General features: G+C 34.9%; 3 protein-coding genes across 4 annotated transcripts; all 3 read left to right on the forward strand.

Annotated features, from left to right (window-relative positions):
- Positions 1–41,750: 41,750 nt before the first annotated feature.
- Positions 41,751–94,981, forward strand: LOC149538984 (uncharacterized). 2 transcript variants are annotated; one of them, XM_089800373.1, is made up of 3 exons: positions 41,751–41,944; positions 42,064–42,391; positions 94,229–94,981. In XM_089800373.1, the coding sequence occupies exons 2-3, from the start codon at positions 42,190–42,192 to the stop codon at positions 94,570–94,572; spliced, it is 546 nt and encodes a 181-aa protein (XP_089656499.1). In that variant the 5' UTR covers positions 41,751–41,944; positions 42,064–42,189; the 3' UTR covers positions 94,573–94,981. The 2 variants fall into 2 exon arrangements, with proteins under 2 accessions (XP_089656499.1, XP_089656500.1); XM_089800374.1 differs by having other exon boundaries at positions 41,757–41,944; positions 42,176–42,391.
- Positions 60,936–64,437, forward strand: LOC149538985 (uncharacterized). Its single transcript, XM_089800372.1, has 6 exons — positions 60,936–61,951; positions 62,097–62,395; positions 62,538–62,935; positions 63,033–63,256; positions 63,367–63,554; positions 63,651–64,437. The coding sequence occupies exons 1-6, from the start codon at positions 61,212–61,214 to the stop codon at positions 63,752–63,754; spliced, it is 1,953 nt and encodes a 650-aa protein (XP_089656498.1). The 5' UTR covers positions 60,936–61,211; the 3' UTR covers positions 63,755–64,437.
- A 2,717-nt stretch (positions 94,982–97,698) lies between the features above and the next one.
- Positions 97,699–98,775, forward strand: LOC149538986 (pentatricopeptide repeat-containing protein At1g71490-like). The gene is made up of 4 exons (XM_089802510.1): positions 97,699–97,974; positions 98,040–98,216; positions 98,343–98,495; positions 98,596–98,775. The coding sequence occupies exons 1-4, from the start codon at positions 97,699–97,701 to the stop codon at positions 98,773–98,775; spliced, it is 786 nt and encodes a 261-aa protein (XP_089658636.1).
- Positions 98,776–144,179: the final 45,404 nt, after the last annotated feature.

The raw sequence follows: 144,179 nt of genomic DNA on the forward strand, positions 1-144,179 counted from the left end.
CACCTCTTTTTATTAAGTCAACCTTTGGTTTGCCAATTTGACCCAAACTTTGAACAAGCATAACTTTCCACCATGACCTCCTTTCAACACGATTCAAAATGTGTCAGGATCGTATCAAGAAGCTCTAGTCATTGATGTTGATTCCATAAGATTCTAAGACTGTGAAAATTTTAGGCCTTGTATATCCACCTAGATCAATTGCACTGGGCACAAACACAATAGCAATAGCACCTATTAAGTAGCATCTAAAAGCCTTGATAGCTTTAACAAGTGCATATGCCTGCTTCTGATTGATTTAATACTTGATTTCTATAGGTTGAAGGAATTTTCTAAAGAATACAATTGGTTGTTCATGACCATCTTCTCTTTTTTGTAGCAAAACTGCTAATATGGTATGGAAAGATGCAAAAGAAAATACATGCATAGGCTTTTCATAATTAGGTGTCCTAAGAACTGGTGCATTCTTAATGGCATTTTTAATTTCTTGAAAAGCTACAGTTGGTTCTCCTTCCCAATTGATAGTTGCTCCCTTCTTGAGCATTTTAGAGATTGGTCTACTGATTTCAAAAAAATTAGCTACAAATCTCCTTAAAAAATTAACTTGCCCAAAGAAAGACTATATATCTTTAACATTCTTGGGCTTTGGCACCATGTCAATGGTTGTTACCCTTTCAGGATCAATCTTAACCCCTTCCTTGGATACTATATGACCAAGTAGCTTCCCCTCAGTCACTCCAAAGGTACATTTCTTTGGTTTTAAAGAGACACCATATTTTAGAGCTTTGATAAAAATATTCTCTAAATGTGTGCAGTGATCTTCAACCTTTTTTTAATATGTAGTCAACTCATCCTGATATACAACCATAAACTTGTTAATATATTCTTTAAAAGCTACATCCATGGCTCTTTGGAATGTTGCCCTTGCATTGATTAGGCCAAAAGGCATTATTACATACACATAGGTTTCCCAAGGTGTAGTGAAAGTTGTCTTCAATTGTTCTTTTTCATCTACCAAGACCTGGTTATATCCTAGGAAGCCATCCATCATAGACATCAATTCTGAACTAGTAACCTGTTGTAACATGGCCTCCATATTAGGCAAACCATAGTTATCCTTTAAAGATGCAATATTGAGGTTTCTAAAATCAACACATAACCTAATATCCCCATTCTTTTTTCTAGCTAGCACTAGATTACACACCCATGAGGAATGTCTGATTGGTTTAATAATTCCCCCATCCCTGAGCTTCATAAGTTCCTCTTGCATTTTATGGGCTAGAGTGGGATTAACAAGCCTCTATTTTTGCCTAAATGGTTTGACTCCCTCTTTTAGGGTATTACATGTTGGAAAAGATCTTCTCTATAAGGCTTAAGGCTATCATATGATCATGAAAGAACATGTTTGAATTTTCTATAAAAATCTATCAAGGACTTCCTAATTGCAAGTGGCAAGGCTTTACAAATGAATACCTTTTTTAGGGAATCAATCATGCCTTGATTGATCTCTTCCAACTCTTTTAGCTTCTTATCTTTGGTGTCTGAATGCACTCTATCTTGATTATCAAAAGCACTCTCGAGTACTACTAACCCTTTAGGGACCTTGTTTGATTTCAACTATAAAATTTCCTGACCAAATATAGTTTTTTTTTCATCTATTGTTTCCACAAAAGCACCACATTCCAATTTTTTACCATGATATTTATCCTCATTAAGAAAAAATTCAAGATATCTTTATCATCTTCAAAAACTTGCCAATTCTCCACATTATCAAGGATAGAAGGCCTATTTTGCATTTCAATTGTAGACACACCAAAAAATGTCACATCATCAAGCTTGACTGTCACATTAGCTAGCAAATCAGCCATCTTATTATTACTCCCATCCATCCAAGAAATTCCAAAGGCATAAATTGCTTCTATATGATCCCAAAAAACATTCCTATATTGTTTTAGTCTTCTATTCTTGGAGGCATATGTCTCCCTAACTTGAGACACAACTAATTCATAATCACCAATAACATGCAATTTCTTAATCCCATGACTAGTTGCAACTTATAATCCCATTAGGAGTGCTTTACACTCTGCTAAATCATTGGTACATGTAAAGTTCAAGATAAATGAATACCTAAAAGTGTTTTTTCTTAGAAGATATGAAAACAACTTTGGCTCCTGATCCTTCTCTAGAACTTGCCCCATCAAAATACATGGTCCATATTTTTTGTGAATCCAAACTGTTGGTTACCTCTTATGTAATCAAGGGAGGTGGTTTCTCAATTTCTTGGATGACAAGCTCTACCCTAAATGCATTGACCTCAATATATAGAAAACAAGTGGCATCCTTATCAATACTATCTTCAAATATGTAAGTCACTGTCGACTCTCTATCAATTTTGATAGACTTGTCTCCTATATAAAAAGTAGCATATGAAAAATTACATTGTAGGATACCTCCCATTATAACACTCCATTTTCTAGAGAGTAGCATTCCATAATGGGGAGGAATATCAACTACAAGGACTGTCATGGTCATTTCAACATCAGGGTAAGCAACTAGTTTAAAAGGTAAAGCATTAATTGTTCCTATAACAGGCACTTCTCTTGCAACCATTTCTCTACAACTACCCTACTTTGTATCTACTTCTAAACCAAGGGATTCCATAACTTTGAAAGGCATAATAGTATTTGATGCCCCTGAGTCAATCATACAATTCTTTAAAGTTCTACCATTAATCACCAAACTAAGGAAGAAAGGATCAATATCTTGTAAGTAAGCTACAGAGGAGTTATCTAAGTACATTTGAGATATTTGGAACATAACCCCTCTATCCTCTTTATCTTTCATTACTATTGGTATCTGTTGTACTAGTGATGATTTTGGTTTAGCAATATGACCACTACTCCCTATGCCATCAACCAAGATAGGGCCTTATTCTTGTGTTCTTCAATTCTAAATATTCTAATAAGGGAATCTTAGCATAATCTAAGATAGCATAGACATCATATCAACCAAATCATATGTAGGGGTTTCAGGAAGGTTACGTTTGATGATTTTCTCTCCGGTAGTAGGTTCCTTCACTTGTTTGGTGACATCAAAGTTTGGCTTCTTTTCTTGCACATTGGCTTTGACAATTTCAACTCCTTGAAACTACACCTTTTTCTTTGGTTCACACATCTTGGTCTTATTGTCCTTGACTTTCACAACTACTGGATCTTCCTTCTTATTCTCACCAGTCCCTTTATGAGTAGTATCTTTAATGAAGATGCCAGATGACTTAGCAGCATTATTATTGACAATTTTGTTTCTCAGATTGTAGGTGCTATGAACTTGAGCAATCATCTTAGCACTTATTCTATCAATCTCTTCTTTAGATGGTTTCCTTAAGTTTATGTGATCCATATTTGACAATGTATTGTATATCTTGTCCTCATCATGATCTTCATTTTCTAAAAACACCTATTGATGGTGTAATTGATAGGCATTTCTTTGATCTGAAACATTATATTTAGAATCTTCTAAATCAGATTCCACACCATCATCACATAAGTTTACCATATTATAGCCTGAGTCTTCATGATTTTCTTCTTCCTCCACATCCTGACTTTGTGCTTGCTGATTTGCGAAGAAAGATTGGTAGGGTAAACTTTAAGAAAGTTGCCTCCAAAATAAGATATAAAATATTGGTGAACCTTTCATTACTTTGAAAAAATAAAATTATTTCTATTGGCAAATCTCTCAATTTTTAATTCTAAAGATGATTAATATTGGCGATTATTTTTGAATCATAATTTTTCTGTATAAAATATTGACGAATCTCAATAATAATAGGAAGTTCATTAATCCCCATGAAATATTACAAATCAAATTTGAACATTATTTTACCTCATGGAATATTATGAGGATTGTTACATATACTTTAAATCAATAGTGAAAACTAAATATTGGTGATATATTCTTAAAGTAACTAATAATTATGATAATTATTGGTCAATTCAATTTAGTTTCTCTAGTAATATATAATATTTAGATGACTCAAATCTAATCATGTATCGAATATTGTGGTGAATATTCGAGTTTAGATTTTTCAATAAAATAAATTATTGAGCGATTTTAAATATTCTAGAACTAAATTTTATAAAACTATGGTGATTTATGTTGTGTCAAATCTTAAATTATTAGCCAAACTACTAGCCAAAAAATTCTAAAAATAGCCAATTTGCGAATATTAGCCACTAAAATATACCTTGAAGATTGGTCTAATGCACAATAATAAGGGGTGTGGGGGGACTAGCATACAATGCACTAAGGCAGATCTTCTAACATATTCACATAATTTCTTTGTAAAGAATCTGGTGTACTTTTATCTTTGTTTCCTTGAGAAGAATTGGGGATTGGCTCACCATCCTTCCACTGAGTGGTATAAAGATAGTTTTGCATTCTAGGCTGCCTATTGTAGGGTATATTATACTGAGGTTTATCACTAGTATTCTATTTATTGGTTTGGTTTATTGATGGATTTAAAAAAATTAGCAGGCTTAAAACTTGACCCATTATATCCTCATCAGGTTTCTTGCCTACAACTGATTTCTCACCTTCTTTATTATTTCTAGGGTTAAACAACTTAGGGTCATCCCTTCTTCCCAATTTACCAGAGGCTTTTCTATTATTTTCAATATTCACAACCATCTTATAAGCTTCCCTCAATGTTCTAGGATCCTTGTCCCTCAAAGTGTATACCATTTTACTATCAAAGGCATTAAAATAAGTGGTAAGAAACACATCCTCACCAAGTCTCATTACTTGGAATAACTTATACATCCCTTTCTAAAATTTGACATTAAAATCAAAAGTAGACTCATTTGGGCCCTTTTTTATGTTGTTGAACTCATTCAACACAAATTTAGCATTATGTTGTCCCCATACTACTATTTAAAAAGTTTTTCCAAGTCACTCCAAGAGGTTACACTGTCATCTGATAATCTTCTAAACTAGTCCCTAACATCTTCAGTTAAGGAATGTACAAATAACTTCATTACCACATCCTTGTGCTCTATCTCATAGTCATTGAGCATGTCTATAAACTTTCTCAGGTGATCTTTACCAGTCACAACATTGTTACCCAAGAGCTTAGTAGCCTTATCCATAAGATCATTAGAAATGGGAATGTCTACAAAAGACATCTACTTGTATTTTTCCATATAAATGGGTTTTCTCTCAAATCCCATAGCATTTTGAAGTGCTTGCTCTACTGGTCTAGTTTTGGATAGGGATCTAGGGCTGTCTGACTTGCTGAGTAATAGGTATCTAACTACTTGTAGTAGAGGATGATGCATAGGCAATTTGTGATATGTTTTGGCTAGCTAATAGAGGTCTACAAGTAGGAATAAATGGGACAACTTGTGAAGATTGGTTATGGCAAAATGCTAAGGCAGAGTTGGACTTGATAAATTATATTTTTCTCCTAGTTTTGGTAATTAGGGCTTCATTCTCAACCTTCTCAAGCTCCTTAGCTAGATCTTCTCTTTCTTTTCTAGCCTTTTCTAACTTTGGGTCAAGCTTAGACATGGTAGGGTTCTTTGGAAGGTTTTGGGTTCATTGATTTGGACTCCTACCACCTTTTATTTCCCCCTATCAAAGTGCTTCACAATTATATCTACCACCTTAGGTTCCATAGACCTGTAAGGTTGAACTTTTGAAATAACAGGCCCCTCCTTTTCTTTAAGAAGGTACTCTTGGTATTGGACTTGGGATCTCAAGGCATCAACATCCCCAAAACCATTTGAATATAGTTTGGAAGATTTATCTTCTAAACTCTTGTTCTGCTCTTATAAGGAAGCGATTCTCTTGAGAAGTTTATTTCTCTCAATCAGACTATTCAAGGCAATTTGTTCCTTTTCTTTTTCCAAACGTATGCACTTGGCCTCTTCTTTTGCAACCTTTTTCCTAAATGCTCCTAGTTCTGAAAATAAATCTTCTGGGTTTGTAGAAGTGGCTGCTAAGTTTACTGGGTCATCCAAATTTATGAGATTTATTTCCTTGTAAGGACCTTGTCTAGGACTAAATTCATTATTCATATTATCCCTAAATCCCCATCTATAGCTCATTTAATTCACCATATCTGGTCTAAAAGGAATCCCCCCTATAGAAGATACATCCTTGTCATGATAAACTCTCTTTTCTTGAAATAGGGTGGTGAATGTTTCTCAGGGATATGAATATGACTAGTTATTTTGATTTTCTCTCTTTAGACACTTGCTCACTTATATTTCTTCTTTCAAACCTATCCCTTATAGCAAATAATGGTCACAATTTTCTTCTTAGATTTGCAACAAACCTTTTAATCAAATTAGCTAATTATAATCAAAAGGAAAGCTTATTACAAATAAGGCCTGACCAGAAACTTTAGTTCTTCAATAAATAAATTGAAAATTGATTTTGATTGATATGTGTGTGTGTGTGTGTGTTTTCTAACCATAAGGATTATCAACTTGCAACTGATATTAATCGATTAGTGCCTTATCCATTGTCACATAGAGTCAGAATGAATAATCTTAGACCTATTCAAATGACTTGCAATTAAATTTGTCAACAATGAACACTGAATCTTGTTCTTATCATATCCCTCTCATACACCCAAAACCCTATCACTTACTAGAAGCAATTACTTAATTCTTTGAACTAAAAGCAATCAATAAGAAACATTAAATTTATCTAATTTGCATTAAATTTAAAGAACATTTTTTATTTCAATCTCGAGATCATAGATATGCAAGGAAGGAGACAAAACTTAGATACATAGACATACAAAATTTCCTTTTGTATTAACTTCCTTTGAAAATGAATACAATACTGGTATAGATTCTAAATGCAATTCACAACTTGGAGACTTGATAATTCATATTCACTATATCTTCCAATTTTCAAGACTAAACAGAGTCATATGATAATAAAACTTGGACAAACTATAAAATAACATAAAGCTAAAAAAATTTACAGACTTCTAGCCTCCACTCCACATATTGAAAATCCTTATAAAGGATTGCAACAAGCTACAGATGGAAGGACACATGTCAACACCTCAATAGAAGAAAATGATGCAGAACATTTACAAAAAGTTACAATCAAGACATTCCCTTGCGCTCAATCCAAAAGTAGGGAAGTAGTTGAAAAGTCAGCTGGTGACTATTTACTGATGAAGCTTTAATATTGATTCTTTGTCATATTTTGCCTTTATCTTCCCCAAAAGTTTCAAAATTTGATACATGTATTTATGAGAGATTTACTTCTTTTATACTCTATTTAGGATATCTAATATTATCTAAATCTCTTGCTCTTTTTAATTTCAATCATTTCTCAACTGCTTCCTGTTGGTAGAGCCTTTATTTCTCCCACTGCTTCCAAAACATAGATCTCTTACTTGGTGGGCCACTCTATGGTTTTAACCTCTTCTAGGTCCTTTGTGGCTTTTGTCCACCTGGTATCTGTTATGGCTTTTGAATCCACTAAAAATTTATTCAAATATGTCTCTTCTCTAAACAAGGAATTAATCAGATTATTAAATGGGGCATCATTGCTATCTTCAAAAATTGCTACTGTGGTCTCTTGAGTTAACATTGCACTGAATGTATTAGATCATTCCTACCATTCTATCAACTTATTGCTATTATCTAAAATTGGTGGAATACAAGGCTCAATTCCCTAAGATAGTACTTTCATTTTCCCTTGTATTATTTGTATTTTTCTAGTGAAAAAGCCAATTAATTCCTTTACCATTTCTAAGCCCTCCTTCATTGCAATGATCTTATCAGACAAATTTGGCTTTTTAGCCATCACCATAATAAGCCTCTCTAAGAATTGAATGTATGGCCCCCAAATTTTGAATGTGGGTGACAGCCATGAGAGTGCTTCATTGCAAAATTGCTCAACATCTTGTAAGGAATTATATAATGTATGGGCATGTTGTGATATATTCTTCAAAATTTCAACCTTATGGTCAATCATACACTTAAGGATAGATGTCCTTACCTCATCTTCTTGTTGAGTTGGTAGAGCATCAATTCTCATCCTTTTGGGCTATGTATTACCTGCCTCCAACTTATTAGTTTGTGTTGTGGTCTTTGTTGTGACCTCGGATGATTGTATCTGACTGTCTTGCTCCTTCCTTTTTCATGTGATGGCTGCCTACTCTAAATTGGATAGTTTCTCTCTCAAAGATGCAACTTCAACTTCTAGCACTTGGACCTTAGCCTCAAGCTCCTCAATCTCTTCCTTGTATACATGGCTCTTTCTTAGCTCCTCATAGAGTTTCCTAACATCAATGTAATCATGAAAAGATTTTGCTAGCCTTGTCTCTATCTCTTCTACCTTGGCCTCATTCATAAATAATAAATGTGTTATAACCTTGGAGATTTCTGTACTTGAGGTACCTTAAAGTGTCCATACTATCATATTTCCTTGTTTTGTGCTCTACACATCCATTAGCTTGGGCTTGTTCATTGCAGGGGCCATGCTCCATACTGCTAGAAATTTGGTGTCAATATTGAATTTAGATCCTCTCTACAATCCACGAGCATCATATGCCTCATATGATATAGTATTATCTCATCTTCTGATTTGGTCAAGCATAAATGCTTGCTCCAAATCCCACCTAGGCACTAATAAGATTCCACTCCTTTGTACAAGACCCCTTACCTCCTTAGGAGTCATTACTTCACTCTCTAGATCATAAGCATACAATTTCTCAACTAGTTCTAGCTTTTTTTCATCAAACTCCCCTAGTTTCATCTTGAGTACCAGCTCACTCTATTTCACCTTGCACAAGAAGCTCTTAAATTCAGCAGATTTGATGAAATCATCATCCTCTATGAATTGTTGGGCTTGGATGACCTTGTCATCCAACGTTGTTGTTGCTGACTCCAATTTAGTCAATGCATTTTCTTTTGCGATAACTTTGTCTTGGATGTAATATTGTCTCAAGTTAACAAAGTACTGACCTTTCCCAAATAAGAGTTTCAGAGTCCTTTGTTTTATCTTTTTAGGGATGTGGACAATTTTTTGCCTCTTGTTCCCTTTAGTGACCCATGATGCCTCATAAGGCTCATCTTCTTCCAATTTCAAGGTCACATCAGGTTCAGGGCTATTAGGATTCATTCTCTCTTCATCCCCAAGTGGTTCCTTTGGCATTTGTGTCATTATCTCTACATGATTTAGAACCATCTTCCTTATCCTAAGAGGATAAGGGACATCCATGTAAAATCCCTTAAAGTTCATATCTACTATTTTCAATTTATTTTCCACCCTTAATACATCATCAAATTTGGCAAGCTTATCAACTGCCTCCCCCTCAACAACTATATTGGGAATGAGGTCTTCATGGGGCAACTCCTTAGTATTAGGCAATACATAGTTCCTTATCTCCTTGCAGGTGTTCTTCATCCAATTGTTAGGATCATACATCCTATAGGAAGTAGGGGACAAATTATAGTGGTAGAGGAAAGAATGGATGGTTTCTAGGATTCTTTTGCAATTGAAAAGTCTCCTATATTAAAACATCTACACAAGAATGTACCCCTATTAACCTTAGGCCCTAAGTACTTCATGTTCACTATAAACAATTTCCACATGAATTCAATGATAGCGAATCTAGGGGGAATGAATTTAGCTAAAATATGGGGTTGTTGGTAAACCTCATTAGAGAAAAAATTGGAAACACAAAAATATCCTCCCAATTATGGTCTAATCTTTTACTTTCTAGGAGGAGGGCTGGTCCTAGAAGACTCTTCAATACCTTAGGTGCTCTAAAGTAACCTAGATCTAACATTTTCATTATAACAATACTAAAATTATTAAAGAATGATACCAAATTAGAATAATGGTAAGAATTATCCCATACCCATGTCCATAACTGAACTAGCAACTCTCCATTAGCATCAAAGGTGCTATCAATAAAATTTAGGTTTATGTATCCCAAATTTTTATATAGGATTAGGTGCATGAGTAATGAATAATAATGGAATATGAATTTCTCCATTTCTCCCCTCTAGGCCAACACAATGTTTTCTTTTATCCTCTCTAGAATGTACTTAATGTAATCATATTCACCTCTATGGTAGGAGTATTGCACATCGTTGGCTATGATAAATTGTGCTCCATACACCATATCAGTCCCATCTTTTCCAATCACCTTGTGGACTCCATACACAGTTTTACAAAATATTTCTTAAATTTATCTAGTGGCATCTTCTTGCCCACTTTCTTTGGATAGTCTCCCACCTACTGCTGGTCCATAGGAATATGTCGCAACATTGATGTCCCTATGTAGGCCTTGGTGTTGGCCTCAAAATTTTGTTGTAAATCAACCAAGTCCACTGGTTCACTCATGGAACCATTCGATCCAAATGCTTCAATGAATAAGGCATGATCCAGTATACATAGAACAGTTCCATCTCTCCTATGGAATGATTTGGTGGCTAGATTGTATGACTTGATTAGGGCCTTTACCAAATTGACATCAACAAAAACCTTTGGAAAGATCAATTTCGCCAAGTTCTTCTTCCATAGATTACACATAGGGATCTTCTTCTCTCTGTTATGGTAAAAATGTCTAAAGAGTTCATAACCTATAACTCTAGGACATGTAGCATCTCTACATAGAGCATATGGGTCCACAAAAGCATGATCATATGCAGTATTAGCATTGGAGGATCTTGGGAAAAGCTGAACCATTCTTCTACAAACCTATTAGATTTTCTCTACCAAGTTTTTCCTCCCTTTTGAGATGATTCTTCCACTACCTCCATGTCTGAAGCTTGTATCTCTTCAAATTTTTTGTCAGACATTGTGAAAATGGCTTGAAAACATTGCAAAATTTCTGCAAATAGCTCTTGATAATAGTCTGTCAGCACTAAAAAAATTGCAACTACTCTAAAAATTATGATCTTTGTAAATGGTAATGATTCACTAGATTATGAAACATTTTATAATGAGCATACCTTTGTCAACCTTCTCTATGCATTGATAGTCAGCATGCTTGGACTTAAATTTTAGTCCAATCTGTCAACTTAGATGGATTGTCTATATTACTGTTCTAGCTTAGGGACCCTTTGTACTTTATTCAAATTTTATTGGCCGCAAACAGTCTATAATTATTCCATCTTAGGAGGGAAAAGCTCTTTTTAAAGTCAAAATAGGTTCTATGATCTTACGATTGTTTGAAATTGACTCTTGTCTTGTTATCTTAGGCTGTGAGAAAAGCCCTTACAATCCTATGATAAACCCTTTATTGTATCATCTCATCACTCCCTAAAACCTCATACAATCTTACAATCATTGTTTATATTGCCCTTGGTGCATCATCTTACCTGTCCTTTTTTATCCTTATGGTCTTACAAAAAACTGTTACCTTTATTCATCATAGTATCATCGACATTTACTTTCAACTTTACGATCTCACGATACACTTGTTTTGTAGCATCGCAACTCTTTATCCTTGCTTTGGAGATCTTACGATATACTCCTTGTCATGAGATCAAAGAATGAAATCTATCATATGTCATAAATTTTTATACAAATACGACTCTAGCCCCACCTTGCCACCTATTGACTTGTCATGATGTTGCCTTGGCTAACTCTGAACCATCTTTATTTTGTGACAAAATGACCACCTTAGATCTATCCTTGATCAATGATGTTGAATGATCTTTTTATTTCTAAGCATACTTTACAAACATTGGGCCCATCAATCCAACTTGGCATCTATCTTTTTATGTGTTGTAACTTTGACCAATCAAGATAGAACACATGTCATCTCCCAAACTGCCACCTTGCTTTGTCATTTGTTACCTTACAATCCTACAATCATGTCATCTTACACTTTTCATTTTATTCTTGTGATCTTGCGACCATAAGCCCCTCATAATATCATAAGATTTGTAGAAAACATTTATGATGTCATGACTCCTCCTTTGTCATAAGATCATAGCCCATAATATCTTTTTTGCACTAATGTAACCTTTGATCTTCCAATCACTACCTAGTATCATGAACTTCCATTTCTTTATTTGAGATCTTACAATGAATTATTTTTCATAAGATCATAAATCATGTTTTATCATTCCTATACATAAGATAATACGATACAAAGGGATTCGTAAGGTCAGAGACCTCACCTTGAACTTTCATGATTTTACACACAACCTTATATCATAAGATCGTAACATATATTTTGAAAGATCTGCCATATCCTACTTGAAAGAAAACTTAGGGTAAGGGAAAAGGGTTGCAATTTCAATGAAATTTCTTCATGACTATGGTGAGAACACAGCCTTAGACATCACATTATCTTACTAGGGGAAAATCCCAAAATGGGACTAGGGCAAAAAATAACCTAGTTAGGGCTCATTCTAGAAAATGGTGACAAATAAAATACAAACCCTAACAATACAACCTAGTTCAAAAATATTTTCACAATGAATTTTCAAATTTGTGGCACAATGAAAATAAGGGCTATTAGGACAATCTTTGACCTGATCAAATTTAGAATAGTTGAGAGAGGAAGCTATATCAATCATCATTATATTGTGATCCTTAGCTTCTTTCATTTGTTCCACAGTCATAGGTTTAGGTGGTGACACATATTTTTTCTCCAAGTAGAATAGACCATCATCACTAATTCTTGATAGGTGTAACTTCATCAATTCCTACCATGCTGAAAATTTGTCTCTGTTAAGCTTGGGAATCTCCCTTCTGTAAGACATCTTGATCTTTAGCTTAGGGACTTGAAAACTTTCCTACAAGAACCAAACACTCTAATACCAATTATTGTAAATAAAGAGTGTAACTAAGAGAAGAGGGGTGAATCAATTACCACAAAAATAATTCCTTGTCCATAGATGTCAATTCAAAATTTTCATTGATCATGCATTACTGTCCAGCTCAATTATAACTAATTCAATGTTGAAACTTAGTTAACAAAGTAATCTTTTGAATATTAAACTATTTTAACCTTTAGTGACTTAGTTGTAGAAATCTAAAACATTAAGAAAATAACATGAACATAGATGACACCAAGATTCAATGTGGAAAGCCAATTTTGGAATAACCACCTTGCAATTAGTCACAATAATTTTCACTCTTATGAAGTGAGTTGTGTTAGGAGAAAACCCTATTAAAGGTTACAATACATACTGTTAAGTATGACCTTATTAGAGGATTTGGATCACCCTGTTAGGAGTGGCCTAGTTAAAGGTCTTCAAACACTTCAATCTTGAAATGCCACCTTGTTAAAGAATTTAAAAAATGACTGTTAAGTCAACTCTATTAAGAGATTTCTTTATTGCTACAATGGTTAGAAGGTAACAACAATTTGACCTGATTTATAAATTAACTTCCTTTGCAAATTCAAATCTCTATTTTGTCTTGACCTCTAGATCCTTATTGATCAAAATATCCTTTGCAACTTATCTTTCACACTTTCATGCTTTGTCTTCATTCACATATCCATCTTATTCCACATCTTACAACTTGTACCTTTGATCATCACAACTTGACCTTTCTTATATATCATAAGATAGGAAAAGTTGACTTGAATACCCTTCCAAATAATCAATAACCATCCAAATAGTTGGCCTCAATCAATTAAATATTAGACAATTTGTATTATGTTGTCACTCAATCAATACTAGGATTGAACGTTTGGTTAATACTGAAAGTCCTTTGATGCCCAACCACTCGGTAATGCTACAAGCGAGATGTCCTTCATTAACCAACTACTCGGTTAATACTGAAAGTTCTTCTTTACCCAAGTGCTCGGTCAAAATTGAAAAATGCAAGGTTAATACTGCAAACTCTTCATTGCTCAGTTATTACTGACATTTGTGTAACATTAATAGAAACATATAATTGAAGAATTGTTTCCAACATAGGTATCCAAAAAACTCTCGACACCCTTGTTAATGGTAAGGTCCATAGTATCCATTTTGAAATTGGCTAGAACATGGGTCATATCCTTGCTCATTGAAGTAGCATCAATCTCCAAGGTAGTTCTACTACTTGCTAACATTGATACATGATCAACATAATTATTCCTCACCACATTCTATTTTTGTCTAGCATTACTCTCCTTCCTCTTCTAACTTTCCTTGGACTTAGTGTTTGACTCTAATTTCTCCAAATTAAAATCCCTGGCCACCATTTTTTTCCTCTTAGGGTTGGAGGTAATTTTTTTGGAGTGCCTACACACATCTCTCAACTCCATATTAGAATTACCCAAAATAACAAAAGTGTTCCCTTGGGTTTCTTGTTGGAGATTAAAATGGTAGGGATTTTCTTATGTTTCTTACCATTGGAAGATAAGGAATCGTGGGACACCAGGGGGTAGGGTTATTTTCCAAAGACATAAGAAAAGAGTTTGTGCTGGACTCAGGGGCATGGAAAAGGATAATGTTACAAGGGGAAAAGGGAATGATGAAAATTGTAAAGGTGGAAGATTAGACCTTGGTGCAAGATAATATAGTTTTCCTCCAATTTTCTTTGCTCTCTAACCTCCATAACTAACACTTCAAGATAATGAAGTAGGAAAAATAGAATAGAAATCTCAGCATGATACTTGAAGTGGTTCAACAAAGGAAAATGGTAATAATAACTTACCCCAAAACACCCCTCTAGAGTGGGGTACTTCATAATTAGAAAGAAGACATTGAGCAATGGTTCAAAGAGTTTCTCTCTATCAAAGTTACCATGTAGTTTGACTAGAGCTTCCTTGGCTTTGAAGAATCTAATGAGACTAGTCTCATTAAGCACTTTGGTAACCTTATTCCACTTCTTACGTTGCGTAGAAATGCCATCTTCATTAATTACAAAGGTAATCTCATATATAGTAAATTTCCTATCATTCCAAGTGTTCACTAGCAGCATGGAGAAAGTGTTTGATAACTAATTGAGTTGTGGGGGCGGTGGTGGGTGGGGGGATTAAATTAGTTGTGTTCCATTATCCTATAGTCCCTTCACACACTTTAGTACAAACACAAATTCATGAAATTCAAAAGAATTTATTTGGTGATCATAAAATTTTGCTTAGGTGAGACATCACTAAGTCAATACTAAACTTTCTCTATTAACCCTAAACTTTTAATTTTCTTTTTCAAATGCTTGGTGACAATTGTAGTCACTCAGTGAACATTGTCTTCCTTATTTTACCTTGTCACTCAATGTAGCTTGTATAGATTATTTCGTTACAAGATTATGTGATTGTAAAACAATCAAACCAACATTATATTATCACTATCCAACTCATTCAAGTGCCTATTGAATATCATACGACTCAATACTTTGTCTCAAACATACTTTCTTCAGATCCTATTCATCAATCAAATCCTCTTCACCAATCAAATGATATGGCACTCTACTAAATTAGCATAATGTCTAATCAACTAAGACTTGACATCAATGACAATAGAACAACTAAAATGGCTCTTTTATATGCATTCAAAGCATTCTTAGTTGCATCATCACTCAGGGCTAACAAGCTCCTCCTTTGGCATTGATGACAACACATAACATAGGATTTTACATTATATAAAATAATCAAATATATGCACCAAGACAACAATACAACTATTCAACTTTCTAAACTGATTCAATTTCTCTTCAATAGATGTCATGTCCCCTATTCAAATAATTAAAAAAAAATAAACTTTGTTAAGGCAGGCAGGCTCCAAAAAGGTGAAATTTCGGAAAAAGGGGTTAATCTTTGGAAACCAATGGACTAATAAATAAAAATTATTATTAAATTATATTTTATTAACCCCTCTTGGACGTGAGTTAGGGTTATGCCCTCTTTAAAAGGGGTTTGGAGGCATTTTGGGCTCATTCTACATCTTGATTCTTGCTAATTTTCTTGTTGTTCTTCAGAGGCTGCCAAACCTGTGGAGAAGGAGACCCAAGAACGGGAGTTTGCAGGTTTCCAGGAAGGCTAAGGACGGGAGTTTGAAGCCATTCCATGTGCATGCTCATACAGAGTTTGCCCTTGTGCTGAATAGTGCCGATTTGGGTGTTTTCGGGGATTGTTTTTGGTTTGAATTTGGGTTTTCAGTTGAGTGTTTCATATCAGTTTGGTTTGCTGTTGTATTTCAGACTTTATGATGTTAAAATAGAGCCGAATATATGTATTGGGTCGTGATCAAACTTCTGAGATAATTTATGAGTGTTTTTTGGTGTTTTCGGGCATTTTGGTGTTAATTTCGGGAGCCCGATTGAGCGTAGTTTTGCTCTACATTTGTGATCTGTTGTGTAAGGGCTGTACAAATCTGGAAATGTCATTTTGTAGGCTGTTATGCTGCTGAAATTTCTGTAAAAATGTCCATTTTCAGATTTATTAACAATTTGTGAAGTTGTGAAGTTTTTTTGGCACTAATTTGGACATACCCGATTTGGGTTTTATTGGAGAATTGACAGATCTTTGTAATATTGGTTGTTTGATTTTAAAGTTCTGATTTGAGGCTGGAAATATCATAAAAAATTAGTAAAGGGTCATTTCAGTGGTATCAGAGCCGTGATCTTGCCAGCCTGAGGGTTTGTAGAAGTTGCATGTCAGTTTTAACAACTACCCAGATCTTGCATGTCAAGTTTTGATAACTACCCAGATCTTGCATGTCATATTTTATGATTGCATGCAACTAAGTGAAAGAGAAAAAAGATATTTGCAGCGAGAAAAGAATAAAGAAATTTTGATCAAACCCCCAGTTGAAAGCAAAAGTACAAAATCCAAGGAAGAAAAAAGTATGGCTGATCCAGATGAGATGGCAAAGAAATTCTTCCAAGACATCCAAAATACTCAGAAGCAAACAGTGGATGGTTTGGCGGAAACTAGAGAGGTTTTGCGAATATTGACAGAAAAATTACAAGGAATTGCATCTATTAATGAGAAAGGGAGCACTTCAGAGGAGCCGAGAAATGGGAGATCCACACCATCTAAATCATCCAAATCTATTTTCTTGCCTGCAGATGAGCCACCAGTACCAAATCCAGCCATTAATCTAGTGGAAGAGGTTACAGGTAATTTGATTACATTAAGAGCTACTTACAATGGCTTAGATGATGACTTTCGTAGTTCAGTTCCTTTTAAAGAATATGTGGATATGATGAACGCTTTGATGCCCAAGAAAGAGAATAGGAGGGAGCATGACACAAGTGGAAGAGAGCTCAAAAATAAAATAAGCAAGTTTACAGCGCCTACTTTTGATGGAACAAATAAAATTTCAGCTAGAGCATGGCTACAAAAATTACAAACTTTCTTCACACTCAACCCCATGAAAGAGAGTGATGCTATTCAATTTGCAAGTCTACACTTGGAAGATGCAGCCTATGATTGGTGGTATCATGGAAAGACTACTCAAGGTCACGATCAGGTAACTACATTTGAAGATTTCAGTCAAAGGGTGATAGATAGATTTGACCTCAAGGATGATGAAGAGTACTTTAAAGAATTGTCAAAGTTGAAGCAAACCAAATCAGTTAATGAGTATGTAGAAGAATTTCAAAAAGTGGCTGTTATGGTACCTGATATGAGTGAAAAGAGGATCGTTTATCTTTTTCTTGATGGTTTAGAAGATTCTGTTAAGGGTTTGGTTAAGGCTTTCTCACCCTCAACCTTACAGGAAGCTATCAAAAGAAGCTTGCAACTTGAAACGTGCGTGCCTATGAAATCAATCACTAATCAAAAACCCCCAAATCTTTGGCAACATAAGGGAAATTTTCAGAAAAAGACTTTCCCAACACTACCACCAAAAGATGTGACAAATGTGGCAAAAAAGAAGGTAGATGAAGAGACTAGGAGTGAATTACGAAGGAAAAAACTTTGTTTTACTTGTAGAGAACCATGGGTTCCAGGACACAGATGTTTGGGGAAAGGTCAAGTGCACTATATTGAAGTTGCTTCAGAATCTGATTCAGATGAGCATGAGGAATTTCATGATACTAAGGAGGAGGTAGAAGAAGAGAAAGTAAAAGAAATCAGCAAGGATGGCACTTTAGCAGCATTATCAGGAGTCCCAAGATACCATCCCTTCCGAATTCGAGGGGTACTAGCAGGGCAAAGGTTGACTGTTCTTCTTGATAGTGGGGCAACTCACAATTTTATTGATGAGGGATTTGTCATGAAAAGAGGGCTTAAAGCAGAAGATTTTGAGGGATTCAATGTTACTGTAGCTGATGGATTCACTATGCCTTGCACACGGGTGGTGAAACAACTCAAGATGACCTTAGGAGATTATGAGTTATGTGATGACTTCTATGTGGTTGGTATTGGGGAGACAGATCTTGTATTGGGTGTTCAATGGTTGCACTCTATCGGAGGCTATTACATGAACCATCAAACTATGGAGTTTAAATTTCATTCCAATGGGAAAGAAGTCATATTGAGAGGGTTATCAAATGGAGCACCTAAGGTGGTCTCTGCAAAGAGGATGGAGAGGACTTTTCGAAGAGGACAAGTAACATGGGCAGCAGGAGTCATAATCCAACCAACAAGCTCTCCCAAGAATCAAGGTAATTTCCATTTTGAAATTCAAAATATTCTTGATAAGCATAGTATAGTTTTCAATGACTTGCCTCCAGGATTACCACCAGATAGAGGTTTTGAGCATGTTATAGAGTTAGAACAGGGTGCCAAACCAGTTATAACAACCCCATACCGCCATCCAAGAGGTTATAAGGAAGAAATTGAAAAAACTATTAAAGAACTCCTGGACATGGGATTCATAAGGCCTAGCTCTAGTCCATTTGCATCATCTGTGGTACTTGTCAAGAAAAAGGATGGTACAATGAGAATGTGTATAGACTACAGGGCTCTAAACAAGAAGACCATAAAAAATAGGTATCCCATACCACGCATAGATGAACTCATTGATGAGTTACATGGTGCTGTATACTTCTCAAAAATTGACTTAAGATCAGGCTACCATCAAATCCGAATGAGGAGTGAAGATGTGGAAAAGACTGCTTTCAGATGTCACTATGGGCACTTTGAATTTCTTGTTATGCCATTTGGACTCACTAATGCACCAGCAACATTCCAATCTTGTATGAATAAGGTATTCAGTCAGCATCTTCGAAAATTTGTTTTGGTATTTTTTGATGATATCTTGATATACAGTAAAACATGGGAAGAGCATCTAAAGCACATAGACACTATTTTGGGAATCTTGGAGCAGCAATCCTTCTATGCTAAGCTATCTAAATGTGAGTTTGGTTTGACAGAGATCCTATATTTGGGACATATTATAAGCTCTAAAGGAGTACAGGTTGATCAACAAAAAATCCAGGCAATTTTGGATTGGCCTCCACCCACTAATCTTACACAGTTGAGAGGTTTCTTCGGGTTGTGTAGCTACTATAGGAGATTTGCCAAGGGATTTTCTCAGCTTGCTGCCCCCTTGACTGATTTGACAAAGAAAGGAGCTTTTGTTTGGACAGAAGAGGCACAAAAAACATTTGATAAGCTTAAGGAGGTAATGAGTTCATGCCCTGTGCTTGCAATTCCAGATTTCTCTTTACCTTTTGTTGTTGAATGTGATGCTTCAGGAGAAGGTATAGGGGCTGTCCTAACTCAAAGGGGACATCCAATAGCATTTGAGAGTCGAAAATTAAATCAATCAGAGAAAGGGTACTCCATCTATGATAAGGAAATGTTGGCAATCATGCATGCACTTCATAAGTTTAGACAATATTTGGTATGTGGGAGATTCATTGTAAAGACAGACCATAATAGCCTCAGGTTCTTCTTGAACCAAAGGGATTTGAATGATCGTCAACAAAAATGGGTAAGCAAATTGCAAGCTTATGATTTTGATATTGAATACATGAAAGGAAAGAATAATGTGGTTGTTGATGCTCTCTCAAGAAAGCCCACTTTGTGTTCCTTATCATCTATCTCTGCTGATTGGAAAGTCTCCATAATTTTAGAGTATGCTAAAGATTCATTTGCCACCAAGATTTTGGATAAGTTAGTGGATGATAACAGGTACAAGGTTGTTGATGAATTGATTTATTACAAGAACAGGATCTTCTTAGTACCAGGGTCAAAAACTAAGGAGAGGATATTGAGGGCTTTTCATGACACACCTTTGGCTGGTCACCAGGGATACTTCAAGACATACAGGCAAATTCGAGAGCGGTTTTCATGGAAGGGTATGAAGGAGGATGTCCTTAAACACATTAAGGAATGTATGGTATGCCAACAAAGCAAGAGTGAGCAAAATTTTCCTGCAGGGTTGTTGCAGCCACTTCCTATTCCTGAACAAAAATGGGAAAGTATTTCCATGGATTTCATCACTGGGTTGCCCAAGGTTCAAGGTAAGGATTGCATATATGTGGTGGTAGATAGACTAACTAAGTATGCACATTTCTTTCCTATCACATCTGATTTCAAGGCATCACAAGTGGCTGAATTGTTCTTCAAGGAAATTTTTAGATTACATGGTTTGCCTAGAAACATTGTTAGTGACCGGGATAGTAGATTCCTTAGCTCTTTTTGGAAGGAGCTCTTTCATTTGGCAGGAACTGAACTCACTCCCAGTACTAGCTATCACCCTCAAACAGATGGACAAACAGAGATAGTTAATAAATGGATAGAAGGATATTTGAGGAACTATGTTTCAAATCAACAACATGCTTGGGTGAAATGGTTACACCTAGGGGAGTATTGTTACAATACATCTCATCACATGTCTATTGGTATGCCTCCTTTTCGTGCTCTTTATGGTTACGATGCCCTTTCCTTTGTTGATCTAATACTTTCCGATAGCAGAGTACCCGCAGCAAGTGATTTCATCAAGCAAAGCCAAGACATAATAAGGTCCCTCAAGGATAATCTACAACATGCACAAAACCAACAAAAGATATATGCTGACAGGAAAAGGATTGAAAGATCTTTTGAGGTGGGAGATTTGGTATTTGTTAGGTTGTAGCCATATAAGCAAAGCACCTTGAAGAGAAGTGGGGCAGAGAAACTCAAGCCAAGGTTCTATGGGCCTTATAAAATCATCAAGAAGGTAGGAGAGGTAGCTTATGAATTGGAGCTCCCACCAAACAGCAAAATACATAATATTTTTCATGTATCTTGCTTAAAGAAGGTTATAGGCCAGCAAACCATAGTATCTACAGAATTACCACCTCTTGATGATGAAGGGAAATTAGTTTTGATACCAGAAGAAATTTTGGATACAAGAGAGAAAAGGTTGAGAAATAGGAGCATCATAGAGCATTTGGTCAAATGGAAAGGATTACCACTAGAGGATGCAACTTGGGAAGGAGAACATATTCTTGAGAATTCCAACCTTCATTGCTTGAGGACAAGCAATATTTGGGAGGGGAGGACTTGTCATGTCCCCTATTCAAATAATTAAAAAAAAATAAACTTTGTTAAGGCAGGCAGGCTCCAAAAAGGTGAAATTTCGGAAAAAGGGGTTAATCTTTGGAAACCAATGGACTAATAAATAAAAATTATTATTAAATTATATTTTATTAACCCCTCTTGGACGTGAGTTAGGGTTATGCCCTCTTTAAAAGGGGTTTGGAGGCATTTTGGGCTCATTCTACATCTTGATTCTTGCTAATTTTCTTGTTGTTCTTCAGAGGCTGCCAAACCTGTGGAGAAGGAGACCCAAGAACGGGAGTTTGCAGGTTTCCAGGAAGGCTAAGGACGGGAGTTTGAAGCCATTCCATGTGCATGCTCATACAGAGTTTGCCCTTGTGCTGAATAGTGCCGATTTGGGTGTTTTCGAAGATTGTTTTTGGTTTGAATTTGGGTTTTCAGTTGAGTGTTTCATATCAGTTTGGTTTGCTGTTGTATTTCAGACTTTATGATGTTAAAATAGAGCCGAATATATGTATTGGGTCGTGATCAAACTTCTGAGATAATTTATGAGTGTTTTTTGGTGTTTTCGGGCATTTTGGTGTTAATTTCGGGAGCCCGATTGAGCGTAGTTTTGCTCTACATTTGTGATCTGTTGTGTAAGGGCTGTACAAATCTGGAAATGTCATTTTGTAGGCTGTTATGCTGCTGAAATTTCTATAAAAATGTCCATTTTCAGATTTATTAACAATTTGTGAAGTTGTGAAGTTTTTTTGGCACTAATTTGGACATACCCGATTTGGGTTTTATTGGAGAATTGACAGATCTTTGTAATATTGGTTGTTTGATTTTAAAGTTCTGATTTGAGGCTGGAAATATCATAAAAAATTAGTAAAGGGTCATTTCAATAGATTTCATAATTAGGTGTACTCAACTTGTATCTTCAACAACATCAACATTTCTCCCCTCAGGATATAATCTTCTTCTACTTAGTAGCATCATTATTTATTTTGACTTCATCTTCATCCTTCCTTACTTAATCTCACAGATTCTCTTCCTCTTAGTCTTTCACTCCCATTTGAAAAATTCTTCTCCTTTAGTATACTTCTCCCTCTTAATCATCTTAGTCAATCACTCCTCCTTTGACAATGATGCCAAAGGTAACTATGAGTTCCAATGTGAAACTCATAAAACCTTGTAGTTATCCTTGGACCTCATGTATTGTTTACATTGGTTTCATCATGTACATCTTCACAACTTTAGGAAACTCCTAAAGTGTCAACTCTTGCATCAACTCTACAAAGATATATCTATTCATCCATGAATTAATACAACTTTCATCTTCACCTAGTAAATTTTAGATAGGGGCAAGACCCCCAGTTTACCTCTCAGATACTCAAAAGCTTCCTTAGGCAATGGCTTAGTAAATACGTTTGAAATCCTCTCTTTAGACTTCACATATTCAAGCCTTGCTTGTTTCTCTTATACTTTCTCTTTCAAGTAATGATACTTGATTGACTTATACTTTATTTTTTCATGCATCACCAGATTCTTAGATATATTTATTTCACTAATGTTATCATAATAAAAAGTAAAAGGCTCAGTTATCTCTTCTTGCATACCTTCCAACAATTGCTTAATCCATACAATATCTAAACAATTGATTGCATCAACAATGTACTTAGCTTTAACAGTAGAATATGAAAAATAACTCTATTTCTTTGTTAACCATGTTATCAATCTTTCCCCTAAAAAGAAAACTCCACCACTTGTACTTTTTCTATCATCTACATTACCATCCCAATCAACATTAGTATAGACTTTAAGTGTAAAATCATTCTCTTTCTTATACCACAGTCCAAAATCTTCGTTTCCTTTTAGATATCTAAATATCCTCTTCACAACAATCATGTTTTTTCCTTTGGATTTGAGGAAAACCATGCATCTATCCCAACAACATGTGCAATACTTAGTCTACTGTGCACAACATACTATAGTTTACCAATCATTGATTTGCCTTGTGTTTCATTTACCTCTACAGTACTATCCTCGTTTGATAATTTCACTTCAATCACCAAAGGCATAGGTCTTGACTCATCCATTCCAAATGTCTTTAAGATTTCCTTTACATACTTAGTTTGAGTCACATATATACCATTCTATATTTGATGAACTTGTAGGCCAATGCAAAACTTGATCTCACCAAACCTAGACATCTCAAATTCCCTACTCATTTCATCATAAAAAATCTTACATAACATATCATTTCCTCCAAATATAATGCCATCCACCAATATTTTAGAGATCAATGTGATACTTTCAGATTCACATTTCAAATAGAGATTATTGTTTTAAATTGTTCTAGTAAATCCAATCTTAATCAAATAAGAATGTAACCTTTCATACCATGCTCTCCGTGCTTATTTCAATTCATACACTACCTTGTTAAATTTATTAAACACGTTCCTCTGATAAGGTTCAATGAATCCTTCATTGTTCTATATAAACTTCTTCTTCCAGTATTTTATTAAAAAATATAGATTTGACATCCATTTGATAAACTTTGAACTTCTTGTAGGAAGCATAGGAAAATAATATTCTTACACCTTCCAATCTTTCCATAGGTGAAAAAGTCTCACCATAATCTACTCCTTCTTGTTCATAGCCTTTGCAAACTAGTCTTACCTAGTTTCTTACCTAGTTTCTTGTCACTTCTCCATTTTCATTCAACTTATTTATGAAAATCCATTTTGTTCCTATCACATTCTTGTTTGTAGGTCTCAGTACTAACGCCCATGTGGATTTCTTCTTTATTAGATCAATCTCTTCATTTATAGCATTTATCCAATCTTCATTCTCTAGTGCAACTATAAATGTTCTTGGTTCAAAAATAACTATCAAACAAGTATTGTAACTTAACATACTTCTTATTGACTTTCTAGCTCTTCTATCTCCAATAATATTTTCAAGTGAATGATTCTTTCTCAAATATTTGGCGAATACAGGTTCAGTTCTCTAATTCTCAACATTTTCTTCACTTAGTAGGGGCTCTACTTTGTGCTCAGGTTATACTATCTGGTGCTCATATAAGGTAGTTTGTGATTTGGGTGATAATGTCTAGTACTTGATAGATCTTTGTTGTAACTTAGGTAGTGTATTTGGTGCCTCTTAATACACATACACAAAATTTTTGTAATCTTCAGGTTCCATCTTACTTTCCACATCATTCATATCTGTAAACTTGACAATCCTTACATTTGCACTTTCAATCATTTTGTTAGTAGCCTTGTTCAAACATTTATAAGCTTTACTCTTAGATGAATAGCCGAGGAATACACCTTCTTCTCCTTTTGAATCAAATTTACTATTCTATGAATCCTCATGAATATAACACCTACTTCCAAATATTTTGAAATAACTTACATTAGGTGTATGACCATACCAGAGTTCATATGGTGTTTTTTTTTTTTCCTTTCTTCAACTAAATTTGGTTGAAAGTATAAACAAAAATGCTAAAAACTTCTCTCTATAACATTTGTGCAACACATTTTTCAATCATCAATGTCCTTCCGCAATCCACAATTGATTTATTTCTCTTAGCAATTCCATTTTGTTGTAGTGTCCTTAGTGTAAACAATTGTCTCTTAATACCATGCTCAACATAAAAATTAGTGAATGCAATAGACATAAACTCATCACCTCTATCAGATCTTATAAATTTCAATAGCTTACCAATTTCTTTCTCAACTCTAGACTTATACCATATAAACATATCAAAAGCATGTGATTACAATTCCATGAACATGACAGTCATCATTCTAAAACAGTCATCAACAAACAAGATGAAATATCTATCACCATAATAACTTTTTGTACCAATAGGTCCACATAAGTTAGTATTCACTAGTTCCAAAACATCATTACAAGTGTGTGTCTTGCTTGAAAAACTTGACTTTGTCATCTTACCAAGCTGACATTGTTTACACATAGCATTCTCAGGTTTTTGCAGATTTAATAAGCCTTGAACTCTTTTCTTTGTACTAACCTTCATCATGTTCTCAAAGTTTACATGAAACAACCTTTTACGCCACAACCATACATCCTCAATTAACAAACAAATGTGTCTCAATAGTAGGATCAAGATAAAATAAGTTACATTTATTTTTCATCCCAATTGCGATCAAATTTCCTTCATCATCAAAGATCTTGACTTTTCTATTCTAAAATTCCATCTTGTGAGTTGAAGTGTTCAGTTGAGAAACACTCAAAAAATTATACTTTAGTCCTTATAACTAGTAATAATCATTAAATCTAATCTTATCATTCAACATTAGTGATCTTTTTCCTTTCATTGGACATGGAACATCATTGCCAAACTTAACAGCTCTATCATCATCAATTTCCTCAAATTTGTCAAACTTACTCAAGTTACTAGTCATGTGAAGTGAGCATCCACTATCTATAATCCATCAGTCATTATTGCTAACATGTGAAATAAGAGAAATTCCAATCCCATACCTTTTTCCATTGGGATCTTCCTTTATAGCAACACATACCATCCTAACTGCTGCCTTCTCTTCATTAGCACTGGACTCAATGTGCTCTTCTTTAGCAATACAACATGATTTCTTCCCTTTGTTTTTGTAATCCTTGTTCTTCATGTACTTGTAATATTTTTCATCACTTCTCTCACTCTTACTTTTCTTAGGACATTTAGCAACAAAGTAACCAACTTCATTGCACTCCAAACAAATCAAGGGTAATTTACCTTTATCTCTTGATAACTTTCTTGCAAGCAATGCTTCAAGTTCATCTAGATCACCTTTAGATTAAGACTCACTTTCTTCCTTACTTTTCTTCTCTTTGTTTGAAATTACAAGGGTTAGTGAATAATTAAAATAATTTACAAGTGTAACCATACAATTATCATAGTTGCTCAATTCAAATGTAGTCAACCATCCAACTAAGTTATCAAGTGACATAGGACAAGTACAAGATGTAAGGAAACTTGCAATAAATATATCACCATTTCCACATAACCCATAATAGCTCTGAAATAAATATGTAATTGAAACTCATATGTAGGAGAATAGACGACATACCCACAAAAATGTGAGACAAGATATACCCTGGAAACTCTCATCGAGGGAAAATCTTAGCCTCCAAAAGCATCCATCACCATGCATTATTCAACAAAAACACCATTGCAGTACAACCATGGAAGCCTTCAAAGCCATAGCCACAACCAAGAAATTCATGTGAACAAGCATGAATCCACACATCCCATGCCATGCTTCCAACCTTCAAAAATGCTCTCTTGGCTAACCTATCAAGCCTTGTCTTGCTTGACTACCCTTGTGGCTGCTTATATAGTAGAAAATTTCACAAAACCACCAATTGGTATTACATAAACCATGTACTACCTAACCCATTGACCCCACATTTAGTATTGGATATTGAAGTCTTTTCACAATATTAAATAATTACATCAAATATAATCACAATGTTACAATATAACTCATCAAGTATATCCCATGAGAATCTTTGCATGTTGCACATCCATTTAGGTGCTCCTAGATGCAACAATACATAGTAACATAAATAATACTATCTAACAATATTGTGCAATGTGTGCAACACACATAATCTCAACAACCTCTCACTTGTTGTATACATTGCATAATGTCAATCTATAGCCACATAAATGAATATGGAAACAATCCCTCATAGTAAATCCACCATCATGGATCAAAGTACACCATGTAATCCATCCTAGTACTTACAACAAAATCAAAGTATCTATCATCTCAAATATGAATCCACCTCCTATTATATCATTGCCACCAAAAATACATAGAAGCAATCTAAAGAGAAATCCACCCAACCTGTCACATAATAATCATAAAATTATGTACCAACAAAAAATGTCAAGAACAAAAATCTAATCAAAGGTAATCACATGTATCCATAGTTGTCAAAATCCATAGTTGAAGTAACACCCATAACAAGTGTCAAACACATCCAACTATCCATACCTCCAAAGGTATACCAAGTTAATCTCATATCATCAACATATCCAATCTATAACTTGCAATCACAAGCCTCAAGACAAATATCTACCACATACATACCAAGAATCTCCCATAGCAAAATATAATATCAAATCTATAACCGATTCACTCACAACATCTCAAAGAAGAAAATCCATGTAGCATCAATGAAATCTATGACACATAAACCAATAACATGCAAGAACAAATCTCATAAAATGTCTCCAACACTATCCTAAGTTCTCCAAAACCAATAAAGGAATTAGATAAAGGAATAACCATGTCATCTCTCACATGACACACATGAAAATAAACTAGTAATCACAATCTCCAACCAATATTATATCTAATGTAAGTGAATCTAAACATCTAGGAAGAAACCAAGACCAAAGAGAAATCATGAAAATCATAACCTATATAATTTCCTTCTACACACACCTCTAGATGTAAATTGAGCAAATAAGATCTCCTCCATAAAACCCAAACCAAGAAGCCACAACAACACCTAAACCATACCATATAACTAATCATGGATGTAAGCCTCTTACAAGAAGATCAAACTCATAAACCATTCCTAATACAAGGACTATTCCCAATATAAATAATCTCCAAAACTCAACCAACATAACAACATATGCACAATGAGATAATAATTGCTAAACCATTTCTCAAGTGAATCCTCTAGAACTAACTCATGTACCATAGCTAAAGATCCATATCCATGAAATACAAGCATAAACATAGTACACCTAAGAGAAATATTGTGATATACTTCTCAAGTAGTAAATTGCCAAGTGGACCAAGAGTGGGGAATGAGGATGTTAATCAAGATACCAAGTCTCCAACCAAGACTCATCTAAGAAAAATCTCCTCTCAAGTCCATATCAGGTGAATGCCCCTCACACTTCTTGTTGAAACCATCAACTGTCACAACAAACATATCTCTAATAACAACAGAAATTAACAACACCACTGTCTCTAAGTATCCATGAGCACCTGTAGTCAGTCAATCCATGCCAACTCCAAATGCAACATAACAATATCATGAAGTATCCAACAAATGATCAATGTAATCAATACAAAGAAACTAAACCAAGATTAGCGCCAAAGTTATAACTATGGTTTCATCAACATAAATATGACAGCATGATCTAACCATCTCAACTAAAGAGATAACATGATCTATATAAACATACCATAACATGTCAATACTCTAAATGTGTATCAAGATTATACCATTATATAACAATAAATCCATCCTAACACCAAGAATAACATGTCAAATGAAAGCATAAACCACACCTTTTACCAAGAAAACCATGAGTTTTCAAGATTAAACCATCTCCACACACTATGAAGAACCATCTCCACACACCATGAAGATAACAAGTGCACCATGCAAATGTTAAAGATGCTTCTCCAACAATATGATCTAAGAATAACCTCCAACATCTATAAAGACTCAATAAACATATCAATGCAAATAACTCACACTCAACTATGGTATCGAGCCACCAATGACATCATAGCATCCATCCCCTATATGAAGATCCTGTAGGTCTACACACACAACCAAAGTGTCAGTACCAAGTGAAACCAAGATCTCCAACCCAAAAAGATAAAAACCAAACTAGGAACTAATTTTGTACTACCACCTCATAATTTCCACAAGATCCTAATAAATTATGTATCCAAGCTATCCATGAAATTAAGATGAAAACCATCCTCTAACCATGAGAATAAACCAAGGAATCAAACCATCAAATAATTTAAAGTGACATCATGAGCTTGTAAAAGAAATAAAATAACCATGATCATCAACCAAGAAAATATACTACCATAATTAAATCAAGAATCCAAACCAACAAACATCAATGATTTACATATATGTCCAATCATGTCATGTCAAAATCAATGGCACCATGATCACATCCATGAATTGGGAAACTAACGTTCAAAGTGTTCAACTTGTTAGCATAAGATAATCAATCACAATCCTCTACTATGATTGTACCTAGTAACAATATTGTATCCCTTCTACATGAAGATAAATTAACAAATCATGTGACTAAGGGTATAAAAAATCCAAATCCAAGCCACCAATTTGAATATACATCAATAATGAAAGATCAATGGGCAAAGACAACTCATATTCAAGCCATAGATGCAACCTGTAGGTATAAACCACTTACAAAACTGCACAACTTGTAGACCTAACAAGTCATTATACATATCCACACCAAATATTGATAACCATATCATCATCAGACCAATCTAAAATATATGCTAAGTACACAATGACATCACACTCTAAATCTCCAAAGATATAATGTCATAAACTCACAATGTTACCATAGTTAATATATCATAAACTATTCAGATCAATATATCATCAAATAAATCATGTCAAACCTACACCAAATTTGAATCAATGTGTAGAGCTCTCCAAGAGCTTTCTATTGACTACTCGAAGTCAAAAATCTTACTTTGTATGTCCAAGTTATGCCCAAATTCATGCTCAAAATAAACAACATCTATTTTTAGGCTCTTAAAACCTAAAAAATATCAAATCATAGAATCAAACTTTTACCAAGTTGTAGTGCTCTAAATTATCTTTCCAACAACTATACAAAGTTTGAAATCTGATATCTTGAGTGAAAGTTATGATCATTTTACCATGACAACTTTTTTACCATTTTCACTATGATTTTTTTTTGTGACAAATTTTTTGACGGGATTAAATTTGATGACCGTTAGGGGCTACAACTAAAGACCTTTTGTATTTTCTATCAACATGGCCAAACTAGGGCATATTATATATCAAAATATATGGAAAAGCTAACCCAGATCCAATGGCGGAGTTTGCTTTTTCTTGAGAGGTCATTTTTGCAAGCTCCTCCTTAAAATCTCATTGAAATGAAACATCCAAAAAACCCTTTTGACCCACAATTTCACATGGCCAAAATCTATCAATGTCCCATCATAATAGAAAATCCAAAACCCTCAAATATGCAATACATAACCTACAAAACCCATATGTCTTGTCATTTATTTTATTCTTTCATACATTCCCATAGATATTATCTAGGGTTACAACAACAAAACCATAACTTTGATACTACTTGTAAGGAAACTTGCAATAAAAATATTACCATTTCCACATAACCCATAATAGACCTGGAATAAATATGTAATTGAAATCTAAATGTAGGAGAATGGGCAACATACCCACAAAAATGCAAGAGAAGATATACCTTGGGAAACTCTCAATGAGCAAAAAAAGTAGCCTCCAAAAGCATCCATCACCATGTATTATTCAATAAAAACATCATTGCAATACAACCATGGAAGCCTTCAAAGTCACAACCACAACCAAGCAATTCATATGAACAAGCATGTATCAACACATCCCATGCCATGCTTCCAACCTTCATAAATGCTCTATTGGCTAACCTATCAAGCCTTGTCTTGCTCAACTTTCCATTTTTCCTTTTTCCCTTCTCACATAAACAACTACCCTTGTGGTTTCTTATTTAGTAGCAAGTCACACAAAACCACCAAGTGGTTTACTTAAACCATGTGCTGAAATCATGTGCTACCTAACCCATTGACCTCACATTTAATATTGGATATTTAATTCTTTTCTCAATATTAAATAATTACATCAAATATAATCATAATATCATAATACAACTCATCAAGTATATCCCATGAGAATCTTTACATGTTGCACGTCTATCTAGGTGCTTCTAAATGCAATATTACATAGTAAAATAAATAATACAATATATCAATATTATGTAATGTGTGCAACACACACAATCTCAACACTAGATTCATGAAACCATGTGAAAACATGTAGAATAAACTCAACTTAAAAACTTCCTATATTCTCTTGCTTAGAGATGCACATAGAAGCTTATACAAAATTAATGAAACCATAGAGAACATAAGGCCATATGGAACATATTTATAAGTGTGATTATTTTACTTCATAGATACAAAAACCACAACATGTCTGACTATGAGGCCTTCCAGGTTATGACCTTATACAAAATGAGAATTTACAATCACAAAGCCTTATCTCACATCCTTTACCTTCTAATTATCATGACCTATCCTTTCCTACATCTAACCAAGCTTCTTTTATAGCTAGCTAAGTCAAAAGTCTTCTAGTCAAGCATTTAATTAGAATATAGGTCCAGACTTGGAAGAGTAAATCAAAATCCATACAAGTTATAATACAAAATCATGCACACTTCAAGGTAGGTCCACATGTATGTTGGGTGTTGGCTCCTAACTGTGCAAGATGCCACATAATCAAAGAAAACCACTATTGACCTTATGGTCAAATCATTTGTCTATTAGCGACTTAACACTTAGTTAGTTGGTTTCATTGCTACCAAGCTCTAAAGTTTCTATCGAACTTACCATACTTCTAGTAGTGTTAACCAAGTGTTTCAATTACTATCGAGCTAATCAATCAAACTACAGTTCATGACAAGCTTCATAGTATCTATCGAGCATCTGAGATAGTTTACAGTGTTAACAGAGCTCTGCACTATCTATCGAGCTTGTAGTGTTAACGAAGTAAAGTTAGTGTTGACCGAGCCATGCAGTGTCAACTGAGTAATTCAGTATCTATCGAGTTTCTCAATATTCACCAAGTCATATAGTGTTGATCGAGTTCTTACTACTCGAAGTGATCAATATGGACTGAGCTTCAATGTCAATTGAGTGCCAAAGTCTATCAAGTGTTGACAGTGTTTACTGAGTGTCAGAACATCATCGAGTTGTCTTCAGAACCTGAGTTACAATAGTGGGATGACTTAGTGAATTATGATAAATTTGCTATTGTAGCCAACTCCAAAAGGTAATTAAGTGGATTCATATATATGTAATATATTGTATCATATCCAAAATAAATATGTGAATAAGTAAGAAGCAGATGAGTACAAATTGAAGAAGGCTACAAGCAGTATACGGAAAAGTAGAGACTTATCTATCACAGTTAGGTGATCATTGTTATTCAAAGCAATCGCATTCAACAAACTGAGTTGTAGATCAAAGATCAGCCATTGATTCATCCTAACCGGTGCATTAGTCAAATCCTTTTATAAGGTGGACTTAATAGTCTCATTCCAAATCTCCTAACAGAGTGCATACTTCATTGTATGTTGTAAATCCTTTCATAAGGTGGACCTAATAGTCCTTATTGCTCCTAATAGGGTAGATAACTAGAAGTGGTCATTTGTAAGCTTATACATGCTAACTCTATATTGCAATAATAAAGCTTGTGGGTATCATCCCCACCCTAGTTTTACTTTCTATTTGGAAGGTTTCTGGGTTACTAAATATTGTGTCAAAGTATTATGAATGTTTTATTGCTTTTAGTCTTTCATGCACGCAATTAGATTAGATTACATGGTGAATGTTTAATTGGTGAATTAAAGTATAAGTTTTATCGGTTCTTGATTCACCCCCCCCCCCTCTTAGTCACCTAGTTTATACTACATTTCTAGCAACCACACCAATCAGAACAACATGCTTCATTGGATGAAACAACAATAAAATAGGAACCACAAAGAACATAATAGTTATTGAAGAAGATGAAACATAAGAACTTGCACGATTAGGAAGATTTCTCAAAGACCCAAGATGCTCCTGGATTAGACACTTGGGGTTGATAAAGAACTAATGTCCACATAAGGCATGACTAGTATTCTGACCTAAATCATAAATATCCAACTTAGATTGTATAATCCATGAATTTTTTTCAACTGGATTGTCTCTCCACTAAACTAGGTATTCCATGTAGTCTTTTTCTTTGGTTCTTTTACTTATTCTACTATCCAAGATCCTTTCAATTCTATCTTTCTTCTTCTTAGGATAATCCAAGTTATTTTTGAACTCATCATCTAATTCAAAATACTTTAAGATATCTCCAATGTTGAATATAGGTGAAATATCCATCTTTTTAGGTAATTCAACCTCAAAAGCATCTCCACTATCAAACTTTCTTAGAATCTTACAAGGACCAAATTTCTTCATTTTTAGCTTACTATAGGTACCAATTGGAAAATCTATTCTTTTTCAAGTGAATCATGACCTTATCACCAACTTTGAAAGATTTATGTCTCCTCCTTTGTTAGCTCTTTGTTTGTATTCTAGATTAATGTCTTCCAAGTTCATTTTAACTTCCTCATGTAAAGTCTTCATGAAATTTGTAAATTCCTCAACTTCAACACTTCTCTTTGTCTCAAGATTTAGATATCTCAATTTAGTAATTCCCTTATGTTTCATTTTAGTAAAAATCTCAAAAGGTTTCTTCTTAGTGCTCCTATTCACAAAATTCTTATACATGAATTCTTCTTGTGCCAAAATCAAATCCCAATTAGTAGGTTTATCTTTGGCCAAATATCTCAACAAGTTACCCAAACTTATGTTCACAACCTCAGTTTGTCCATCTATTTGTAGATGAAATGTATAAGTAAACTTTAACTCTGTATTCAACTTCTTCCAAAGCATCCTTTAGAAATAATTAGTAAACTTAGTATTTCTATCTAAAACAATAGGTTTAGGAAAACCATGCAATCTTACCACTTCCTTCAAGAATAATATAGTTACATGTACATCATCAGATGTCTTCTTACAAGGTATGAAATGAACCATCTTTGAAAATTTATCCACTACTACCAAAATAGAATCATGACCTCTCTAAGTTCTAGGAAAACCAAGAACAAAATCCATACTAATATCTTCCCAAGGCTTATCAAGTACATGCAACAATGAATATTGTCCCAAATTCTGACTAGCTCCTTTTATTGTTTGAAAATTTTTGTAACTTCTCACAATCTTTGGGACATCCTTATGAATCTATGACCAAAAATACCCATTTAAAATCAAATTCATTGTCTTATCAATCCCAAAATTTCCAACAAATCCACCACTATGCTTCTCCTTCATGATTTTATTTCTCATAGAACCTCTAGGTACACACAACTAAATTCCCTTAAACAATATATCTTCCTAAATGAAATAATCAGTCCACTTAGATCTCTCACCATTTGTTCTTTACAAGATTTCCAAGGTTCTGCAAAATCAAGACTAGTTTCCTACAAATACTTCAAATAATTAAAACCAAGTACCTCAACTCTCATCTCTATCAGTGAATTCCTTCTTTTGCTCAAAGCATCATCAACCTTGTTTGACTATCCACTCTTCTATTTCAATGAAAAGGAAAAGTTTTGCAAAAACTCAGTCCACTTCATATGTACTATAAAGCTTTATGGTCAGTATACAACACAAAATATTTAGGCATCAGATAATGTCTCCATTTCTTCAAAGCTTGAACAATAGCATGGAATTCTTGATCATACACTAAATATTTCCTCTTAGAATCATTCAATTTCTCACTAAAGAAAGCTATATGTTTTCCTTCTTGACTCAAAATAGCTCCAATGAAACTTCTAGTAGCATCACATTCAACTTGAAAATTTTTATTGAAATTAGGCAAAACAAGTGTAGGCAATTCTGCAATCTTTTGTTTCAATGTTTCAAAACTCTTTTGTGCTCCATGTGTCCACTTGAAATCCCTTTTATCTCCTCTCATAGTCTCAGTCATAGCATTACAAATAGAACTAATTTTTTTTTATCAACTTCCTATAAAAAATTGACCCATGAAATGATCTTACCTCCCCAATGTTCTTAGGTGTAGGAAAATCAAGAATAACTTTCATCTTTTCAAGATCCATCTTCAAACCATCAGCTAAAATGAAAAAACCAAGATACATAATTTATTTCTTCATAAATGAACATTTCTTTAAGTTACTCAATAATTTCTCCTCCTTCAATCTCTAAAATACTTGTCTAACATGCTCAAGATGTTCTTCTTTAGTCTTGTTAAATTTCAAAATGTGATCCAAATACACAATCACAAATTTACCCAAGAATCTCTTCAAAACCTTATCCATTAGCCTCATAAAAGTACTAGGTGTATTAGTTAGACCATAAGGCATAACCAACCCTTCATACAAACCTTCGTTAGTCTTAAAAGCAATTCTCCATTCATCTCATTCTCTAGTTCTAATATGATGATAGCCACTTTTCAAATCAATCTTGATAAAATACTTCACTTCACTCAAACTTTTCATTATGTCATCCATTCTATGCCAAGGAAATCTATAGTTTACTATTATCTTGTTTATAACACTAGAATTACTACATATTCTCCATTCTCCATTCTTTTTAGGTGCTAACACATTAGATGCTGCATAAGGACTTAAACTTTCTCTAATCAAGACCTTCTCAAGCAATTGTTGCACTTGTTTGTACAATTAGACATATTCATCAGGTGCCAATCTATGTTGTACTTTATTAGGAAAACTAGCTCCATGTATCAAATCCATACAATGGCTTATGCTTCTCACAGGTGGTAAACCATTAGCAACATTATCAGAAATTATGTCTCAAAAATTGGCTAACAAGGATTCAATCTTAGGCCCATGTTCTAACTCATCTTGTTTCTTAGTCTTTCTAGGAATCAAAGAAAAATAAAATTTGTGTTCTTTTATATCTCTATCAAATTGATTACCTTCAACCAAACATACTCTAACTATGGTACAATGATTCTCCTTAGGTTTTTCTACCAAAGGCAAAAATATTTGTTTCTTTCCATCTACCCAAATAGTATATTGATTTAATCTACCATCATGCAAAGATTGTTTATCATACTACCAAGTCTACCCAAAAGAATATGACAACAATCACAATTGATACATATAATATCACACATGATTTCATCATGATAATTCCCAATTTTGAATTTAACGTGGAATTTCTCACTTATAAGTAATTTATGCTCCTTTTGGATCCAAGCAACATGATAAGGCTTAGGATGTCTCAATCTCTACAACTGCAACTTGTTAACTAGCTCCTCAGATGCCAAATTATCAAAAACTCCACTATTAATGATTACCTTGTAGCATTTTCCAACTATCCTACACCTATTTTTGAACAAACTTCTTCTTAGAACAAGTTCTTCATCAAATTATTCATTCCAAAATATATTTCTTAACATCAGATTCTCACCATTTTCAAGTTTTTTCGGTATTTTAACAACTTCTTCACAAGCCAAAGTGCTTATGCTATTACCTTAAGTCTTCTTTTTAGAGTTAATACATTCAAAGGCTCTATGTCCTTCTTCAACATGTTTATAACAATTACCCTTAAAAAAAAGATCTCTCCTCTCTTTTCACACCATTATTATTCCTAGAGTAACCAATATAGCTACCTCTAGTGTAATCACCTCTATTACTAGCATGTTCTTCCTTTCATTCTGATTTTCTTATAACTTGCATTGTGTTATTAGATCTTATACTTTCTCCATATGTTCTACCTTTGCTTCTTTGAAATTTGTCACCTCTTCCTCTTTGTCTTTGATGATGTCTTTTTACCAATCTTTCTTTAGCCTTCAAAACATAGTGATATGCTTCTTCTACACTATCCATCTTAACATAACTAATCTCATCTTGAATTGATGTCCTCAAACCATTCAGATATCTAGAAATTTTCTCAACTTCACCATCCACATGTCCAGATCCAATATCCAATCTATATAATTCCTTAGTATATTCCTTCCACTCATGTCCATTTGCCTCAAATTTTGCATTTTTCTCAACAAATCAACCTAGTAATGAGCATGAAAAAACTTCTTCTTCATCTTTAAAATCATCTTCATCCATGTCTTGATCTTTTCCTTTCCTCTTTTTTTAATCTTTCAGCTTGCAAATGATCCCACTAAAGTGAAGCATGACCCTTCAACTTTGTGACTGCTATCTTAACCTTCTTATTATTAGGAGTATCTTCATACTCAAAGTATTTATCCATCTCAGCTATCCAATCTAATATCGCACTAATCTCAGGCCTTCCATCATAGTGAGAAACTTCAACAATAGTTCTAGCATTTGCCTTAGAAAAAAATTCAGAAACTTTTCCTCATCTTGTTCAACCTCAAGTTCAGGGTTAGGATTTAGTGTTGACTTTACACCATCACTAACATCTTAAAGATGTACAACTCTTCTTTATATTGTCTCCACTTCAACTCTCGCTACAATCTACCTCAACATGTCCATAATAACATTATCAACATTTCCTTAACCAATTTCTACAAGATTGCAACCTTCTGGAAGTTATAGGTCAGATTTCATGTTTGCCACTCTATAACTAAATTCAACAAGGTTGTTCATGATCTAAGCCTCAAGAAAAAACTTTCTTTGATACACTTGACACGAGGAAAGTAGAAGATTCATGAAACCATGTGAAACCATGTCGAATAAACTCAACTTAAAACTTTCCTATACTCCTAGGCTCAGAGATGCACAAAGAATCTTATACAAAATCAATGAAACCATAGAGAACACAAGGCCATATGCAACATATTTATAGGTGTAATTATTTCACTTCACATATGCAGAAACTACAACATGTTCGGCTATGAGGCTTTCTAGATTATGACCTTATATAAAATTAGAATTTATAATCATAAAGCCTCAACTCACATCCTCTATCTTCCAATTACCATCACTTGTCCTTTTCCTACATCTAACCAAGATTCTTTTATAACTAGCTAAGCCACAAGTTGACTAGTCAAGCATTGAATTACATCATAGGTTCATACTTGGAAGGTAGATCAAAATCCATGCAATGTAAAATATGAAATCATGCGCACTTAAAAGATAGGTCCAAAGGTGTGTTGGGAGTTGACTCCTAACTACATAAGATGCCACATAATAAAAGGAAACCACACCAATCAGAACAACACACTTCATTGGATGGAATAATATGAAAATAGGAACCACAAAGAACAACACAAAACTCATAGTAGATGAAACATAAGAACTCACACACTTAGGACAAGGATCTAGGATATGGCATTGACATGATGACTATTGTGCACACCATGTAAATAAAAGAAGCAACAACTACTTCATGAACAATAGACTGGTACATAAAATAAAAAATATTTTTTGTTGATGCAAGATTGCTCAAAGACCCAAGATGCTCCTGCATCATCAAGTGTCAAAATAATACATAGGAAAAAGTGTTCTAGGAACTTTACTTATAATTTCACTGTCACTAATAATACTGTGATTGCACTCACAACTTCTTTGATTTAGTTTACATATTGTGCAACGTTCTAACCTTCTTTCATTATTATGTCATCATACTTGCCTCTAAGACTTTCAACTTTAGCTCTCAAAATATTTGGATCTCCACTATGTACAAGTGCCAATTTGTCCCACACCTGTTTAGCATTTGTATAGATCTTGATATCATCAAACTCGACAACATTAATAGTAGATACAATCTTAATCATCAAGCTATTGTGGTTCCTTTTCTTAGTCATTTGTTTTAGAGTCATAGGAGTAGTAGGTGTTGTGTATTCATTGTCCAACTAGTGTGTTAAATTATCTCCAATTATAAGGAGTCTCATTGACAATGAAAAAAAAGTGCACCATTTTGATCATGGCCTTAACTAACTAGATGACTTTGACATTAGATCCAATATTATCCAAAACAATAATAAGCTTTAGATATGTCCGATTTGAGGGCCATCCCAGGAGTCTCACTTTTCTCTACAGAGTGAATGATCTCATGGGTGGAAATAATAACATTGAGGACTTGTCTACTAGGGTCAAAGCCTTTTTGGGAGGGGCCAACAAATTTATCAAGGAGAGGATTGATGCAATTAGTTAAGACTTCAGAAAAAACTTTGTAAATAGTGTTCACAAGCTTACAGGCCTAAAATTTGTGAGAGATTTGGGCTCCTAGATTTTTAGACCAAGCACAATTAAGGTGTTATTCAGACTCTTAAGGAGCTTCCCAATTCAAAAGAAATATCTTGTGGTCTTAGTTAGGTCTGCTTTATTCAAGTCCCATGAATACTAGAAGAACACAAGTGGGAAGCCATCTGGCCTCAAAGACTTATAAGGCTTTATGGAAAATACAACCTTCTTGATCTCCTCCTCTGTGACTCGACATAGAAGCACATCATTATCTTCATTGCACAAAATAGTGGGAAGGGAATTGACCAACCTATCCTAGACCTCCATATTGACCACTATATTTGAATTAGCGAGGGCATCTTTAAAGAATTGGGCAACCCAATTCCCAATTGCCTTTGGGTTAGTCAACTCATGATTCTTCTCATCTAGGAGAGAGGCAATAATGTTCCTCTTCTTATGTTTAGAAGAAAAACTATGGAAAAAGGAAGTATGAGATCCATTGAATTCTTGATCTATGCTTCCAATAGCCTTCCCCACTAGCCATATTCTCATTCCATTTCTTCCACCTCAAGGTGATCATCAACATAAGAAACATCATTGGCAAACATTCCCTTAGTTTTTTCAGCTTGTTCTCAATGAGCTTCTTTTGGTTGAAAATACTCCCAAATGAAGTATTGCTCCATCTCTAGACCACCCTTCTAACATTCTCCAATCTCTTAGCTAGTCTGGACATAATTATTCCCTCCAAGTTTATCTCCCACCAACCAAGCATGGAGTTTTTGAAGTCATGGTGGGAGAGTCACATTATCTCATAGAAAAATAGTCGAGGCTCATTCTAGGGTCTATCCTTCCAATCCTGAAGCATAGGGGAATGGCCAAAAGTAGTATGGTGGAGGGCTTGAAAGGTAGAGGAGGAAGAAATATCCTAACCAACAAAGAAAATGGTCTTATCAACGTTGGCTTGAATAAGATCCCGACCCTTCTAGTTGTTAGACCAAGTGAAAAGGGACCCCATAAGATCCATATCTAGGATGTCATTATATCTAAGAAAATTAGCAAAGATCATGCATACTATCAATAAAATCTACAATAACTCTCAACTTCTCCAATGAATAAGATGAGGTGTTGAAGTGGACCATACAAAGAAACTCGACATTTGCATTAGGAGTCATGAAGTTTGAAATCTCCTCCCAAACTAGGAGTCTCCTAACTCTAGTATTAGGAGCATAAATATTGAAAAGGAACTAGGAAAGATCATCACTTTTAAACAACACAATCAAGTAGCTATGAGAGAAGGAGATGACATCATCAGACAACTTACTAAGATTCCACAACGTACCAATACTACTAGAAGACCTAACTACCTCACTATAGTGAAAATTGGCCCCAGGCCATAGTTTATTCATGATATTCACAAAATTGTCATAAGTCATTTTAACTTCTTGATTAAATAAGATATCAATCTTCTAGCTATGAATCAACTACCTAGCAACAAATTATTTTTGGGGGCTATTCAAAACCCTTATGTTCCAATGGAGGAACTTCATTTTTTACTCTTATGAGAGTCTTCTAGAGACAATTGCTTTCCACTAGCAATTTCCCTTACAATATGGTTTGTTCTAGTGCTTCTCCTTGAAGGTCTACCGACTTTAACCTCATTACCCACATCCACCTTTTTATTGTTTTGGGTTTTTCTTTTTACCACCTCCCAATCACTCATGTTTGCCAGTGGGGAGGAAGGTACGAACTGAACATCCATAATATGACCATGCATGGATGCCCCCATAGGTAGCACAATGACAACTAGGGAGGAAGGTGCATGGAAAGCAAGGGGTAGAGTCTCCTATAACTATTTGACAATAACCTTCAAGGTAGAATAGCTAATCAAACCCATAAAGGATGTAGTAGTGCGTGAAACATCCTTCACGATAACGTCCAATACCTCCAACAAAGGTTGATTGGGGATTCTCCTTATTTTAGAGCTCCCTCAATAAGAGTAGGTAGGACTAAAGCTTTTGGGGTGCTTAATAGATCATTGATGCCTTTAAGGAAGGGGTAGCTCACCATAATAGTTGTCTGGCCCATCTCCAAGTCCTTCAAGGGAGACCCCACCGTAACAACATTAATCGAAGTAGGGGCCTCCAAAATAAACCCAACATCAAAAACACCATTCATAGCAATCCTTGACAAAAAAATATTTTTTCCTTTTGTTTGAAAGGGAGGAATCTACTACCAAGCATATTCTTGTACCTTTCCATTAAACAACATTCTTCAATTATATTATGTTTATCACATTTTATTTATATTCATTTAATGACAAAACCACTATTTCCAAAATTTAATATCAAACGTATTAATACCTTTTCCATTAAACAACTTTTTTCAATTATATTATATTTCTCTATTCCATTAACTAGTTAATGGAGAGACACTTTTTCCAAAATTTAGTATCAAACTTATTCTGATATCTTTTCCATTAAATACTATTCTTCAATTATATTCTGATTAGTTCCCCCCTAAACAGGTAACTATTGAAACTATAAGACACCAAGTTGAGGAGAACCAATCAGATTTATGTTTATCGTATTTTACCTATTTCGAGTCAACTCATCACACCGAAGTGACCGTTATTTTCCTTTGTAAGACGATAGCTAAAGACAATTAGTGTACTACACAGTCTGATATGAACATTTTATAGATAAGGCTCATCGTTCTAGACTGCAAGAAGAGAAGAAGAAACAAGAACAGAAGCAGCAAGGCAGGTCAGGCCATTGTCATCTCTCTACAGTGTTTCCAAATTTAAATGCTTGCAATTAGTTTCAATGGCGTTTTCGCAGTTAATCACAAAAAAATGATATTTTGTTTGCATTCTACTGGACAGTTTCCAATCAATCTTTGGATAATTTTCATATTTGAAATACATTTCAAGGATGATCTATAGTTGGAACTCGTCTGATTTTGAGCTTTAGCTTTGAATGCTCACTTTGGAACAGAATTGAGAACGACAATGACAATTGGGCTTCGTCACGCTAGTTTTGGCTTTCCAAGTATGACGATTAATTCTACTTTGAAGTCTCCTGGTATTATTCAGCCTTCCCATACAGTATGGAAACCCTCCGTTTCTCAAAAGTCGAAGCAAAGAGTTTTTCTTCATGTTAGAAAGATCACAAGGCATTCCTATCCAGTTGCCCTTGCACTCTCAACCCAAGGTATGTTATTCTCTTGCATTTCCTCAGGTCAAAATTGAAACCCTAGCTGTCTGGGGACATGTTTGCTGCATGTATCTACTATCTAAACATAGTTTTTTCTGTTTAGCAAGTACGAACACAAAGTAACATTTTTTTACACAAAAGCCTATCTTTTTCTGAGTCATCGAGTGATGATAGATTACGGCATTGGTTAAGTTCTAATAGGCGTGCGTCTTCTTTTTTGTTTATGTTTCTTTTAATGCAATGTTGTAAGTAGTTTATGATATTAATGTGTTTTAGTTTCGGCTTATGCCCACCTCAGTGCACCGAAGTACATTGCAATGCATCTAAAAGGGGGAAGAGAAGTCTTAAGAAAGAGACATTATAAGTAATTATTGGGTTTCCTTTTATATACAAGCATGCCAATGATAATTTTGACGAAATAGCAGAGGAGGTTTCTGCACCAGAGTAACTGGATTGTACTATTGAAGACATGGACAGCATCTGGTCTGTGTGTAACTTCGTTAACTTGGAAGTATTAGTACGCATGTAAATTCATTGAATGTTAATGGATGGAAATTCATTATCATTCTGTTTAACTTAAACTAGTGGTGTACATTGTCGTATAGGCTTGTATATTATTGCTAAGGTGCTTCTTATTTAGCCTTTTAATTGAAGGACGGAGATCACCATTGCTAACAAAGTACTGATTTTTGTACGAGGGGTGAATTTATTTTATTAGGCTAGAAAAGTTTTTATCTGGAGCATTTTTTTCTTTTTCTTTTGTTTGTTATTTTCTTATTTGCGATTTTTAATAGTAGAAGATGAGACGCAGAAATTGTTTTTCCAGTGTCCCCCACATATATATAGAGCAAGAATAATGAACAGAAATAGCTGCTCAAATATAATAGTTGAAACACCCACAATCAGCCAAAAACTGGAAGTACATTATAGTATCAAAACTAAAGATCCTTTGAAGATGAAATCTCATTTCAAGGCATTAGCAAACATACGCATTTGCTGCAAATGGAAATAGAGTGCAAAATTGTGAATTGCCAGCAAACTGGCGCCCAAATATGGAGTTCAAATAGTGAGATAACATCAGATTTTACATTCATGAAAAAATATCATAGAAGCCCTAGATGCGTCAGTAAATGATCTCTAGGTCCTCCAAAAACCCTAGAGCCAAGCTAGAAAAATGTTTACACTGCCAAGAGAAGTATAGACCCGGCAGCAAATTGGTACGGCCAGCATAAAAAGGACTCAAACAGCAATAGACCACTCAATCCCCTTACTTTCAACCCTTCACAAATCTGCTCTATAGATCTTTTTTGCAGAAACTAAAGATACAAGTCACCAATGAAGCCCATTTGTGGTCTTTGTATTAAAACACTAGATAAATCTTGGAGCAAGGGCTTTCGTCCTCTCAAAGCCACAAGATGAACAAGCTTAACCACCAAGAGAAATCTTTAAAATATTAAATGGAAACAGAACCAAATGATCTCAAACGTCTTCCTTTGTAGACTCCCAAAACATGGGTGACCAGATCTATATAATCCATTTATTAATATTTAGCACTTCACCCCTTTTTAATTAACTTTGGACATCATATAGTCATTATTTAAATAAACAATAAAATTATACATTTAATTTGACTTTTTAATTTATCATTATTTAAATTAAAAGCACTAGACCCTAGCTCCATCAACAAACTTAAAATGGTAACACTGACAATTGGATTGGTGCCCAGGCTGACTTATAAAAAAATAACATGGGAAATCTATCCAAAAGCATTCTAGCAAAAGACATTATGTACGTTTCAACCGCCTAAGGTCAATGAAACACTTGTCACTACCAAATTGCTGGATCAAACTGTCATCATGAGTTTCCCTAATCCCAACTCACTAGTCTACGAGAATCCATTGAATAGGTTAATGGTCGACCATGCTGAAGTGCTTGGTACTGGGACACTAGATGCAGTGATCCTGATTTTAGAGCAGGCACCAATTGAGCAACTTGAGGTGTGTATGTTCTTAATTACTATGGGAAAGTGTTTCTTACAAGTTTTGACACACCATTCTCTGGGATTTAACAATGTTGGTTCTTCTTAGATAGCTGGACATATCTCTTTAACTCTCCTACATCCTTAAGTAAATTTACGTGTGAGAAAAGAAGAGTTTTCCCAGACATAAATTTAGAAGCTAGATATAGTATAACTACCCCATAATTTACCGATTACTTGATTTTACATCATTTGTGCATATTTTTGGCCAAAAGAGAGCTTTTTAAAAATGCATCTACAAATGTGGAAGATAAATTATGAAAAACACTAATCACCCATGTTTTCTCTCAAAATTACTTTCAAGGAAGTGTCAAGGTTTCCTATGGACTGACAGAGGGATCTTGGAGGAGGGTATGCTTTAACTTCTGAAGTGTGAAATCGCCAACCTTTCCTTGCATTCATTGGTGGAAGAAACATGAATGTTTGGAAATACTCAGGGAAGATTCAAATTTATCACAGAGAATTTTAAAACCACGTTTTCATAATGGATCTTACGAAGTGAAGTTTAGGAGATATCAGTGATCATCCTTGAGTATAGAGACAAAAATATGGTACCATTCTTTGGAGTTTGTAGGTGTCCATGTAGGTTTTAAGTACTATTTTGTAGTATATACTGTGTTTCTGGGCATATAAAATCAAGGGACATAACAAGAACCTAATATGAAAATATACAACAAGAACTACCAGAAAATGATGCCATAGGCTTTTCAATATTAGGGTTAAATAGACTTGACAATCTGATCCCTTAGTTTGAAGACTGGGATAATTGATATTGATCATGAATTTTCTTGAATTTGGGCTAATTCTGCTGGAGAATCATTTGAGTTTTGATTTGAAGCTCGGACATTTTTTGCACGAGGGAATAAGCTTTGTACTTCTCCTATTGATGGAATTTGTTTAGAGATGGAAGAGCAACTAGAGCCTCACAGAAATTGGAAGCAGCAGTAGACATAAAAAGAGAATGTTCTATTGAAATATGAGTATTTTTATTGTTGCCGTGTCAGTGATAAATCAGCAGTAGTACCACTAGCTATACTGTTGATGATGGATGCAGATGACATGAACTAAGGTATGAATAATGACTAGGAACCTTTACTTGGCCATGAGTGTGTACAATTGTGTAGGTATTTCTTGACATAAACCTCAAAATAAGATTTTTACCTTTGATTTCCATAGCGTCATTGACTCTTCTATCTCATTTCCTGACACAATTTAGTGACTTGAAGTTGATCATAGAGTCCATGTCATTGAACATTTGTTGCAGCCTATGCATTGTGGTCATCAAAGATCTTGTGCAATGTAATGTCCCCATTTTTGCTAGCATCGGAGTTTCAGGGATTAGCCTGTTATTGTGATCGTTGTAGACTAATTATTGTGGATAGAGGATCTTTTGAAGTAGAGAATTGGCTTGGGAGGGTCTTGTCTTCCCCACAATTCAGTAAGTTACATGTTGGTCTTCGTTTGGCTCAGAGTGGACTTCGTTTGGGCTTAGTTTCGTGTACTTACTATTTGTGGTAAGTCGGGTGTTGATTGAGATGGATCCTTTCAATTTTTGGAAAGTGCATTTGGTCACATGAGGAAATAATCAGAGTGACTCCTGTTTCAGATGATATATTTTAAGGATAAGTATTTTGGGAGTCATTATCATTTTGGTGGCCAAATTAATTATTAAATCATTAAATGGCTTATTATAAAGTCATAATTTAACTTTATAATTTCATTGGAAGTGGTCATTTATTATATGCCTAAACCAAGTATTAAATATTTAAAGTGATGTTGTTTTGGGAAGTTTCAAGAGCTGAGTTCTTTTGGGAAACTTTCCCTGTTTCTGAAGTTGAGTTCTTTTGGAAACTTTTATCATCAAAGCGTTATAAATATTAGCTCATTTCATTGGAAAAAGCATGCTTGAATATTTATTTGCTTTTGTTTCCTTTGTGGCTTTCTGAGGTTCGGAAGTTTGTGCCCTTGCCGAGGTATAAGGGTTTGGAGGCTTGAGTTGATTCCATAGCTGAGGTATTGTGGAGAATTGCTTTGATAGTCTTGTGCAAATTAATGCTGAGGTATAGTAGTTTGTCTCAACTTCTCATTTGTGGTTACTGTATTGAGAAGTGAATTAGTGTTGGTGTTAATTCTTATTTCCGAGATTGAGTTGTGAGGATTGGAGGAGTTATTGCCTTAGTATGCCTTGTGATTCTCATCTGGGAGATCAAATTGCACAGAATTGGTTTTGATACTTTGGAAAAGGGCAGCGTTTGGGCTTTTAGGAAGCCCGCAACTGGATTTGCAGGTCTGCAATTTGTATGTGAGCCTGTGTTTTATCATCTGAAGCCTGCAATCATATTTTGGCAAGATCTGTGGACATTGTATTTGCTTGTGGAGGGTGCCTATGCAGATTAAGGGGATGCCTGTGTGGACATCTGCTGGAGGTGTTTTACCCTGCAACACATAAACATCCACTGGCACATGTTGGAAGCCATTGTTTGAGAGTTTCTCCTGATATTTTTGAATGTTTGGGAGGCCATTGGGCTGGCTGCTGGTGTGAAATTTAAGTTGCAAACTGGGTATTCAAAATGCAGATTGGAAGCTGCAGACTTGGGCACCAGCATTGGTATTATCTACTGCTGCAAGGATCATATTTGAAACAGAGGTTAGCATCACTTGTTGATCGTGGATTACCAGCTTCTTATGAAATTTAAATAAATGATGGAATATGACAGCACAAGATATATGTATATGTGTGTGTGTGTGTGTAGAGATTAATATTGTATTAGAGTTTGCCCAGTCTCTACTTATTTTATATATGATTATCCATTAGATTTCTTGTGGATGCAAGTTCATAGTGTAGAATAATATTCGGTATTCATCTATGCAAAATTTAAAAACCAAATTGATCTGAAAGTTGTTAAGCATTTCCTTGCATTCTCTAGTTTGGTGTTTGGATTTTAGAATATCATTTATTTAGGAATAACTATGAATGTTTGCCAAGATGAAATACCAAATTGACTGATTAGTGGGATAAATTGGTGAAGTCAAAGTGTGTGAGTATAGCTAGGTTGAGGTAATTACAGTGGTATCAGAGCGGTTTCCTGCTAGCCTGCAGGAATTGGGCTCAGTTTGATTAGTGCTTTATTTTGGAGATTTGGTTTTCAGCGTTATGGATGGTGATAGGAGGTTTGGTATTCGTTATACTTGCAGAGGGTGTACTTCTCCGCCTAGCAATTGAGAATCTGAGATACGGGGTATTGTGAAACAGTTGGATGTGCTAGTGAATGAGCTGAATCAAAATCACAAATGAATGACCCAACTGATTTTGAATCCAAGATTTGAGTAGAGCATGATATCGCTTTTTCGAAGAGTGAAATGTGATGGATATAGTTGTGGCTATAGATGTGTGGGACATTTCTTATGAAACACTGCATGAGTTGGGCACAGGTGAGGTGGAATGTGATGAAAATTCATCCCAGGTTGAGTTAGATGATGTAGTTGTTGAAATGAGTTCTTAGGATCCTATATTTGATGGTGATGCAACAATAGTGGGTGTAGGCGCATGTGAGGATACTGTCATATCAGCAACCACTTCTGTGTCGGTTGAGCCATCTACCGAGGAGTTTAGTGGTATGTGTGCAGTTGTAGATGTGTGCCCTGATGATAGTACATATTTCATTGATGATGAAGTGAGTGGTGTCGAGGCAGAGTCATGTTATAGTTGAGAGCAACATAGTGTTGATGTTCACTTTGTGGACAATCCTATGTTTGTGATGGATGCACCATTGTCTTATGACAATCCCCTTTTTGAGATTGATGTTGGTCACTCACTTGAGTGGAGTTGGGCTTAGTTTTCACCATTTGCAGATTTAGTTCAGTTGTATGTTGGTGCAGTTGGTGATGTTCCTGTGTCCATAGGTTTTGACGTAGCTACACGTATTGTTGACATAGTTGGCATGAGTGCATATGGTTCTCCTATAGCTACGTCTCTTCCAAGGATTGTTAGTGATGATCAAGATTCGAGTCTAGTATATATTATGTGGGTGGACACAGGGAAGAAGAGTATATTGAGATCTCCTATAGAGTTATCTTTTGTTGATGCTCTGACTTTCACATCGTCAACATAGGTATTGGGTGCTATATTGCAAGTGGTGTTGATGATCCTGATGATATTGGCATGTAGTTAGTTGAATGTTGACAAGGATGCCGCACATTTTTTCATTTGGGATCTAGGTGGAGGTTGGAGTTCATTGTGTTGCTAGATTTCTTGGGGACAAGCAATCTCGGGGAGGGAGGACTGTAATGTCCCCATTTTTGCCACCATTGGAGTTTTAGGGATTAGCCTATTATTGTGATCCTTATAGGCTAATTATTGTGAATAGAGGATCTTTTGAGGTAAAGGCTTGGCTTGGGAGAGTCTTGTCTTCTCCACAATTCAGTAAGTATAGGTTGGTCTTCGTTTGGCTCAGATTGGACTTCATTGGGCTTAGTTTTGTGTACTTACTTTTTGTGGTAAGCCAAGTGTTGATTTAGATGGATACTTTCTATTTTTGGAAAGTGCATTTGGTCACATGAGGAAATAATAGGAGTGACTCCAATTTCAGACAACATATTTAAAGGATACGTATTTTGGGAATAATTATTTTGGTGGCCGAATTAATTATTAAATCATTAAATGACTTATTATAAAGTTATAATTTAACCTTATAATTTCACTTAATTTGAAGATTGAGTCACCATTGGAATGGGCCATTTATTATATGCCTAAGTCAAGTATTAAATATTTAAAGTGATGTTGTGTTGTAAAGTTTCAAGAGCTGAGTTCTTTTGGGAAACTTTCCTTGTTTCTAAAGTTGAGTTTTGTTGGAAACTTTTATCATCAAAGCATTATAAATATGAGCTCATTTCATTGGAAAAAGCACACTTGAATATTTATTTTCTCTTGTTGCCTTTGTGGCTTTTTGAAGTTTTGAACTTTGTGCCCTTACAAAGGTTTAAGGATTTGGAGGTTTGAGTTGATTCCAAAGTTGAGGTATTGTGGAGAATTGCTTTGATAGTCATGCACAAATTATTGCTGAGGTATAGTAGTTTGTCTCAACTTCTCATCTGTGGTTACTATCTTGAGAAGTGAATTAGTGTTGGTGTTAATTCTTATTTTGAGATTGAGTTGTGAGGATTGGAGGAGTTATTGCCTTAGTATGCCTTGCGATTCTCAATTGGGAGATCAAATTGCACAAAAGCGGTTTCAATTCTCAGGAAAAGGGCAGCATTTGGGCTTTTAGGAATCTTGGGACTGGAATTGCAAGTTTGTAATTTGTATGTGAGCATGTGTTTTATCATCTGAAGCCTACGATCATATTTTGGCAAGATCTGTGGACATTGCATTTGCATGTGGAGGGTGCCTATGCAGATTAAGGGTTTGCTTGTGTGGACGTCCGCTGGAGGTGTTTTACCCTGCAACATATAAACATCCATTGGCATATGTTGAACACCATTGTTTGAGAGTTTCTCCTGATATTTTTAGATGTTCGGGAGGTCATTGGGCTGATTGCTGGTGTGAGATTTAAGTTGCAAACTAGGCATTCAAACTGCAGATTGGAAGCTCAATTTCCTAGCTGTTGGGATCATTTTCATATGTGCAGACTTGGGCACCAGCATTGGCGTTATCGACTATTGCAAGGTTCATATTTGGGACAGAGGTTAGAATTATTACGAAGTAATTGGGAAATATTTCAAGAGGTCTATATATTCAAAAGAATGAAATGATGTTTCCTTAGGAAACAATCGTAAAGAATAGAAATTTTCTATTCTAGCTAAGAGAAAACTAATAGTTACCTACAACTAATTAAAGAATAGAAACATTCTATTCTAGAAACATAAAACTAAATATTAGAAACATTCTAATATTTACAGAAGATTACAATAGATAACCATTAGATACTAAACAAAGATAATAGAAACTATCTATTATCATAATATCCTCCCTTAATGGTTAATCTATCCAGAGCACAACGCTGTAAAAAAGCGTAAAAGACAGATTCTGTCTGCTCAAGGTGCTCTGCACTGTTTGCTGTGGGCTACGGACCAGATTGCTTAGATAGGGCAGCTAAGCGCTTGCGACATTCAACCTTCATGTGCCCAAACTTGTGGCAATAGTTGCATTGAATTTTTTTCTTCCCAGAGCCTTCTAAAGCTGGAGTAGAGGACCTCTGTTGAGAAGACTGCTGTGAACTAGAACCACCTTATTGCTGTCGCGATATTCAAAGATGGTTAGCATCCACTGTTTTCATGTGCCATAATTGCAACCGTTGAACTTTTGATTTCCCTCGAGCAAAATATTAGTCAGAGATGCCATAGCACGTTTTTTAGTGAAAAAGTGTAAAAATCTATGAAGGCACATTCTTCGAGGCAAAAAATGGAAGACCCAAGAATTTTGAAGGGTGAGCTAGAAGAGAGATCAAAAAACCCAAAAAGAATATGTTGTCGGTTTCTGGATCTACTGGCTCAAAAATCAAGGCACAAAATTTGAGGCACCCAGAAAAAATAGACAACCCAGTTGAGATCTCAAAAAATCCATCTAGAATCTATAAAATGTTTTTTTGATCCGGTACAAAAAATTAGGGTTTTGATAAAAAACAGCCCTGCTGCAAAAAAACCACAAAAAATGACGTGCAAAAAAAAAAGACAGATCTGGATAGAAATGGGTTGCAGAAGTTAACTAGAAGTTGACGGATTGAGATCTCTTAGAATAGAAACCATAGTCGGATTATAGAGAGAGTTGGAAGCAAATATGCATGTAAATAATTTTGATAATAAAAGGTAGATAATTTCAACCAAGAAATTATAATTATTTTCAAAAAAATTTAGAGTATTGGCTTTGATACCATATTACGAAGTAATTGGAAAATATTTGCTTGTTATTAACAGAGACCAAGAGGTCTATATATACAAAAGAATGGAACGATGTTTCCTTAGGAAACGATTGTAAAGAATAGAAACTTTCTATTCTAGCTAAGAGAAAACTAACAGTTATCTACAACCAACTAAAGAATAAAAATATTGTATTCTAGAAACAAAAACTAAATATTAGACACATTCTAATATTAATAGAAGATTACAATAGATAGCCATTACGTACTAAGCAGAGATAATAGAAACTATTTATTATCATAATAAGAATCACTGGTTGATTGTGGATTACTGGGTTCTTATGAAATTTAAATAAATGATGGAATATGTTCAGCACAGGATATATATGTAGAGATTAATATTGTATTAAAGTTTGCCCAATTTCTAGTTATTTAATAAATGATTAATCATTAGAGTTCTTGTGGATGTAAGTTCATTGTGCAGAATAATATTCGGTATTCATCTATTGAAAATTTAAAAACCAAATTGATCTGAAAACTGGTAAGCATCTCTTTGCATTCTCTAGTTTGGTGTTTGGATTTTAGAATATCATTTATCTATGGATAATTGTGAATGTTTGCCAAGTGTTTGACGAAATACCAAACTGATTGATTAGTGTGATAAATTGGTGAAGTCAAAGTGTTTCAGTTATAATTAGGTTGGTGTTATTACATGCAATGTATCAATGGTCTTTTTTGTTCCTTACATGGGGCATCTTATAAACTAATTAGAGCTAGATTGACATTGGGTACATGATCCTTAAATTGAAATCTTCATTGAATTGAATTTTTGCTTTTAATTGATCATAGCTTGGAATTTCATGATTTGTTTTCTTATGGTTATGCCATATGCAAATAATTCTTGATAGGGTTTAGGAACACAATCTTAACAATAGATCCCTACACATCCTCATAGGGAAGGAGTTTCCTTTGTATATATAGTTTTTTTTGCATAGGGTGCAAGAAACCTATTGGGAAACATGTGCTTCAAATTTGGCTAACTTGTAATAGTAAGGTGATGTTTTTCCCACCATCAAGTTGTGCTTCTAAACATATATGTTGTGAGGTTTAGATAATGGAACTCTTTTGATAATGCCCACTCCCTGGTTGCACATTAGTCTTGTGGGGCATTCTCCCTATTACAATAAGAACCATATTTGGTGTTGTTGAAGAATTTGTGTTACAACTATGGCCTTTGGATAAGTACCCAACTTTTCAATGCCCTTTTAGCCTTGATTGTGATTGCAGGTATGCATTTGACACTGGTGGTCCCCTCTAGTGTGTGCACCCATGTGCTATTATTGGTAACATTGACACTTTTTTATGTGTTCTTGGTGTAGGAAATATATTGGTGCAACTTTTTTCATATGAGCTCACAATCACCTTGTAGCACTATTTCCAATTATACCTTGGAATCAATCTCATATGCCTTATCACATGCTAATAGGCTATTGCATGTAGGTGAGATGTAAAGTTCCTATCCATTAGTGATTAGGTGTATATATATTCCACATTTGGAGGTCCTTGTGTAGACTCCAATGACATGATAACTTGCTTGTCACCATTCTCAAAACTTATTTTCTGATGTTCAAAATAGACACTTTCATTTGCTCTAAAACAAAAAAAGGCTAATATAAAACTACACTAGCACCTCCACGCAATCCCTACACAATATTGCATACTAATAGGCTTTGCATGTAGGGGAGATAAGCTTGTTGTCCCTTTCTGATTAGGTACATATTTTCCACATAAGTGCGTCCCTGTGTAGAGTCGAGTGGCATGATCACTTTCTTGTCGCCATTCACAAAACTCAGTGTTTGATGTTTAAAATATTTACTTTTATCTACTCTAAAACAATAAGGCGATTCCTATTGTACCTTAGAATTTCTCATACACACTACCACATACTAATAGGCTTTTGCATACATGTGAGACATAAACTTCCAAGTCCTTTATGATTAGGTATATACCTTTCACATAAGTAGGTCCTTGTGTGAATCCAATGGCATGAGGACTTTTCTAATGTTTAAAACAGACGATTTCCTATGATCTCATGGTCACAATCTAGCACCTCTCTTGTATCTTAGAATCAATCTCATACACACTATCACATACTAAGGCTGTTGCATGTAGGTGACATCTAAGTTCCTATATCTTTGTGATTAGGTAGGCATCTTTCATCTAATGTAGAGTCCAATGGCATGATGACTTGCTTGTCACCACTCTCAAAATTCATTGTTTGATGTTTAAAATAGACATTCTCATTTTTTGCTCCAAACTAAAAAAGGCTAATCCAATATAGTTAACATTTAGGTTTTAATCTAGTACATCCATCTCTTTCAACTTGAAGTCAACCCAAGAGTTTATGCCCTCAATATTTACCTTGACATACTGTAATTACCCAAATGGGTGCTTGTAGGTCTTATTTTCTATATACAAAATTTAGAGCAATGGGTGTAAAACTGGTTAACCCATGGCTATCCAAGTGTCTTTGATAAGCACATTCACCTCTAACCTCGTGCCAATCACTCCATTGTGCAACTGATATCCATTCATTCCAAGGGTTAGTAATAGTTCAATAATGTCCTACTTCGCATCATTTGTGCACAAAATGCAACTTGGATTGATTGTTGCTCCTTTAGGTTGTGCTGCTACACAATTCACTTTTGAGTTTCTCTAGTAACATTCTAAAATTAGACAACACCCCTCTATGGCATATAGATACGAATTTGCACAAGGCATTTCCAATTCCTTTTTTGTTCGTACTGAGTCTCTATAATCTTTTCTTGTACCTCTTGAAATATGTGTGTAACTTTCTAATGCAAACACATTGCAAAATTGGATCCAAATATGTGTAGTCTTCACCTTACATAGCTCCTTCTTACTTGGTGCAATAAGTTTGTGTTTTATATAGGCACGAGTTTCATTAGGTGACCCAACTTGACTATTTTTGTGTACTTCAGCACCTCTTATTGTCAAGACTCATTGGTTTTGAGGATGTAGGGGCACCAGGGGCAAGTAGTGAATCAACTTTCACGATCATTTACATGACTTTCTTCTACATCACTCATTAATAATCATATATAAAATTAGGGAGCTTTTGATTATTTGATCCCAATTGTAATGTTTACACATCAAAATATTTAAGGTATGTTTGGGATTGCCAGTCTTATAACATTATAAACCATGACCTCTTCCCTTGCATCTTGCTCCTCACCTACCATTGCATCCCCAGAAACATTGTGCATTCAGTTGTGGCTAGGTATGTATGGTTGTGCTCAACACTTGGTTGCCCCGTGCATCAAGCAATGCTTAAAATTAACTTTTCCATGTGCAATGAAAGTACTTGCACAAGAGAAGAATATAATTGAAAATATGCTACAAGTTCTTGATAAAACTTAAGATAATAAGCCACTTCGAGAAAGAATTCTTTCAAAAGTCTATAAAAAAGCACAATTTGCAATATGAGGATCATGAACAAACTAGTCTTTATATGTACCATACTTATGCCTTGTATGCCACTCAAGCCTACTGAACTACCTATATGACTATATAAATAATTAAATTATTAAGGGTAATCCTAGTCGTAAGTTAGTACACATATCTCAATATAATCAATGAGTTAAGGGCATATGCTTTTGAAGAAAATCTTCATTCTTCCATGTAGCATCTTCAATTAGAGAATTACACCATTTGATCGAATACTTTGTGATTACCCTTGTCCATAGCCTCTTAGTGTACATTTAAAGGATTTCCTTTTCTTCCTAAATCATTTTTCCCTCATCAAGCTTTGGTAATTAAGTTTGGGCTACAAATATTTGTCCAATAACCTTCTTCAAGAACGAAACATGGAATACTAGGTGTTTTTTTGTTGACAACTGCAATTTGTATGCTACATCGACAATTCTCAACAAAACCTTATAAAAACCATAATACTTGGATGCATGATTGCTACCATCATTTTATTGATTTAGTTACATTTGCTTATAGGTTTTTTGCACAAATACCAAATCTCCTTAAAGGTGATGCTGATCCACCTATTGCTTAATTCTATTTTAACCTATTGCCATGTTTTCCATAAGACTGCCTCTTGTTTATGATTGATATACTTTTCAGCTGTTTGAACTTCGAAGTCTTAGACCCTTGGGTGTGCCCATGAAGAGATGATTTATGGTGGATACTACCCATATAGTGCCAAAAATGGAAACATATTGGATGAAATATGGAAAGAGGTGTTGTAACACTATTCTGGTGATGGAAGCCTTTGCACCTGCACCCATCTCTCTTTTTTATTTGAAGCAAAACATTAAAGATAAATCTCCAAGCACTCATCGCCAAATTTGTCCATTTGGATGGGGATGATGTGATGAGCAATGTGAAAGCTAAGTTCCCAAACACAAAAAAATAAATCAACTTAAAGATTACTCATAAATATAGGAATTACAATAATTTAGTATGACCTTTAGCTAGTGGATATGGGGCACAACATATATGCACCCCTCCCAAGTGTTAAATAGTGGAAGTCTTTTATACTTCCATTGAATAATGGTGCATATATGTTGCCCCATAGACAGCACCTGACCTTTATGGTCCTATGCAATTTTTGAATGGTATCCATAGAAGTTGTTGCTGTAAACGGGTGTGAAAAAGTACAAAATGTGTATATTAGGTGACATTTTTTTCTTTAGACTTGGGCAAACCTATGATGAATCCATGGACACCTCTGATCACCTCTTGCTTGGAATAGATGGTGGTTGTAGAAGACTTTAGTCTTAATTGTTTCCCTTTACTTTGGTGGCATACCATGTCATCTACTACAAATTTATGGACATCCCTTTTGAGACCATCTCAAAAGAAATATTGCTTGATTGATAAGTCTTTAAGAATCTTGAGTTCCCATCTATTGGAGAAGTATGTAATTTCTGCAACATCTTAAGATAAGGTTTTGTTGTGAGGTTTTCACATCATCGCCCCAAAATTTTGGGGACTCCCTTTTTTTCGATTGCCTTAGCAATTTTCAGTCCAGAGGTTTCAAATTTGAAGATTTCACGTCTTGGACACCTTCAGGGCCAGTGGGGAGAGGGTTAGATTTATTTTCACCCAGTTTCAACTTGATTTTTCGGAGCCACCAATTTCATCCTTAGGCTGAACAAATTTTAAAAGAGCAACACTTGGCGGGATAAAATTGTAAATTTTGCACTTAGACATTTTCTTTTGAAAATTTGGATATAATTGTATAAATTTGGATAATTTTCAAAAAATGAAAATTTTATTAAATCTGGTCTTTTGGAAAATCTTGATTATTTTTGGTGAAAAGGATTAATTTTTGTGATGGTGAAATAAAATTGCAAAATCGATTTTAGGCTCTAGAGAAATAATTTTATTTGTGTTAAAAAGCTAAAATTGCTTAGCTAAATCGATTTGGAGAGAAATTGCAAAAAAATTGGTTTTAATAGATTAAAATTGCCTTGAAAACTTTTTGCCTTTAATGAAATTGGTAATTTAATATTGAAAAAATGGCTTTTGGTTAGCCAAAATCCAAATTTAATGACGTATTAATTACTAAACCCCCCATTAAATGGAAATATTTAACACCCTCAAGGCATTATTTAATTTCTTTTTGCAATTTAGAACTAATTGGCAATTTAGAAAGTTAATTTTTATCATGGCAAAATTAATTTTGGTTAAGTATTTAATTGTGGGCCATAATTTTGCATTAATTATTTGTTTTTCTTTCTCCTAGGGTCCAAGAAGAAAGTTGGGTATAAGAGGAGGCCTCTCTCCCATTTCTTCCTCACTTCTCACTTCTCCTTCTCAAGGTTTTGGTGATTTTGCAAGAGCAGATCTACACTCTTCTTGCTTGGCGAATTTTGTGGAGGGCGAAATTTGTGGAGGCCGAATTTTGTGGGAGCCGAAATTTGTGGGAGCCGAATTTTGTGGGAGCCGAAATTTGTGGAAGATAAAATTCTAATTTTTTCAAGAGGCTGCAATTTTTGCCCTAGGTTGGGTAATTTTATTTGGAGGTGAATTGCATGATAAATTTCTGATTTGCAAGGGATTTGAAATTCTTGAAGTCATATCCTAGGTTCCGAAAAGTCGCTGTAAGATTATTGGTTAAGGTGAATTTTCATCATCTAGAGTTGCAAGGGGTGCTTAAGCTGACATCCATCTTTCGTTCTAGTCTAAGGATTGCTCCGCTTGGTTCTTCTTGCCTTCTGGTCCACCACTCTACCATCCCGTAATAGGGCAACGAGCATGGAGGATGGTAGTGCAAGTAAGAATCCCAAGCGGGCGAACAATAAGAAAGACAAAGAGGATATGATGCCCAAAACTTCCTTCTTCTCGAAAATGAAGAGAATAACCGACACCAATATCGGTACAGTGGACATGATACGGATGAGGGACAGACTAAAGGAAGGACAATCCCCCTTGGCAAAGAGGATATCAATGAGACAGATTTTGGATCGAGATTGGATGAGCTGGGAAAGGTTGCCATCAGGAAGAAGCATTTGGGCACCCTTTCCTCTCTCAGTGCTTTTATCGGATTTGCGAAGGAATATGAGAAGGATCCTGAAAAGATGCTACAAGCAACAAGCAGCGTGGTGAAGTCAGCAGAACTCTGGGCAAAGCACACACCTTGTCCTCCTATGGAAGAAGTTAACGAAAGGCTAGCTGAGTTCATTGCCTTAGCTAAGAAAATGAAAGAAAAGGGAAGAGTTATATTAGAAGATCATTTGATGTAAGCCCAAGTGGCAATTTCTCCTTTTCTTCTAGAATAAGACAAGTGTCTGTTTCTGATTGGCCACCATTTTGGTGCCTTCTCATTGGTTGCCACTTTTTGCACTTTTTTTATTGGTCCATTGATGAGGTGGCAACTTCTCATTGGCTGATGGGGTGGCAACCCTAATTAGGGTTTTGAGGATCCAATCTGGATTGTTGATCTTGTTTTGATCTCCACCGTCCGTTGTATTTCTGGCCCCTATAAAAGGCCATTTGCTCTCCTTTGTAAAGGGGTTGGAGAAATTGTTGCGAAGATAATACCAAAATTGCTCTCTTTTTCATTGTTGCGATTTGCATGTTGATTAAGAACATTGGGTATTATTGCATGTTTTCTACTCCCACTTACTTAGATTTCCTTTCAAGTTGTTAAAGTTGGTTTCATTTCAAGTTGCTAGGTAGGAGTGAAGTAGATGGATAGTTGTATGGTAGCATTGGTAAATGTTTGATAGGGATCAATACTAGACCACTAGCATCCTAGCGGCTGGTTGGGAAGCTTTGTGTGGTAAACTAGTTTATTATTCTTTCGAATCATTGCACCTGTGGAAGTGAGGCTGCTGGTCAGCTCTCATTAGGTTCGATCCCTGTCCATTTGCTAACCTTCCATTCATAGGAGTAGGAGTAGAATAGTGAATAGTTGGGTAGTTGAAGTTTAGAGAGAAGGAAGTTAGAGTAGGTCGAGTATTAGAACACATCCACTCACCTTCCACCACCATCACTTTGCCATCAACATCACCATTGGCAGACACATCCTCCATCATTGCCACCATCAACATTATCTGCCTCTGCATGTTTCACAAACCGAACCACCATCACCTTCATTCCACCGAAGTCCAAGTCATCCTTGAATGAATAGCATAAGGCCGCCTACGTGATTACCAGCAAATCACATCGATAAAACTGAGTGAGTATCCAACAGTGTAAGGAACATTGGAGTTATACTCATGTCCCATGAGCAATAACTTTTCAAGAGAGGAATTGTATGTTTGATACTCTGTATCGAATATTCAAATCCTAATATGTTATGTAAGTGATACAAAACTCGCATCAACAGGTTTGAGTTCTGTTGGTAAATAGATTTGTCACTGTGATAGTTACTTTTGAAACTGACACTATTTGCCCTGTGAACAGTGACAACTGTGCCAAGAGTTGGAAAGATTGAAACCGATCATTACCAAATTACAATCTTCCTCTGCATTTGAGAGGGGCAGCTTCCTCATAAGATAAATTTTTAATTTTTCAAATAAAGACAATTACAACTTAGAATAAAGAAAGGAAACCATTGATGACGAATGCACCACATGACTTCAATGTTTCCATAAAATTGATGTAGGCTGCTAATGAAAACCAACAAGAACTACGCTTGAGAGCTATCATCAACACAATGTTAATTCAATGATTCGTGAATATTTACATCATACTATGAAAATATTCAGACTGATGAATCAACACTTCAACAATTCAGATTCAGTAGAAAAGAGAACGCAAAATGTACTTTCTTTTATTTCTTAGCACCAAGAATATAAGAAATGACTGATTGCAAGAACAACAATTGTACACACTTTCCAAAAATTGTCTTGTTATCAAAACATGAGTGTTCCCTATCTCCAAGTCCAAAAAAGTCCCCTGTTACATTGAGATTCATGAATTTATATGTCATTCTAGCTTAAATAACTTTTCGGGTTCGTAACCACTCAAAAAGTTAGAGTTTCGAATTTGGAATGCATTTGAAAACAAACTCTAACTCTAACTCATATGAATAAAAACTCTAGATCCTAACGCTAGTTACAATAAGTGACATAAGTCACTTTTCACCATAAGGTAGTTAAAAATCTACTGCAGAGAAAAGACCACAATGTTGATTTCGTTGAGGTAGCCTTCCATCTTCATATTAAATTGATGATCGAGCATCAATGATTAACTTAAGACATTTATTGATGTCATTTGTCTTCCTTGGGTTGCTGTTGGAATTTCAAAAGTTTTAATCTCATGCTTCAGAGTTGATGAGCTTTGAAGTCTTTGACTGCACACCCAAAAATTGATTTTTGCATATTTTGATTCCCTTTGTGTCATTTGAGTTTCACGACATGGTTGGGAGAGGTTAGCAAGCTCTTTTTTTTTTCTAATGCATACTCGCACCAATCATATTTTCAAAACTTTGATTTGGGCAATTATATCAAACATATTGCTGCCTTGCTTGTCATTTATATCCCACAGCTTCTGAAATGTCTCAACATATATTTTGCCTGCAAAATGCCCATACTCCTCATGGATCAAGGATTATATGTGCAAAATTATGCTTTACCAACTTCCTAGCTTCAGTTTGGTTGAATGATTATCCTTGTGTTCTCCATACTCAATGCCCATGATATGGCCAATGCTTTGAGGAATTCGATCAAACAGTTCACGTGCTTGGTTTGTTTTAAATCGAGCGGAAATCTGTTAAGCAACCACACTGCTATCAAACAGTTTACATACCTTCTTTTGGAAAATTTTGCATTAAATCTTTCATATCATTCCATGGGATCATCATTGGCATAGATGGAAGACTCGCCGGTTACTCGGTGAGTTTTTAAAACTCGCCGAGTATTTTGGGACGGCGAGTAAATCGCCCACAAACTCGCCTGCCAAAAAACTCGGCGTGAGTCCAAAAACTCGCCGAGTAATCGGCGAGTTTTAGTCAAAAACTCGGCGACTTATGTAAAAAAACTCGCGGTTCAGGGAACCCGCGGCCAGACGCCTAAATAGGTCAAAATGCATTGTTTCTTTCATTTGTGTGGAGCAAAGAAGGTTTTAGCTGAGTGCAAGTGATTAAAGACAGATTGGAGTGGATTTTGGAGGATTCTAACCGAATTTAGAAGAGAAATTTCTTTCCAGGTATGTTCATCTTATCCTTGTTTGAAAACTTTTTATAGTTTTAAGCAAAGCTTTTATTGTTTTTGTTGTTGTTTGTAAATGATTTCAAATCATTTGAAAGTTGAAACCCTAGTGGCTAGTTGTTCTAAACTTCTAGCTTCTAAGTTCTAACTCTAAGTTCTAACTTTGTTTATTCGTTTTTCTATAAATTTAATTATTTATGTGTAGGGCAGCGGACAAGCATTAAGAAAACATGACAAACCCGCAAGAAGAGTGGCCACAAACACCATGCCCATTTGGATATATAGGCACTCGGCCTAAAAATGCAAGAGATAAGGCATGGCGGTATGCCTATGAAGCTCCAAGTCCAAATGATATTGGGAAGGTGATATGCATTCCCTGTGAGAGAATTATTTCTGGAGGCATAAACCGCCTCAAATACCACCTTGCAGGCATAAAGAAACATGACTCAAATCCTTGTCTCAAGGTAACTGATGAAGAAAAAAGATTCATCCATGCCCTACTTGCAGCTGCTGAAGAGAAAAAATTGTATAGGGAGAGGGCAAAATTATCTATGAGGGCAGCCATAGCTGAATCTGAAGGAGCTCCTTTTGATATGCAAGAGGAAGAAGAAGCACTTGAGAACATACCAGGATCTCTTCGTGGCCCACGGATCCGCAAACAAAATTTCTCTTTTACCGGTTCCACTTCTTCTACATCTCCTACTTCTTCATCATCACCATCCGGATCCCCATCAGGGATAGGTGGTTATTTTGTGCCCAGGAACACACCTGAAGCACAGCCATCATTAGAGGGCACTGCATGGTTTAAGGAGGTGCATGAGCAAATTGATATTGCAGCAGCTGATTTTTGGTTTTTCAACAATATCTCAATGAATGCCGCTGATAGTCCCTATTGGGTCAATCTGGTGAATGCAATGACAATATCAAGCAAAGGGTACAAGCCGCCTAATCGCAAGGATATGAGTGGAAGGTTAGTATTTTACTATTTAGTAATTGTAAATAATTGAGATTCACTTTAGTTCATTGTTATATTTTAAATCTTAATTGTTATAACTTATTTCCTAATTTTTTACTAACACTTACACTTTATTTAATATTACACTTAAATTTTGTAGGTTGCTTGACAAAGCGGTTGGTAGGGCAAGATTGTTGATAGAAGACCAAAAGAAAGAGTGGAAGAAGTATGGCTGCACCATTTTATCTGATGGGTGGACAGATGGAAGAAGTAGAACCATTATTAACTTCTTGATTGCTTGCAAAGATGATGTGGTGTTTTGGAAATCTGTCGATGCCTCCAACAAAGTGAAAAATGCAGCCACATTGGCTTTAATGTTGGAGAATGTTGTCATGGAGGTGGGAATAGAGAATGTGGTGCAAATAATCACAGATAATGCAGCAGCATATGTGGCAGCAGGTAGATTTAATTTTTTATATTTGAATCAATATGAATCATGAATGTAATGCTATGGTATTATTCAATTTAGATTTGATGTAATTTGTAAATACTAAATATGGAAAGTTTGTTACTGATTATTGATTTTTTGCTAATCTTTTAGGTAGAATCCTCCAAGAGAGGCATCCCACACTTTTTTGGTCACCTTGTGCAGCACATGTCCTTGACCTTCTTTTGGAGGACATAGGAAAACTTGATTGGGTGAGTCCAGTTGTGGAAGATGCTAGGCGAGTCACGAAATATATCTATAATCACCCATGGGTTCTCAGTTTGATGAGAAAAGCCACTAAAGGCAAAGATTTGATGAGACCTGCTATGACAAGGTTTGCAACGGTCTTCTTGACGTTGCAAAGTATTCTTGACCACATATTGGCTTTGAAGCAAATGTTTGTGTGTGCTGATTGGGTTGCTTCACCTTACTCAAAGAAGCCCGAAGGAGAAGCTGTGGCACGAATAGTCTTTGATGATATCTTTTTTGCAAAGGCTAAGGAGATTGTGAAGGTAACTTCATTATATTTTTAGTTTATTCAAGTTTCATTTTCAATTCATAACTTACTATGTTATTAACTAATTTGTATTTTTCAAATTTCAAATGTAGATGTCTCTGCCCCTGGTTCTAGTCTTGCGCACATGTGATGGGCAGCAATCCCCAATGGGAGGTCTTTATGAGGCCATGGATAGGGCGAAAGAGGTTGTTAGAAGTTACTATCACGGGGACAGTCTCAGATTTGACCCCATTTGGGAAATAATTGATAGGAGGTGGAACAATAAGCTCCACCAACCTATTCATGTAGCAGGCTACTTCCTCAATCCCAAATTCAGGTACTATGATAATTGATTGTCCTTGAAGTTGGGATTTTAATAAGTCTTTATTTTACTTTACTTTTTAAGGTTGTGTAGTAAGACTTGATATCATTTTCTATTTGTTTTAGGGCTGATGATTCCTACTCAGATCCTAATGGAGAGGTCATGGAAGGTCTCTCTAAATGCATTGAGAGAATGATATCAAGTGAAGAGGAGAGAGACCTTATTGTGACCGAACAACAAATCTATGTGGAATCAAGGGGTCCTTTGTTCTCTTCTATGCTAGCAAAGAGAGCAAGATCTACTCAAGCACCAGGTAAAGCGTCAAACTTTAAAACTTTTGCTAATTGATAAGTTGTGCTTCTGATTTTGTTTTTTATTGCTTTATAACTTTTTAAATTTTGTTTTGCAGATGCTTGGTGGGCAAGTTGGGGTGGCAATACCTCCAATTTAAGGAAATTTGCTCTCAGAGTCCTATCCCAACCTTGTAGCTCATCCCATTGTGAGCGCAATTAGAGCTTATTTGAGTCCATCCATACAAAGAAAAGAAACAGAATGACTCAAAAACGGCTTAATGACCTTGTTTATGTGCACTATAATCTTAAGTTGCACATAAAAAAGTCACAGCTCTTAGAACTACCTGGTCCGCTTGATCTAGATGAGATAGATCCTTATTTTGATTGGACAGCACAGGAGCCAAGTCCATTTTTTACACCAGATGAGATCGCTGATTTGGAGAGGCAGGCCATGGAGGGGGAGGTTGACACTGATTTTCAGTTCACTATGGATGACATTGAGGATGAGGACGAGGATGATGATGATTCAGGCGAGGATCAGACATTACCATTAGGTGGAGATGCATCCTCTTCTAGGACGCCGAGCCAGTCAGTAGGGACGTCGAGCGAGGGGGCACAGCCACAGAGTTCATAGTCACGCAGCTCACGCCCTATCCCAGTGCGGGGCACTTCTTCTAGGACTAGACCCCCTCGCTTTCCTGCTAGTGCAAGTGGAAAGAGGAAGATGTGATTGGCATTGTCACATTGTATTGATGTATTTAGACTTTTAGTATTTACTTCTAGTTTGACAGATTGAAACTATTTAGTAATTTACTATTTTGCTTCCTACCATGAGCATTCTGCATGAGAATGCAATTTTGTACGCATTATGCATTTATATATATCTAAACTTTGTTTCTTTCTTTTGTATTGTCTTTAATTAACTTATTAGATGCATCTTCTCATTAAATTTTGCAAAATAAATGTATTTTCAATTAAATATCAGCGGTTTTTTAGGTTCCCGAGTTTTTCCCGAGTTTTTTTTTTAAATCGCCGAGTTTTTCCCGATTAAACTTTTGGGGGGCTTGGCGAGTTTTTGCATTTGGCGAGTTTTCCAACTATGATCCTTGGAGTTGTTATCTCAAACCATTCAAGCATATAGCCTTGACATTAGTAAGAATGCATTCTATCAAATGGTTATAACCTGTTCTGAGCTCCTGTCAAGCCTGCGGTTGGAGAAGTAATAGACATTCAGCCAAACAATTTATGTATCTTTTTGATGTTTTCATCATGGTTCTGGTCAGCTTCGATTGTACACCTGTGATCTGCATTTATTTGAGAATGACAATCAAATAATTCATTTGCCTTGCTAAGAAATTTAGTCAAACAGTTCACGTGCTTGGCCTCCTTCACATCAACAACGGTTCCATGCATATCTTTACCGGAGGCAAGATAAAGTGTAGACAAATTCTGACTCTACTCGTGGCCCATTCCATGCCTTAGAGACTTCTGAAGCTTCACCGACGATTCAATGGTTTCTCAATAACTATGAAGTCAACTTTCACATCTATTGATTACCTACAGCTGAATGAACAAACAAAACCTCAGATGTAGATTGCCCATTTCGTGGCATGACAGCTTGCAAGTGAAGCATTGTATCAAATAGTTCATGTGCATTAGATTAGATTTTAGACCTGCCAATTGTATTACAATGGAGATTCTTAAAGATAATAATCATGCCCCAACAACCATTCACAAGCCTTAAAATTATGTTATTTTTGCGCACAACATGGATATTTTGTATGTAATATGACATGTCAAACATGTTTGTTTTTAAAATTGCCTGCACGGTCCATATTAAACTTAGCAAGTTCACTAGGACTCTTGCAAAACAATCACATTGCCTAGTATTCTACATTTGGCACACATTTCAAATGCCTGAGCCTCACATTAACAAAATTATCACATTGAGGTGGCAATTAGTGCTCCATCTGCCTGTACGCATTCTTCATTTTTCATTGCTTTGCATTGATTTCTTTGACTTCAATATTCTGCCAAAGGAATAGCAGACATGCATTGAAGAAGATATTTTAGCCTGATGAAGACTTTCTGATTTTCATTCCTCCATTGCCTGCATCTTTACATAAACTCTATATAGTAGTTAGTCAAAGTTGGTGTTTGGCTTCAAAAGTTCGGGTTAAGATTAGGGCAAAGTGTTTGAGTACGTAGTGAGAGATGATTTTAGTACGTGGTGAGAGAAAACTTTTAGTATGTATAGAGAGGTAGCCAAATCCGAACTTCTCTCTAGAAGTTTTAGTACGTGGAGGGAGGTAGTACGTAGAGAGATGGATTTGGTACAGGGAGAGAGAAGGTTTTAGTACGTAGAGAGAGGTAGTTTTGAATAGTGGGGACATTAACCTCTCTCTCTATTTCACTCCGGAACCAAAACATTTTTTCTAACTCCTCGAGTAAAATATCAAGGCAATAGCTTGCGCTATCTGGGGATAAGGACCATGCAGGATGCTGAATGAACCCAGACTTAAACAATAGCAATGCTTTATCATAAGGGCTATAGAGTCACCCAAAAAGGAGATAAATACATGAAAGAGGACTAGGTATGCCAAAATTGGGAACACAAACCAAAGAAAAGGGAGGAAAAGACACAACAAAAACTCCTAACATACATATGTACATGGTAGGAAACCCCTATCTTCGATAGCTCTAACTCCAAATGATTCATGCAAACCCATTGATTGGCTGGGAAAAGTATATGCCATGGTGACTTAATAGGCGACAACTCCCCATTACTCGTGAACTCAAATGTAGGTCTTCTCCTTGGATTCCAAATTTTTGAGTCCTAACATGGTCCATTACTTTGGACAAGGGAATGCATCCAGATTCCAAATAACCATGTTTCATCAAAAATCTCTGACTCTGGATTCAATTCTCCTTCATGATGTATGTCATGAATGACTCCATCTTGAAAGAATTGTAGAATTAGATTTTCAAGTTTCTGAATTCATCTTTGATCCTCTCTTCTACTTGGCAAGCTCTTTACTTGAATTTGTAGTGATTGGTCATCATGAAGTCCTGAACTCATTTCTGACACCAGGCACTCTTTCTTTCCCATGGGCATGATTATGGTCGAATCTTCTGTAAAATTATTCCAACCTAGATGCATATCCGTGTTCGATTGAATCTTCTTATGACCCATTTCTTCTTCCTCATCTTCCAAAAGATCATCTCGAGTTTTTAGGCACTTCTGAGTTACATTGATACCATCTTCAACATGGTTGGTCATAACTTGAAGTTCCCTTCCGTCAATATCAAAATTCTCTATTTGAAGGGCTTTATGATGGCTAAGACTAGAAGATATCAAACCTCATATGGGATTGCCTTCATACAATTGTGACGTGAAGCAACCTGTGGAGCTATAGTCATTGAACCTTGTCTTTGAATACCAACTCACGAATCGTCAATAGAAATGCCTCCCTCTGAGAATAAAGGATTAAAGTAAACATTTTCTTCATAGAGGAAATTACCATTCAAGGATTTTGAGCACAAGCTTGGAGTAATTACATCATAAGATCTTCCTTCATCAAATTCCTCCATAAGATTCCTTGCTAAATCATTACTTCTTTTATCATGGTTATTCTTCTCATAAAAGATCTTTGACGTAGGATTTTCTATTTGGTGAGAAGGCTCAAAAAGAGGATTTCTTTGACCTTTGAATGATCCATAGGATTTGAATTGCGCTTCCATTGGATCGGAGGAACTTGTCGCCATATTCATACAACTTTGATTTTCAATATGTTCAATGACATCTATGTCCTTTTGAATCATCGATTCTTTTCCAAGACATCTTTCATGAAATGTGAAAGTTGGCATGCATGATAAAGAATAAAGGCTAGATGGTTCATCTTCTTCTCCTTGAAGCTGGTTTTTAGCTTTTACATTGACTGATCTTTTAATCACAAGTTCATCAATGTCATCAAATGTAAAGGTCTCCATTCCCATAGGGAAAGTAGATATTTGTAGAGGTTCATTGGTGTTTTTATCTCCATCAATGGTAATATTTTCAAATTGTGCCATAACATTTGACATATTGATGTTGTCAATAGATTCTTCATCCTGAATGATCATGTAAGGATGAATAGGAAGATCTTCTCCACATAAGAAGTCATCATCTGAAACATTGAGGCACCAAGTAGGAATAAAAGTGATGCGAAATTCACCTTGACCCACATTTCCCTCATCTTGAACCATATGTTGTGTAGTTTCTTGAGATTTTGATATTTCTTTTTCTTTTCCATTAGGATCGAGATGATTGAATACTTTTTCTTGGGTTTGGAAATTTTCACAATGATGCCTTGATACATTACTAGACCATCCTTCTTCTATAGACACCCCATCTCCTTGATTAGACATAGAATCCTATCTTTTTTCATGCATGAAGATTTACATGAGACATTTGGATTTGGTGATGTTCTCTTATCAAGAAAATAATTCTTGCAGGGGTCTTCTTTCTCAAGTTCTTGCAGTGTTTGAAGTAAAGAAGGATGTACTTTGTCAGGATTGAGGCGTGCATTGCCGTAGAAGCTTTTTAAAAACTTAACCTGATTGGGATCAATGGAAGTATGATTTTGATGAGAAATAGGTGCAAGTGTTGCGACACTTGTTTGTGCAAGTGTTGCGACACTTGTTTGACCACCATTGTTGTTACATCCCAATTTTTGCCCTAAAATTTTAAACTGATTATAGCCGTTGAACCAAGTTATTTCTTTATGTTGATGTGAAATTGAATTAGTTTATTATAGCCATTGTTAAATCATGCTAGTTATAGCCGTAGCTTAATCTTTCATGGTCATGTGAAATTGAATTAGTTTATTATAGCCGTTGTTATAACATGTCAAATATAACCATTGCTTATTCCTTCATCCTCATGTGAAATTGAATTAGTTAATTATAGCTGTTGAATCGATTTAATTATCATATGAAATTGAGTTAGTTAATTCTAGCTGTTGTATTAATTTATTCATGATCATGTAAAATGGAGTCAGTTAATTGTAGCCGTTGTACATATATGATGAATAAGTCAGTTATTATGATATTGATGAAAATCTTAACAGTCACTTGATGATTTAAATTAACAATTTATAATCTTGAATTGATGTTTTGGCGAGTATGTTGTTGTGACTGATCACAGGATGAAGGCTGGAGAGAGAGGAGAAGCATTGCGAAACGAGGTCATCGGAAGGGGATGGTCATAAGGTTGAGTCATCAGAAGCGATAGGTTTGACCTAAAACCATCCTAGCAAGGTTATTAGGACTTGGCAACATATTTCATGGTGGAACTGCATGAGCTATAAGTAAAAACTATATATTAAAAACAATACAAAATAAAACATAAGACCTTACCTTTAAGAAATTATTAAATAATAATATCATTTAAATATTATTTTATTCTCTTGACTATGGTCATAGGTAAATAATAATAAAGTGGCACCATTACATTAAAAATATTAATCCAACGATGCCACCTTACCAATACGTACTTATAAACTTAATCAAGAAAATAAAACAAATATAAATGATATTAATTATTTAAAAACTCTTCATCTTCTTTTCTTTTCAATTTTCCCTCCTTTCTATTTCTTCTTTAAGCTGATTTGATAAAGAATTTGAATATGATATTTTGTAACTGTTGGGTAGCCATAAGGTCGGCTCAAACTTATTTATGCAAACCTTTGTCGTGTATCGGATACCACCTTGAAATTGGCTTTCTTTTCATGCACAAATTTTTCATTGATTTCCTTGCTCAGAATATTGTGTCATTAGCACCCGAAATCTGATAACACTTGCAACCTCTCATAACTATTATCACTCACCGCGGGATACAGAGTAGAGAGGTGGATTAAAGTCAAGTGGGAGCCTTCTTCGACTACAGTGATAGTGTGTCACGTAAGAAGTGATTTACCTTTCTTTTATTACCTTTTTCTAATGTTGAGTTGGCCTTAAGTTTAATCAACATAAATTCCTTGTTTCCAGTAATCTTGCAAGAATGTTGTATCCTCATGTAAAAGAGAATTCAAACTGTAAATAAAGCCATACGTATTCCATTTCAGTTTGTCTCTTATTTATCAATGATGTAAGATATTGGTTGAAGCCGGCTGTAGTCTTTCCAAGTTTAATATAATCTTTCAAGGTTAATCGACTGCCATAGTATGGTTCCAGTTTTAAGTTTGTTTATCACCGTAATATCCGAACATGTAATATTTTGTAAATCTTCTTGAATGACTTTCTTCCTTGATAAAAGTTATTATACAATTTGGAATAATGATTATATCTGAGATGAGTAACAAACCAGAGTACCAAGGAATTCACCAGGCTAAGAGCCAGAATATGGTGAAGAAGATAATTGATGGCATTGAGGAATCACTGACTAAATGGCCTGATTATGGTGAGGAGGTGTAGATGAACCTTTAAAAGGAAAACACAAGAATGACATCAGTAAACAATACATACATAATTAAATTAATGCATTAGCTCATGCAAGTTCCACTTTTGAAATAAGTTGTCAAGTTGAGTGGTGGAGATCGAGTTGTAACCCCACATTATGAAACCCTTGGCCGAGGTGGAATTAGGTAGACTTGCCGGAAACAAATGATCTTGTTGTTGTCCAGACGCTTCAGTTATTTCGTCGAATAACTATTGGGACCTCAACCCACTTGAATACTCTGATGGCTGGATCAATGAACATCCCAAGCCCGACCGCGGGGTAGGGAGGGTTGTTCTATTAAATTAGAACCTGTGGGGATAAGTAATGGTCCGCGGTTGGGAGGTTAAACCTATGCCAATGCTTCTCCTCTCACCAAAGCTAGAGCTTGGACAACCAAGTGAGGAAGCTTCACAAATTAATTTGTATGATCTTTTAATCCTGTAAGTTTAGTATTTCTATTCAAGTTTGAAAGTCGTTTATTTTAGAGATAGTTAACACGTTGAGATAGTTAAATGTTCATTTCATTATAAATTTCTTTTCAAGATCATCTGCCATTTATTTCGATTAAAACTAGAGGTAGTTAAATATTTACTTTCAGCTGAATTAGTTGTAAATGTTTTCAAATTGTATTCTTTATAATACAACATTCTAATATAAAATTATTTCAGTTTATATAGCCATTGGGAAATCTTAGTCATGTGAATAAGGATTGGAAATCAGATAGTTTAAGACTGAAATTAGTTAGTAAAAATCTGTATGTTACATATGGTATGAGAGCGCTGGGTTTGACACTGAACCTAGGGTACATCACCTTTAAATCTAATAAAATTGAAAACTGATTACAGGATGTTAGTACGTAGAACACCTCGCAAGAAAACTCAACATCCTATTTTCCCCTATCTTATTAAGAATATGACTAAATATGATTACTCTTGTTGTTCCGAACCTCAAGATAATGAAACCCTGAGCCAAGCTATTCAATGAATGAAGACGGAGAGAATCAGATGGACTCCTACCAAGAAGGCAGCATATAGGAACAAACTGATACAGAAATGGAACGCTCAACAGAGCAACCCCCTTCTCCATTTTCATAGGTCATAGATGGTACGAGACATGTACCAGACAGAACCAGATGCTGCAAAACAAGAATGAAGATATTTTATGAATGTAGATTACCTCAATAGAGGGATTTTGTAAATAAAGATTGCTTAGTCGAGCAATGGAAATGAATTTTATAATTAAGGAATAAATTTTGTAATTAAAGATTGCTTAGTTGAGCAATGTAAATAAATTTTGCTTAGTCGAGCAATGGAAATGAATTTTGTAATTAAAGATTGCTTAGTCGAGCAATGGAAATGAATTTTGCTTAGTCAAGCAATGTAAATGAATTTTGTAATTAAGGATTGTTTAGTCGAGCAATGAAAATAAATTTTGATAATGAGAATGTTTTGGAGAACAACGAATTTTTTTTGAACAATGGAAATAAAATTTTCTTTTGCTTAGTCGAGCAATGAAACTAAACTATATATTTAACCGTGTAAACTAACAGGTGAAAGACCTGAAATACAAACATGAGTAACAACGAGAATGTAGAAAACCAAGAGATAGTTCGTGAGAACCCTCCATCCTCCAACGAACTATTACTTCAAATTTTATAGAAAACGCAACTAAAACTAGAAACTATGGAAAGGAGAATGAGTGAGATGGCAGCCCAGATGGGGTAACATCGCGAGGAAGTGCAAGACACACCCAGGGCTGAGACAGAAGTCTCCGAGCATAATAAAACCCCCTCCCTTAAACAAGATGATAAACAAAAGAAAAAGGAAATCGTGGCTGATTTATCAACAGATATTAAGAAAATTAAACCTCCTAAGTTCTCTGGCACTGAGTTCGGAGAAGAAGCTGAAGCATAGCTGACAGAAATGGAACAATACTTCGAAATTAGAAATTTTTCAGAGACCTCAAAGGCAGTTTGGGGCATATACCAATTTACCGGGGAAGTAACAACTTGGTGGGGAAACACCAAGGTAGAACAAAACATTAGATCTATTGACATCACCTAGGAAAAGTTCGTAGACATATTTAGGACATGATGGCTGCCCTAGACTTTCTATGAACAAAAACTCTTGAAATTCCAGAACTTGAAGCAGGGGGATTTGTCAGTACATAAATATTGGGAGAAATTCACCCGGTTGCTTAAATACGTACCACCATACCAACAAGATACCAACCTGAAGGTAAGAAAGTTTATCATGGGACTGAATAACAGGATAGGGAGAGCCATAGATGTTCTTGCACCATGAACCATAGAAGAGGCTTTGGAAAAGGCTGTCTGACAAGAACATAAGGTTAAGAAGGATGATTCTATTCGGGACAATAAGAGAAAGACTATTTGGTACTCAGAAGGTGCTAAATTTGGACCGCCAAGAAAGCAATTTAGGGATTATAAGAACAACAAACTTGAGAATAAAAGCAATGGAACTAAAGACATCAAAGGAAATCTTTATGTGAACAAAAGTGACAGAAACAATGAGAAAAGAGGACCACTGGGGGTTTGTTTTATTTACGGAGGGAACCATTTTAAGAAGCAGTGCCCTAACTTCAATCAGCCACAACGCCCACCCTTGCCACAACAGCAGCAAGTTTTTCAGCAGAGAATTCACGCAGCGTTGGATAATAGGCAAGTGGAGCAGCAGATAGGTCCCATAGGAACACCAAGTAAGATCTACGGAAACCCTGTATCTATACTCATTGATATTGGAGCAACTGAATGTTTTATATCACCTAGACTGTTAAGTAGATTTTCCAAAAGATTTGGTTTCATGGCAAAACCATGGACAGTCGAATATGCACACCAGTCAAGGGCCAAGGTAGAGCAATGCATGTTTGAAGCTCAAGTTGATTTCCCGAACTTCTCCATAGAACTGAATTTATATGTAGCTCGGCTAGGATCTTATGACATTATCATTGGAAGTAATTGGCTTAGTGAACATAAGGCTAAGGTAGATTGCCTTGCCAAAATTGTCAATTGTGTGGATGATAGAGGTAGACCCACAAGTATTTCAGGGGTTAAACATGAAATTAGAGCACAACAGATTTCTGCGATGCAACTTAAAAGATATGGAAGGAGAGGTTGTGAAATATTCACAGTGAGAGTTGAAGATACAAGGGAAACCACATATGGGGATGATTATATTTATGAAGATGGAGAAATCAAGCAAAAATTAAAAGAATCATTTGAAGAAAAATATCCCTATTTGCAGAACTATCAAGATGTGTTCCCTGAAGAACTTCCGGGATTACCTCCTTCCCGAAAATTTGATTTCACCATAGACTTGTTACCAGGAGCTGAACTCATATCCAGAGCCCCATACAGATTGACCACCACAGAGTTAATGGAGTTACAGATTCAACTGCAGGATATGCTGGATAAGAAGATGATACGACCCGGTGTTTCACCATGGGGAGCCCCTGTATTATTTGTTAAAAAGAAGGATAGAACCATGAGGCTATGCATAGACTATAGGATGCTCAATAAGGTCACCATCAAAAATTGGTATCCATTACATAGGATAGATGATCTCTTTGACCAAATGAAGGGTGCGACTGTGTTTTCAAAAATTGATCTAAGATCAGGATATCATCAACTGCGAATTAAGGAAGAGGACATACATAAAACTGCTTTCAAAACTAGATATGGACATTATGAGTTTACGGTACTGCCGTTTGGATTAACTAATGCCCTTGCAACTTTCATGAATTTAATGAACAATATATTTCAAGATTGTTTGGATAAATTTGTATTGGTCTTTATAGATGATATTCTAATATATTCTAAGAATGAAGAAGAGCATCAGAAACACTTAGAGATAGTTTTGCAAAGACTCAGAGAACACAAGTTATATGGGAAATTATCAAAATGTGCTTTTTACCAAAAAGAAATTCAGTACTTAGGGCATATTATCTCAGCACAGGGTATAGCAGTAGATCCATCTAAGATTAAAGCAATTAAAGAATGGCCCATACCTAGAAATGTATCTAAAGTTAGGAGCTTCATGGGATTAGCCGGATTTTATAGAAATTTTGTTAGAAATTTTTCAAGGATGGTTTGTCCAATCACTTCACTTCAGAGGAAAGGAAAAAAATTTGTTTGGACAGAAAAATGTCAATCAAATTTTGAGTTTCTGAAGGAAAAACTGACTACTGCACCTATCTTAAGGGTACCTGATCCGCAGAAACCGTTTGTGGTAATCACTGATGCTTCAGGTGAAGGTGTAGGGGGTGTGTTAATGTAGGAAGAACAAGTCATAGCTTATGAGTCTAGAAAGCTGAAAAATTACGAACAAAATTATGCACCCCATGACCTTGAACTAGTAGCCATAGTACATGCTTTACAAATGTGGAGGCATTATTTAATTGAAAAACCTTTTGAGCTACGATTCGACCATCAAAGTTTAAAATATATTTTCACTAAGCAAAATTTGAATGCTAGACAAAGGAGATGATTAGAATTTTTAGCAGATTATGAGTTCGACATAAGCTACATTAAGGGAAAAGAAAATAAGGTGGTTGATGCCTTAAGTTGGAGAAGACATATTTCAGCAATGACTAAGGTAAATTTCCAATTGAGGGACCAAATTTTACAGCATTTGGAGCATGACGAGTTTTATACAGAAATCAGCATGGTACTCATTAGAGATCCGCAGGACCCCAAGTATTCAGAATTTAATTTGGAAGAAGATGGATTGTTGAGATACCACCACAAAATTTATGTGCCCAATCACCCTAAACTACGAAGATTAATTTTAGGTGAGTATCACTTAGCCCCATATTCAAGACACTCGGGAGTAACGAAAATGTTATCGGACATAAAACCCTTATACTTTTGGAAGGGAATGGAAAGAAAGATAATTGAGTTTGTAGCAAGTTGTTTAGAGTGTCAGAGAGTGAAGGCAGAACATCGATACCCAGCAGGATTGTTGCACCCAAATGAGGTACCTGAATGGAAGTGGCAAGTAATATCCATGGACTTTGTACAAGGGTTACCTATGACCCGGAATTGACACAACACTATTTTGGTCATAGTTGATAGATTGACTAAGGTTGCGCATTTTATTCCAAGGAATTTATCCGATGGAGCACTTGAGATAGCCCATAAGTTCATAAAAGAAATTTTCAGATTACACGGGGTTCCAGAGAAAATTATTTCAGATAGGGATACTAGGATAACTTCCAAATTTTGGCAAACACTGTTTTCAGCCTTGGGCACTAAATTAAATATAAGTTCAGCCTATCATCCTTAGATAGATGGTCAGACAAAGCGAGTAAATTAGGTATTAGAGGACCTCCTAAGAGTTTATTGCATGGATCGACAGTATCAATGGGAAACGTACTTACCTTTGGTTGAATTTGCATATAATAACTCATACCAGTCTTTGATTAAGATGGCTCCTTTTGAGGCTTTGTATGGCCGTAAATGCAAAACCCCAATAAGTTGGAATCGATTGGAAGACAGAGTCATTGTCGGGCCCGAAATGCTTTAGGAAATGGAAGAGCAGATACTTCAGATCCGTCAGAGGTTGAAAGAAGCCAACGACAGACCGAAAAGTTATGCTGATGCTAAAAGAACACCTAGAGAATTCACAGTAGGAGACAAGGTGTTACTAAGAGTTAAGCTTCAAAAGAGTACCATCAAGTTTGGCAAGAATGCTAAATTAGCCCCCAAATATGTGGGACCTTTCGAGGTTTTGGAGGTTGTTAACCTAGTGGCTTACAGGATTGCTTTACCACCAGCCCTTGCCTGGATGCATAACGTCTTCTATGTTTCTTACCTTTAAAAGCTTGTTAGTCGCCATGGGCACATGATTGATTGGAAATTGTTGCAGGTGTGAGAGCCAGGGGTGGTAGAGGTAAAACCACTCAAAATACTCGAGGTACGCAAGTTGCGCTTACGAAATTGAGAGGTAACTCAATGCAAGGTCCAGTGGGATCAGTACACAGAAGATAATGCCACTTGGGAAGATTATCATGATATTTTATCAGAAATATCCCTATCTTTTCACAAAAGTTGAAAACTGAATATTTCATTTCCTTTATTTTTAATTTGTTTGATACAATTTGATAATATTTTCATTGTGGACGATGAAAACCCTAAGGGGGTGGGTATGTTACATCCCAATTTTTGCCCTAAAATTTTAAATTGATTATAGTCGTTGAACCAAGTTATTTCTTTATGTTGATGTGAAATTGAATTAGTTTATTATAGCCGTTGTTATATCATGTTAGTTATAGCTGTAGCTTAATCCTTCATGTTCATGTGAAATTGAATTAGTTTATTATAGCTGCTGTTATAACATGTTAGATATAGTCGTTGCTTATTCCTTCATGCTCATGTGAAATTGAATTAGTTAATTATAGCCGTTGAATCGATTTAATTATCATATGAAATTGAGTTAATTAATTCTAGACATTGTATTAATTTATTCATGATCATGTGAAATGGAGTCAGTTAATTGTAGCTGTTGTACATATATGATGAATAAGTCAGTTATTATGATATTGATGAAAATCTTAATGGTCACTTGATGATTTAAATTAACAATTTATAATCTTGAATTGATGTTTTGGCGAGTATGTTGTTGTGACTGATCATAGGATGAAGACATGAGAGAGAGGAGAAGCATTGCGAAACAAGGTCATCGGAAGGGGATGGTCATAAGGTTCAATCATCAGAAGTGACAAGTTTGACCTAAAACCATCCTGGCAAGGTTATTAGTACTTGGCAACATATTTCATGGTGGAACTGTATGAGCTATAAGTAAAAACTATATATTAAAAACAATACAAAATAAAACATAAGACCTTACCTTTAAGAAATTATTAAATAATAATATCATTTAAATATTATTTTATTCTCTTGACTATGGTCATAGTTAAATAATAATAAAGTGGCACCATTACATTAAAAATATTAATCCAACGATGCCACCTTACCAATATGTACTATAAACTTAATCAAGGAAATAAAACAAATATAAATGATATTAATAATTTAAAAACTCTTCATCTTCTTTTCTTTTCAATTTTCCCTCCTTTCTAGTTCTTCTTTAAGCCGATTTGATAAAAATTCGAATATGATCTTTTGTAACTTTTGGGTATCCGTAAGGTCGACTCAAACTTATTTATGCAAACCTTTGTCGTGTATTGGATACCACCTTGAAATCGGCTTTCTTTTCATGCACGAATTTTTCATTGATTTCCTTGCTCAGAATACTGTGTCATTAGCGCCTGAAATCTGATAACACTTGCAACCTCTCATAACTATTATCACTCACTGCGGGATACAAAGCAGAGAGGCAAATTAAAGTCAAGCGGGAGCCTTCTCCGACTATGGTGACAGTGTGTCACGTAAGAAGTGATTTACCTTTCTTTTATTACCTTTTTCTAATGTTGGGTCGGCCTTAAGTTTAATCAACATAAATTCCTTGTTTCCAGTTATCTTGCAAGAATGTTTTATCCTCATGTAAAAGAGAATTCAAACTGTAAATAAAGCCATACATATTCCATTTCAGTCTGTCTCTTATTTATCAATGATGTAAGATATTGGTTGAAGCTGATTGCAGTCTTTCCAAGTTTAATATAATCTTTCAAGGTTAATCGACTGCCATAGTATTGTTCCATTTTTAAGTTTGTTTATCACTATAATATCCGAACATTTAATATTCTGTAAATCTTCTTGAATGACTTTCTTCCTTGATAAAAGTTATTATATAATTTGGAATAATGATTATATTTGAGATGAGTAACAAACCAGAGTACCAAGGAATTCACTAGGCTAAGAGCCAGAATATGGTGAAGAAGGTACAAGGCATATCTGTAAAGTTAATTGATGGCACCGAGGAATCACTAGCTAGATGGCCTGATTATGGTGAGGAGGTGTAGATGAACCTGTAAAAGGAAAATACAAGAATGACATCAATAAACAATACATACATAATTAAATTAATGCATTAGCTCATGCAAGTTCCACTTCTGAAATAAGTTGTCAAGTTGAGTGGTGGAGATTGGGTTGTAAACCCACATTATGAAATCCTTGGCCAGGGTGGAATTAGGCAGACTTGCCGGAAACAAATGATCTTGTTGTTGTCTAGATGCTTTAGTTATTTCGTTGAATAACTGTTGGGACCTCAACCGACCTGGATACTCTGATGGCTGGATCAATGAACATCCCAAGCCCGACCTCGGGGTAGGAAGGGCCGTTCTATTAAATTAGAACCTGTGGGGATAAGTAATGGTCCGCGGCTAGGAGGTTAAGCCTATGCCAATGCTTCTCCTCTCACCAAAGCCAGAGCTTGGACAACCAATTGAGGAAGCTTCACAAATTAATCTGTATGATCTTTTAACCATGTAAGTTCAGTATTTCTATTCAAGTTCGAAAGTCATTTATTTTAAAGATAGTTAACATGTTGAGATAGTTAAATGTTCATTTCATTCTGAATTTCTTTTCAAGATCATCTGCCATTTATTTCAGTTAAAACTAGAGGTAGTTAAATATTTACTTTCAGCTGAATTAGTTGTAAATGTTTTCAAATTGTATTCTTGATAATACAACATTCTAATATAGAATTATTTCAATTTATATAGCCATTGGGAAATCTTAGTCATGTGAATAAGGACTGGAAATTAGTTAGTTTAAGACTGAAATTAGTTAGTAAAAATCCATATGTTACAATTGTCCATTATCGATTCACATGAATCATTTTTCTAATCAAATGCTTCCTTATAATGGCGTGTGGAACTTATTTCTAAAGATGATTTTGGCTTGTGAGATAAAAACTGATAATCTTTACCATCTTCTTCTTCTATCTTTTGCAAAGTTCAGAGCAAAGATGGATGAATCTTTTCTAGATCTAGTTTCAGTCCACCATAGAACTCTTTGTGATGTCCACTTTTTAACCCCTTGACCTAAAATTCAAAATTTGGGCATAAGTTAGGGAATCATCAAAATTTAGCAAACCTATGACCATCATTGTTATTAAAATGTTTGAGGAGATGAGCATTTCATTTAATTTACTTAGTTCATTTGGAAAATTTCTTCTTATAGTACATAGACAACCTTCTCTCTCCTGTTTACGATCATCTTGAGATGGTAGATTTACGGTGCAAAGGGCGCGTGAAATAGGCTACAAGCGGTTCCCTGGAGGATATCCGTCAGGTGCCCGAATTTACTCCGCCTCTCCCTCCACCAACTCCCTATCTTAAGATTTCGTAATTCGGACGAGAGATAGACTCTCTGTACTATAGTTGAAATGTATTCTAATTGCTATATTTTAAAATGTTATGCATGTTTTCCTTAAATCAACATTATTTATGTTTAACATCTACACTGGTATATGTATACATATATCCTTTGATTCGATAATTATTATAACTCACATCTTAATATAATATACCAGTGTTCTTTTAATGCAATATTTATTTATAAGTCATACATTTATATCTATTCTGATGTATATATCATCCAATATATATATATATATATATATATATATACATATTCACTTATAGCATACATTGATCTTTAATGATATTTCTAAGATCACTTTAATATTCACTCCTTTACTCATATGAATTACTTAATTTAATTCCTTAATCGTTCCTATTTATATTCTCGGATGCCATAGACTTGGACGATTTTTATGAATTATCTTATTTCGTAACGTATAATACATGAATGGAATTTCAATTACACTTTAATTGCTTTATATCTTTACCCATGAATTAATATCAACCGTTTCATTAAACTATATGAATATGCATTAATACGAAATAGAATGGAAATCGATGATAGTCACACCTGTTGTACCCGACGTCAGTCCTTACGTATGGAATGTGAGCACTGTTTGACCTATACGGTGGCACTCCTCAAACGTAGAGGTTATCAGAGCCGTGACGTAGGGACGGCCGGTCCTTGGGCGCCAAATGTTAGTTTGTATACGTGTGCAGATCCTCACGTGAATGTAGAGTCTGCTCTTATTTTATATTCAAACTCACTGCTCTTTTCCATATGCTTTTGCAATTCTTCTATTGCTCTTGCCTTTTTCGTATGTCCCTTACGAACCTGACCTAACCCTAATTAATTTTCATTTGAGCAGACGTGATGAAAAGTCATGCCCATACTATATGATGCTTTCCAATGTTATGGAATGTTATATGATTAATTAGGTTTAGGTTTAGGTTTGTTTTATTTTATTAAATTGAAAATATTTATAATTTAGAGTAATGGTAAGGTTAATGTATTTTAAAGTTAATGTGTAGTTTATAATATTCATTTAATTAATGTATTTTTGAAATGAGTAATATATTTGTAATAATATAATTATGAAGATGAATGATCACATTTTTGCTCGGTGATTATAAATTCAACATTAATATTATTAATTATATCTTGTACGCTATTGATTGATATAATTCAACAGCAGTGCTATTATGATAATGTATTGAAGATATTAACTTTAATAATTAAACAAATACAACATATGTTTGATAAAGTAAAAATACATTAATCTTGGCTCATGACACTCTTCAAGAAGCTAGCTTGCTTAGGATCAATGAAAATCTGATTTTGTTGAGATACAGGTGCATGAGAGACATTTTTAGCATTCCTCATTGTTGATTTAGATGAAGCACATTTTTCAGCAAGGCCTTCTTTATCTTTATATGCTGAATCTTTTTCCAAGAAGGATTCTTGATCATGAAAAAGAAAACCATAATCCTTTCCATCTTCTTCTTCGATCTTTCGCAAAACCTGAAGTAAGTGGGGATGAACCATTTTAGGATATAGCTTCCTGCCGCCATAGAAATTCTTCAAGAATTCAATTTGCAGAGGTTCATCAGGAATCTATTTCTTGGGATATGAAAAGTATTAATCATCACTGTCACTATCACTATCACTTTCAACTTTTTCCTTGTACCAAACCATGATTCTGAATTGCCACCTTCAAATAGAGTCGTCAATAATCAATCTTTAAAATAGAGTTGCTAACCTTCATTCTAGGGAAGGTACCTTTTATCAACCATGATACTGATTATTGTTCACTTGGTCTTGGATGTGACCAACATTTTGCCTGTTTCTTCTTGGAATGGCAACTACTCTTTCAACAACCACAACGTTTTGACCAATAGGAGCTCTTCGTAATATTTCGCTGAATTCTTCTTCTTCTAGAACCCGGTTCACTTGATGGTATTGTTGAGCAGTTCGTTTACACCTCCAGGCTAGATTGTTCAAATCTGAAATAATATCTTCTTGTGTGTCCTGAAAGCCAAGATTCGGTTGTACAACTAGAAACACATTCTCATGCGGCAATACCATCTTACTTCATTACAGGGGACTGATTAGTCTTTCTCATTCGATCCTTAGCAGAGTCGCCAAAAATCTGTTGGTAAACAGATTTGTCACTGTGATAGTTACTTCTGAAACTGGCCCTATTCGCCTTGTGAATGGTGACAACTGTGCCAACAGTTGGAAAGATTGAAACCGATCATTACCAGATTACAATCTTCCTCTGCGTTTGAGAGGGACAGCTCCCTCGTAAGATAAATTTTTGATTTTTCAAATAAAGACAGTTACAACTTAGAATAAAGAAAGGAAACTATTGATGACGAATGCACCACACGACTTCAATGTTTCCATAAAATTGATGTAGGCTGCTAATGAAAACCAACAAGAACTACGCTTGAGAGCTATCATCAACACAATGTTATTTCAATGATTCGTGAATATTTACACCATACTATGAAAATACTCAGACTGATGAATCAACACTTCAACAATTCAGATTCAGTAGAAAAAAGAACGCAAAATGTACTGTCTTTTATTTCTTAGCACCAAGAACATAAGAAATGATTGATCACAAGAACAACAATTGTACACACTTTCCAAAAATTGCCTTGTTATCAAAACATAAGTGTTCCCTGTCTCCAAGTCCAAAAAAGTCCCCTGTTACATTGAGATTCATGAATTTATATTTCATTCTGGCTTGAATAACTTTTCGGGTTCGTAACCACTCAAAAAGTTAGAGTCTCGAATTTGGAATGCATTTGAAAACAAACTCTAACTCTAACTCATATGAATAAAAACTCTAGATCCTAACTCTAGTTACGATAAGTGAGATAAGTCACTTTTCACCATAAGGTAGTTAAAAATCTATTGCAGAGAAAAGACCACAATGCTGATTTCGTTGAGGTAGCCTTCCATCTTCATATTAAATTGATGATCGAGCATCAATGATTAACTTAAGACATTTATTGATGTCATCTGTCTTCCTTGCGTTGCTGTTGGAATTTCAAAAGTTTTGATCTCATGCTTCAGAATTGATGAGCTTTGAAGTCTTCGACTGCACACCCAAAAATTGATTTGCATATTTTGATTCCCTTAGTGACATTTGAGTTTCACGACATGGTTGGGAGAGGTTAGCAAGCTCTTTATTTATTTATTTTTATTTTATGCATACTCTCACCAATCATATTTTCAAAACTTTGATTTGGGCAATTATATCAAACATATCGCTGCCTTGCCTGTCATTTATATCCCGCGGCTTCTGAAATGTCTTATCATATATTTTGCCTGCAAAATGCCCATACTCCTCATGGATCAAGGATTATATGTGCAAAATTATGCTTTACCAACTTCCTAGCTTCAATTTGGTTGGATGATTATCCTTGTGTTCTCCATACTCAATGCCCATGATATGGCCAATGCTTTGAGGAATTCGATCAAATAGTTCATGTGCTTGGTCTATTTTAAATTGAGTGGAAATATGTTATGCAACCACACTGCTATTAAATAGTTTACATACCTTCTTTTGGAAAATTTTGCATTAAATCTTTCATATCATTCCATGGGATCATCCTTGGAGTTGTTATCTCAAACCATTCAAGCATATAGCCTTGGCATTAGTAAGAATGCATTCTGTCAAATGGTTATAACCTGTTTTGAGCTCCTGTCAAGCCTGCGGCTGGAAAAGTAATAGACATTCAGCCAAACAATTTATGTATCTTTTTTATGTTTTCATCATGGTTATGGTCAGCTTCGACTGTACACCTGCAATCTGCATTTATTTGAGAATGACAATCAAATAATTCATTTGCCTTACTAAGAAATTTAGTCAAACAGCTCACGTGCCTGGCCTCCTTCATGTCAACAACGGTTCCATGCATATCTTTACTGGAGGCAAGATAAAGTGCAGACAAATTCTGACTCTACCCGTGGCCCATTCCATGCCTTAGAGACTTCTGAAGCTTCATCGACAATTCAATGGCTTCTTAATAACTATGAAGTCAACTTTCACATCTGTTGATTGCCTTAAGCTGAATGAACAAACAAAACCTCAGATGTATATTGCCCATTTTGTGGCATGACAGCTTGCAGGTGAAGCATTGTATCAAACAGTTCATGTACATTAGATTAGATTTTGGACCTGCCAATTGTATTCCAATGGAGATTCTTAAAGATAAAAATCATTCCCCAGCAACCATTCACAAGCCTTCAAATTATGTTATTTTTGCGCATGACATGGATATTTTGTATGTAATATGACATGTCAAACATGTTTTTTTTAAAAAATTGCCTGCACAGTCTATATTAAACTTAGCAAGTTCACCAGAACTCTTGCAAAACAATCACATTGCCTAGTATTCCACATTTGGCACACATATTTCAAATGCCTGAGCCTCGCATTAACAAAATTATCACGTTGAGGTGGCAATTTGTGCTCCATTTGCCTGTACGCATTCTTCATTTTTCATTGCTTTTCATTGATTTCTCTGACTTCAATAATCTGCCAAAGGAAGACCAGACATGCATCGAAGAAGATATTTTAGCCTGATGAAGACTTTCTGATTTTCATTCCTCAATTGCCTGCATCTTTACATAAACTCCATATAGTAGTTAGTCAAAGTTGGTGTTTGGCTTCAAAAGCAAAGAGTTTGAGTACCTAGTGAGAGATGATTTTAGTACGTGGTGAGAGAAAACTTTTAGTACGTAGAGAGAGGTAGCCAAATCCGAACTTCTCTCTAGAAGTTTTAGTACGTGGAGGGAGGTAGTACGTAGAGAGAGATGGATTTGGTATGGGGAGAGAGAAGGTTTTAGTACGGGGAGAGAGAAAAGTACATAGAGAGAAGATTTTAGTACATAGAGAGAGGTAGTTTTGAATAGTGGGGAAATTAACCTCTCTCTTTATCTCACTCTGGAACCAAAACTTTTTTTCTAACTCCTCGAATAAAATATCAAGGCAACAAGTTCTTATGCATTAAACAATAAATATTTCACGTATCAAAACCAACAAAGCTTCTCTATATTACAATGTCCGACTGCTTGTTGGGGACGGGGGAAATTGTGGGATGGGTTTTGGGGACATGGTACAAAGGGCTTAAGTTTGGGTATGGTAGGGGGACAGTGGAGGGGACTTGGCAGGTGGGCAGTGCTGATATACATATAGTACTTTAAAAACTAGTTAGGAAAATATGTAAAGAATTACATTTCATTTGAAACTTTAGCAATTTAGTAAAGTGATACTGTCATTCACTGCTAATCATATGAAACCTTTAAACATTGAAAATTTCAAATTAACCATATATGAACATGGAACTGGATAATGAATCGTTGGATAAATATGACAGTAGCGATAAACCTTGAAGCACCGACATAGAATCCCCAGCTCTGATTTTTATTAAGGGTAGCCAACGCAGTCATCAAAAAATATGCAATAGCAGTTACAAATCCTCTGTTAGTGAACAGATGTCTTTTCACAAATATAACCAAATTACCCTCTAATGCCCAAAACCTAAAACAAGATCTGTAACCAACAGTTGAGACATTTGCAATGGTTACATGCAAGCGCTCTCTGAATTTTGATGTGAAGGTACAGCTCCCTTCTTCAGATAAATATAAATTTGGGAATGCTTTTAACCTGAAAGCAATAAAGGCTTACAAACATCTACCTATAAACACAGAATAGATGCGAAAGAAACTTAAATATAAAGCAAATGAACCCAAGGAACTGATACACAGCCCACTCCCTCACATTCACCAATGAAGACTAAACAGAAGACACGAAAAAGTTTATATTTCCTTTCAACGAATAGCTTTATCTGAAAACAAAATTCCAAACTTAGTTGCATATCTGCATTATCAATGGCACTGAAAAATGATTACTGTAAGGCAGAACTCAGTGTAATCCAGAGAAGCACTAATCAATTCAAAGACTCGGTAATGCTTTCCCCTTTTATTCAATCTCAAAGAATGAGCTTACAGACTCAAAATCTATACAGTATATGACATTGAAAAAGAAATATATCTCTCTCTATTACCAGAAAAACGGAAAGAAGTCCCTCCCTGAAGTACACAGACTCCTGAAAGAAGCGGAACCTGGCGTTTCAACAATTGGTATGTCCAGCTTCTCTCATTTACTGTGACACCATTGATTGCAACAAGAGCTTGAGAAGATTGATGATCATGTTGATCAAATTCTGATGTTCATAAATGTGGACTTGGGCACACATGAAGGTTTCAATACTGCGAATGGAACCGAGAACATTGGAAATGGTGCCGGCAAATCAATAGATGGCTGCCGATATTCAATCTTTCTAGAGACCTCACAGGTAATGTTGAGTGATGGGAACTTTTGCTGTCGGCATCTTTCTTATCTTATGTGTATGAATTGAAATATTTCAGACATCTTCTGCTTATCACAGATACTCTGAGGTCTCGATTGACTATAGAACCTTGGAAGCTCTTGCTAGGTTCTTCTTTGAACACATTTTTCACTCACTAATATCCTTATTATAAAGGAGTCAAGGATTGTAAAAGAGGATTGTTTCTTCTATTGCCCGATATTCTTCCCATGATCATTGAGCTATTTTCAATGTATATGAGCCATGGCCCATGATAGTTAGTAATTCAAGTCTTTAAGAACATGAATTCTTGATACCTTACTTCTTAAAGTGTAATTTTCAAAAATTCATGCCTGCTTGGAGATGAAGAAATCATGAAACCCATACCTCCATAAATGACAGCTTAATAAGCTAGAGCCCTCAGTATAATGATTTTGGTACCTTTGACCCTTTGAATTCATATCTTTGAATAGACAGGCTTCAGATTCTGAGTGATTTGCATTGATGAACTCTGAATTTGTATGAACCAAAAGTACCAAAATGGACTTCAAATCTGAATTTGCGCTTTGAAATCAATGAATTTATGTCTCCGAACTGATGAAATTGGCTGGGCTAGTAAACCTGTGAGCCTTGTAGAACCCCTGAATACTAAACTTCTGATCTTACAATTTAACTGCAACTTTGAACTATTTGATTGATCACAACCACAAGCTTTGAATCTGCAATTTGGATCTGTTGCACTGAACTTTCGTGTTAAACTTCTAGAATCAGTTTGAGCAATATAACCCCCAAATGTACCTGCAGTAGAAATCTGCATTTGCATTTCTTCACTGAAACTATGACTTTGAAATTATACCTGCATGCTTGAACATTACACTTGGAACTGTCGAACTTGAACTCTGAACCTCTGAACCTTTTTGGGCCCCTTGAACTGAACGAACCTCCTGAATCTGTTTGTACCAACCGAACCAGTTTGGTTCAAACTGGTTCAAGGCCTGTTTTTTAACTTACCTATATCCAACAGGAAATTCAGAGATAAACATGAACCTATGAGATAGAATGAGTCATTTTGAGATTTTAAAATGAGGATCTATAAGGGTACTAACACCCTCATAGATTGCCCATATTAGGTTTGGGCATGATCTGAAAATGTCCTTCGATCAACCAATTTTATATATATATATATATATATGAATGATTTTCTTGCAAATATAAAAAATAATTAAAAGAAAACACTTTTGAGATGTCTGAGGATAGGATACTTCCAAAAGTCTGTGAGACACTCAAGGGAGTCCTAGATGTCCCAGAGACTCCTGGGTGTCTCTGTTATCTCTGGATGTCCTAGTGGCGATGAGGGGCACATCCATGTTTTACAACTATATTATTCAGAAGTTATCAAAGTATTACAATCATGGGATTTGCATAGAATTTCTGTTGTGCACTGTATTCTACAGCATTTAGATTACTTTAAATTCAAATCCTAAGCTCCCAATTCAGGTATGGGATACAGGCTTGAGTACGTGGGTATGACAATTTTCCCTTGGGTATGGGTGCAGTTATGTCCTATTTACATGCACATATATTTTCTCAAACATCAAAACTCAGAATATAAAATATAACTAGAATGATATAGCTATAAGAAGAGTGATACTCATAAATCTACAATTGCCAAGAAATAAAAAATTTAGACTCCTTATACATAATAATTTGCATAAACGATAATATTCAAGTCTAAAAATGTCATTATACAATGAAAACACAAATTAAAAGCCTTACTAAATATTCAACTCTAGGCATGGTTTCTATAGGACTTTTTGTTGACCTTTCAATAGGTCTGAACTGCTAACTGTTATATAGTTTGTGTTTTCTATTTGGAATTATAAGCAGTGAAAAGAAGGATGTGATTGAATTGTAAAATTCAACTCCCAAATGCCAACCAAGATAGAGGCATTTGCAATAGTAGTCTTTGGGATGATGATGTTGCATGAGTATGAGACATGACATTTGCACTCAGTGCCGCAAAGCTGAATGCTAGAACCTTATAGGTATGTTGTTGTTAAAATGTAAGGTGCAAAAAAGCATATGCCAACATCCTAAAAGGATGTGAACCAATCTTGTGTTGTTGAAGCAAGAAGAAATTAGAGGCTAAAATCAAAAGAATTTATAAGTATCATGACCAGTCTTTCATGAACAATGTGTTTTCCCTAGAAGACTGCCTGACCAAAGGACCCAAATTATGAATGTTCCATGAGACATGTTCCTCTAGGTATGACCAGTTTTGGTGGGGATTAGTTCTAGGCCGGGTTTGGACTGAACCCAGACCTGCATCCAGCTCCAGGGGCTGTTTCTGGTATCTTGTTTTAACTCATCTTTCTTCTATACTTGGAATTTATATTAAGTCTCATAGGTTTGTATTTCCAGTGCTTCTCCTAAAAACTAGCTAACAATCCTATTCTAAGCATCCATATTTACATCTTACTCAAACATCAGCCTTCTAGATTATTTTTTCTAAGTTGTTCTTTGTGTCTAATTATAGATTTTCATTTATTACACTTCACTTGGCTTGAAATACAAACTTACACAAAACTGGTTTGAAGGCGTTGATTACAGACTTACAAAAAAGTAATTTCCAACATCCCCCAAGCTCAGGTAGACCCCATTGTAGATGGCTTAATGTAAGCAACTAAAAATCTGAACATGACATCCTCTGACACATAAGCTATTCAAGTGTAGGTCCCATTGGAACACAATTCTTCAAACCTAGTAGACAGATTTTCTAATGGATCATCTGTTAGACAATGAGACACTGTACATGGAAGATGACCACAATGAGCCTCAAGGATACATTCACCCTGAAACATGTTGACAAATACACTGAACTACATAGCTCCCTAATTGATAGGGTGACTGAAAGAAAACATAAATCAACCCAAAGCAACATATTATATTCACATGTATAGTCAAACTCCATATTTTCCTTAGGCACGCATTTAACCACAACCACCACAATCTTGTTTATCACACTGTCTATTCCTATCGGCCAAAAATATGACAGAGTATACAGCTACCATGAGATAACCCTTACTATAAAGTCACTTAAAGAACCAGTACTGAATTATGGCAATTCGTCAAATACTTGTCATGAAACGGAAAATATAAGGTTTTAAACAATTCACCAAATAAGATGAATGAATGCAATGAATATTAGTAACATCAATAATATTCAGAAAGAGAAGATCTTATTATCATTTGCTTTTTAGGACGGATCTGTTACAAGTTCTAATATAAATGCTTCTAACTTTCACCAATTGTATAACATTCCCATAACACTAATTGGACAGCAAGAATGAGGACTGGACGCCTATGTTTGCAAATATGAAAATGAACAATCGAATTATATAACTTGCCGATAGATATGCCAATGCTGGGGACGGTGTTCAGCTTCTTGGAAATGTACAGTTTGCTGCCCGTGCACAGTACAATCTGAAACAACTTGAAATTTATTTGTTTGCCTGAAATTCTTCCCTTAAAACTGGATCGGAATGATCCCTGATTTATTCCGCCGTCTATAACTATGTCCTCCTGGCTTGATTAAAGAAGACCATGCGATGTAATAGGGACCCGTCGTTTCAGCTAAAACCTTGGGAAAAATTTACACAAGTCAGTAATAGTCCCGTCTGTCAGCTTGTGCACCCAGGGAAATGACGTGCAGTAAATCGCGTAGCAGACGGGTATTTGTCTTGCCGGCTTGATCACTTTGTAGCCCGTTCTCCTTCCTGGATGTTTGGCAGGTTGTTACTCAATACAATCCTCGTCCCAAACTCTTCACTTGACAATGACACCTGCGATTAAGATGGTATCCCCCGAACTGCGATTTTTTTGTAATTTTTTCCCTTCTCCAAATAAGTGAAGAAAACGCACTGGGAAGAGGCGCCTGAATCCAGAGACGGCAGCACTCGGGTTGTGAAGGGAAAATACTGCCTGAACAATAAATTTCGATTTAACACTTGGAGTCTTGCTTGTCACTTCGAAAAATCCGAATTGAATGCTGTAGACCCTGCTTGGATTGGCTTGTCAAAATATATAGAATGTTGAAGGAGTCTCCTTACTCCTCTTGCCAACTGATCCTGTAAAATGATGAACTCCAAACCTTGCAAACAGCTCAAATCCTCGAAATTCAATTCTTAGATTGATCCACCATGAAATGGCTGAATACCATCTCCAATGAGCAACCCTTCAGAAGATATCTCACTTCCTCAGTTATGCAGATCCAAGGGAGTTTTCGTTCCCGAAGACCTAATGAAAAATTTGCAGACCATAGACCACAAATTGCTCCAATATAATAAGAAGTAAAAACCACAAAATCACTTGTCCAAATGGGTGCCTCATGTCTTCTATTTATTCATTTTTTTGAGAAGACATTGGAAGCTTCCAGAATTGTCTTTTATAATATCTTATTATAATGCACTTTTATTATTAATTAACTTTATAAAACTAAATAAATAGCTTTATAAAGTTAAAAGTACAATCTCAATTCGACATTAGAACAAGTAGGCCCCACTTACTGAATTATTATTCTCCGAGAGGAAGAATGTAATCATCTGGAAATAAAATGACTCTCTCTCCAAAATCATTTGCCTACGAGAGTCAATAATAGGCAAATCTCCGATAGAAGTTATGTCGCTAGAAAGGGGACATGACATACCAAGGGGACATCAAGAGGCACTCCAAATAGATCTACTTCAAGAAAATTTCCCTCGATCAATATAGCCCAAAAAAATCAACATGGCTCAATTATTCCAAGCAGAGGCTTGACTTGCAAGCCCTTTTGCTTTCAATGATGAACTAATGGAACAAATGCAACAAACACATAATTACCAGATACTACAACAATATAAACTATATGCTTCAAACTCAGATGTAAATGCTTCGAATCAACAAGCAACCCCAACCAATACATTTAGGAGGTCCTCTTTTGGTTTGCCCCCCCTGACCTCCATTACCCTTGAGGGATGCAATGATTGAACCTTACCACAACCTTGCCTTAGAAATAGGATTTTATGAACAGTTCGACATACACTAGCACCTTACATAGCTTATATGGACATAGTTATATCACCCCAAAACACTACCTTTGATGGAAGCTAAGATAATGCAACTCATCTTAAAGCCTTGGCAATATTTAAAAAGATTGGATCTTAGCAAATAAATGGTCAACAACATGACCATCTTTCAAAACCTTATTGGAGACACCCTAGAATGGTATAGTAAACTGAGACCCACACCATTCTCAAATTCTAACTAACATCAGGTTTATGAAATCTACACCCAACAGTTTATCATTATGTAGTCCTTTTTTTTTTATGTCAATCACTGCTGAATTTAACCTCTGTTGTTGTTTTTCCACCTTGCATTCATCCTTGATCTGTATGTTACTATGTAATGCCTATAGATATCTTGGGGAATACCACTTATATCTTTATCAGACACAGCAAATGTACTTTGGTGCTTGGATAAAATCTATTAAGTGCATCTTTTTTGGTTCATTAGAGTTCTTGCTGTTAACATAAAAACTTTCATCAGTTGAATAAATCCATGTTTGGAATGCTAGAAATCAAATCAAAATTTGAAAATGTAGAGGTCTCATATATGGAAATTACATTACCTGTGCTAAGATCTCTAGTTGCTGTCACGTCCAGATTATGAAATAGAAGAGCATTTGTAAAGTCACAATTAGACTCTTCATTTGTAGCATTACTTGTTGTTTGATCCTCATCTAGATTTTTTGGGTGTTAGGCATCCTTTTCAAGTTATAACAAGTTGGTTGGAATTTCTTTTCCATAGGAACACAAAGATCTAAATATATTATCTGTACTCTTCTTCCTTTGATTCTACCAATAAAGATCATCCAATATTGACATCAGTTGATTTGGTTGGTAGAGGAGCAGATTCTTAATTGTGTCTCCTTAAGTAGTAGTCACATTTCCATATCACCAACCAATGTGAGCCTCAGCCAGGGTAAGCCAAGATTTGTCTACGATCAGGGTTACCCCTTCACATCAAAGTGAGTCTGATTCAATACTACCATGAATCTCTTTAACATTCGAACAATGGTATTATTTTTCCAATAACTCTTAACCCCTAGCTGATCCATGGTTTGTAAAACCACGACATTGTTGGTATATGCCATGTCAACTAGCTCTTTGTGGACTTGGCTTCTCTCTTGTTAGCTAGAAGTCTCCCTTTCCACTCTAAAACATCACCAAGGTTTGGCATATGTGGTGCCAATCTCACGAGCAATCTCATCATGATCTGATGCATGCAGAGTTGTTCCTTAAATTGAATCTTGATTATAAGGCAGTCCAAGTCTCAGTATTTAGAAATAGCTGGTCTACAACCTGCAGGAACTTTGGAGCAGCTCACTTTCTTGTTTTTTGTTTTGATCTTAGATTCCTGACCTGCCCAGGTTGAATTTCGGATAGCTGATCCACAACCTGCATGGACTTTGGAGCAGTCCACCTGTCTTTTCTATTTGATCCTAGAACATTGATGGGTTTAGGTTATACGAGTCTAATTCAAGTCAAAAGTAGGCTTGGAATAGGTTGTTGCTGATTGAGTCTTTGGGCAAACAAGCCTCACTTCTTAATTTCTTCTATTTTCCATAAAGGCTTAGGGGCTGGTTCCTCCCTTGGTAATTTATAGCGTTTTATATGGGATACCTATATAAGTTTTAGAAGTATCTTTCCTTCTTGTTATTGTAATTTTGAGTTTAGGAGGGGGTGGCTCACAAAGCTGTCCAACCAAAGTTAACATGCATATCACAAGGGGAATTCTTGGGTACACAATTACAAACAATTCCAATAAAACCATACTATATAGTAAGATGAGGGCCTTGGATAATATCAACTTCTAAATATGGGTAAAGTTAGAACACCTCTTTAGCAAATATACAACAACGATATTTTAAATAAGATATTGTAATGGGCAGTGTATGGTAAAAAAGGTAAAAGATAGCAAAGGATGGCTAAGCCTGGCTCAATGCAAGAAAATAACATAAAGCATAGCTAAGCACATTAATGTAGCCTGGGCCACATGAATGTAGGTGCATTAATTTTCTCCAAGCACTCGTAGAGACATGGTAGTAGGAAAAGTCAAGGCTTGTAAAAAAACCCTTGTAAATCACAAGTAGGCACTCTGAAGACGTGGCATATGTCAGAGATGATTCATATATGCTTGAATCATCAAAGTTCCATGTGAGAAACTTTTCTTCCTTGGGTGAAGTACTTACTCCTTTCTCTAATCCTCTTACAGAAAACATGAGCACGAGAGGAGAAATTTGTTGATTACCACCTTAACAGTTAGAATATGGGAAGCCTATGAATAGGGATTCAAACCTTAATTTTGTATTTTCAAAAGAGATGACATCATTGGTCCAATTGATGATGCATAAAATGAATTTGTCTATCAGTTGCTGAATCAGTGATGTTGCCGTGGGCTGGATGAATAGACCATACATGGAAGAAGCCGCAAAATATAAACAAAGGGATTGAAGGAGGGCAAAAGTGGATTTGAAGATTGGAAAACTACAGTGGAGATAAAATGAGGGAAGCTGGAGGACAAGCATTAAACTGAAAAGCAAGCACCAATGAGATGGTGACTAATGCAATAAACATGGCCCTTTACTAGTACTTAGCCAGCACATCCAAATGTATATTGGGTAGGTTCATGCACCAACAAGTCTTGACAAAGAAAAATGTTCATAAGTTTCAGGCATATACACATACTTGCTCATAGTGGGGACCTCACAGTAGCTCATAAGGTTTCCTAAGTTATTTTTGTATAACTTATTATCTTGTAAAAGTTCCTGGGCCACAAGTTCTCTTCACCCTTGGGGAGACCCATAGCTTGAGATAAGGGCATCTCATGAGAGAATATCGTCTTGTCCTAATTATTATGTCAATAAAAAATTAAAATTTGAAAAATGGAGGAAACATTTGTTTTAAAGATATCTTATCAAAATTTGAAGGATGATGAATGGTTCCTAATTTGCTGTCGGATTTTGTGCATCTTTGAAGGGAAATGTATTGTGCCAATTATTGGGTGAATTTTGTCATCAATCTATAGTTAAGTTTTCTTGATTTCTATCATTCATTTTTTCCCTTAATTTTCTTAATTGGGTTGTCATATATTGCTTTTTATCTCTGATAGCTGTAACTGCAAGTATCTCTAATCACTATAATATTCTTTATCTCTAAGCCAGCAAGTCAGAGTTGCTCTGTTTTGTGTCCATAATCCAATTTTGTAATGGATATTTTGTTACAACTATCCGTTTATTTTTTGTTTCACCAATTTTCCCTTCTCAAACACTGATTTAGTTCCAAATCTGAGATGTTACTCATTTTTTCATATCATATATGCTTTAAATTACTCTGTGCATGTGTATATGTCTGTATGTTTCAAATGAAAAGAGACGTTTCGTCTCCTGATATTTCCAAGTTTGAGTTTAATATTATCCTGACACTTACATATATATGCTATTTCCAGCTTTGCAGAAGGTTACATTTCATGCCGGTGAAGCAGCAGTAACAGTCCCTCTATCAAAAGAAGCTGCTGTTGAACTTGGCAATTCTATTAATACTTTGCTCCAGACTTTTCAAAAGAAAGCAGCAGCAGCAAAGCCTCAAAGATGGGATAGTCTTGAATTTCAACACTCTGCAGAAGATGGTGTTCACGTGGAGCTCTTCTGCAATCCCAATGCTTATTCCAATGCTTTTCAGGCAAAGGTATTGATGACAGTGAGTGATGGAAAGATAAAAGTGATCTCAGAAGGTTTACTCAGTGCAATCAAATCTGATATTGACCAGTTTGTCGAAAGTCTGCCTAAGTGATTCTTCTTTTCAATTTGTTGTTTGATATTTAATCGAGAGAGAGAATGCACATCTGCCTTTCGGCTTTAATAATTCAAAAATTATCTTAGGGGTTGATTCATTTGCCGTAGTTGATTGTATATTGTATGAAGTTCTTTAAAGGCACGCACAAAGCAGATATTCAGGTGCATATAGCTAGTAAAAAATTTCTGAAACGAGGAGAATGTATTCAGCACTCTTTTCAGACATAAGGATATGCTCAGCAGAGCTTGAATCTAGGTCGTCATCCTGGTATGTTTTTCCTTGCCACTAAACCACAACCTGTTGAATGACCATTAGCGGAAATGCGAGAAACTGGCTGTAGCTGTACTAATCTGGACTTACTTGTATCTGTGCTCAGTATTTTGGGAGTTTAAATTTCACTTTAGCAGAGATGTATACATAGTGCTTGAATTTAGTTGTACCATAATTGGCTACCCGCTACAAATAAAATGAAAGTGAAATGAAATGAACCAGAGCCATGTAATGAGGGAATCCTTTTACACTTTATTCTGAGAGAAATATTTATTATTATTATAAAGCCTATATATTCATCGAAATAAAATGATTTTTTTAATGATGTTCAGAAGACCAGTTACTCTATGAGATCCAAGAGTTGCATTGTTCAGTAAGGTGCAAGTCCCATACAACCACCCTACTACCTACTTCTATCCCCAATTTCTTTTCCGTGTCACATGCTGTAGACTACCTTTTTATTTTGTTAGTTCCTTGTCGTTCCTATGTAATTTGGATGAAGACAAAAACCCTAATGTGTAGACTATGATAACACTTTTAATTTTGATATCCATATGAACTCAATGATGAATAGAATTACTAACAAGTGTCACGTAGTGATCAGTATTTGCCAAATAATAATTGTTTAATTATATAAAAAATAACTAATTATTAAAAAATATAAAGTTAAAAAGTGGCCTCCGAGCGAGGGTTGATTTTCATTTCATCTCAGAGAACAGTGCAGGTTGCTTTCGTGTCAGAGAGGAAGGTATTGTTTGGTGCTGTATTGATCAACAGTAGACTCTGTAATATACGATCAGGCCAAATCTCCTACCTAAAATGTAGATAGTTTAGGATAGATAAAAATGGAGACGAAGATAATGTGGGAGGAAGGAGGAGAGAGGGGGTGTAGAGTTTGAGATAGAGATATAGCTGAGACATATTGAACTTCAGTACATATGGATAATAAGAAAACATATTATATTGGAAAAAATATCTCTTATATCTCTTTAGATATTATTACATTTTGCAAGGCAATTTATGAAGAATGGTGTTAATTTTAATAAGTTTAGGGTAGTCAATTAATGTAATTATTACATTTTGCAAGGCAATTTATGAAGAATGGTGTTAATTTTAATAAGTTTAGGGTAGTCAATTAATGTTTTCGTTGTTTGCTTTAGTCTTATTATAATCAATTGAAATGGTGTAATATGATATGGTATGAGTAGTCTATAAAAAGAGCATTCATAAGTTTTATTAAAAAGAGTCTATGATATGGTGTAATAAGTTTAGGTGAGTCAATTAGTGTTTTGGTTGTTTGCTTTAGTCTTATCATAATCAATTGGAATGGTGTAATAAGTTTAGGTTAGTCAATTAGTGTTTTGGTTGTTTGCTTTGTATGAGTAGTGTATAAAATGAGTCATTAATAGACTTTCATATATTACATAATGAAAATGTGGTAAATGTTTTAATAATTTTTTACTTACATAAATAGTTTTATATATACTAAGGTGCAATTGCTAGTCCATATATATGGACAACATGCAAATAGAAATCTAGTTGTGATAGTCCTTATCAAAACATCATTAGTAGGAATTGGCACACATGCTCATCTATAACAAAGATGCATATAAAATATTTTTTATAAGATTTTTTATCTTAAAAATAATAATTAGTTGTTCATAAGCATGAGAGATTTCTAGGCATCAAAATATATTTAATAAAATGAGTTAATATTTAAGTATGGACTTTGGAATATATGAGATTCAATCTCAACTTAAATTGCAAACTTTTGATAAACAATGATACCAAAATATTGTTGCCAATTCTTAGAAAAATGAAGTGGGAACACCATAACATATTCAACATGGCTTCATTCATTCGCTAGATGGTTGTCCCTTGTGCTTTCAAGTTGCATGTTTTGCTCTTAATATTGGGTATACCCCAATGATTATCATGTATGACATGGCAAGAAAAAACAAACAAACTTGGTAAATGAATTATTGTCAAAGGGAAACCTTGCTCCTTTCTTCTTTAACACCATTCTTCATAAATTGCCATACAAAATTATACAAAATTTAATAATATCTTAATAGATCATTTTTCCAATATAATATGTTTTCTTATTATCTAGGTGTATTGAAGTTCAATATGTCTCACGGAAGACCAGACCAAAAGCATTAAAGCAAACTTTAAAATATTAAGCAAAGTTAATAGATATTATTTTCTTGTAGAAATTAAAAATATTAGGCTCATTAAAATGACTATAATTAGTTTATTTAAATGTTACATTAGTTTTTAAAATACAAATTAGACAATAATTATATGAAATAAAATATTAAAATGATATAAGAATTTGTAGAAAATATTATATAACTCTTCGATAAAGTTTAATCTAATCTTATGCTTTATTTTAAATTCAAATTTAATAAATTATTGAAATATTTGATTAGTTAAATTGTCTACAATATTAGTTATGTGTGTTTTTGTCAATGGCCAAAAATATGCCTCGTTTAAATCAAACTCATGATAATATTGATCTGGTAGCTAGGTAAAAGCATAAAACATTAATCATGCGAAAATCTTTTTTATGAAGGTTCTATTTGTTCATGCTTGAAATTCATGAAAACTCTACCAGCAAAAACAACAAAAGTACCTGCAATGATAATTGAGGAAGACGAGAGAAAAGTTGTTCCTTGACAATAACCTTAGACATGTTTTTGGTCTAATTTTCTGTTGTACTGATACAAGGTCTCCTATGCAATGCTTGGAAATATTAGAGTACTTTCTGGTCTAATTTCAGTTGGACACATTATCATCATTTTCCCATAGACATTTTGACTCTTAAGTGCCTAAGCGTGTCTAATGGATGTAATGTCACATGTTGCTTCTAGTTCTCTGTTTGTGCTTCCAATTTTTTCCACGATACAAACATGCAAACACAAAGCCAGAAACCAGAAACCCATTTCTTCGAGAGTTAAAAGCCAATGGACATATGTACTGGATTCATGCATCAATGCGAAATACTTCAGTCAGGGAAAGGAAACCCACAATTACATGCTTGTCAGCGGTGTTGTAATTAATGCGTATTTAGGTGCGAAACTAGTGAACCTTTATGTCAGCTGCGGTGCTTTCATGGATGCTTGTCTGGTTTTTGATATATTAAAAAATAAAAGGAATTCCGGAATTCCATGATTAAAGGATACGTTTTGCAGGAATTTTGTGAAGAGGCTTTTCCATTGTACAATGAATTGCATAGTATAGATATGCAGCCCGACGAGTTTAATTTTCCTTTTATCCTCAAGGCGTGCAGTAGCTTGTTTGATTTAAAAGGAGGTAAGGAAGTTCACAGCAAGATATTTAAAATGGTTTACATTGAAATGTTTATTTATGTAGGTAGTGGATGGTAGACATGTATGCAAAATATCAAGAGTTTGAAAGACACACGCCAAGTATTTGACAAAATGTCTGAAAGAAACGTTGTGTGTTGGACCGCTATTATTTTTGGGTATGTGAAGAATGAACAGGAAGAGGAAGCTTTGAGTTTGTTTCAGAAAATGTGGGCCGAGCGTGTGGAAATGAATTCTATTACAATTGTGAGTGTTCTTTCTGCAGCCGCGGTGTTTGAAATTGGGAGTTTGCGATGGGGTAGGGAGATCCATGGTTATTTAGTATGCTAAAAGTGGGAATATAGAATGTGCACACACTGTGTGTGCAAAATTTTCTGAAAGAAATTTTGTGTCATGGACTATGATTTTTAGATATGCGCAGGATAATCAGGGCAGGGAGGCTTTGAGTTTGTTTAGGAAGATGCAGATAAAGCTGTTTGAAACCAATTCAGTCACAATTGTGAGTATTCTCCCTGTGATTGTTGTGTTCGGAATAGGGGCTCTGCAAGAGGGTAGGGAGATCCATTTTTATGTAATTAGGAATGAGTTTGGAGCTGGATGATTGAAGGATGTCGTTTGAACCTCAGGCTAATCTGTGAGGGTCATTGTTGGCTTGCATACTAGCGTAGAACTAGGTATACAAGCACCTGAATTCCTTTTTAAGTTGGAACCCGAGAATTATGCAAACTATGTTCTCATGTCAAACATCCATGCTTCAGCTGATTGGTGGGAGATATAGTTTAGCGGGTGTTAAAGGGGAAACAAACTCCAAGAATAGTAGGAAGGCCTTGGGGTGTATCCCTCCCATTCTAAGTTAGTTTGGGAGGGGAGGGGGGAGCTTATTGCCTATCTAAGGGGTACCCTTCTATATGCAACATGTCTGATTCTATCGAGCCCCACACACATATACCATGCATACAAAAGATTTTGCATAATCTCTCTCTCTACATATATATGATGTTTTATTCTGAGGAAATTTTCAATTTATACACAATATCTGTATGCATTTTTTTCATACTATCAGAAATTGCTTACAAGATCAATTTAAAATATATGTGTAGATTATTGATCACGATGGTATGTGTGAGAGAGTTTGCATGTACATATTGCACATTGGTTATCGATGGTACGACAAATTATAATGCAATTGGTGTTTGAACTAACCGCTTCAAATGATATTTGACGAAAGAAATGAAAAATAATACCACAAGATGCACTAAATACTCTATAGATGTCACAAACTAGGCCAAAAAAGCTCTTGACAGAATTATTAAGAACAAGGCAAAAGAGGTGAGAATGATGATTGAAATAGGTTCTAGTTATACAAGTGTTAGGAGCAATCAATTGGATGAAAAATATGGTAAAGGGGAGGGTTTCAGAGAATGTAAGACTAGTGGGAGAACACCTACTATAACATGTGGCCCATACATAGGTGGAAGGAACATCAATTTCTTTGAACCTCATACTACACTAAGATCATAGATCACTTTGGAGAGTATAGGGTGGAGGAAATTTTTCCATGAACAAGTAATGAAGTTAATTTTAAAAAAAAATCTTCTACCTTGACATTCCATGCTTGTAGATCTCTATATTGGCAACCTATGATGGAGGGCATTGAGCTAGACTCATCTTACAATATGATGAGGGTTGGTATGCTTAATGTTGCAACAAAAGATGTTCATAATGTTATTGAAGAGAATTGATAAGAGTGGGCTAGTAGTGGGTGCACAATCATGTTAGATGGATGAACACTTAGAAGGAACTAAACTCTTATCAACTTCCTCCTCTTGTGACAGAGGCATTATATCTCATAAATTTGTGGATGCATAAGATATAATAAAAATTGCAACCACATTGTTTGAACAATAATCATAGATGTGGGGTTACAAAATATGGTTTAATTTATGATAGATGATGTTTTCTGCTTGCGTTGCTATTGGGAGACTCTTAATAGGAAAACACACCTCTATGTTTTTTAACCCCATGTATAACACATTGCCTTGATCTAACTTGAGGGGACATTGGAAAAATTGAATGGGTCAAAAGTGCATTGCCTCGGGGAGAGGTGACAACCTCGAGTTCATAACCTCCTCCAATTTTTACTAATGAAGTTGTTCAATTTCCCTCTGTAGGTGAACCTAAACTAGAAGTTGGCCCTCATGTGTAGGAACAAGCTCCAGCTCAAGTGCAGTACACACTCTAGGTTACTTGTTCTAGGAGCTGAAAGAAGAGTAAAAATGCAAAGAATACCTCGATCATGGTATATATAGACTCTGTGGAAGACGCCTACATACCTGTAAAAGACCCGAACATGGAAGGTTTAATTGGAGTGCTGGAAGAAGGAGACAAATAAATAGGGGTAGACTCCAATACTCCCAATTCATTGGCATTGGGAAACCCTGCTGATTTCCAGACACCCCAAAGCGAAGGCCCTTCTTGCGCACCCAAGTGGTTTGAAATTTTTGTTAATAAGAAGCCCAATATTATCCTTATTACAAAAGATATGGTGAGTAAGTGTTTGGAGAAAACACCCAAAAGAAAAAAGCCTAAAGTAGAAGCTACGATGGAGATTGATGAAGACACTAGTTGTTGGGTGGTAGACATATTAAGCCCACTATTGATAAGGGTTGTGACAAAGTATCCCTGCAAGACTTCAAAGTTGAAAAAGAAGATTTGGGCCTAGCCACAAGGGAAGTTGATATGAAAGTCTTCAACTTCAGCAACAAAAGAATATCCTATAGGATTTGGAAGGGTTGGAAATACAAGAGGGAGTTGAAGCAGTCCTTGAAGTAAATGGCATAATATATTCACGCTATACAACATCTAGATTCCTTGTCCTTGACATGAGTCCCTACAAGTGTAGATGTCAAGTCCCCTATGAACTAGAAACTTTTGGATCAATTCTAGAGGGATAAGGTTGTCTCACCAAAACATTCAACGACTAGATAGATAGCGTCACCAATGAAGGGGTAAGTTATATTATTAACCTTGTTGAAAATCACCAGCGTGCTAACACAGTTACTAATGAGCTAGAAGCAAAACTTATTGCCTAGGAGAAGGAGAAAATGAAATGGGACTGTGAAATTGCATGCATGGAAGAGGTTCGATCCTATGGCATAATGAAGTTCTTGATAGAGAGACTAGTGCCAGGACTTGATGATAACTTGTTGTGTGTCGCCAGAGCCAATGTTGAATGGAGAAATGTTGTCATAGAATAGAGGATGAAAGATTTTGTGGAACAACTTAAGGAGATGGACTGTATCAAAGATATCACGAGAAATGACATTAGGTGTATTGACATCAGGTTAATAGAGAATGAAGAAAGGTCCAACCAGAAAGCGAAGCACATAATTCAGTGTTTCAAAGAAAGGATGAATATTATGAAAGAGGTTAACGATATCTCAATAAGAGATTTTTCAAGGGTATCTAGAGTGGATTCGGTATTAATTATTTGTAGGGATCACCTTGAAACACATGAAAATAAAGTGGAGTGTATTTGCTAGGACAAGGAAATATGGAGACAACTTACATAGCATACTGAAGTGCCAAATCAGTAGGTACTATCAGGATTTGTGACAACTTACAAGGAATGGAAAGAAGCATGTGGAACCACAACCGTTCGAGGACAAACTATAGAATCCTTTTCTCCAAATGTCAACTAAATCACAGCCCCAAAGATGCAGAATCCTCTACTCTAGATGTCAACTAAATCATTGTTTTAATTGTTTGTGATCAATTTTCTAAGTTTGGATTTAATTATATTTTCTCACAATTGGTTCACCCCCTTCTCAATTGCAGTATGTCGACTTTACTTCTTAAAAATTGGTATTAGAGCATCAAGTCCTCTTCAAGAAGGAATCTTAGTAGCTTGAGATCTATAATGGCATACATGAAGGAGAGTCCTAAATTTGATGGTGATAATTATGACACCTGAAAGAAAAAGATAAGAACATATCTAATCTATATGGTAATAGATTATTGGATGATCATAAAGAACCAAGCTAGCATTAAAATGAACATTGGTCTATCTTCATGCACATATGAGGATAAGAAGAAATTTCTATACAATATGATAGCAAGGGAATTTTAGCCCCGACTGATAATTCTATTAATGTATGTGAAAGAGTCATATCATTTGTTATGTTGTCATTGATGTCAAGCCTTAATTGGTTAGACATTATGCTAATTCAGTAGAGTGTCATATCGTTTGATTTATGAAGAGGATTTGAAGAAAGTACAATGATGATGTAAGTGTTGATAAGTGTATGGTCTTCAATGGGAACTTGAATGCATTAGACTTTGACAGCGTAATGTTGGTTCTATTATTTTACGTGACTTGATTAGGTGTTGAGATCATGTATAAGAAAGACAATTTGGTCGGTGAATGAAGAACCACAATATTAATTGAGCTATTATAGTTGTCATCGAGCACTTGATGAAGAAGTGAAGAATGTGTAGTGTCAATCGAGCAATTAAAGTGTTAACCGAGTCTAGTGTTGATCGAGCAAAGATGTATTGTTAACTAAGCATGAAAAGGAAGAAGAGTTTAGAAAAGATTTAATTTGATGCCGACATTTGATGAAAATTGACTGTTCGAGAAGTTTTGAAGATAAGGATGAAGCTAGTTATGAGATCAACGATTGGAGAAATTCAAAGAACATTTGATGAAGGAGATTTAACAAGTGGAACTGGAGCACAAAGTTTAAGTTGGAAGTATATCTCTTGAGTGCCTCGATTCAATGAATATGACCTTGATGAAGATCTTATGATTGTGATTAATCGACAAAACCTGGAAGATTCTAGAGGAGCAACAAAAGTTTTCTATTTAGAGGACGAACACAATATTCATTATTGTTGATTGGTGCTAAAGTTACTGATGCTAAAAGAGTGATAAACAAAAGGAGAACTGAGTCGAACTGCATTGTGAAGATCAAGCAAGTGAAGTGCTAAGTTGATGTGTGGAGTGAGTGAATTAGCTAGAAGTTGAAAGAAGAAAGAGATTGAGCGATACAAAGTTTTGAACAAGCAAGGTAGTGTTAAAACCTAAAATATCATTTCATTGTTACTCTCTAATCATTGTAGCAAAAAATCTCTTAAATGAGTGGACCTTAGAATTTAATTGAAATCCTATACGGTGACATTCTTTTTAATATTTTGTAAGTCCTCTAGAGTAGGCCACTCTTTATAAGTTTCAAGGAGTGAATAAGGTCTAGATAATCTTTGGTGTAAATCCTCTAACAAGGTCACATTAACAATGTGCATGTAACCTTTAACAAGGTTGGCTCCTAACATAGCTCACTTCAGAAGAGTGAAAATCTTGGGCTGTCGGTTTCTAGGTGATTTTTTCCTTTACAGGGTTTCCACGTCAAATATTTGTATCAAATTTGTGTGAATGCTTATTGTATTACAACTTTATTTAATGTTTATTGTTTACTGCTACAACTTGGTATAAGATGGAAGTTAACTCTGATACTCAGTATATTAAGTTGATAGTTTCATGCGAAGTTCATATCAGTTTATCTTTTGATGCTAGATCTGGTTATTGAGCTTATGATTGGAAAGATTAAAGTGATTGAGTTGATGAAAAGTGTTTTCAAGGCTTGTAGGATAACTGGTTATAATTGATTCACCCCCCTAGTTATCTAACAATTAGTATGAGAGGTGAGAGCTTGAAGGAAAAGTTTGAAGAGACTTAAGCTAAAGATCCGAAGATGTAGAAGAGAGAGGTATCGAAGATGAATAAGGAGAACTTCTCTTCATGGTAAAGAAGAATGAGGCTACATCTAACAGGGATTGGAGACAATGCATTATATTTTCTAGACAACTAGTACACCCCTCCAAACCCTCCTATGACAGTAGAGGAGATGAACTAGAAGAAAGAACACAATAGCTTGATGATTGAGATTGCTTCTGCACTGAATGATGTTCAGTTTGATGATGTCAAGAACTGTGCTACTGCTAAAGAGATATGAGACAAACTTATACTTGTGCATGGTGCAGATCAGAATGTATTGAGAGCCAAAGCAGAAAGTCTAAGAGGCAAGTATGATGAAATTAGGATGAAAGGAGAAAACATTGTTCAATAAAGTTAACCGAATCAAAGAAGTTGTGAGTGGCATCAAAGTTTTTGCAGGAGTCATCAGGTATGAAGAAGCTGTAACTAAAGTATTGAGAACCTTATTCCCTATCTATGCTATAAGAGTATCTTCTATTAAAGAATTTAGAGCTATGCCTCGTAATGATCTTACTCGTGATGGTTTTTTTGGTAGATTGGTTGCATTTGAGTTAAGTAACTTTGATAATAGTGTGCCTAAGATTGAAAATTCTTTTAAGACATCACTAACCATTGGAAGTTCAAAGAAAAAGAAGAGTAGCAAGGATGAGAGTGATTCAAATTCAGATGATAAATAGATGGATAAGATTGAAGCATTATTAGCAAGGAGGCTACTGAGAGGTAAATGAAGATTCACAGGTAAACTGCCTATGATATGTTTTAAATGCAATGAAGTTGTTCATATTGCTGCTAGATGTCCTAACAAGAACAAGAGTGACAAGAAAGATAAGAAGGAGACCAAATATAGAAAGAACGAGGATTGCAAGGACCATAAGGACAAATGAAAGAAGTCATGCTATATTAGTGAGGAGGAGCACACCAAGTCAGATTCTAATGAGAATGAAGGTGAGGAAGTGGTATATGTTGTTGTTAAAGAAGTGGATATGAGGAAAGGTATGAGGAAGGGAAAGCTCATTTTTTTCATGTTAGTAAAAGTGATACATGGATTATTAATAGTGGATGTCCACATCACGTGACTAGTGATATTAGTAAGTTTGATAAGCTAGATGAATATGATGGTGTAACTGTTAAACTTGGAAATGATGTTCCATGTCTTATAAAGTTAGATGATAATTGATGCTAAATGATAAAATCAGATGTGATGATGCTTACTGGGTTCAAGGATTAAACTACAATTTGTTGAGTGTTGCACAATTGGATAATACAAGTCAGAAATTGGAATTTCATAACATGAAGGTGAAGATCTATGATGATGATGAAAACTTGATTGGTACTAGAGTGAACAATATGTAATATACTTTACCTACATCCTACTATTAGTACATGCCTATTTGCTAGAACTAAAGATGTATGGTTGTGGCATAAGAGATTGTGTCATGTAAACTTTGAGAATATGGTTAAAGTGAGTAGAAAGAAGAAAGTGAGAGGCTTACCACATCTACACAAATATGATAATGCTATGTGTAAAAAATATCAACTCGGTAAGATGACTAAGTCTAGTTTTTCAAGTAAGTCACATTCATATAATGACATTATGGAGTTGGTACATACTAATTTGTGTGGTCCTATCGAAGTTGAGAGCTACTATATACAGAGATAGATATTTCATGTTGTTTGTTGATGATTATTCTAGAATGATGACATATATGTTTTTGAAGTTGAAATTTGATGCTTTCCAAATGTTCAAGTGGTAAAACGATAGAGTTGAAAAACAAACTGGTAAACACCTTAAATTTTTGAGATCTGATAGAGGTGGTGAGTTTATATATGATGAATTCACTAACTTTTGTGTTGAGCATGGAATTAATAGATATTTGTCTGTATTGAGGACACCATAATAGAAAGGAATTACAAAGAGAAGAAATAGATCCATTGTTGATTGTGCTAGAACACTGCTGATTGAAAATGGAGTTGTACAAATGTTCTAGAGAGAAGATGTAAGCATTGTTGTTTACACCCTCAACCAAGTTCAGTTGAAGAAATAAAGAAACTAGACACCATATGAACTCTGGTACGATCATACACCGAATGTAAGTTATTTCAAAATATTTGGAAGTAGGTGTTATATTCATAAAGATGCAAAAAATGAGATGTTTGATTCAAAAGGTGATGAAGGTATATTCCTAGGTTACTCTACGAGGATCAAAGCTTACAAATGTTTGAACACAGTGACTGGCACAATGATTGAAAGTGAAAATGTTAGGATTGAGGAGTTTACAGATAAGAATGATGAGGAGAGCAAGAAGGAACCTGAAGATAACAAGAAGTTTTTGTATGTCTATGATGATACACCTGCTAATATACTTGAGCACCAAACTAAGTAACTACAATGGTACATCGAGAAACAATAGAGAGCTAACAAGCAACAACTTACAATACTCGAGCCATAGACAAAACAACCCAAGCACAATGTTGAGCCCCAATCTAGGGAAGATAATGCCAGAGATCACAAAGTTGAACTTGTCTTAGCAAAGTATGTGAGAAGGAACCATTCACAAGAGAAAATAATTAGAGACAAGAGTGCTAGAATTGTGACAAGAAGTAAGTTGAAAGAAAAATACATGTTTGATTGTTGAATTTGAGCCAAGAACTATGAAAGATGCACTTGATAATGATGATTGGATTAATGCTATGAATATAGAGATAGACCAAATTGAAAAGAACAATACATGGACATTAGTAGTGATACCTAAAGACAAAAATGTGATTAGAACCAAGTGGATATTCAAAAACAAATTGAATGAGAAAAGAAAAGTTGTGTGGAACAAAGTCAGACTTGTTTGTAAAGGTTATGCCCAAGAAGAAGCAATTGATTATGGAGAGACTTTTGCACCTATAGCCAGATTGGAATGAGTTAGAACTCTTTTGGCTTATGCAACTTACAAGAGATTTAAATTCTATCAAATAGATGTTAAGTTTGCATTTCTAAATGGAATTCTGGAAGAAGAGTTCTACATTGAACAACCTGAAGGATTTGTGGAGCCAAATAAGAAGCACCTGATGTGTAAATTGAACAAAGAAATGTATGGATTGAAACAATCACTGAGAGCATGGTATGAAAGGTTGCATTCATATTTGACCAAGATTGGATTTGTTAGAACAAGTGATAATAACAACTTGTACTTGAAAAGTGAAGCTAAAAACAAGGTCCTGATTGTTGAGATATTTGTTGATGATATAATGTTAGGTGGTAATGGTTTTTTGTACAAATCATTTGATGGTCATATGAGAAAAGAATTTGAGATGTCCATGTTTGGCGAGATCAAGTTTTTCATTTTTTTACAAGTTCATCAAACACATGGTGGTATATATCTGATCCAATCTAGGTACATAAAGGAGATATTGAAGACATTTGGTATGGATGAGTCAAGGCTAGTTGGAATCCCTATGGTCACTGGATGCAAACTATCTAAGGAAGACAACATTGTTGAAGTGAATGAGACTCAATATAGATCAATGATCGAGAAGTTGCAATATGTTGTATACAACATACCTAATATTGCACATATAGTTGGAATAGTTGCAATATTTTCATCTAATACCAAGGAGATAGATACGATTGCAGTTAAGAGGATATTTAGATATTTGAAAGGAACATAAGACTATGGACTATGGTACAAGAAAGAAGGTGATTTTGAGCTTAGAGTTTATACTGATGTTGATTGGGAAGGAAATGTTGATGATTGAAAGAGCACCAGTGGTGGAGCTTTCTTTTTTAGAGAAATGTTGATTACATGGTTGAGAAAGAAACAAAGTTGTATATCACAGTCTACAATTGAGGCTAAGTATGTTGCTTCTGCTATCAATAGTTCAAATATTGTATGGATCAAACAACTATTGGAAGGTATGCAAGAAGTCAACGAACATGTTACTATCTATTGTGACAACACAAGTGATATTAACATATCAAAGAATCATGTGATGCATGCAAAAACCAAGCACATATCTATCAAGTATCACTACTTGAGGGAGAAAGTACAAGATAAACAAGTAAGATTGGAGTATGTGAAGTCTAAGGAAAAAACTGCAGATATATTCACAAAGCCATTGCCTAAGGATGCTTTTGAGTATTTGAGTGGGAAGTTTGGGGTCCTTCTCCTATCCAAGACTCACTAGGATAAGAGGCATGTTGCATCAATTCATAGATTATTAGAATATCTTTATAGAGTTGATGCAATAGTTCACTCTTTAGGGACTGTTTCCTAAAGTTGTGAAAGTGATTGTAATAAAGAAAATGAAATCAATACATGCAAGGTACAAGGTATATCTACGAGGTTTTATAAGTTTCTCATTGAAACTTATAGTGACCTTTGACATTGTTGTTAAAGGGGGAGTGATTGGAGTATGACTATGAAACAAGATTGTTGTTAAAAGGGGGAGAAGTAGAGTTAGGGAGTGATTGGTAAAGAGCATGGTAAATTGCATGAAATAATGAAGTGATGTATAGTTATAGAAGTTGTTGATATGGAGTTCATGTTGTTGAACAAATGAGTACACCCAAAGGGGGAGAGATTGTCAAAGTGGACCAACCTAAAGAACTTGATGTTGAACTTGTTGTAGAGAAACTAAATGCAGTCAGAGAGATGAAGATGCATTGGAATTTGATAATATAATGTCTTATGTGTTTCCATTAATGCCAAAGGTGGATATTTTCAGCCCCAACTAATAATTTTTTAAATGTATGTGAAAGATTCATATTAGTTGTTATGTTGTCATTGATGTCAATCCTTAATTGGTTAGACATTATACTAGTTCACTAGAGTGTCATATCATTTGATTGATGAAGAGGATTTGGAGAAAATATGATGATGATGTAAGTGTATGGTATTCAATTGACACTTGAATGAGTTAGACTTTGACAGTATAATGTTGGTTTAATTGTTTTACATGATTTGATTAAGTCTTGAGATCATGTATAAACAAGATAGTTTGGTCGATGAATGAAGAGCCACATTATTAACCGAGCTATTATGAGCACCTAATGAAGAAGTGAATAATGTGTAGTGTCAATCGAGCAATTACAATGTTAATTGAGGCTACTGTTGATCGAGTGAAGATATAATGTTAACTGAGCATGAAAAGGAAGAACAATTTAGAAAACATTTAATCTGAGGCCGACATTTGATGAAAATAAAGATTGTTTGAGAAGTTTCGAAGATAAGGATGAAGTTAGTTATGAGATCGATGACTTGAGAAATTCAAAGAAGATTTGATGAAGGAGATTTAACAATTGGAAATGGAGCACAAAGTTCAAGGTGGAAGTATGATTCCTTTGCATCTAGATTCAATGAATATGAACTTGATGAAGATCCAACAATTGTGATTAAGTGAAAAAACCTGAAAGATTCTAGAGGAGCGGCAAAAATTTTCTATTTAAAGGATAACATAATTTTCATTGTTGCTAATTGTTGTTGATGTTGATGATGCTAAAGAAGTGACAAACAGAAGGAGAACTTATCACTAGAACTGCATTATGAAGCTCAAGCAAGTGAAGTGCTAAGTTGATGTGTGGAGTGAGTGAATCAACCAGAAGTTGAAAGAGAAAAGAGATAGAGAAATATAGAGATATGAACAAGCAAGGTGGTGCTAAAACCTAACGGATCATTTCATAGATACTCTGTAATCATTGTAGTAGAAAAATCTCTTAATTGAGTGGACCTAGCAATCTTATTGAAATCCTATATGGGGACATTCTTTTGAATGTTTTGTAAGTACTTTAGAGTAGGCCACTTTTTGAAGTTTTAAGGAGTGAATAAGGTGTATATGATCTTTGGTGTAAATCCTCTAAAAAGGTCACATTAGCAATGTGTACCTTTAACAAGGTTGGCTCCTAACAGAGCTCACTTCAGAAGAGTGAAATCTTTGGGTTGCCAATTCCTAGGTGGTTTTTTCCTTTACAAGGTTTCCATGTTAAATATTTGTGCCAAATATGTGTGGGTTCTTATTGTGTTGCAAGTCTATTTCATGTTTACTATTTATTGTTGCAACTCATTGTAAGTTGAAAGTTAACTCATACTCTATTGATTAAGTTGAAAGTTTAATGCAAAGTTTATATCAGTTTATACCTTAGCCAAGATTTCTCTTTGGAAACTTCAAACTTCTCCTACATATCACGAAGCCTTGCAAAGATCTTTAACTACTCTTCCAACTCCACCTCCCGATAAAGACAAGATACATTCCTTTTTCCAATGCATGAATGCTACTCCTATCCCACCTAAAATCATGTTTACTCAAGATTATTTACCTCCTAGAGAATTTCAAGATCAATATGATTTCCTTATGCTAATTGTCCTTATTAATGGTAATCACATTCATAGGACCTTAATTGATAATGGTTTTGGGTTAAATGTTTTTAGTATGAACATAGTGAAAGAGACAAAAGCTAATATTTCAACCATTATACCTGATAACATTCCTATATAGGAATTTTCTAATGTTTCTAATAGATAAATAGGAATCATTATCTTACATATTAAAGTATGTCTGGTTATTATAGATACTCTTTTTATGTGATGTTTGGATCTCTTAATCATAACCTTTTTTTTGGAGGACCTTGGTTGTACACCATGCATGTTGCTCTTCAACTCTCTATAAGAAAGTCATGTTTATCTACAATAATTTAATGTATAGACTTAAGGCATGTGCTAGACTAAAATTTATTTAAATATTGAAATAAACAATACACTAATTGTGTCTATTAAAGAGAAACACGATCAAGAATCTAATAAAAACCTACCCTCCACTAGTGTTCTTTCAAGTGATGAATGGTATCCTTATATTTCAACCCAACTCTTATTGGTGAATACAAAGTATCATCACTATTTAAAAAATCTAAATTGGAAAAAAATTCCAACACAAAACCCTTGTTCAAATGATCTTAGTTAAAAATTTGTCACTAATTCCACTCATAAAAAGTCTCTAGAAAGTATAAAACTTGGTTGTGATGACATGATAGCTAATGAGACTCCATTAACTCTTTTTGATATGTGTTAAACATGGATTCGATGGGAATTTATGTGGTAAACATGAATAAGGACTTCAAGTGACTTTAGGAAATGATGGTCATGAGTATTATTATGGAATATGAACTAATAATTATATACATCCATAAAGTGTTATTGCTAACACCATCATGAGTAGCACTTCAAAACATGATGCTTGTTACTTCCAGTTTATGTGTTGTTGCGACCAGTTTAGGAAAGAAAAGCAATGAGGAGATTATGTCTCCAAATACTGTTGGAACTAAGAGTCCAGGCGGTCCAAGTAAGAGAACAAGGTAGAGCATGAAGAAAAGGGTTACCGAGGCTCCTGAGGTTCCTGGGTCTGCTACGGTTCATATCATCATGAGTACTATGAAGGTCGGCAAGGAGGTAGCAAAGATCATTAAAGAGATTCTTTAGGAGCTGGTCGGGTTCACTGTTGTGCTGGTTTTTGGTCTATGCTGATTTGCTAGTTCTATTTTTTGTTGTTTCCAACTTTTTGTTTTAAACTCTAGGTTCCAGGTCCTTGTAAAACTTGGGTTGGTTACTGTTTGGTTTACTCTAGTGGTTTCAGGTCCCTGTAAAACTTGGATTTTTGATGTTTTGTGGTGAACTTCAGGTTTCAGGTCCTTATAAAACCTGTTGATGTGTCTTGTTTATCTTTAACTTTTGTAAAGGGTTCCGGGTCCCTTCAAAACTTGTTTTTGCATTAATCTAAACACTTCAAAACATGATTCAAGATATATGCAATAAAGTTTTGTGAATAGTAACAAAACTATGGAAGAATTTGGTTTTAAGTCTTCTTCTTTGTCCACATACTCTCCTTCATCATCTAACATTTCTCTTACATTCAGTTTCAATCAATAAATATTTTTTCCTAAACTTCTTCATGCTAAGGTGATTATTATACCTTAATACAAAAAAAGAAACATAGTTAACATCTTAAAACTCTTCCTTTTTGCATGTATCATCACTACACAATCACTCTACTAAGGATTGTTAAGATTTACATTAAAAAACAAAAAAATGATTGATAATTCTATTATTTGTACATAATCTCGTAATGAGTTATTTTTTAATACTATTTTTTCTAAATAACATGTAGATCCCTATTATGTTTCTCCATACTATGAAACATTATTAGTTTACTCCTTGGGGGATTATTGTCATGTAAACTATGGTGCACTTTATGAGTAGCATAAAGGTCCCCTTTATCAACATGAATGAATTTTTGCTTTAATTTGTCCACCATCTAATCCCCTCTTGTGATTTTATCCTTTCCTCTTCTATTTCTCTCCAATTGAAGATCCTACCACTAAATTTTTGCATGACCCTTTAGTTTGGCCTTCACAAACTTGAACCTATCAGAACCTTTGATGTCTTCATACTCAAAATATTCTTCTAATTCATTGATCCATTCAATCAGAGCCTCTAGGTTCACATTTCCCAAAAATGTGGGGACATTAATCTTGGATATTTTCCCAATATTCGAAACAACCTTTAAAATCCTTTCTTTCTATTAGTTTCTAGCATCGTCTTCTCTTTCATGTTCAATATTTTGTTCTTCCTCAAATTCATCCTCACTTCCATCTGTTAGCACAATATTCATCCCCTTGTGAATCTCTTCTTGAAATGATTGCACTTGTCTCTGGAGGGATCTAAAACCATTTGGTATCACACCTCTAGCTCTTCTATCACATTCTCTTTGTGGAGGCATTTTTGTGCTTACCATTGAAATCCTAAACCATGGTTCTAGTGCAAACTGTCTCATAGTCGGTGATCTATCTACACACTTAGGAACTCCTTCTTTGATACCACTTGATAAAGGGTACTCTTCTTAATACCACCAACACATACTAGAAATAGAGAAACAACAACAATTTGCAAGAAGAAAAAATGGGCTTCTTATTATCTCCAAAAGTATGGAATTATAGATTTTTAGAATTACAACATCTAAAGCCACATAGGCATATTTCCTTACAAAATGTTGTAATCTAGACAACCCTACAAGCCTTCTTTATATAGGAATTTTTTCTCTTCCTAATAAGGTTCTAGAAATTCAACCCTAACCTTTGGAGCCAATAAACCCTAAATTATTTCATTTTCCACATTTTATTTCATAGAGTTGGCTCAAAACAATTTCAAATTATAATTTTAGGTAGCCCAAATTTTGGAGGCCATATATTTTTAACTATAGCCCTGATTGGCTATTATAACAACTTTTCACAAAAGACAACTCCTAATCTACAACACCCTTATTGCATAAGTGCCATTAGTCGGGATTCAACCTCATTTTTTAGCCTCTAAGGCCTTCAAAATTTAGCTCAAATATTTTGTACCAAAAATCCTCCATAACTTCACCAATACATATGGTATTGTGATGAAGCTCAACTAGTAGGTTGATATATCTAAGATGAGACTCCACATATGAATTAGAACATTATGAGCTTATATGAACAACATACTAAAAATAGTAAGTTTCCACAAATAGTAACTCTACATTGAAACAACCCTCATTGAAAAAGACAAAAATAAAAATATTTTTGGGTGATGCAAGATTGCCCTTACACCCAGGATGCTCTTGCATCAGACACCTGAGGTAATTTGACAAGTGACCCTATCACATCACAGGTGTTTAGAGGTAAACCAAGGTGATTAACCTCCTCCCTTGTCAGCCTTGATGAATCTTCTATAGGTTTTCCTTTCCATTTGACCAAATATTCTTCATATGTCACGTTCCTTGTGCTTCTACTAATACAATTGTCCAATACATATTTAATCTCTTTTGTAGCTGAAGTAGTTGCTAGAATACTCCACTTTACGTCTATGACCTCATCTTCAACACCCCCTTCATGATACTCTATCAGGTCTAAAATGTTAAATACTGGTGAAATATTCAGTTTAGTGAGAAACTCTACTTCATAAGAATTTCTTGAATCATGTTTCTTCAGAATCTTTTATTGTCCAAACTTCTTCATTTTCAACTTAGTATATATACCTATTGGAAATCACCTCTTTCTCAAATGAACCATGACTTCATCTCAACTTTGAAATTATTTATGTGTCCTTTTCTCATCTTCCTTAGCCTTGTACTGTGTATTTTCCAAACTCCTATTCACCACCTCTTTCTATCCATCAATCTATGGATAACGTGGTGAGCTAAACTTGAAATCTATCTCTAACTTCTTCCATAATGTGTGTCAAAAATACCCAACAAACTTGGTATCTCAATCTAAAACTATGCTCTTTGATAGACCATGTAGTCTCACCACTTGTTTGAAAAATAATTTTGCCACATGAATAACATCATTAGTCTTATTGCAGGGAATGAAATGTGTCATCTTAGAAAACCTATCAACCACTATAAATATTGAACCATTCCCTCACTAAGTCCTTGGTAAAACAAGAACAAAGTCCATACTAATATCTTCCCATGGCTTCTCTAGTATACGTAATGGATAATATAACCCTTTATTCTTCTTTTCTCATTTTTTCATTTAACATACTTTACAACTCTATACAAACCCTTTGAAATCTTGTTGCAACTATGGCCACCAATAATTCTCACTAACCAGAGAAATGGTTATCTTGAATACAATGTCTAGCTAATCCTCCACTATGCTTCTCCTTGATGAGATTATCCCTCATAAAACTACTTGGAATGCACAAATAATGTCCTTTGAATAGAATACCATCCTGGATGATAAAATCCAACCACTTGGTTCTATCTAGAGTAACAGGTTCTATACAAGTTTTCCAAACTTCACCAAAATCAAGATCATATGAATACAAACTCTTGAGTTCCTTGAACCCAACTACCTCAATCAACATCTCTATAAAAAAAAATTGTCTCCTATTAAGAGAATCAACAACCTTGTTAGACTTCTCGCTCTTATATTTCAAAAGAAATGTGTAACTCTGCAAAAAATCAACCCACTTCAAATGCCTTTGATTCAACTTTCCTTGACTATTTAGAATTGTAAATATTGATGATCAATAAACAAAACAAACTCCTTAGGAATAAGATAGTGTCTCAACTTCTTTAATGCCTAAACTTTAGCATAAAATGCTTGATTATTCTCTTAGCATCATTTAATTTCTCACTGAAATAAGAGATAGGTCTAACTTCTTAGCTCAAAAGAAATCCTATTATAGTACCACTAGCATTATAGTCTACTTGAAATACCTTATTAAAATTTAGAAGTGCTAAAATAGGTTTTTCTATAACTTTATGTTTTAACAATTCAAAATTATTATGTTCTCTAATAGTCCACTTAAACTCCTTCCTATCCCCTTGCAATTTTTTAGTCAAAGGTCCATAGACACTGCTAAAAATTCTTATAAACTATCTGTAAAATATAAACAAACCATGAAAAGATATTACCTCAGTAACACTCCTTTGAGTATGCCATTCGAGGATAGCCTTCACTTTCTCTGGGTCTATTTTTAGACCTTATGCTAAAACCAAAAATCCCAAGTATACTAACTCTTTCTTCAAATTAATCAATAATTTCTCTTCTCTCAACTTCTCAAACACCCTACACATATGCATTATATTCTCTTCCAATGTCTTATTGAAGATCAAAATATCATCTAGGTAAAAAATGGCAAACTTAGATAGAATTTCTTTCAATACCTCATTCATGAGTTGCATGAATGTGCTTGCTGCATTGGTTAGTCCAAAAGGCACGAATAACCACTTATATAGAAATTCATTTTTCTTGAAGGAAATCTTCCATTCATATCCTTCTCTAATAGCATGTTGGGACTTGATATTTTATTATCAACCTTGATGCTTGGGAAGTATAAGTTGGGACCTCTGCTCATAACCCTGTATGCTCACTGGCCTTATAGATAGTAGGGTCATTCCTTCTATAGGTAGGAAAACCTTCCACTCCAATCTCTAGACATTGGCCCCAACTATAGTATGGATAGGGAGATAGTAGGGCTCCCCTAGAATAAATTAAAGCCTTGCCTTATATAGCTACCATGGCCCTACTATTCTAAAGGCAAGAGAATTGTTGGGTGGGAGTTTGAATATTATAATAATAAGGTCAAGATTTTCAAGATGCATCTAATAGTTATTGATGAGTCCAATGAGTAAGGGCTTAGTTGGTTTTGTTATCCCCAACTGATAATATTGATAATGTATGTAAATGACTCATATCATTTATTATGTTGTCATTGATGTCAAGTCTTAGTTGGCTACACATTATGCTAATTCACTAGAGTGCCACATCATTTTATTGGTGAAGAGAATTCAGTTAATGAAGAGGATTTGAATAAACTATGATGATGATAGAGTTTATAAGTATTGGTATTCAATAGGCACTTGAATAAGTTGTCTCCTAGCAGATCTCACTTCAGAAGATTGAAATTATTTTGGTTGTCAGTCCTAGGTGTTTTTTTCCCCTTTATAGGGTTTCCACATTAAATTATGGTTTCAAATGTGTGATTTTTTGTGTGTTTCAAGTTCATTTACATGTTATTTACTTAAAAATACTATTTGGTAAAAGCTAAGTTATATCTTTGATACTCAGTAAAGTTGTGAATAGTGGAATAATAGTTTGAAGTAAATTGTTTACAAATATGAATTGTAAAGTTGAATGAGATCACCAAGTTATTTTTATTGAGATTTATGAATTTTAAATTTGTACTAAAGTGTTTGAAATGCCTATAGGGTAACTGCATATAACTACTTCACCCCCTAGTTATCTAACAATTGGTATCAGAGAAAGAGTTCTTGGAGGAATAAGTTTAAAGTAACTTGAGCTAAAGATTTGAAGAAGTACATGAGAGAGGTACCAAAGATGAACATTGAGAATTTATCCTAATGGAAAAATGGAATGAGTTTGTATTTGTTAGGAATTAGTGATAATGCTACATAATTTTTGGATCATGAATACACTACACCTTCTCTTCCCATGACCTTGGAGCAAATGGCTAAGAAGAAATATCATAATAGTCTGATGATTGAAATTGCCTCTGCCCTAAATAACCTCAATTTTGATGATGTCAAGAACTGTGCTAATACTAAATAAATTGTTGGAATAATTAGAATAACTGAGAGGGGGGTGAATCATTTATCCAAGGTCCAAATGTACAGATAAAACTTTTCCATACTCAACAAATACATGTACATGCATTGATTAGATCATCCAATATCTCAAACCTTTGTATATTATTGTCCTAGGTCAAATGAACTTAGTAGAAATGTAAACATAAGTTAACACAAATTCAATCACACAATTTGACACAAAGATTTAATGTGGAAACCCAATTTGGAAAAAACCACCAGTAACATGCTATCAATTTTCACTCTTCTAAAGTGAGCCCTATGAGGAGCAAACCCTGTTAAAGGTTACAATGCATACTATTAAATGTGACCTTGATTAATGGATTTCAATCACCTTATTATAAGTGAGCCTTGTTAGAGGACTTTAGAACATTCCATTAGAATGTCACTCGGTTAAAGGATTTACTCATGATTGTTAGGTCAACCTTAATCCAAATGATTTATCCAGACCGATACAATTGTTATAAAGTAATAGTAGGACTTGATCTAATAATAAAACTACTCACTTGTAGATTGCAAATCTCTCATTCAACTCTCCATTTTTCTTGGCATTCATTCTCCTTCATCTCTGATTGCTTGTTCACACTTCAAGCCTTCACCTCCTTAAGCCTTCTTGCTTATTATGCCAACTGTAGGTTCATTCCTTCGGCCACCATATGAAACAAAACCTCTAGACTACTATTTTTCACTCACACTTTGCTTCTGGCCTTATATATCCTTATATAGAGAATTTTGATCTTTTGCCGCTTCATCACAATTGTCCATCTTAGGGTTAGGTTAGATTCATCGAATCATCCCTTCTTTCCATTATGTGCCCTCTAGAAACTTCTCTTACAATCCTCTTCAAATTCATCTTCAAACAATTTATCTTGAATTCTGTGCCACCAACTCATCATACTTATCTTCAACATGGTTCACACAATTCAAGAAATCAAATTTGTCGGCTCAGATTTGTCAAATCTTAGTCAAACTCTTTATATTGTCACTTGGCAATAACATGCTATTTAATTGAAAATAACCAACTTATGATGCTCAGTCAACACTAGGTTGCTCAACATGAACCAAGTCTTTGCTCGGTCAATACTACCATCTCTGACACTCGGCACATATTAAACTTTTCTTGGCTCACTCATGACCATCTTTTTGCTTGGCCTAAACTAAATTCTCGACTTACACTGTTTGTTCGATTAGGCTTGGCAGACGCATTCTTTTTGCTTAGTCTTCTTCTTGTCTTTGCTTTAGTATCCTTTCATTGTAGCCTTAAGTAGATAAACAATACACTATATCATCAAAGTCTTACTTGGTCTTAATGCTTCTTTTATACACCATATAACTCAACTTTTCTCTAGGTACTCTTGTTATCCTTTCTTTTCAAATCCTCTTCATCAATCAATCAAATGATAGCATGTAGACCAAAGATAGAAATTTTTTTACCAGCAAGTAGTAGGTTTGACATTAGTGACAAAATAATGATTATTTCCATGATAGCTTTCAACAATCTTCCTCATTTCTATACTTCAACAATTTTTTTTTTCAACAATCTCCCTCTTTGGCATTGATGACAAACCAATACCAACAATAATACCAAAAAGAAACTTAATACCTTTTATTGAAATCTCTCCCTCTATCAGTATGTGTCCTTCCTCTGTATATGTTACTGTTTTCTTTGCAATCTCTCTTCTTCTTTCAATAAACTCTCTCTTCAAGATATTCAGTGTAAACTCTTCTTTTTTTCTAATAAAACTCTCCCTCTTTGACAACAATGCCAAAGACTTGTCATCTATTCATGTCGATATCAACAATTTAGGTTTCCTTGATAAGGTTTTCCCTCTATCACCTTGCTTATGATTGTAAATTTTCTGTTTCAATTCCTTCCCTACTTTAGGCAGTTCCTAAAGTAGGATCCACTGCATCAAGTTGTAAAGTATGCTATTCAACTCTGTTGATGCACGGGGCACCACTATTACTTCTTTAAGTACCTTGAGATAGGGGTATCACCCCTAGCTTACCTCTAAGATATTCATGTGCATCTTTAGGTAAAGCCTTTGTGAATATATCAACTATCTGTTCATTTGTATTCACATATTCCATTCTCACTTCTTTGTCCTCAACCAATTCTCTCAAATAATGATATTTGATTGCAATATCCTTTTTCTTTGTATGCATCACGAGATTCTTAGATATGTTTATAGCACTTGTATTGTCACAGTAGATTACCATAGGTTCATCGATTTCTTCCTTCATTCCTTTGAGTAATTGTTTGATCCATACCACATTTTTACAATTCACTACAACAACACATATTCAATTTTAGTAGTAGATTATGAAATACAATTATGTTTCTTGTTAGTCCAGGAAACCAATTTTGTTTCTTGCTAATCCAGGAAACCAATATTTTCTTAAGAAAAAATGCTCCACCACTTGTGCTTTTCCTGTCATCAATGTTTCCAGCCCAATCAACATCTGTATAGGCTCTCAAGTCAAACTTGTCATTCTTCTTGTAGTATAGACCATAGTCTTCTATACCTTTTAAGTATCTCATAATCCTTTTAACAACCATTAGGTGATTCTCCTTAGGATTTGCAGAAAATCTTACAACAATCCCAATAGCTAGTGCAATATTAGGTCTTCTATGAACTACATATTGCAACTTTTCAATCATAGACCTGTACAATGTTTGAATTACTTTAGCAGAATCATCAGTTTTGGATAGTTTATGTCTTGTCACCATGGGAGTACTATCTGGTCTTGAATCTTCCATACCAAAAGCCTTCAAGATTTACTTTACATACTTGGACTGAGTAATGTAAATACCATATTTCATCTGATATACTTGTAATCCAACAAAGAAATTTATTTCTCCAAACATAGAAATCTCAAATTCTTTCATCATTTCATTTGCAAATGGCTTACATAATGCATTTTGTCCTCCAAATATGATATCATCAACAAATATTTGAGCTAGTAAAATTCCTTTACCTCCTTTTGTCTTCAAATACAGATTATTGTTGTCATCAATCTTCTCAAAACCAATCTTTACAAGATAATTGTGCAATCTTTCATTCCATGCTTTGGGAGCTTGCTTTAAACCATATAAATCTTTGTACAATCTACACACCATGTTTATATTGTTTGGATCAACAAATCTTTCAGGTTGTTCAATGTAAACCTCTTCTTCTAGTATACCATTCAGAAATGTTGACTTAATATCCATTTGATAAACTTTGAATCCTTTATAAGTTGAATAAGCAAGCAGAGTTCTTACTCCTTCCAATTGTGCAACTAGGGCAAATATCTCTCCATATTCAATTCCCCCTTCTTGTGCATAACCTTTGCAAACTAACCTTTCCTTATTCTTTGTTACTTCACCATTCTCATCTAATTTGTTTATGTATACCCACTTTGTTCCAATAACATTCTTGTCCTCTTTCTCGGTACTAGTGTCCAGGTTTTGTTCTTCTCAATTTGATCAATTTCTTCTTTCATAGCTCGAATCTAGTCTTCATTCTCTAGTGCATCCTTTATTGATTTAGGTTCATGTATGCATAACAAACATGTTTCATTCCTTAATCTATTCCTTGTCATTGGTCCATCCTCTTTTTCTCCAATGATTTGTTCAGCATGATGATGTCTTCTGACATATTTTGATAATATTGGCTCTATTTTTCTTGATTCAACAATAGGTCATTCATGAAGTTCAATCTTAGGTTCACTGTGTACTTCTCTGTTAGGTAACTTGGCATTCCTTTCTTATAAACTAATCTCGGCATCAAAATGTACCTTAGATTTTGACTGTAACTTGGTTCCTGAATGCAACTCGGCATCCATTGTATGTGACTCGACAGTCACTGATTCTTATTGATTAGAAACTTGGTTCATAGATTCATCAACATTAGTAGACATGCCTTCATAGTATTACATAAAGGTTTTGTGATTCTCAGGTTCCTTCTTTTGTTCATCTTCATGAATTTTTGTATATTCATCAATTTTTACATTTGCACTTTCCACAATTTTGTTACTGTTAGTATTTAAACACTTATAAGCTTTACTTCTTGTGAAATATCCTAGGAATATACCTTCTTCAATTTTTGCATCAAGTTTACCATTTCTGTTGTCCTTTAGAATGTAACACTTGCTCTCAACTACTTTGAAATACTTGCCATTGGGTGAGTATCCATACCATAATTCAAAAGGTTTGAGATTTTTAACTTTCTTGACTTATACTTGGTTCAAGGTATAGACAGTTGTAGTGATAGCTTCTCTCTAGTATTTCAAAGCAATATTCTTCTCCATCATCAGTGTTCTAGCACAATCCATCACATATATGTTTCTCCTTTCAACTATCCCATTTTGTGGAGGGGTCCTTGGTGTAGAAGTTTGTTTTTTGATTCCTCTGTCATTGTAGAAATTATTGAATTCATTTGATGCAAACTCTCCACCTTTGTTAGATCTCAGACATTTCAAGCTTTTACCAGTTTCCTTTTCAAATTTTGCCAGATACTACTTAAACATTTGAAAAGCATCAAATTTTTCTCTACAAAAAAATCACTATCGTCATTCTAGAGTAATCATTAACAAATAGAATAAAATACTTGTCACCTTTGTAGCTTTGCACATTGATTGGTCCACATAGATCAATATTAACTAATTCCAAAATTTATTTTGAAGTATGAGTCTTATTCTTAAAACTAGACTTTGTCATCTTGCCTAAGTGACTTTGTTTGCAAATCACATTATCAGGTTTCTTCAGTTTTGGCAAACCTTTGACTATTTTCATCTTACTGATACTAACCAAGTTGTCAAAATTTACATGACATAATCTTTTGTGCCATAGCCACACATCATCAAATTGTACAACAAGACAGGTTGCTTCAGTCATGTCAAGATAAAATAAATTATCTCTTGTCTAATCACCACTTCCAATGAGTTCTCTATCAACATCATAGATCGTAGCCTTCTTGTGTTCAAATTCAACTTTACATCTTGAACTGTTCCATTGTGACACTCAACAGATTATAGTTAAGTCCTTCCACATAGTAAGCATTGTCACACATTATCTTGTTTGTCAATCTTATTGATCCTTTACCTTTCACTAGAAACGGTGTATCATTACCAAATCTAACACTATTTCCATTATAATGCTCAAGGGTAATGAAATTACTTTTGTCACCAGTCATGTGATGAGAAAATCCACTGTTAATGGTCCATCTATCACTTTTGGTTACATAAGATACCAATGCAATTGCCTCATCTTCATCTGAATAATCTTTCATAGCAACATAGACAACTTCTTCATCATGATCATCAGATTCATAATTAGATTCTTCTTCAGTAATGTAGTAAGCTTTTTTTCCCTTGTCTTTATAGCCTTTGTTACCCTCATCTTTTCTACTTTTGGATTTATCTTCATTTTTGTTTTTTGTCTTCTCAGGACATCTTGCTGCAATATGACCAACTTCATTACAATTAAAACATATGATGGGTAACTTACCTTTGTATTTTCCTTTGCCTCTGTGAAATCTCTTAGCCAACAATGATTCTAGTTCTTCTAGATCTTCATCATCTGTTTCACTATCACTGGCAACATGTTTGACCTTTTTCTTTCTCTTAGGTTCTTTGAGCGTCAATTTAGATTTGAAAGAAGAATCAATATTATTAGACTTGACATTATCAAAATTTGAAAGTTCAAAAGTAGTGAGTCTACCAACTAGTCCTTTAAGGGTCAAATCACTACTAGGAGTACACCTCAGTTCTTGTATAACATAGACTATAATAGCATAGATAGGTAGTAGGGTTCTCAAAACTTTTTTTTATCACAGTTTCATCTTCAATCTTTCCATTACATCCTCTAATTGCATTTAAAACATCTTTGATTCTTCCACAATACTGAACTATAGGCTCACCTTCTTGCATTTTCATATCATCAAAATTTCCTCTTAGACTTCCTTCCTCGGCTCTCGAAACATTCTTGTCTCCTCCATAGATTTTTTGCAGAGCATCCCACATTTCTTTAGCATTAGCACATTCTTTGATGTCATCAAACTTTGACTAGCTTAGGGAAGATGCAATATCCAACATTGCCTGATTGTGTTCTTTCTTCTCTTTTAGTTGTTGTGCAATAAGGACTTCAACAACTTCAACATATTTAGTGGTCATAGTTGATTGTGCAAAATCTCCAAGTCCTCCTAGATGCAACTTCATCAAACTTTGCCATGCAAGAAAGTTTTCCTTGTTTAGCTTGGGAACCTCCTTTCTATACATCTTGATCTTTAGCTTCAACTACCTTCAAACTGTTTCCTCACAAGCACCAAGTGCTCTGATACAAATTGTTGGAATAATTTAGAATAAGTGAGAGGAGGGGTGAATCAGTTATCCAAAGTCCAAATGTACAGATAAAAATTTTTTGTACTCAGCAAATACATGTGCATTCATTGATTAGATCGTCCAATATCTCAAACCTTTGTATATTTCTATCCTAGGTTAAATAAACTTGGCAGAAATGTAAACATAAGCTAACACAAATTCAATCACACAATTTGACACAAGGATTTAATGTGGAAACCCAAATTGGAAAAAACCACCAGTAACATGCTACCAATTTTCACTCTTTTGAAGTGAGCCCTATGAGGAGAAAACCTTGTTAAAGGTTACAATGCACAATATTAAATGTGACATTGATTAAAGGATTTCAATAACCCTATTAAAAGTGAGTCTTGTTAGAGGACTTTAGAACATTCCATTAGAATGTCACCTGGTTAAAGGATTTACTCATGACTGTTAAGTCAACCTTAATCTAGAGGATTTATCCAGGCTGATACAATTTCTAGAAAGTAACAATAGGAATTGATCTGATAATAAAACAACTCACTTGTGTACACTAGAAAGTGTCACACTCTAAACCCTTCTATCCAAACGATTCCATGAGATTGGAATGTTTGGATGCCGGCTTAGAGCTCCCTATCCACGGAGTGCAAGAGAGTATATTTCAAGAATAAGAAGGCTCTCAGATGAGCCTTAGAGATACTCTTCTTTCTAGTAAACCATGCAATGGGAGGTTTCAAAGACAAGATGCAAGAATGCAAATGTCCCAAGGAGTTCCTCAAGAATGCAATGCAAATGAAGATTAAGCTAGAATGAAATGTAAAGTGCAACTATTCTAAGCATGGATGAGAGTGTTACAATCCAAATATTAAGCTATGTGAGATAGATTATTGCAAAATAGAAACTAAACTAACATGCAACATGAATCTAAGCTAAAATGCTATAGTATGAGAGAATGTAGACAAGAAATAGAAGTTCTCCACAAAGCTCCAAAGAAACCTGCAGCATAACAATGTTCAAAAGATGAGGATTGAGGGGGAAAGCTCTCTCCCTTTTAAAGATGTACAGACGGTGGAGATCAAGATGAAGATGGTGGATGATCAACGGTGGAATTCGAAAATAAGAGTGATCCATGTGCACACACAAGTCAACCAATAGAATATAAGTTGACTTGTCATATAAGACAAAAGTCTCACAAGCCTTTTCTTTTAATTGTAAAATAGAAAAAGGACTTTATGTGTGCACTTTAAGTGGGTTAGAAGAATGGGGTGTTTTATTTAATTAAAAGGGGACATGTTCTTTTAATCAAATAATGAACTTAGGATAGCATAGTCAAACTATAGGTTATAATCAAATAAATTGATTATTAGCAATTTGGCTTAGGTAAGTGATTAAATTAATTTAGCCAAAATGTTGAAAAGGGGGCTAATAGTCTAGATGACCATTTTTAGGTGATTACATTTGCCCCTCTTTGACTAATGCGTGATCGATCTGGGAACACATTATGTCAAAGAAAATCGAAGCCAAGTAGGCGATGATAGATATAGATGTCTAATTCCGAAGAGTGAAATGCAAAAAAAGATAGCAAGTCCTAAATGCACAGCCTAATAGCAGTAGTACTGAACACTAGGAAGAGATGATGTTAGAATTCAAGAAGAATACTAACACTTAGAAAATCAGATAGAGTGAGAGCAAGTGAGAAGATCAAACAAATGCTCCTAAGCAGTGATAGAGTATTTATGCCCCCTCGGGATCGAAATTGAAATGAGGTAAGGGGATGCAAAAACTGGCTAGAAATGAGAAAATTAGAATATAGCAATGTCCAAGATGACAGATAGATGATTAGAACCCAAGAATGACTATAAAAAAATTGATAAAATGCCCCAGTTTGACTAGAGTTGACCTTGAAGGATATAGCATAAAAATTAGGTCAAAATGAGTGGAAAGGTGATTTTAGACATGAAACAATGAATTGAAGTAGATATGAAGTATGGAAATGATGAAGACATGAAGAAATGAAGATGCCTCAGTGATGATTCAAAGATTAGACCTCAAAAGGTCAGCTAACTACTCAGAAGAAAGTAGAATTTTAAAAGACAATTTTGACCATCAAGATGAACTCGAATTTGGATTTCGATCCTGAAAATGAATCTAGGACATTGAAATTATTTAAGAGGTCAAAAATTGATACAATGTGGTGATAAGATAGAAAAGAGATGAAGCAAAAGATTAAGAAGGTGAAAAGACACGAACAAGAAGAAAATAAAGAAATATATGAAAGGAGTTAGCTGATATGTCCACAAAAAGATGAAGAAAGAGAGCTCTACCCATATGCAAGAATGCAAGACTAAGCTAGAAAATGAACCTAAAATGCAAGCTAATATGCAAAGTGGTTTACCAGCAAGAAGCGCATAACATTTAGACTCTTAATTTCATCATTGAGCATTTATTAGGGACATCATGAGATCATACAACCATCACTAGTATAACTATGAGGATATGAATATGATCGATATTAGATAGGTATGTGGAAATCCAATCTAAGCATCAGAGACATGTAAGTCAAGATAACTACACGATTAGATTTTCTAAGTTTAATTTAGCAAGATTACACCTGTATCAAGGCATAAGCGCTAGGATAAACCCTAAGTGCAGTCTTGCAAAATAGTCAAGGATGATACATTTGTAAGTCAACGTGTTGAATAGGACCAGCATAAATGCTTACAACACTATAGACAAACAAAGTATACCCACAAGCAGAAATCAAGAAGACATGCCCCATGCCCCCAGTCTTCTAGTCAATGACATCCTCGAAAGACTATTAGGGAGGTAACACATGGCAAAGAAATCATCATAGACAGCACAAAAAGTAGATAAATGTCAGCATAGCTCAGTCATTTAAGTGTTAAAGTGCGTGTGTGTAAGTCACTTGGCCATTTCTTCCAGACTTGATTCTGATAGTGAGATATCGCGACATCGGAGACCGTAGGTAAACTATCTGTAAAGTGTTAAAAAACACTTGATGTCAAAGTGGGGGAAGTGTTGAGAAACACTATTTTGTGAGTTGTAAAAGAAACCCTAATCCACAAGAATACCTCAATAGGCTAAGTAGCTATGCCCCCAAGATGAGGACAAGAAACAATTCCAAGCTAGGAAATGTGTAGCAAAGTAGGTGATTGAGACTGATAGACATAGGTGCAAGGGTTTCAAGTAGTGCTTGTTTCTAGGTTTTCACACTTGACAGATTTTTTTTTTTTTTTTTTTTTGGTGATACATCAAAGTGAGGTTTTCACTAAGATGATCATTTTTTCAGGACATTTTTTGATTTTTAGGATTTTTTAGCATCATATATGATTTTTTTTGGAATTTTTTAGAAGGTTTTAGATATCACTAGTTCTCAAGCAAGATCACATCATTTTCTCCCAATGTCTAGCTAGGTGTAGGACATGATGGAGTAGAAAGTTGGTGGATAGACAAAGATGGATAAGAAAGGAGTATGAAGCAAGTGAAAGTGATCCTCAAGGATGCACTCCTCAAGAGTACCCAAGCTAGGGAAAGATAGCCATATAAAGTAGGTTTTGGATAAGCAATGGAAGAAACGAGCAAGATAACGTGTAGGATAAGTGGTGAAGCCAAAAAGTGTGATAGCATATAAGATAAGCGATGGAAGCCAATGAGTAAGATAGCATGAAAGCGTGCAATCCAAGAGAGCATACATGTCAAGAGACCTATTAGAACCATGTTTCATTTATTATGATCAAGACCAAGGGGTCAACTAGATAGGATAGCAATGGGATAGAGCAATAAAAATAAAGCTCAAGATAGAGGCTATGAGTGAATGGGAGAGCACAATAGAAAATCTGGTGGATAGGATAGCCAATATGCAAAGATAGCTCAACATTGTCAAGATCAAAGAGAGAAGAGGGGGTAGATGGATGATGGAAGAATTACGCATGATGCCTGTTTGCCAGGTTTTCATCATGGTACTTATCCAAGGTGCCACAAGAAGTAGTTTTCACCATAGGATAAATTTATTTCTCTTTACTTTTGCTACCAAGGTGCCACAAGAAGTGGTTTTCACCAAGGCACATTTTCATTTTTTTCATTTTTTTCTTTTTTTTTTTGGATTTTTAGAAAGAGCTCAAGCTGTTTGTAGATAGATAGTGCTCTTATAGGAAAGATAAGCCATGATAAGCCAAAACCATAGAAAGGTATGCTCAAAGATGTTGATAGGGTGATGAAAGGGAAATGGTAGTAGGAAGAATATATGGAGGATAAGAGTTCATGTATAGAAAGGAGGTGTAAGCTTTAGAGGATTTCATGTGGGTAGCTAAAATATTGGACAAGATCAACATTGACACACACTTTGAAGGGTATTGGAACAATGGAGGAATCATGGATGAAATAGCTTGAGATTTAGATGTAGTGGTAGAAAAGATTTGGAAAAAGTTGGAGTGGAAGGCTTTGGAATATTTTTAGGAAGATTTTTGGAAGAAGATGGAATGGAAGCCTTTGGAAGTTTGAATGTCAACTTTGAAGTATTTTCAATCTTCAAGTCTTTTAAAAGAGACTTGGGAATCCATATAGCTTTAGATTTTCCTTGTTCTTTGGGTGCTTGAGATTGCATTTCTTCAATGATGGATTTAGGAACCCACATTTGCTTTGATTTAGCTCTCTTAACAGTGGACCTTTGTAGTCTCTTTTGTGCATTTTCCTTCTTAGCATTCACATGTCGATTAGATGGGACATAGTGATCTTTCTTTTTCAATGGATTCTTATGTTTATTCTCACTTCCAAAGGAATTGGGATTTGTGGATGAATAAGGATGATATGACTGGTTTAGATGTATAGATGGGTGAAAAGTCATCAAGGATGAGTGTCTTTGTTGATCTTCAGGTATGATGGGAGAGCTAGGGAATGAGGTAGGAGTGAATGTAGGAGATGGAGGAACATAAGGCCCCAAAATGGATGGAAGGTTTGAATGCTTTAGCTTAGATGGATAAGGACCAAGGATAGACTTAGAAGACGCAAAAGGATAGTGGGAAGGGATATCAACATCTTTAGAATGAGCAACATGGTCAAAGCCATCAATAGACTCATAAGTACCTTTGATAGGAACAACATTTTTAATAGAAGCACTTGAAGCTTGAGCACAATTTTGAAGTGGATATGGAGAAGTAGAACATGAGGGGATGCTTTGATCTTGACAAGTAGCTTTGGATAGCATATGAAGAGAACTTTTCTCATAATTTTTAGTAAGCTCGAGGGAGATGATGGAAGTGGTATCTTCATCATACTTAGGAGGTGGACAAGATATAGAATATGGAGGGGAAAAATCTTGAAAGAGATGAAAGGGTGCTTGATCTTGATCTTTCTTGACATTTATAGCTTTTTCTTTTTGAGAGTCCTCTTGACATGGAGCCACTTCTAAGGACAAGGGAGAATGAAGAGTGAATAGAGTAGTGCTTGGATTAGGTATAGTAGTGCATGAAGGTTGAGGATGTTTAGGATTAGTAGCATGGAAAAGGTTTGCAGCCAAGTGAAGGTTAGCTTGAGTTTCTTTTAGAGGTAGCCCTTGAGGATACATGTAGTCTATGTGGAAAGCATTAGGTTCTTTATTTGATGGAGGCATGTTGGAAAGCTTTGAAGTGTTGGGAGGTGCACGAGTGTTGGAAGAAGTGGAAGATGTAATAGAGCCACTACTAGACATAGGTTCATTAATGTAATCTTGCTCAAGAGAAGTATCTTCACCACATGAGTCATTAAAGGTATCAATAAGATCTTGGATTTTATGTTTTAGCTCAATGCAATCTGAAGTACTATGCTCATTATGTTGATGATAAGCACAATAGATATCCAAGAAGGGGTTTCCATATGAGCTAGACTTAGGTAACATGATGATCTTATTGCCAAGAAGTTTTTGCAAAGTGTCATCATAAGAATCTTCCAAGGGAGCAAAAGTTCTATTAGAAGCATGTCTAGAGTCCTTTTGTTGTTTCTCAAGTGAATGGTATGCATCCATAGCTTCATCATTAGCTTGGTCAAAGATAGTTCCATCATGAAATTTTAGCATAGGCTCAAAGGAGGTATCACTTGCTTGTTCTCTAAAGAGGTCTTTAGATCTAGAAGATGAAGACATTTGATGTCTTGAAGTAGAGTATGTAGACCTAGAAGAAGAGTATGACCTCAAAGAAGGTGACTCACATGCATGTAAAGACCTTAAGGAAGATTCATGTAATGATGCAATCTTCTCCTCCAACCTTTTCTCAAGTTTAGACTTCATTTCTATCATGCGCTTAGAGAGATGAAGGTAAGAAAGATCATTTGTCTCTTCTAGTTCTTTGTATTGTGCATATAGATCTTGAAACTCTTTAGTGACATGGAGGATATCATGATCATCTAGATTCAGTTGAAGTTTGGTAGCACAAGGTTTAGATCCCATAGTTTTAGATGCAAAGCCAAGCATAAAATAGTCTAGAAGATAACTTGATGTTGAAACTATAGGAGGTAGAGTGTTCACTTGTCAAGATAGTAGAGAGAGATTAAAGCAACTTGTCAAACAATATGTCCAAGAAACTTACGACATGAATGACTCAAGTCAATAGCTAGGCAAGATGCCCAAATAGCCAAATAGATAGAGCAAGCAGGGTGACAAGTGAACAACTTTCCCAACCCAAGAGTGTAGTCAAGAAATCAAGGTAACCATTTCAGCAAAAGGATAACTAGCAAGTAGGCATAGACCATGAAGATAGAAAGACCAAGAGCACTAAGACCAAAGAGCCACTTTAAGCATGTTCAAGAACTAGAGACATATAAAAGAAAAGTCAAATGATGAGACTCCCCTTAGCAAGCAACACAAGAAAAATGTTTGCATTTGATGTTTTGACTTGGTTGACAAAGTTTGACAATAGTTGATAGCATAGCAAGTTTGATATTCAAAAGCAATTTCTTTCCAAGCAAGATAGTGACACATGGAGTAGTCTTCAAACAATCAAGCAAGGGAAAAAGCAACCTTGCATGATACAAGCATATGTGAGGTCTCAAAAAAAATTCTTAAAATTATCGTAATGTGTATGTTCAAAATATTTTCACAAGTATACCACATTCGAGAACACATCAAGCAATATCTACCTAGAAGTCATGGTTCATTACTCAACAACTTGGCCCACGCTTGATGCTCCTTCACCTCACACCAAGTGGTTGCCCACAAGAGATATTGGCTTTGTCATGGAAATGCCATAAGCACAACCAAGGGAACACATATGGTGAGTGTAAATCTTGGGGTGATCTAGGTAGTCCACTAGGATCGATCCTTGCACCAAGAAGTTGAGCGTCTAAAAAGGGTAGTTACTAACTTGGAGTTTTTAGATCGGGCTTCCGTTCATAGTGTTCCTCTTGCTCCCAATTACGGGACACCTCACCTTGCGATGAGTAACCGATCTCGCGATCACAAGAGTACCTTAAGCATTCTTGCCTAGTGATCTCCCTATGGTCGAAATCCCATAAGCGATCACACTAGACGAAGATAAACACTACGTCTACCAAGGTTTTGTGTCCTTGATAGCCTTGAGTTTATAGTGGGTTGGAAGAGCCAGGTAATCGGCTTGTTCCCACTTGGGTCGTTCCTCTCAGGTTGTCCGAGAGCAGGCCCTCTAAAGGATTCTAACTACACAAAGTGGATCAAATTTTGGAAGTCAAGATTTCTGGTTCACCACAAGGGTGAAGAGCATACTCTCCTATTCCAATCATTTTCTCCCAAACACGCCAAGAAGATTCAGTTACCCCTTGCTTTTGAAACCAAATGGCAAGTCAAGATTTCTGATTCACCACAAGGGTGAAGAGCATACTCTCCTATTACCAAAAGACTCCAATCACAAGTTTTATGTGCCTATGAAAAATGAACAATTATTCAATGCCACACATGAAAACAAAAAAACAAGAAATTTGGGTTTTTATGCTTTGGGCAGCCCTGCAAACAATCGTTAGTAGCCCTTGTGCATTTGAAGCTTTGACATGCGTTCTTTTTATGCAATGTTTCAATTTTTTTCACAAGGATGGCAACCTGAAATCACAACTTGTTAGCAACAAAAGTTAGTGTGAAATAACATAAAAATCTGCAATAAAAAGTGGTGAGTTGCTTCAAAAATCTAATTTATCCTCCAACCAAGTACATGCAAAGAAAGTGCAAGTTAATCACAAATGCTTTCATTTTTACTCTTTGATTTTGACCTAGTCAACAAGATTGAACTTTTTTGCTATGATTTCGTATCCAAAAATGAAAATGAAAAAAAGAGACCCCTGTTAAAAATCAGAGAGCTTTTCAAAAATGCAAGAAATTTTAAAAAATCTCTTCATTTGCTCCCTAGAGATTGATTTTGTCAAAACAGGCCAAATTTATCAAATCGAATTTGTTATCCTTAATACGATCTCAAAATTAAAAACACAAAGAAAGAACCCCTATTAGAATTGAAAACTCTTTTTGAAAATGTAAGTTTTTTTGAAAAAAACGCTGATGTGCGATCAAAAATGACTTTTTATGAAAAAATAAGAAAATATCATAACTTTCGCAAATCATGTCAAAATTCTCTGAAAATTGGACTGAAAGATTTTGAATACATACCCAATGTGCAAAAAAAATTTCAGAACCAAAATCCAAGCAGTTTAAAAGATATGATCAAATCTTTAAACCAACTAGATTTTTGGCCTTCAAATCAATCTACTTATGGGTTGGCCTTAAAACCAAAGTGATAATTTTACAAAAGCATTTGATTAGATCCAATATGCTGCTGTAAAAAACCAGAGATAAAAAATGAAAGCAAATGGAGCTAGAACTTGATTCAAGCCCCACGGTGGGCGCCAAAAATGTACACTAGAAAGTGTCACACTCTAAACCCTTCTATCCAAACGATTCCATGAGATTGGAATGTTTGGATGCCGGCTTAGAGCTCCCTATCCACGGAGTGCAAGAGAGTATATTTCAAGAATAAGAAGGCTCTCAGATGAGCCTTAGAGATACTCTTCTTTCTAGTAAACCATGCAATGGGAGGTTTCAAAGACAAGATGCAAGAATGCAAATGTCCCAAGGAGTTCCTCAAGAATGCAATGCAAATGAAGATTAAGCTAGAATGAAATGTGAAGTGCAACTATTCTAAGCATGGATGAGAGTGTTACAATCCAAATATTAAGCTATGTGAGATAGATTATTGCAAAATAGAAACTAAACTAACATGCAACATGAATCTAAGCTAAAATGCTATAGTATGAGAGAATGTAGACAAGAAATAGAAGTTCTCCACAAAGCTCCAAAGAAACCTGCAGCATAACAATGTTCAAAAGATGAGGATTGAGGGGGAAAGCTCTCTCCCTTTTAAAGATGTACGGACGGTGGAGATCAAGATGAAGATGGTGGATGATCAACGGTGGAATTCGAAAATAAGAGTGATCCATGTGCACACACAAGTCAACCAATAGAATATAAGTTGACTTGTCATATAAGACAAAAGTCTCACAAGCCTTTTCTTTTAATTGTAAAATAGAAAAAGGACTTTATGTGTGCACTTTAAGTGGGTTAGAAGAATGGGGTGTTTTATTTAATTAAAAGGGGACATGTTCTTTTAATTAAATAATGAACTTAGGATAGCATAGTCAAACTATAGGTTATAATCAAATAAATTGATTATTAGCAATTTGGCTTAGGTAAGTGATTAAATTAATTTAGCCAAAATGTTGAAAAGGGGGCTAATAGTCTAGATGACCATTTTTAGGTGATTACAACTTGTAGATTATAGATCTCTCATTTAGCTCTCCATTCTACTTGACATTCATTCCCCTTTGTCTATGATTACTTGTTTACCCTTCATATCTTCACCTCCTTAAGCCTTCTTGCTTAGTATGCCAACTGCAGGATCATTCCTTTAGCCACCATATGAAGCAACACCTCCAAACTCCTATTTTTCTCTCACACTTTGCTTCTGGCCTTGTATCTCCTTATATAGAGAATTTTGATCTTTTCCCACTCCATCACAATTGTCCATCTTAGGGTTAGGTTAGATTCATTGAATCCTCCCTTCTTTCCATTATGTTCCCTCTAGAAACTTCTCTTACAATCCTCTTCAAATTCATTTTCAAATGGTTTATCTTGAATTATGTGCCACCAGATCATCATACTTATCTTCAACACACTTCACACAATTCAAGAAATCAACTTTATCAGCTCAAATTCGTGAAATCTTCGTCAAACTCTTTATACTATTAGTCGACAATAACATGTTGTTTACTCAACAATAACTGACTTCTGATGCTTGGTCAACACTAGGTTGCTTGGCATGAACTAAGTCTTTGCTCAGTCAATATTGTCATCTCTGATGCTTGGCACAAACTGAGTTTGCTAATGCTCGACACATATTAAACTTTGCTCGGCTCGGTCATAACCATCTTTCTACTCGTCTTGAGCTAAATGTCTAGCTTACACTATTTTATCGACCAGGCTTGATAGAAACATTCTTTTTTCTTAGTCTTCTTCTTGTCTTTTCTTTATTATCCTTTCATTGTAACCTTAAGTAGATAAATAATACAGTATATCATCAAAGTCTTGCTTGGTCTTAGTGCTCCTTTTATACACCATATAACTCAACCTTTCTCTAGGTACTCTTGTTATCCTTTTCTTTTCAAATCATCTTCATCAATCAATCAAATGATAGCATGTAGACCAAAGATAGCAATTGTCTTCCCATCAAGTAGCAAGTTCGACATCAATGACAAAATAATGATTGTTTCCATGACATGTTTCAACAATCTTCCTTATTTCTATACTTCAAAAATCTTCTTTTTCAATAGAAATGTGGGACAAAATGGCACTTGTACATGGTGGAGATCCAAACATGTTATAGATAAGGAAAAAATTTTAAATGGAAAGTATGATGACATTAGAATGAAAGATGGTGAGAATGCTACATAGTATGTGAACCTAATCAATGAAGTTGTGAGTGCAATTAGAGCTACTGGAGGAGTTATCAGTGATTCTAAAATTGTAAGTAAAGTTTTTAGAAATCTCCTACCCATCTATGCTATAAAAGTTTATACAATTCAAGAAGTTAGAGAAATGTCTAATAATGATTTTAAACTAGATGGTTTAGTTGGTCCGTTGACTACATTTTAGTTGAGAAATTATGATAATAGTATGGTTACACTTGGAAATGCTTTCAAGTCTTCAGTAACCATTGGTAGTTCAAAAAAAGAGAAGAGTAGTAAATATGAAAGTGAATTAGAATCTAAAGATTATATGGATGATATTGAAGCATTTCTTGAAAGGAGATTATTGAGAGACAAAGGTAAATTATCACTGATATGTTTTAAGTGCACTGAAGTTGGTCATTTTGCAGTTAAGTGTACTAACAAAAGCAAGAGTGATAGAAATGATAAGAAAGATTACAAGTATAGGAAGAACAATGACTACAAGGACAAAGGAAATAAATCATGCTACATTTGTAAAGAAGAGCATACCAAGTCCAATACCGATGATGAGAAAGAAGTAGTTGAGATGGTTTATGTTGTTATGAAAGAAGATCCGAATGAAGAAATGTATGAGAATGAAAAATACCTTATTTCACATGTTAGAAAGAATGATACATGGATAATAGACAATGGATTCTCACATCACATGACTGGTGACATAAGTAAGTTTGACAAATTTGAAGAAATTGATGATGGTGGATTTGTTAGGCTAGGTAATGATGTTCCATATCCAGTGAAAGGTAGAAGATCACTAATGTTGAATGATAAAATCACATGTGATGATTCATATTGGGTACAAGGACTAAAGTATAATCTTTTGGGTGTTGCTCAATTGAACAATACAAGTCACAAGTTGGAGTTTCAGAACATACAAGTCAAGATCTATGATGATGAACACAATCTAATTAGAACTAGAGTGCAAACAAAAGGTAATCTATTTTATCTTGATCCTACTATTGATGCATGTTTTTTTTCTAAGGTTGAAGATGTATGATTGTGGCATAAGAGGTTGTTTTATTGTCCTGCATTTTGTCACCACAAAAGGTTGGTAACAACATGAAACTTTTTCAAGCTAGTTTTGCGTTTCTCTAAACTTGAATTTGATATTTAATTGTTTAATGTTGATCAATCGATCCATTTCAATTCATACATCAAATCTTTTTATTCAAGGCCTTTGTCAAGTCTTTTTCATTTTTCTTTTTGTCAAGCCTTTGCTTGATTTTTGAAGCCTTCATTGTTCATTTTTTGCTTTTGAGTTTGCATTTTTTGGTTTTTAGTCTTTTGGTTTTGTTAATGTCATGTCTTTTATTTTTCCCTTTGATTCGATCTAACCTAGAGGTCAATCAAAGTTGTCAGTCAAGAGTTATGCCCATTTTAGTGTTTCAAAAGTGGACCTTTTGGGTGCAACAACATGAATTAAAAATATGATGTTATATTTTCAATTTGACTTTCACTTTTTCAAAAATATAACTTATATTCACTTTTTGTTATGTTTTTAAGTTACTTTAACTTTAAATTTTTAACTTAAAGTGACTCTAGTGCACTTTATGTTATAATTTTAAGTTGAGTTACTTTTTAATTTTTCACTTAAAGTAACTATATAACTATATAGTTTCAGTTTAATTTTTGGTTTCAAAAATTAAATGTTTATTTAAATATTACTTTTAAGTGATGTTTATATATTATATTTCAAAATATGATAAATAAATATTGTTTATGACCCATTTTGTAACATTTTTATAATTTTAAGTGAATTAAATGACTTAAAGTCCTCATAAGTGGATATTTTATATGCAATAACAAGTAAAATCCATCAAAAGTGGACATTTTACATGTCACTGCATATAAAGTTTACTTTGGTGGACATTTTTGATGTCATTACATTAAAAGTTCTTCATAAGCGAACTTTTTTGATACTATTGCATCAAAAGTGAAGTTTTCATGCTTAGACATCTTAAAAGTGAGTTGTATTTTAAAACATGCTTTCTCCCCCAAAAGGTCCGTTTTTGCCTATGAGCATGTTTTAAAATATGTAATGACACCCAAAAAGTGTGATTTTGGAGAGATGCAAGTTTTCAAATATGTAAGTGACCCAAAAAGGTCTGATTTTGGAGAAAGATATGTTTTAATATATGCATTGACCCTCCAAAAGTCCATTTTTGAAGAAGAGCATGCTCTTGCCCTCCACAAACCCGATTTTGATCATAACTAGATATTTTCTCAATGGATTTGCATGAGATTTGTTCCATTGGAGCCATTTTTGGTTGGCAATGATTTCTCTTTCTTATAAAATAGATTTATTAAGCTCAAAAACATTTTTGAAAGCTTCATAATAGGGCATGTTTTTGGAGAAATCAACAAATAAATCCATTTTTAATGCATGTTTTAGCTCCCAAGAAAATCGATTTGGCATATTTTGGAGGTTACATTGCATTGTGGTTCACATTTTGGTGTTTAATGATCAAAATATTTTGATCTTGCATCATGGAGAAAAATGTTTTTACCAAAAATGTCCCACAAGCATTCAATCCAAAAATGTTGGATCTTGGAGTGTTTCTAGGGCACATTTTGGTATCCTCCACCTAAAACGCCTTGTTTACTACCTTCTCCCATTTGAAATTGCAAAAGTTTGAAAGATTCAAATGACTTTGAAGAATTTTTCAAACATTGGAGCATCTTTTTCCTTCATTTTTGGCACATGTAAGTGGACTCTTTCTTTCTTGCTTTAAATTCATGCTTATCTTGTTGATTTTATGCATGTAATTACTTGATGGTTTCCATTTGTTAAAATCTTTTCCATGAAAAGTGCATTTTTTCCTTTAAAAATGAAGTTTTTGTTCATTTTTATATTTTTGGTTCTTTTCCAAGTCCCAATTTTGAATTTGAGTGTTGAAGTGCATTGCGTCTTGCTATGTTTGAGTCACTTTCCAAAGGTACATTGTTTCTTTTGTGTTTTGAATTTTGTGCTTGCTTGCCGATTTTCTCCACTTGAAGAAATTGCAAGTTCTTGCCCAAGAACTTGTTTTTGCTTCATTACATGCAAAAGCATCATCATATTCCACATTTTGTTTTCGTGTCACAAAACTTCACGTTCCATCCGACAAATAAAATTACATGTTTTCCATCTCATTCACCATCCCCACATGCATGTAATCCCATTTTCCACTTTCATTTTCACCCATTTCACTTTTCGCATCCACTCGCATGACACAATTACAAGAAAATCTTTACGTGTAATTACATCCAAAAGGTCCAATTTTGATTAAAAGTCACTTCTTGAAAAGTCAAAAAGATGTCATTTTCATCTCCCATGTGCTTTGACTTCCCATTTTCACCAAAAGTGACTATAAAACTCATTCTCTATCTTCCATTTTCCATTTCCATTCCTCCATATGCATTTGTGCCTCCATGAGCAAATACATATTTTTTTATCTTTCCATGCTTTCCATCTCATCTTTCATTTGCACATACATGTGAAGTGCATCCTCTACTTGCATTCGCATCTCATTCCACCTTCCATCTCCCATTACATGTTGCACTTACATGTACTCATTTTTCATGCAATAATGTCTTGAAAACACTAATTCACTTTTGAAATCAGTAATTTTCATTTGTACGCATTTCCATGTGTTTCACCTTCACACATTCTCATTCCATTCCATTTCATTTCATCTTCTATTTTCTCACTTTCATACCATTTCATTCCGCACTCCATTGCATATGCATATGCTTTCTCTTTAAGGTCACTTTGTCGGATTTGCAAAGTCTCCAATCCATTTTCAAATCTTCACTGCTGATCCAGAGTCAACTTGTATGGAGATTTCTTTTGATGATGTATTTGTATTTTGAGATTTTTGTGTTGCAGCACAAGTACAAGACATGTCCTCACCATCCAAATCCAAAGGCAAAATGAAATATCAACATGACAAAGAATTGGCTCATGTAACTCCTTCGTCAGTCATATCTATTCTGGATAACATGATGGACACAAAGATTGGTCATGTGGGTGTGACTAATTTTTTACAAAGAGTTGAAGCTCCAACTAGTCATGAAATGAAACATATTAAGAGGAGCAATATTCACCTGGTGTCTACATTTCCTATGGTGGCTATAGAACCTGATTTCATTCTCAGATGTGCATGATGTTTGACTCCTAAGAAAAAGACTATCAAAGATGTTGACGACAAGGTTATCATTAGCCTTGATCCTGAGGTCATTGAGAAAATTTTCAAGGTTCCACATAAAGTAGAATGTGTTGATTTGACCAAAGAATCATCATTGGCTTGCTGGAATGAGCAAAAGGGTAATTATTAGAAGTATGTCAACCTTTACTAATTAGACAATAAGAGAAGCAATTTCTCCAGATGGCCAAAGATCATTCATCGGTCTAACTTCAAACAAGAATATAAGGATCTCATCATCCTTCTTAGCAAGATTTGTGGCCTTAAAGATTCTATTGATATTGAGCCATGGATATATAAGTTCATGTTTCAAATTATGGAGAATAAAGAACACATCTTTTGGGGAGAACTCATCAATACTACACTCTGCTAGAAGATATGCAATGTGGGAACATCAGTGCCCTTCTACATGAATTCTTATCTTGTTTACATTGTTGTTTCCATGGGATCTTTCTCTGCTCTTTCTACCAAGGAAGATTATCTTCAGGTTCCTATTTGGGATTACTATGACCAAATCACTTTGGCAAACTTTGGCATTTGTGGTGCTTGTTCAATAAGCAGTTGTCTATCAAAAGAGTATCTGATGCAGCATGGGACAAGGTGAACCAATACATCTATATTTTTATTCAATTTCCCACTTTCACATACTTAAGAGTTGGATATTTCAAAGGTGAGTTGTATACCTTACCTAGGTATGCTATAGATCAAATTATTCTAATGGAGCTAGCTAGACAACTTATGGACGTGTAGAGTGATCAACATATTTTGCATAGGCCTGATTTTTGCATTACCTTAGCTAAACCTTTGGCTATTGGAAATTATTAGATCATTTTAGTTCCTAAAGGAAAGAACATGGAAGCAGAGTTACAATTGATCACCTTGAAGAAGTTCAAAGCTAGATACGATTTTGACTATCGAGAGATGAATTCTTAGATGAAAAGAGCCTACACTCATGTTCATCGCATCGAGGATATCTAGATTGATATGAGGACACAACTTGACATCATGAAGATGGAATACTATAGATTAACCTTGCAACAGATAATTGATTTTAACATGTTGGAAATCCCTTCATATTTCCAAATTGAAGATGATGGCAACATCCTTGATCCAAAGTTTCATCAAGTCAACTTTAATAAGAAGTGCCCTTTTCTTATTCAATGGAAACAAAAGGAAGGTACATCTATCATGGATAGATTTCAATCCATCTTAGTAAACACCAACAAACGGTTGAAAAGTAAAGGCCTTAAAAGAGTAAATCCTAAGATGGGCTTGGATTGTGGAAGTTTTGGTCCTTCTAGCAGGAAGTCACAATTGGAAATCATAGAAAAAGATGGTGCCTCGTCTTTTGATGCTAAGGGTTCCCTCAAATTCAAATTGAAGGGTGGAAAAGGAGCTAATTCATCTCAAGGTCCTGAACCAATTCAAGAATTAGTGGAAGAATTAGAAGAAGAATTGGAAACAAAATTTGATAAAGTAGATTCAGATGAAGAAGGCAAAATCATGATCATATCTCCTCCAAAGCCTGCACAAGCTTGTACATCTTCTATACATGAAGAGCCTTTTCTACATGAGGTTGATGATGATGTGGATTCATTCTCCACCATTTTCACTCCTTCCATTCCAATTTCAGAGGTTAATATCATGGCTCTTCCTATTTTTTCTATTGCTCCTTACGTCTCTGCACATGAATAATATGATCATTTAGCAAGTGCTTTTGAAGATTTTCCAACTCTTACCAATGGTCAAGTTTCCCAACTTGATACATCTTTGATAGGATTTGAGCTTTTCATGACAAAGTCTTCTCAACATGTTCATATGCCTTCAACTGTATGAACTAAATCTTGCTCTATTACAATAGAGACACAATCAGGATCAATGCCAATGGTTTCCACGGTACCTTCTTTTGGGGATGGAAATTTCAGCCTACTTGCATGGTTGAGCAAAATAACAATGAAGAGAAGGAAAGTGGTTGTTCCTCTAGACAATCTTTCTGTTAAGAAGACTAAATCCAAATCTTTGAAAGACAAGATTGTTTCCAAAATTTTGGTTGATTCTGATAAAACCAAATTTGTTGAAGTTGTTGAGCCCTTGGTAGATAAACTTGTTGAAGAATTTACTCATTCTGACTACAAGTTTACTAAGGTTGAAAATAGAAAGAAATCACATTTGGGTTGTTTGCAAGATTCTCAAGATGCATTGGCTAATGTATCAAAGAGAAATCATGAGCTTTGGGAAAAGAAAAATCAACTAAAACATGAGGTCTCTCATGTGAATGAGCTCATCTAGAAACAATCTTCTCAGAGTGTTGTTATGTCTCAAATGTCTAAGGAGAGAAAGCTAATTGAAGCCTCTAAGTCTTGGATACATGAAATCATATGAATGAGTTCGAGCTATTACAGAGACATTTCAAGTTCTTAGGCATGTCAAAGAGATGAATGAAATGGAGCAAAACTTAATCTCTTCTTTGACTCAAGAAGAAGATAACCTGAAGGAAATCCTTGATGATTGGGATGAAATGAGTAAATTTGATCTAGATGATATGGTCTCATGTGACGTACTTCCATCATGTGAAATGTTCTTCAGATTTAAGGACTCATTGGTTACAAGGAGGAGACATTGAGAAAGATGATCAAAAAGTTGTAGGTGGCCTTTGGAGATTTTCAAGCAGTTGAAACAAATGTTACTTGCGATTTGGAACAAATAGGATGCTGAGTTACTGATGACTTTGGTAATCTTATTGCAGCAGAGAGAGTAAATTTAGAATATATAATTAGGATCAATGCTGATGTAGATTCTGAAGATTTTGGTTCACACACAATGAAGAAGTTTGTTTTGTATAAGTCCTTGATAAAAAACTTTTTAGATACTACTGCAGCAAATTCCAAAGTTGTGCAGTCAGCATATGAAAATGCAGTAATAGTAGAAGCCATATCAAAGACTATGGAAATTGCTGATCTTTCCACAGTGTGTGACATTATTGTCAAATTCAAGGCACTAAGAAACAATCTTTAAGATTGTTGTTTTTGTTTTTATTTCATTTTAGTAGTTGTAAAGGATGCATTACATGAAAAAGTGTATTTACATGTATGTAAAATGATTTAATGCAAGTTGCATGTAACCCTTTATTTTCTCTTTTAGTTAGACTAGGTCAAAGTTGGTTGAGTTGCTCCCACTTTTTCCTCCACCTTTTTCTCAACTCATGTGCCTATATAAAGGAGTGCCCCTTTATTGTAAAATCATCACTATCTTTATGCAAGAGAGCTCTGGAGAAATTGTACCAGCAAAACCTTGTTTGTGTCAGCACTATTTTTAGAGAAAGTGAATACAAAGGAGCATTTGAGACTTAACTTTGATTAAGTGAGATTGTTATTTGTGTGAGTTGTAAGCTTTGTCTATAATTCATCCAAGTTATCTTTGATTCATGTTATCTTGTGTTATTTATAATTGTATCTCGTGAATTGAATATAAAAAAGTTAAGAAGCAATTGAAGCCAGAGCTTTGACCAGGAGCAATTGTGGGAATATATAGCTAGAAGCTTTGTTTGTAACTTATATTTTCATTCTTAATTCGCAAAATAGTTAAGTTATTCTTAATTTTAGGAGTCTTTGTTCCCTAATTGTAAAGCTTTTCCATATAGAAGTATGACTAGACTTAGAGCCAAATCGGTACATTTTCAGCTAACCTTTGAGTTAGTGAAGGTTTATCGATATCACTGTTTCTAGCTCTTGATAGAAGTGTAGCTAGAGATTCACCCTGCCCATTACTCACTCCACAAGTAAGTGGATTCTTTCTTGAAAGATAAGAAGAAAGGATATTGGTAACACCCATTTTATAAAATCTCTTGACTTCTTGCTTACCTTGAGTTGATCCAAGGAACGATGAGAAGGGGGAGCCTTCCCTTTAAGGTAGGAGAGACTCTATCTCACACGCTATGGCTAGTCATCCTATTTTGTGATCGAATTTTTACGCAAAACTATCGGTTGCAAAATATCCACACAACAATTTTCATGTAAGTTTTGAGAATATGGTGAAGGTCAGTAGAAAAAAGAGAGTTAAAGGCTTATCGAATTTGCATAAACTTGAGAATGCTATGTGTAAAGAATGTCAGCTTGGTTAGATGACAAATTCAAGTTTTTCAAGAAAGACACACACTTCTAATGCTATTTTTGAATTAGTGCATACTGATTTGTGTGGACCAATAAGAGTGGAAAGTTATTATGATAACATATATTTCATTTTTTTTTTTGGCGATTACACTAGGATGATGACTATTGTGTTCATGAAGATAAAATCACATACTTTTTATATGTTCAAATAGTATAAGGATAGAGTTGAGAAAGAGAGTGGTAAACAATTAAAATTTCTAAGATCTAATAGAGGTGGTGAGTTTATGTTTGTTGAATTCACTGACTTTTGTGTTCAACATGGTATCAAAAGACAATTATCTGCACTGAGGACACCACAACAAAATGAGATTGCTAAGAGAAGAAATAGATATATTATGGATTGTGCAAGGACATTGTTGATTGAAAAATTTGTTGCACAAATGTTTTGGAGAGAATCTATCAGTACTGCAATCTATACTCTCAACTGAGTTTAGTTGAAAAAAGGAACAAACAAGATACCCTATGAAGTGTGGTATGGTCTTACACCTAATGTAAGTTATTTCAAGATTTTTGGAGGTAGGTGTAAATTTGATTAAAAAGGAGATGAAGGTATTTTTCTTGGCTATTCATTGAAGATAAAATTATATAAATGTTTGAACAAAGCTACTAACACAATGCTTAAAAGTGCCAATATGAGAAGTGATGAGTTTGCAGACAAGAACATTGAGGAAATAAAGAAGGAACATGAAGATTACAATTTTTTTTGTATATGTGTATGCAAATGTACCTAATACACTACTTGTGTTGCAGTAGAGAACTACCAAGCAACAACCTTCCTTACCTGAGCAACAAACAATACAACCTGAACATAAATTTGATCCCTAATCGAGTGATAATAATACTAAGAATCAAAGATCCAAACTCATGTTAGAAATTTATATGTGAGAAAGAACCATTCACCTAAACAAATAATTAGAGATAGGTGTTGACATTGAGGTCAAGTTTTGTTTTTAGTGACTAACAATTAGTTAATTGGTTTACTACTACTGAGCTTATGTGGCAGTTTGCAGTGGTAACCGAGCAATCCAATTACTATCGAGTTCTACAATTGCTACCGAGTTTCAAAATCTACATTTAGTTCACACTGAGCAATATCTACCGAGTTGATCAGTGACAGTGCAAACTGAGCTTCATAGTATTAACTGAGTTGCACGGTGTCAACTAAGTTCACAGTATCAGTGATGTGAATCTAGTGTTGACTGAGCCAAGGAGTGTCAACCAAGTGATTCAGTTTATACTGAGCTCGTAGTGTTAGTGTTGACTGAGCCATGTAGTGTCAACCAAGTGATTCAGTTTATATGCCGAGTTTCACAATGTTCACCGAGTCACAAGTGTTGACTAAGTTCAAACTAATTGGAAGTGATTAATATGAACCGAGCTTCTACATCTACCGAGAGCATTATGATGCCGAGTGTTGACAATGGTTGTCAAG

The sequence above is a fragment of the Cupressus sempervirens genome, chromosome 9 (genome assembly GCF_028749045.1).
Source record: "Cupressus sempervirens isolate cs-2001-9-10 chromosome 9, ASM2874904v1, whole genome shotgun sequence".
NCBI classification, from domain to species: Eukaryota; Viridiplantae; Streptophyta; class Pinopsida; order Cupressales; family Cupressaceae; genus Cupressus; species Cupressus sempervirens.

What these genes read in the sequence shown, in the direction of transcription:
- LOC149538985 (XM_089800372.1), top strand. Translation starts at nt 61,212, where the DNA reads ATGACAAACCCGCAAGAAGAGTGGCCACAAACACCATGCCCATTTGGA. An exon ending in CGCAAGGATATGAGTGGAAG is followed by an intron (nt 61,952 to 62,096) that starts GTTAGTATTTTA and finishes TAAATTTTGTAG; the next exon opens with GTTGCTTGACAAAGCGGTTG. An exon ending in AGGCTAAGGAGATTGTGAAG is followed by an intron (nt 62,936 to 63,032) that starts GTAACTTCATTA and finishes TTTCAAATGTAG; the next exon opens with ATGTCTCTGCCCCTGGTTCT.
- LOC149538986 (XM_089802510.1), top strand. Translation starts at nt 97,699, where the DNA reads ATGTCACATGTTGCTTCTAGTTCTCTGTTTGTGCTTCCAATTTTTTCC. An exon ending in CTTTCATGGATGCTTGTCTG is followed by an intron (nt 97,975 to 98,039) that starts GTTTTTGATATA and finishes TACGTTTTGCAG; the next exon opens with GAATTTTGTGAAGAGGCTTT. An exon ending in GGGAGATCCATGGTTATTTA is followed by an intron (nt 98,496 to 98,595) that starts GTATGCTAAAAG and finishes AGATATGCGCAG; the next exon opens with GATAATCAGGGCAGGGAGGC.
- LOC149538984 (XM_089800373.1), top strand. Translation starts at nt 42,190, where the DNA reads ATGACAATTGGGCTTCGTCACGCTAGTTTTGGCTTTCCAAGTATGACG. An exon ending in CCTTGCACTCTCAACCCAAG is followed by an intron (nt 42,392 to 94,228) that starts GTATGTTATTCT and finishes TGCTATTTCCAG; the next exon opens with CTTTGCAGAAGGTTACATTT.